The sequence below is a fragment of the Euleptes europaea genome, chromosome 11, assembly GCF_029931775.1.
Source record: "Euleptes europaea isolate rEulEur1 chromosome 11, rEulEur1.hap1, whole genome shotgun sequence".
Classification (NCBI taxonomy): Eukaryota; Metazoa; Chordata; class Lepidosauria; order Squamata; family Sphaerodactylidae; genus Euleptes; species Euleptes europaea.
The window spans coordinates 665286-809464 of record NC_079322.1 but is presented as its reverse complement, the minus strand read 5'-3'; the positions used below and the strand labels follow the sequence as shown (position 1 = coordinate 809464).

The following is a 144179-nucleotide window of genomic DNA, read 5'->3' as shown; positions in this document are numbered from 1 at the left end:
AAATAGTAGAAACTGTAATAAATGGCAGCACGTGGCTTTAAAGATAATAATATGAAATATACCAACTGGAAAAGAAAACAATATTATAGAATATAATAATTCTATTTTTTGAAAAATCCAAAACACAACATATATTCATAAACACTGTGTTGAAAGCCACACAGAAACCTCACAGGGTCTAAAATAACAAAAAATGTATAATACAGATTGCTTTAACCAACATGAACAACATAAATTCAAGAATTATTTCTATGGCCTTAGCAAGGGCTCATGTATACTCAAGAATTATAGTCCATGAAAAATCACGAAGAGACGAAGAAAGGTCCAAGGTGGGTCTATCACAAGTACGCGTTTCGGAATCCAATCCTTCCTCAGCTTGGCGACCACAATGATGTTTAAAGAGACCAAAAAATGGCTTCTAGGAATAATGATAATCATAATCATAATAATAAGGCTAATAATAAGGCTTATCAAAATGGCTACAGTGACAACTTAAGAGTGTTGAGAATACATTTGTAACAACATGAATGCAATTTCAAAAATAAGACTGCTTACCACTGCTTTTCAAAAAGTCCAAGGAATCTTCAAAAGGAAATTCATGGGAACAATTTTTTCCTATGGTACAATGAAGCTAATCAATAAGGCTAATATTAAATCAATAAGGCTAATATTAAAAAAAGAGAATCAAAGATTGAACAACTCTCCAAAAATGAAGTCTTACCCCATATGAAAGGGATCAAGAAAGAGTAATCAACCCATTCAGAAATCAGTATTCTTCGAAGTGAGAACAGGGATGCAGGGACAAACTCAAATACACACAGCTGTGAGAAAAATTTCTCAAAAGGATCCAACTGATTAAAGTGACCACGTTACAAAAAACAAGAGAGGTCAAATTCTGTATTTAAGCCACTAGGGGCTAATGTTTTAAAAAGAAAGATGAAGCGTCTCTCCTGGCAATTGAGAATCTTCTTAACATCTTGTGCCTGATATGCTTTAGGCTGGTATTGCCAAAGAACAAAGAATTTGAGATCGTGGTCACTATGACCATGAGAGACAAAATGGCTGACAATTGGTGCGTCCTGAGTTCGAGCTCTTACTCTTGCACGATGTTCACCAATGCGTAAACGTACTTGGCGCAAGGTACAGCCAATGTACATTTTTGGAACTGGGCAAGAACACAGAAGGGCATAAATGACGCAGGCTGATGCACAGTTAGAAAACTGTTTAAGAGTGTACACAAATTTACCACCATCAGCAGTGACTTGCTTCACAGGTAGGCTGTACGGGCAGGCGGAACACCCATTGCATTTAAAATGACCATGTGCAGTGAACTTAGATTTCCTGGGCAACACGTCTGTTTTAATAAGATGATCCCTCAGAGCAGAGGTTTTTCTTAAGCCTAAAATAGGAGGAGAATCACAGCCCGGTAGGTGATTGATGACATGCCAATGCCTCTGAATAATCTTTTTGATATCATAAGAGAGATGTGTATAGGTGAAAGAAGCTGTCAGTCTCTTGGAGGTTTGTGAATCAGATTTCGGAGACAAAAGCTTAGAACGATCAAGAGACATTGCTCTCTGGTAAGCTCTCCTGAGAACAGGCTCAGGGTAAGATCTGGAATGAAGATTCTGTGTTAGAAGTTGTGCAGCTGTTGCAAAATCTTCAGAAGTGGAAGAGTTGTGCTTCAAGCGTAAGTATTGGCTGTAGGGGAGGTTCTTACGTAAGTGTTCAGGATGATGAGAGTGAAAATGTAAACCCCCTCCTGTGTCGGTGGGCTTCCTGTATGGTTTGACTGCAATGGTGTTACAACTGGTGCGAAAAGTGAGTACGTCTAAAAAAGAAATGGAGGTATGATGCCAACTGCCAGTAAACTTTAAATGTGGATTTAAAGTATTGATCCATAGTAATACTTGTGAGTAAGACTCAGAGGATTTACATAGGAGATACAGATCATCCACAAACCTGAGATAAAGGACCACGTGCTGTTGGAAAACTGAAGTAGGGGGAAGAAGATATTCCTCCTCAAACCACACCATGTACAGATTAGCAATAGAAGGTGCACAAGCTGCGCCCATTGAGACTCCCTTAATTTGGAGAAAAAATTGTTGATCATATCTGAAATAATTGTGCTCAAACAAAATATCAAGAAGAGAAAGAAGAAAGTGGGTGGGTGGATGAAGAGAAGTCCGACTGGATAAACATTTTTCAATAAGGGTACGTACATCTTCTAAAGGTATGTTGGTATAGAGGGATGTAACATCAAGAGTAGCAAACACTGAAGTGGGATCAATGTGTTGGCCCTCAACCTTAGAAATAAAATCCCTGGTGTCAGCAACATAAGAAGGGGTGATGATGGAGAAGGGATGCAGAAAAGATTCCAAGTATTTTGAAGTAGGTTCTAGAATTGAGCCCACCGCACTTATGATAGGTCGTCCTGGAGGTGAAGAAAGAGATTTATGGACCTTGGGAAGGGAGTGAAAAATAGGAACCCTGTATTGAGTGGGAATGAGGTATTCAGCAGTTTTCTTATCAATATAGTCAAGGGCTAAGCCTTCATTAACAGTAGTCTTCAACAATGCAAGTATTGCAGGGGTAGGATCGGCCTTAATAGGCTTATAGAACACCAGATCAGAAAGTTGTCTAAGATTCTCCTGATGGTAGGAAGATTGATTCAGAACGACCAAACTGCCTCCCTTATCTGCTGGCCGAAAGACCACAGAAGGGTCTGAGTGGTGGACTCTGATCTGGAGAACCGGGTTCGATTCCCCACTCTTCCACATGAGCAGCAGAGGCTAATCTGGTGAACTGGATTGGTTTCCCCGCTCCTACACATGAAGCCAGCTGGGTGACCTTGGGCTAGTCACAGCTCTCTCAGCCCCACCTACCTCACAGGGTGTCTGTTGTGGGGAGGGGAAGGGAAGGAGATTGTAAACCGGTTTGATTCTTCCTTGAGTGGTAGAGAAAGTCGGCATATAAAAGCCAACTCTTCTTCTTCTAAGTGAAATTTCTTGAAGGAAGGGACTCTGGGCTGAAAGGGCCAAATAGATCGTTTGGCAGAGGTGGGGGCATTGCTCAGGCGGTTGTCTGCTCAGGCTATGCACTAAGGCAGAAGATATCACGGTCCAGTTCTGTGGAAATCTCCCCAGCCTGATGGACATCAGCTTTAGAGCATCCCTTTACTGTAGGACTGCCATTGCCAACTTCATGTTGAGAAATTCCTGGAGAATTAAGAGGCAGAAAGTGCTGCCACACTCCAGGCGGTGGCTGGAGATCTCCTGGTGACAGAGATCAGTTCCCCTGGAGAAAGTGGCCGCTTTGGCAATTGGACTCTGTGGCATTGAAGTCCCTCCCCTCTCCAAACCCCACCCTCCTCAGGCTCCACCCCCAAAATCTCCAGGTATTTCCCAACCCTAGAGGCAGAGCCTGAGGTGGGCAGGGTTTGGGGCACCCCCTCCATCTTGTCTGAATTCACATTTGCCTCCTTTCCTCTTAACCATGTGTGACTACAGCTTCCTGGCAACACTCCAAAACTGAGATGGTTGCATTTGGGGGCTTCATCATTGATACATACAGCTGGGTGCCATCCGCTCAGCACCCCCCCCCCCTGCCAAATCTGGATAATTCTGCAAAGTGACTGGGTTTTGAACTGCACAGGGGAGAGGAGAGAGACAGCCCTAGGGCACCCCACATGTGTCAACGTCCAGGGGGCTGATTCCACTCCTCTGCTTCCCACCCTCTGCATCCTCTTAGAGGAAAGATCAAAACAATTTCAGGACTAATTCTCAAATGCTGACCTTGTGCTCCATTGATGCAGAGGGAAAGCACATGTTTTGACATTAGCCTACCTGGCAAATCTCGAGAGGGCTGGGTAGCATCAGCATCCTGAGGACACCTTCACTCTGTATCTCCAAGTGACCTCACCAAGAGGTTTTGTACAGACATCGGGGACCTGTGTGCAAAAGTGGAAGTGTGGGGCTGGAAGCAGCGAGTTCAAATCTACACTCAGTTGGGAAGCTTATGGTGGGCATTCTGGGCCTTTCACTCCCGCTCAGCTGATGGCCACCACGATAAAACGGGACGAGGGAATTGCCGCTATGAGCATTTTGGAAGAAGGGCAGATGAAACATGTTAAAAAGCATTTGAGACAAAACTGTACCCCTGGGAGCCCCATAAGACAACTCCCACAGGGAGGGAAATGGCCTCAGAACATCCCCTTCTTGGAGCGTGTCTTTGAGGAAGGGTCCCAAATATCAATGGTCCAGAAGGCCAGCTGTGGGGGGTGGGGGAGAGGCTAGAGGGACTTATGTGATTTGGGGATAATAAGTCATGCATTTTGTTTTCAGACAATATTTGGGTTGGGTCTGGTAGCGAGAGGGATAAAAACGAGGGGCTCTTGGTCTGGGGGCCCCAGTTGCCAGTTATTTATGAATATGTATTTAAACCGTTAGATCCTACCCTTCCTTGTAACTCAAGGTGGCTTACAATAATAGATAAAAACATCTATAGTTTAAAAAAGCAAACATAAAATAGCTAACTCCAAAGCTTCCCTCCTTAAAAGATGCCTGCTGTTCATTCAACCCCCTTCCAAAGCTCTGGCAAACAGGCCGGGGCCTCGCAGCGCCTGGCGACTGTAGTTGGCCCATAGGGACACGGGGAAGGAGGGGGACCCCCTGGTCAGGGACCCTCGGGTAGCCTTGTGTCGTAGGGTTGCCAACCTCCAGGTACTAGCTGGAGATCTCCTGCTATTACAACTCATCTCCAGCTGATAGACATCAGTTCCCCTGGAGAAAGTGGCCGCTTTGGCCATTGCACTCCGTGGCGTTGAAGCCCCTCCCCAAACCCCGCCCTCCTCAGGCTCCGCCCCCAAAACCTCCCGCCGGTGGCGAAGGGGGACTCCTGGGGCTGCCCTGTGCTGTCGCCTTGCATTTATGGGGTGGAAGAAAAGCCTGGCTGGAAGAGCAAATGAAGGCGGGGGGGGGGAGAGAGAGACTAATTGCAATGCACAATATAACCACTGGATGGTAGCAAAGAACAATGTTTTTGTTTACAAAAATCAAAATTGCAAAGGGGGGGAGGAAACTCGCCCAAAGGACGTGCGGCGGGGGGGGGGCCTCCCCTCCCCCTCCCCTCCCCCTCCCCTCCCCCTCCCACCCTGAGGAAGCTTTTCACACAACAACAACAACAATTTGTAATAGGCTATAGATTTCTTTTTCAAACCTCCAGCCTCAAACGACTGATCAGTTATTTAGAGGGACAATCTTTTTCTTTTCTTTTCTTGTCTCGTCTTTTCTTTTGTTAATAAATTTGATGCTGGGGGGGTGAGGGGAGGGCAGAAGAGGGCCTGAGCCTGGGGGGGCAGCTTTGCCGCCTGCATCTGAAGAGGGGGGGCTTTGGGGTTCTGGGGGGGCTTTGTGGGGCTTTGCTGCTGGTGCTGAGCAGCGGTCACCGTTCTGAGCCCCAAACCTGCCTTTGGGGGGGGGGGGCTGCATGTTTTGCAGACTTGTGTGCTTGGATCCAGCTGCGAGTTCCTGCAGGTTTCTGTCAGCTTCTGACTGAAGTCACCTGAAGTGGGGCTCTTGACAGGACCAGGCCAGGCCCTGGCTTCAGGTCAAGTTCTTGGTTCACGTGCCCTAAACTCTGTGTAGAGTTTCTCATCCTGTGATCCTGTTATTCACTCTGCCTGCAATCCACAGGCAGCTGTTGTCTACCGTGCCCTGGGAACTGTTACCTCGCAATTCTTTCACTTTGTTCTCCTTTCTCTGGCTGGAGTGCTTTTAACCGTGTATTTTGCCCATGTCATGCCATTAGCAGCCTTCTCTGTCCTGTAGGCAGTCGGTCCTTTAATCTGTCTTTTTGCTCCTAATAAAGTATTATTGCTTCAGAGCTACCTGCCTGGATGAATCTGCTTTTGAGGGATGCTAGAGGTAAACACCTGACTCGGACAGTTTCCACAGGCAGCGTGGTGTCTTAGTTAAGAGCGGTGGACTCTAATTTGGAGAACCAGGTTCGATTCCCCACTCCTCCACATGAAGCCTGCCAGATGACCTTGGGCAAGTCACAGTTCTCTCTGAAATCTCTCAGCCCCACCTTCCTCACAGGGTGCCTGTTGTGGGGAGAGGAAGGGAAGGAGATTGTAAGCTGCTTTGAGACTCCTTATGTTGTGGCCTAATGTCAGGATGTCTGTAAACACTTCTGTCTGTAAACGCTTCGCCTTGACTTCAAGGCTGTTTTCTGGAGCAGCTGCCAGTTGCTTTGCTTAGCTTAGCTTCCCAGGGTCTGAGGTCCGTGGGAGCTTGGTATTTCCAGACTGCCTCTGTAATCATGATGTGACTGTAGTTCAGTGTCTGTATTTCTCCATATAACCAAGTGTACCCCCATCCCTCTTCGTTCCTGCCTTTTGGTCTCTAAGCTCTGCATAACTGTTACCAATAAACCAACTCTTTTGGACTTTTGTCTCTTGGTGTGGCTGTTGGACTTCAGTGAACACAAGTGCTTAAATTAAGGCAGGAACCCTTCTCTCTTTTCACCTGCCAGGCTAGAGCCCCGGAGGGTTCACCTGGCGCTCGGATAGGAGCTGGGACGGTGCTCTCTGTAAGCTCTTGACCCATCGAACCAGAAATCACCACAGAGACAATCAGATTCCAAGCAGATGGCTTTACTGGTCAAATAGGCAATACAGTGCATTAGGGATAAGATGACAGCTATGAGTTGTCTTGCCCGTTAGTTGGAAATATAAGGCAGAGAAACGGCGGGAGATTACAAAGCATAAACAGAGCATTATTTCCCAGGAGTGGCGTTCCCAGGCTTTGGTATGTGAAGCCGTCCTTGAAGTCTGGACGGTTCAGCAAAGAAACGAAAGGAAACATCTACACCGAGATAACAGCCTGACACTCTCCGAGTTACCTACCCGTGGCTGGAGCCCCGTGCGGTTCGCCCGGGACCCGGGTGGGAGCAGGATCACTCCCCGGGTGGTGGGTTCCTGCCCGGAGCCCTGGAAGGCTCCCATCCTTGATTCCTTCCATTGGGGACGGCGGACGATGACCCCGACCTAGCACGGGACGTTTTAGCCAAGATACATCGTACTGACGCGGAAGTCAATCGCCTGACTGGACTTGTTCGGGCTCAGTGGCGTTCTCTAGCCGCGACAGTTCCTTGGACGTCGCGGATACCAGTGCCCGCCAAGACCTCCACACCTTGGACTGGTTGGTGGAAGACGCTCGATTGGCAGCGGAGGATTTACAGTTGTTAACTAGCTTGTTGGCGGGTCTAACCTCCAGTGACATGCAGTTGGGTTAGGCAGGGGTCCCAACCCGTCCTCCTGCATTGCCAGACATGGCGACTCCAGCCGTGCCGGATCCCCAGCTTTGCCAAGCGGAGGCAAAAGCGGTGGCAACACGGGTGGCTGCGCTCTTCCAGGGCAAGACCTCGGCCACGATTTCTGTGGCTGAAATCACAAAGCATCTGACCCCTGACTTCGGTGCTGGTGCGGCTGCCTTGGCGGTGCAGATCCAGCCAATGCTGGATCTTACCGACCCCTCTGAACTCCTCTTTACATTGGAACTGGAGGCTCTCCCACAGGTTACCACAGCCCTCGCCGCTAAGCTTGAGGCCGACCAGGCCTTGGCTGAACGCAAGAGGGCTGAAGATCAGGCGCGGGCAGCGGCGGATGCCGCGGCAAAGGCTCGGGCGGAACAGGAGGAGAAGGAACGTTTGGCCGCCGAACGGGCACGATTCAGCACACGCCCTCGAAACACCGGGGGCTATGGATTTCCCTCGTTCTCCCCGACTTTCGTCCCGTCTCGCAGCGTCCAACGCGCCCGTAGGTTCGCGGGAACTTTATCCGATGTACCAGATGATTCCGACGAGGAGGACCTATACGGTGGGGAATCACTTTGGGCTACTAACCTACGGGCCAGCCAATCCCGCTGCACTGGCGGTGCCGGCGACGATGTGTTTCTGTTGCGGAGCCAGAATCGGGACCTTATGGAACAGGTGGCATGCTTACAAGACCAACTGGCTCTAGTACTCCGTGACAACGACCAGTTACAATGGGCCCAAACTGCGCCCGTTGCCCCGGCTCCAGCTACGCCGCAGCAGCCACCACAGCAACCGCCACAACAGCCGCCACAGCAGCCAGCTGCGCCAGTGGTTCCTCCTGGCGGAGGACCCGTTGCTCCTGGCGGAGGACCCATTGCTCCTGGCAGAGGGCCCGTTGCTCCTGGTGGAGGACCCGTTGCGCCCGGCGGAGGTCCCATTGTGCCAGGAGTCCCTGCCCTACCATTGCTACCGGGTGCGCCGGGGTTACCAGGAGCACCAGTTCCTGGATACCCGCCAGTACCCCCAATGCCATGGAGACAACCAAAGTTGAAGATTACCTATGACGGCTCAGTTGAAACTTTGCCCTGTTTTTTACATCATGTGGATAGTTATATGAGGGAGCAAAGACAATTCTTCCCTACCGAAGATAGCCGCGTTCGTTTCGTTGCCTCCCTGTTAACGGAGAAAGCGGCCAATTGGATGATTTTCCAGTTCGATACACGATCCTGCTCCATTCGCTCCCTCAACAATTTCATGTTCGCCTTGAGAAGGCGCTTTGAGGATCCCTTCATGGGAGAGAGAGCCAAAGTGGAACTTTTGCAACTCAGGCAAGGCTCCTCTCCAGTTCGGGAATTCGCAGATGAATTCCAACAACTCGCGAGTAAAGTAGTGGAAGCTACCCTTATTCACTACTTCTGAGAAGCCTTGCACACGGACATTTTGAACTGGTCTTATATGCGAGGTGACTCAGATACCCTTGAGGATTGGATTTTACTGGCAGAGGAAGTAGAAAGCCGCTGGCGACACGGCTCCCTCTGGATCGCGAGTCCCGATTCCAGAGGGGAGCCTGTCTCGTTTGCGGTATTATGGGCCACTTTGCAGCTGCCTGTCCTCAACGTCCAGAACTCGCTCGACCGGGCGCACCGCCCGGAGCTCGGGGACGACCTCAACGCAGAGGCACCGTGGCCACCCGCAGCGCAGCGCTGGGACGACCCACACCCTCTGCACTTCATGTCGGGGAACCGTCCAGTCTCCCTGCGCCTATTGACCCCTCCGGGGTCCCGGATTACAAGTGCCCCATTGGGGGACAGCTCTCCTTCTTCAGACGAGGACCATCACTGGGATTCCCCAGCTCTTAACCTGGAATCTCCTCTTGACCTATCAAAAAATGGACACGGTCTGTGGTGAGTGGAGCATCCCAACAGACCCCTGCAGCTCCTTCTGCAAAACCCAAGGCTCCTGTTATGGTGAGTGAAGTTGAAAATACTGTGTATGTGGACGTAGAGTTACAACATTATAAAAAGGGCCCCCAGTTATGTGTCAAAGCACTCATAGATTCCGGCTGCGGGCGCTCTTTGATCAATGAGGCCACTTTCGCAGCTCTTCAAGTCAAGTCCGCGAATCTACCGGCTCCCGTCCAATTTGCCCAAATAGACGGCAGCCACTTTAAAGGGGGTCCGGTCGACTGTCACACACGGGGATTAGCGATGGGCATTGGTTCTCATTGGGAGCAGATAGACTTTACCATAGCTCCTATCCGATACGAGGTTATTCTGGGAATCAACTGGCTCAAAGGGCACAGTCCCTCCATAGACTGGAAAGCTGATACTATTACGTTTACCGAACCTGTTTGTAAACAGCATCGACATGAGGTCACAATGGTCCTTCCACCCGCCTCGGCCTTAGCCTCCGATGCCCTGCCAGCAACCCAATTACCTGATGAATACCGAGAGTTTGAGGATGTTTTTGATGGGAAAGAATGCGATGCATTGCCCCCCCACCGCAGAACGGACTGTGCGATTGAAGTGGTGGGAGACTGCAAAGTTTTGAAAAGTAAATTTACCCTATGAGCGTTTCCGAGCGCGCCGTACTGCGAGACTTTCTGGATAAAAATCTTGCTCGAGGGTTCATTCTGCCATCAACTGCTCCCAACTCAGCCCCCGCTTTCTTTGTCCGTAAGAAGACGGGTGACTTGCATTTGTGCATTGACTTTCGAAAACTCAACGCAGTCACCCAAACTAGCGCCTACCCCATCCCGCTGATCTCGGATATCTTGGGACAACTTGAGGGGTGCATTTTCACCAAACTGGACTTGGTCGAAGCTTATTACAGAGTCCGGATTCGTGATGGAGATGAACCCCTCACAGCCTTCTCTAGCTGCTTCGAAATGTATGAATTTTTGGTGATGCCTTTTGGATTAAAAGGGGCCCCGGGGGTCTTCATGCAGCTCATTAACGAGGTCCTCCATGATTTGTTATATCGGGGCGTGGTGGTTTATCTCGATGATATCCTTATTTACTCTAATTCCATGAATGAGCATGTTGCTCTGGTCAGGGAAGTGTTACAGCGTCTCAGAGACAATCAACTCTATGCTAAGGTGTCTAAGTGTGAATTCCACCAGAAACAATTAACTTTCTTGGGTTACATAGTTTCACACCAGGGCCTCACCATGGACCCTGCTAAGATACAATCTGTGCTCGATTGGGCTCCTCCCTCCACCCACAAGCAGGTACAGCAGTTTCTTGGCTTTGCCAATTTTTACCGTGGTTTCATTCCCAACTTTGCTCAAATGGCACTGCCACTCACTGACCTCCTGAAAACCAAGGGTAAGGAGGTCTCTGCCACGTTGCCCACCGCTAAGATTCATTGGACAACTCAGTGTCAGACTGCCTTTGAAAACCTCAAGCAACTATTCACTTCAGAACCTGTACTAAAGCATCCTGATACTGACCATATGTTTATAGTACAAGTGGATGCATCCGATGTGGCTATGGGGGGGGGGCTCTTTTGCAACGAGGACCGGTCTTCTCCACCCCTGCGCTTATTTCTCAAGGAAATTTGCACACTCCCAACTGAACTGGCCAATTTGGGAGAAGGAAGCTGCAGCCGTCCACCATGTGTCAGGCTGCTATCTCGGTTTCGTTATTGCCTCTGTCTCTGCGCTGTACTGTCTGGCCCTCAAGGTCGCATACCTAGGCCTGGGAACTCAGCTCCTGGGAAACTGTATTCAGCCTATGCTTGTAATCTCCCGCCTTTTCTGCCTTATATTATCTCCCAGCTAGTGAGTCTCTCATAGCTGTCATTTTATTCGTTTGCACTGTATGCCTATTTGACCAGTAAAAGCCATCTGTTTGGACTCTATATGACTTTGTGGTGATTTCTGGTTCTGTGGGCCAAGGGCTGACATTATGACAGCTATCCCTTCACCATTCTACTAGCCAGGCTGGAGCCCAGGGGGGTTCGCCTGCCACTTGGATGGGAGCTGTGCAGCTCTCCAGGTGATCTACTACCCTGGAGCCCTTCTCTAAGGATCCTACTCTGTTACAAGACTTAATCGCTGAACTTTTCCGGACTACCCGAGAGGTTTGCCGCTTGAGGGGACTGGTACAGGAACAGTGGCAATCTCTTAAAGGAACTCTCTGGATGTTGACGTCGGAGGATACTGATACTCGTTTAGATCTTCAAGACTTGGATCAATTACTGGACGATGCCCGGTTGGCAACTGAGGATTTACAAATATTAACTGGACTTTTGGATAATCTTATTTCTCGAGAAACTCTTTCTACCATGGCGGGAGCCCCGCCGGAGGGTTTTTCCCTGATCCCGGATGCAGCCAGCTGTCAGGCTGAGGCCAAGCGAGTCGCTATTAGCACCGCTCTTCTCCTTGTGGAATGTACAAAGGACACCCCGGTAGCCACCTTGGCTCAAGTTTTGACCTCGACTTTTGGAGCCGAGGCACCCGCACTGGCGGTTCGAGTACAACCTCTGCTGGGCGGGGAACCCGACCCCATACTCTCACTCCTGGAAACAGAACTTTTGCCGCGCATTACGGCAGAGGCTGCCCTAAGACTTGAGAACGCCAAAGTTCTTGCGGATCAGCAAGCCGCCGAAGCGGCTAAGGTCGCAAGAGAGAGAGAAGCTGCGGAAGCAGCCAGGGCGGCTGCAGCAAGGATTAGGGATCGGGCGAACGTGGACACGCGCCCCAAGGACAATGTACAAGGGCTATCAGGTCTGTCTTTTCCCCCGGCGTTTGTCCCGTCGCGCGCGACGCAACGCGCACGCCGTTTGGCTGACCGACGTCGAGACTCAGGAGAGTCTGAAGACGAGGATCTATATGGGGATAGCTCTCAATGGGCCACAAGCTTCCGGACCAGTAAACCTCATCTTACTGGTGGCCCAAGTGAGGAGGTTCATCTCTTACGAGCCCAGAATCGGGAGCTCTCCGACCGTGTTGATCAACTCCAGGAACTAATGGAACGTATGCTTCAGGAGAACAGGCAATTACAACAAACCCTGATAGCTCAGAGACAGCCCGTTCCGATACCGGGTCAGGGGGTACCCGTACAGCCACCCCAACCACCCGCTAATGTGCCTGCTCCACCCTTGCCTCCTGGAGCTCCTGTTGTTCCTCCGCCCGGACCACCCGTGCAACCGGGCCAACCTGCGCCCGGTCCTTGGAAGCAACTCAAATTGAGGACTACGTACGACGGATCTCTCGAGACTTTGCCTTGTTTCTTGCATCAAGTGGACAGTTATATGCGAGAACAAGGACAACTTTTCCCCACGGAAGATAGCCGGGTGCGTTACGTAGCTTCCCTTCTGACAGGTAAAGCGGCTGACTGGATGGTCCTCCAGTTTGACACCCGCTCTCGTGCTATTCGTTCCCTCAACAACTTCATGACTGCCCTGAGAAGGAGGTTTGAGGACCCCTTCCTGGGGGAAAGAGCCAAAACGGAACTCTTACAATTAAAACAAGGCTCTGCTACGGTTCGAGAATTTGCCGATGAATTTCAACGACTGGCAAGTAAAATTGTAGGTTGGCCCGAGACCACCCTGATCCATCATTTCAGGGAAGCCTTGCATCCTGACATTCTGAACTGGTCTTACATGCGGGGCGATCCCGATACCCTCGAAGACTGGATCCTATTAGCCGAGGAAGTGGAAAGCCGCCGACGCTTTATTTCTCTCGTCCGTCAAAAGCACAAGGAAAAAGGCACCCAAAAGCCTCAACCCAAGGCACCACTGCTCGTCCCACGAAATCCCCCACGTCCGCCCCAGGAACGTGAAGCCCGATTTCAGAGGGGTGCCTGTCTTACTTGCGGAGAAATGGGCCACTTTGCAGCCGTTTGCCCGCGCCGCCAGGAATTATTTCGTCCCAGCACGACAACCCGCGCCCGAGGTCGTCCACCACGCAGAGGCACCGCGGCCACCCGCAGCACAGCTCCGGGAAGACCCACACCCTCTGCACTCCATGCCGGGGACCCAGCCTCCCTGCCTACTACCAACGACCCCGCCGGGTCTCGGATTACAAGTGCCCCATTGGGGGACAACTTTCCCTCTTCGGATGAGGAAAATCCTTGGATTTCTCCAGCCTTAAACCTGGAATCTCCCCTCGACTTGTCAAAAAACGGCTCCGGTCTGTGGTGAATGGAGCGTCTCCACAGACCTCTCAGGATCTTCCTATCAAACCGAATGCTCCTACCAAAATCAAAGAAGTGGACTCCACCGTCTACGTGGATGCAGTTTTACAACACCTTAACGGTGGTCCACAACTCCCCGTCAAAGCACTAATTGACTCCGGTTGCTGTCGCACTCTCATAAGCGAAGCCACTTTTGCTGCACTCAGAGCCGACTCTGAGGCTTTACCCGCCCCCGTCCAATTTGCCCAAATGGACGGAAGCCATTTCCAGGGGGGTCCAGTTGATCACCGCACCATAGGGGTGGCAATGGGAATTGGTTCCCACTGGGAACAAATAGACTTCACTATAGCCCCTATCCGATTTGAAGTGGTCCTGGGAATTAACTGGATTAAAGGACATAGTCCCAGTATTGATTGGGAAACAAACACTATCTCCTTCGCTAGTCCCACCTGCGACCAGCATCGGCAGAACTTTGCTCTGCTATATCCGCCCGTTCCAGCATTAACCTCTACTGCCCCAGCACCACCGGTTCTACCTGCTGTATACCGGGACTTTGAAGATGTCTTCGACCTTAGGGAATGTGATGCCTTACCCCCCCACCGGGCCTCAGACTGTGCGATTGAAGTGGTAAAGGACTGCACATTAACCAAGAGTAAGATTTACCCTATGAGCGCTTCCGAGCGCACTGTCCTCTGGGACTTTTTGGACAAAAACCTCGCCAGAGGGTTCATTCGCCCTTCGAATGCCCCAAACTCGGCCCCCGCGTTTTTCGTCCGGAAAAAAGAGGGCGACCTTCGCCTGTGCATTGACTTCAGAAAGCTCAATGCGGTTACCCAGACCAACGCCTATCCTATCCCATTAATATCGGATATTTTGGGACAATTACAGGAAGGCCGTGTGTTCTCTAAATTAGACTTGGTGGAAGCTTACTACCGAGTCCGTATCCGCGAAGGGGATGAGCACCTCACTGCCTTCTCTAGCTGTTTCAGAATGTATGAATTCCTTGTGATGCCGTTCGGATTAAAAGGGGCCCCGGGGGTCTTCATGCAACTCATCAATGAAATCCTACATGACCTTCTATATCGTGGGGTGGTGGTCTATTTAGATGACATTCTCATTTATTCGAAAACTATGAACGAGCATGTGGCTCTGGTCCGGGAAGTTCTGCAACGCCTGCGTGACCATCAACTTTTCGCAAAACTAGCTAAGTGCGAATTTCATCAAAGCAAACTCACGTTTTTGGGATACATCATCTCCCACCAAGGTCTTCGCATGGACCCCGCCAAAGTCCAAGCCGTCCTCGATTGGACTCCTCCCACCAACCGTAAGCAAGTACAACAATTTCTGGGATTTGCAAACTTCTATCGGGGATTCATCCCTAACTTCGCCCAGGTGGCTCTACCCATTACGGACCTACTGAAAACTAAGGGAAAAGTAAGCTCGGCTGCCTTGCCCTCCGCAAAAATCCTATGGACTGAGCAATGCCAAGCCGCTTTTCTGGCCCTCAAACGCCTCTTCACTTCGGAGCCGGTGCTACGGCACCCAGACCCAAATCAAATGTTCATTGTGCAAGTCGATGCCTCCGATGTAGCCATGGGAGGGGCTCTCCTCCAGCAAGGACCGGATGGTCTTCTTCACCCTTGCGCTTACTTTTCCAAAAAATTTGCGCACGCTCAATTAAACTGGCCCATCTGGGAGAAAGAGGCCTCAGCAGTTCATCATGCACTGACTCTATGGCGGCAATTCTTGGAAGGGTCTAAAGTCCCCTTTGAGGTTTGGACCGATCACAAAAATCTAGCTGCCCTCACGGGGTCCCATAAGCTATCGGCGAAACAACAACGGTGGGCGGAGTTCTTTGCTCAGTTCCGTTTCACCCTGAAGCACGTCCCTGGGAAGCAGAACGTTCTCGGCGGATGCCCTCTCCCGTTTTCCACAATATCCGGTAAAACTCGAGAGACCCACCAACTCTCTGTTCACCCCTATGCAACGTGGGGCCCTACCTATGCTGGCTGTGCAAACTCGATCCCAGCATCAGCACGCCTTACCCAACTTACAAGCTCCGCCAGCCCAACCGGCTGCCCAGCCGCCACCGCAACAGACCGGCGTTCCCGCCCTTCCTACCCCTCCGGCCGCCCAGCCGCCTGCAGTCTGCGCGCCGCCGCACGTAAGCACTAGCCCCATAACTGTTTCTAAGATCTCCATGGCCGACGGGGGGGCCCCCTCCAAAATCCCCATCTCCGAGTCCTTTTTAAATGTCCTTCGGGACCAGTGCCTTTTAGAACGCTCCGCTCATACCCTACCTCCTGGTGTTTTGGAACAGGGAGGGTCCTGGTACAAGGACTCGAAATTGTATGTACCCAAAGCTCTCCGGAAGGACGTTTTACATTTAGCTCATGGAGCCAAAACAGCTGGGCACTTTGGGTTTCTGAAAACCCTTCACTTATTGCGCAGACAGTTCTGGTGGGGGGGAATGCGTTCCGACATTGACTCCTTCATCCGCAGCTGTCCCGTTTGTGCCGCTGCGAAACGATCGCAGGGCAAACCCCCGGGACTGCTACAACCTCTTGAAACGCCCAGCAAACCTTGGGAAGTGATTGCTATGGACTTTATGACTGATCTCCCTCTCAGTGGGGGTAAAACTGTGTTGTGGGTTGTTACTGATTTGTTTTCTAAACAAATACATTTGATTCCATGCGCAGGGATCCCCTCTGCTCAGAAACTGGCCCGCCTCTTCGTGACGCATATCTTTCGTTTACATTCGTTTCCGCGTAAGATAATTTGTGACCGCGGAAGTGGTTTCGTTTCTAAGTTTTGGAAAGCTTTCCTCAAGTTGGTGGGAGTGGAACAAGGGTTGTCTAGTGCATACCATCCTCAAACTGATGGTCAAACCGAACGTGTCAATGCTGTACTTGAATGTTATTTACGCTGTTATGTTAACTACCACCAGGATGACTGGGTGGAACTGTTACCTTTAGCAGAATATGCCTACAATAATGCCATGCATCAATCCACAGGTTTTAGCCCATTTTTTGCTGTGTATGGACAAGATTTCAGTCCTATTGCTCCTGCAGATGATGTAGAGGGGGAGGGGAACCCCGACATTGCCTCCTGGGCACACGCCCTCCGTACCACTTGGCCCTGGCTCGTTAGCAACCTCGACCGGGCCAAGCGTAAATACAAAGCGCAAGCTGACAAACATCGCTCCCCCGGGGGTGATCTGCAAGTGGGTGCTTTGGTTTACCTTTCCACCAAAAATCTCCGTTCCACCCGTCCGTGCCATAAGCTCAGTGCTAAATTCATTGGCCCTTTCCCCATCACCCGGGTCATAAACCCTGTCACGGTGGAACTGGCTCTCCCCAAATCCTTGAGGCGTGTGCATCCTGTTTTCCACATTAGCCTCCTCAAACCCCATGTTGCTTCTCCATAGTGGCATCCGGATCCACCTCCTGCGCAACCCATCATGGTGGGGGGGGAGGAACACTTCGAAGTCTCCAAGATCCTTGACTCCCGTGTTCACCATGGCAACCTGCAGTATTTAGTCCGTTGGAAACATTTCCCCCCTGCCTATGACGAATGGGTGCGCGCACGGGATGTTTCCGCCCCCGACCTCGTCAACGCCTTTCACATTGCTTACCCGGATAAGCCAGCCCCCTTGCGAACTGGGAGGGGGCCTTGAGGGGAGCAGAATGTCAGGCTGCTATCTCGGTTTCGTTATTGCCTCTGTCTCTGCGCTGTACTGTCTGGCCCTCAAGGTCGCATACCTAGGCCTGGGAACTCAGCTCCTGGGAAACTGTATTCAGCCTATGCTTGTAATCTCCCGCCTTTTCTGCCTTATATTATCTCCCAGCTAGTGAGTCTCTCATAGCTGTCATTTTATTCGTTTGCACTGTATGCCTATTTGACCAGTAAAAGCCATCTGTTTGGACTCTATATGACTTTGTGGTGATTTCTGGTTCTGTGGGCCAAGGGCTGACACCATGCCCTCACTACGTGGAGGCAATTTCTGGAGGGTTCCAGGGTCTCCTTTGAGGTCTGGACAGATAACAAAAATCTGGAAGCCCTTACGGGGGCCCACAAACTGTCCACGAAACAGCAGCATTGGGCTGACTTCTTTGCTCAATTTCGTTTTGTGCTCAAGCATGTGCCTGGAAAACAGAAAGTACTGGCAGATGCTCTTTCCAGGCTTCCCCAGTATCTGGTGAAAATCGACCTCCCAATGGTCTCCTTATTCACCCCGGCACAAAGGGATGCTCTACCTGTTTTGGCTGTACAAACCAAACTCTGCTTCAGTCCCAGTCCCAACCAACCGACAGCAGAGCCTCTGAAAGGGGGGAATCGACTCCCTCACCAGTCCCACCTGCGCCTCCTGCGCCCAGTGACCTGGATCAACCAGTCCTCCCCTCCGCCCCACCACCACTGCCAGCGAGCCCTGCTTCACCCCCCTCTGCGGTGGGGGTGACCCTGCCCGACTCCTTCCTGGACTCCCTTTGTACCCAATGTCTGGCTGAACTCAGGCACTTCCCCCGTCCCTGCTGGAATGGGGTGGTTGTTGGTACAAAGACTCTAAGATATATGTGCCTAAAGTACTTCGGAAGGAAGTCCTGCAATTAGCCCACAGAGCCAAAACTGTGGGGCACTTTGGCTTTTTGAAAACTCTCCACTTATTGCACAGGCAATTCTGGTGGGCGGGCATGCGTGCCGATGTGGACTCTTTCATTTGCAGTTTTATGCGCCACTGTCAAACGATCCCAGGGAAAGCCCTCTGGACTATTGCACCCGCTGAAGGTCCCCTCCAGGCCCTGGGAAGTAATTGCTATGGACTTTATGACAGATCTCCCTCTCAGCAAGGGTAAGACGGTTCTTTGGGTAATTACTGACTTATTTTCCAAGCAAGTACATCTCGTTCCCTGCGCTGGTATACCCTTCGCCCCAAAATTGGCTCGCCTCTTTGTGTCACATGTCTTTCGTTTACATTCCTTTCCGCATAAGATAATCAGCGACCGCGGGGGGAGCTATGTCGCCAAGTTTTGGAAAGCTTTTCTCAAGTTGGTGGGGGTGGAGCAGGGGTTGTCAAGTGCCTTTCACCCCCAGACAGATGGACAAACAGAATGAGTAAATGCTGTTTTAGAATGCTATCTGCGTTGTTATGTTAATTACCATCAGGATAATTCGGTTGAATTGTTACCTTTTGCTGAATACGCTTATAACAATGCTGTGCGTCAATCTACTGGTTTCAGTCCTTTTTATGCTGTGTATGGTCAGGATTTCAGTCCCGTTGGCCGGGTTGATGTTTCTGGGGAGGAGGGGGGTGCGGATGTGGAGTCTTGGGTCCAAGCTGTCCACACCACTTGGCCCTGGCTGGTCAAGAACTTGGAAAGAGCCAAACGGAAATACAAAACTCAAGCGGATAAGCACCGCTCCCCCAGCCCGAACTTTAATGTAGGAGACTTGGTTTACCTGTCCACCAAGAATCTACGGTCTACCCGCCCGTGTGGCAAACTCAGTGCCAAGTATGTGGGTCATTATCCTATTGCTCGCATAATCAACCCAGTAACCGTGGAACTGACCCTCCCCAAGGCTTTGAGGCGCGTACACCCTGTATTCCATGTCAGCCTCCTGAAACCTCATGTCGCCGCCCCGAACTGGCATCCCAAACCCCCTCCTGAGCAGCCGGTGATGGTGGGGGGGAGGAGCATTTTGAAGTTGCCAAGATCCTGGATTCCCGTTTACATCACGGTTCTCTTCAATACCTTGTTCGCTGGAAGCACTTCCCTCCTGCCTATGACGAGTGGGTACGCTCCCGCGATGTATCCGCCCCCCGTTTGATGCGCGCATTCCATCATGCCTACCCCGACAAACCAGCCCCTCGACGTGGGAGGGGGCCTTGAGGGGAACAGAATGTCAGGATGTCTGTAAACACTTCTGTCTGTAAACGCTTCGCCTTGACTTCAAGGCTGTTTTCTGGCGCAGCTGCCAGTTGCTTTGCTTAGCTTAGCTTCCCTGGGTCTGAGGTCCATGGGAGCTTGGTATTTCCAGACTGCCTCTGTAATCATGATGTGACTGTAGTTCAGTGTCTGTATTTCTCCATATAACCAAGTGTACCCCCATCCCCCTTCGTTCCTGCCTTTTGGTCTCTAAGCTCTGCATAACTGTTACCAATAAACCAACTCTTTTGGACTTTTGTCTCTTGGTGTGGCTGTTGGACTTCAGTGAACACAAGTGCTTACACCTAGAAACATTACCCCAGGTGGATCTGATCAAGGATAACGCACTGGAGATCAGGAATTACTTTTACAGCTTATGCTATTTAATGGTACCAGTTTAACAGTACAAGCTGGGTTCAAGTTTCTCCAGCTGAGACCAAAAGAATCATACTGCATAAAGAATCACCCTGTCATTCAGCATTGATCAACCTTTATACACTTCTACCAATAAATTTCCCAGATTGGAGTTTGCAGTCCTAGAATGGAAGCGTGCTGGGTGACCTTGGGCCAGTCATACTTAGGGTTGCCAACCTTAGGCTTGCCAGGCCCCATAGCTCCACCGGTGGGAGCTTTGCGAGGCCACAGCCGAGGTGGGTGATGTGTACGTGCACCTGTCGTGGCACACACATTCACCCTGCGCGATGCGCCTACGTCACTTCTGGGTTTACCCGGAAGCAACGTGGATGCTCTAGCGATCCATAGAGTTTTAGCTGAGGTTGCCAGAGCATCCGCGTTGCTTCCAGGTAAGCCCGAAAGTGACATGTGAGCCCTCAGCTGGTCAGCAGGCAGCCCAGTGGATTGGCGGGATTTTACCCGCTGCCACCGGGCACTTGGCAACCCTGGCCAACCTCCAGGTACAAGCTGGAGATCTCCTGCTATTACAACTGATCTCCAGCTGATATAGAGCCAGTGTGGTGTAGTGGTTAAGAGTGGTGATTTGGAGCGGTGGACTCTGATCTGGAGAACCAGGTTTGATTCCCTGCTCCTCCACATGAGCGGCGGATGCTAATCTGGAAAACTGGATTTGTTTCCCCACTCCTACACATGATGCCAGCTGGGTGACCTTGGGCAAGTCACACTCTCTCAGCCCCACCTACCTCACCAGGTGCCTGTTGTGGGGAGGGGAAGGGAAGGTGATTATAAGTCGGTTTGATTCTTCCTTAAGTGGCAGAGAAAGTAGGCATATAAAAACCAACTCTTCTTCTCACCAGGAGAAAATGGCTGCTTTGGCAACTGGACTCTATGGTGTTGAAGTCCCTCCCCAAACCCCGCCCTCCTCAGGCTCTGCCCCAAAAACCTCCCTCCAGTGAGGGACCTGGCAACTTGATGGAGGGTTCCACCGGGCCAGGGTTGGGCCGAAAATGCCCTGGCCCTGGTTGAGGACAGCCGGACACTTCTGGGGCCGGGGACTACCAGCAGATAGTTATTTGCTGAGCGTACAGGGAGAGGCAGTCCTGCAGATACTATGACCTCAGACTGTTTAGGGCTTTAAGGTTAGCACCACCAGCACCTTGAACCTGATTTGGTGCTGCACCTGGAGCCAGTGCAGTTGCCAGAGCACCGATTGAATATGTGTCCTCAGTGGGGTCCAGTCAGGACCCTACCTGCTGCATTCTGGACCAGCTGGAGCCTCCGGAGTAGTCTCAAGGGCAGCCCTACATAGAGCAAGTTACAATAGTCTAGCCTGGAGGTGACCATCGCATGGGTCACTGTGGCTAGGTCAGGCCGGGAGAGGCACAGCACTAACTGCCTAGCCTGGTGGAGATGGTAGAAAGCCACCTTGGCAATGGCTGTGACCTGAGCCTCCCTTGACAAGGAGGCATCCAGGATCACACCCTGGCTCTTGACGGTGGATGCGGATGTCAGTTGCACACCATCAAGAGCCGGGAGCCACAGCACACCGCCTACCAGCCCTCCCGGATGCAAGCCACAGGACCCTCCCTCTCCAATGTGTTTAGTTTCAGTCAACTTTGTTTCAGCCATTTTGCCATAGCTCCCGTGTATCCGGGGCAATATCTGGCTGGCCGTCCATCAACAGGTAAAACTGGGTGTCATCAATGTACTGATGGAGAAAGGAGCACAGCCACTGAATTCCAATGTTGGCGAGGCAGTGGTCCAACAGATCGTAATCATCCATGTTGAAAGCTGCCGAAATATCAGATAAAATCAGCAGCCCAACCTGCCTCGATCCAGCGGTTGACAGAGATCATCTGTGAGGGCGACCAAAGCTGTCTCCGTCCCGTGGCCAGGGCAGAAGGCGGACTGAAATGGGTGCAGGAAAACCTGTATGAAGAATGGAGTGGAAGGAGGGGGGGTGCAATTTCCTCCACTTTCCCCTCCCAGCAAACGAACACTTTTCAGAGAATTGGGGTGGGTGGGTGGAGGGATAGGTACACACGCAGTCCCACACACAGCTCTTCGTTTTATTATTTTACTTTTAATACTTGGGGGGGGGGGAACTATTTCATTATTGATTGAGTTGGGTAACTTGTGTTTCTAGCTCGTAGGCTGAATTTCCAGCTGGAATCTACCCACGGTGTGGGTGACAGGAAATGCTTTATTTGGTTAGCTCCAGTTTGCTGGAGGGCTGCAGGTTAAATCATTTAAACAGCACCTGCGTAAATCCTCTATTGTAGAGCCTTTTCAAAGGGGGGGGGGAGGGGGAAACCAGGCAGAACTTTTGTAATCGCGTACCAGAAAGCTGACCTTTTACTAAACACAAAGGCTTTATTTCGGTAATTAAATAGAACATCTGAGGCTGGCTTTCTTATTATTAAAGGCAGACAAGACATAACTTTTTCGGTTCTTTAACACCAGAATATGCTCTCAGCCCCCCAACCCCCCACTCCCCAAATGCAGGGCAAAACTTTTCCCCAAACGTAACTGATAAGCATGACAGGGAAGCCATCAGCATCCTCATGAGAACTCTAAAGGTACATTTAGGGTTGTGCATATCGATATACCCGAAATGAAAATAAACCCAAAATTAGCAGTTTCAGCAATATTCGGGTTTCGGTTTTACCCAATGCCAAAACCTAGGGATCTCCCCAAAGCCAGATAGGGTTCGGCGATTTGCCTTTGCTCAGATGCCTGGCGCTGTGCTTTCTCCCATTTTTCTGTCTTTTTCTTTTTTGACAGATTTTGTTAGGGCCCCCCAAAATCAGGCCAAATAAACCCAAACCTGAAATTTACTGATTTTTTTTTTTTTTTTGCACAACCCAAGGTACAGATTTGAGCCCAGTAGCCCCTTAGAGACTAACAATATTTTGGGGCTATATGCTTTCGAGAGTCAAAGCTTCCTTCATCAGATACAAGCTCATATCCAACAAAGGGAGCTTTGACTCTTGATAATGCACACCCCAAAAGATCTTGTTGGTCTCTAAGGCGCTTCTGGACTTGAATCTCACTGTTGTACTAGTTCCCATTGTAACATGCTTCTGTTTGCCCGTCCACCTACAGCTGCTTTTACACGGCATTCGGGCACGTCCCCCTTTCCCTCGATTTAATCAGCCATTGGCTGTTCATCCACCATTTCACAATTAAAAAAGGGGGGGGGAGAGAGATGAAAATTAAAAAAAATTCTTGACACTATAGAGAGAAAAGTTGCCACGTCTCTCACACAATTCACTGATCTACTTGACAGCAGATAACGCAGTATCTGATTCTCAGACAGTGTCATTAGCTGTTTTATCCAGAAAGTAATACTGTATGGCCAGGCGGAAGCAGAATGATCGAGAAGAGACCCGTTAGTCAGGAGCAGCAGAGCAGGGAGACGGACTCCATCAACACCCAGTTTATCTTGTTCCACGGAGTTTTGCATAAGCAAAGGATTTAGCAGAGAAAAGAAGTAGACGAACCTGAGCCGGCAGCCGGTGTTTCCCCGGTCACTGCTGAGACACTGAATGGAGCATTTCTACCTTGGAACAATGAATTCTTGTGTGCGGCAGGCCTCCTCTTCTCCGGTTGCATTATTTACCTGTACTGTTTTCATTTTGAAGCACAATACTAATCTAACCACACTGAGCAGACAGAGTGAACTTTCTTTTCCACGGAGTTTGTATTCCTGAGTGCTGATGTCCCCTGGGGCGTGGAGGGACCAGGAACTGTGGCTGGACCAGGGGGGGCTTGGAAACTCTGTGGAGCAATTCTGAGGAGGCAGAATGACATAGAATTGGATGGGGTTTATTTCAGAAATACTAGTGGGTTGTCCATAGAACCATAGAGTTGGAAGGGACCACCAGGGTAATCTAGTCCAACCCCCTGCACAATGCAGGAAATTCACAACTGCCTCCCCCCCCACACCCCTAGCGACCACTACTCCATGCCCAGAAGATGGCCAAGGTGCCCTCCCTCTCATGAACTGCCTAAGGTCATAGAATCAGCATTGCTGACAGATGGCCATCTAGCCTCTGCTTAAAAACCTCCAGACAAGGAGAGCTCACCCCCCCCCGAGGAAGCCTGTTCCAATGAGGAACCGCTCCAACTGTTAGAAAATTCTTCCTAATGTCTAGATGGAAACTCTTTTGATTTAATTTCAACCCGTTGGTTCTGGTCTGACCTTCTGGCAGTGGTGTACCTACATTTTTGGGGCCCTGAAGCTTGAACTGTTATGGGGGCCCCTTCGCAACCAGCAACAACAGGGCAACATCCAACAAGGTCCAAAGGGTCTTGCTGCCCTTGCAAGGACATCAAGGCCCAAATTGCAGAGAACAGGGTGATGGGTTGGAGTCCTTGAAAATGGGCCATACAGTGAGCCCCCTCCCACCAGCAACGAGGTCTGGGTAACCGCTGTTATCGTCTTCTTTTTTTAAAAAATATATTTTTATTATTTTTCAATAATAACCAACATTAGATTTAGACATACACCCTCTAAATCCATAAAAATAATCATTAAAAATTCATAAAATTATTAGATGTGTCTTCAAAATACAATCAGAAACATTTGACTTCCCCACCGTCTTCCTCACTCTCTAAAATATCCAAGATCTCCTTTGCATCCATGCATTCTAATTCATCTATAAGTCACCCTATTATATTTGTAATTTCCCCTTATCCAATATATTCAATATTAATAATACCTTTCCTTTCCTTTTATCCCTTAGAAGCTCCTTGATCAATTGATCTTGAGCAGCATATATCTAGTGTTGGAGGGATATAAGGACTGAAACAAATCTTGCCACTGACAATGTAGCCTTGGGGTCCCTGTCGCTTAGTAAAAAAGGCATTATGTCAGTCACAGAGGCATTGGATTTGTATATTAAAAGGGGGGAAATATAGTGCGATCGAAGTTCCTCGTAAAAGCGGCATTCCAAAAGGGCATGGGCTAATGTGTCAATAGAGCCAGAAGAGCAAGGGCAGATCCTGTCTGAGTATGGTATATTCAGAATTCTGCCCTGCATTATCATAGAAGGATTAGCATTCAATCTAGCCAAGCAAAAGGCTCTACAGAGACGAGGAGTTGTCAGATAATATGTATAGGCAGGCAGACCACGTGGAGGGGGTATTCCGAAGAATTGGGATGAACAGACGCGACGAGCATGAAAAGTAGTGCTGTTATAATCGAGCTCTTTAATACGCTTTTTAATTTTGGCAAAAGCTTCAGTTTTCCCAAGATCTGATATCATATCCTGCGAGAAGCCCAGCAACGCCAGTTTCTCATCTAAGATTTTTTGCCATGAGGATTTGAAAGGGTCATGCTTCAGAGAAGCTAGGAACCCCTCAGTGCTAAAGCACAGTTTAAGGTGGAGTTTAAAGGCGGCCAACCACGCCCTAGCTTCAAGTGACATTTGGCCAAACTCGGAACGAAGAGTAATGCCAGCAACACATCGAGGGGCATTTAGGAGTTTTCGTAAGAACTGAAGCAGTGGACGATCTATAGATTCATTGATGACTGTAATCCAGATGGCAACACCAAAGAGGATAATTGGGGTAATTTTCAGGTTAAAAACCTGAATAGCCCCTGGAATATATTTGCCACCTTTGGTGTGAAAAAAATTGACAATAGCACCAACCCCAGGTTTAATTTTGTTGGACACTGCTTTTTGATGGGCATTCCAATTTAGGTTATAGGAAAACAGAATGCCAAGGTAAACAAACTCCTTGACTTGGTCAACCTCAAAGCCATCTAATACCCAGCGAAAAAGAGGCATTTTTCTCCTCTTAGTGAAGATCATGATCTTAGATTTATGATGGTTTATTTTAAGACCTTCCCTAGAGCAGTACTCAGAAAAAGTTTGCAAAGATCTTTTCAAACCAATTCTTGTGCGGGACAGGAGAACTGCATTGTCAGCATAGAGTAGAATCGGGGTGGAATGGCTTGCAAGCTTTGGGGGGTGGCAAAACTCTGAGAAATTGGTTGCCATATCATTCAGGTATAGATTAAACAAGAGAGGAGCAAGGAGGCAACCTTGTCTAACTCCCTTGGCCAGTTCAAAAGGCTCGGTTAGTTTTCCTTGGTTGCCACAGCGAACCTGAGCTGTGAGGTCAGTATGAAATTGCTGGATATTAATAATACCAAGGAGAGAAAAAGAAAGAAAAGAAAGAAAAAGAATAAAAGAAAAAAGAAGAGAAATCCCATTTCCCTCCCTATATTCATCTCAAAATACATGTGTAAATCTAAAAAGGAAGAAAAGAGAAAAGGGGATTAAAGAAAAAAAATCATCTTATATAAAGTCAATGATTTTCCCTCTACCCTCCACCTTTCCCATGTTAAAAATCAAATTGGTGTTCTTCCTGCTTTCTCAGCCTTTCTTCTTATTGTTCTTCTGTCGGGAGTTTCTGTCGCTAACCACTTTTTTGCTTGAAGTGGTCTCCTGTCTGGAACAGTCAGTACCCTGTGTTTCGTGAGCTATGGAATCTTCTTCTTGTTTTCCAACAATTTGAGTTGATAGCTCACTGTTTCTTGTCAAAAAAAAATCCACGTCTGCCAATGAGTTAATAGCATGTTTAGTTTGTTTGTAGGTGAAAGTAAGACCTTGTGGTAGCAACCAGCTGTATTTTATTCCTTTATTTCTGAGTAATTCAGTAAAATCTTTGTATAAAGCCCTCTTCTCCATCAAGTGACGTGGAATATCTTTGAGAATTATCAATGGTATATTATCAAATCTCAGTTGATTCTCCAGTTGACATTTTATGATAATATTTTTCATCCTGATGTCAAAGAAAGAGATCAAAATTTCTCTGGCTTTTGTTTGTACCCGTGTTGATAAAGGAATTCTATATATCTTATTTATTGCTGCATTCAATTCTTGTACATTTAGATGGAATATTTCAGCCAGTGATTTGATGATGTCATCTTTGGTAGCCCCCAGTCTTTCTGGCAGATTGCGTATGCGTAAATTATGTTTTCTTTGCTGTAGATCCAAAATAGCAAGTTGGTCTTTCATTTGCTGTTCCTGAAGTTGTATAGCATCAATTAATAGTGCCTGGGATTTCATATCTTTTTCGAGCCTTTTGACATCTTCCGTGTTATTAATTGAAAGTTGCATCTTGTTCATACTCTCTTTCATTTGTGTAACTTGGGTTTTTATTTCCTTAATCTCATTTATAACATCAGCAAACTGTTGAGTAATAATTGAAGTTATTTGTGTAACTGATTGCTCTTGTTGCTTGGAGACCTGTTCAACCTTTTTCTTTACTAGTCCATTTATTAATTCATTTTGCTCAGCCAGCATTTCCTGTATCCTCTGATAGTTTATTTCCATGATTGTCTGTGGCTTTTCTTCTTTTACCCGACCAGAGATAAATACAAGTAGGCAGACCGGTTCAGTAAAGTTGTGAAAAGAATCTATTAGCCTTAGTGCTGTTACTAGGCAGAACTGGAAGATGCAAGGATATGAGCCTTCCGTGACTCTCACTCTGATTCAGGAGATAGGATCTATTTTGATGTTGCACAGAGTGAGGCACACCGGCACGACCCTCCTCTTTGGTTTCCAAGTCCTAGAGAAGTCTCTTCCTGAGTACGTGCATTTGGAGGACTCTTCCAGATGGGGAAAACGAAAGCTAAAATATTTCTCCTCCCCCTCAGCCCACAGCTGTCGCTTGGAAGCTATCGATGCCACTCAGATCTTCCAGGTTGTTTTTGTTTGCCTGCTAATTCAATTTGTATTATTTTAAACAGACTTTTTAGCCGAATGTTCATTTAAAAGTCTGGGTGGTGGGGTGTAAAGTCTTAATTGTATTTTAAACAGTTCCAGTTGTTCAAATCCTTGGTAGTAAGCAAAAGGAATTCAAGTGACTTACATGGAGCTTGAAAGACGGGGTTTCTCTTTCATTTGCTTGTAGAATTTTTAGTATAATGTGAAGGGGACCACAGCTTCTAGTCCTTGAGGCGTTTCACGGCGATGAAATCCTCCTCAGCAGGCAGGACTCAGACCATCTCTCCCCCTCAGCAGGAGGGGGGGTTGGGAGTCAAACTGCTCTTCTTCGGCAGCAGGAAGTTACCTGCATTCCGATCCCGTTTAGGATCGGAGACGGGGCTTTTGAAAGGAGCCCCGATTCAAAACGCCTCAGGGTTCCTCCGAGCGAACTCAGAGGACATGGCGCTGGGTCGGCATCTTCACAGGAAGTTCGCTGTTATCGTCTTCAATGGGGTTGTTCTATGGCAGATCACCACAATTTTTTTAAAAAAATTAACCACTACATCTCAGAATTTGGTTAAAATTGCTGCACTGGGGTCATCTCACATTTCAGTCACTGGCAAGAATAAAAATTTCCTAGGCTCTGCCTTATAGTTTTTGAATTATGGGGGGATGAAAATTAGGGAAATGTTATATACATGTGTGATGCATCATAGAATGATGAAATAAAACGTAGCAAAGACCACAGTTAATGTAATCTTTTAGACACCTATGAGAATACAGACGACATGAAGCACATTTTACAAAATACTCTTTTTTTCTTCTTTTTTCCTAGCAGCATATTCACATACAGTTTTGTCAAATGAGAGCTTCCTCGCAATGTCATTTTCTACAGACAATATGCACAAAGAATTTAAGCGCTCTTCAGTCAACCCACTGGCTTATGATTCTATCACTAAAATAGACTTATTGTGAGGGTCTTGTGTCTTGGATTCCCCCTTCCCCTCTTTGTTCTTTGCCTATCTCTTTGAACTCGTAAAAGCAGTTCACACCTCCCTATGCCTCCCTGCAACCAGGCGCCTCTTCTGCCTTTCCCAGGTGCCCTCCCCTGCCGCGCTTCCTGTAAGCACTCCCTGGGCCGAGTCCGGCCTTGAAGATCTGATAGTCCCAGCAGTCTCGCTGGGACCCGTTTGATGTTTTGTATTGCACCAATCTATCTTGTAACTTCCCATAACACTAGTGTGAACCCCAGTGCCCTGGAGTAGATATATTTTGTAACTCTGGTATGCCAGCTCACTTGCAACTTTAAACTCGTGTCTGTCTCATTTATCTGAAGCCTTCAATAAATCCTTTGTTTCTGCATCCGAGCCTGAGCAGTGATTTTGCGAAGTTAGCACTAGAGGTGGGAACTCTCACATTAAGTTGCAAGTCACTGCCTTTTCGTTCTGCATCTGTACCTTTCGGGACAGTAATGCCAGGCGAGGAGGATACCTCTTCCCCCCCGGGTTCTCCGGAGAAACCCGAAGTTCCGGAGAAACCTGACCCTAACGAGGAGGGTGCCAAGCGGAAGGTGCCCGGTGCCCCCCACCTGGGACCGGGCTTGGGTACGAAGCCCAAGAACACCTTTAACTCTTGGCTGGACTCTCCTAAGGGCTGGTCGCTCTCCCGGACCGAGATGAAGTCACGCCGGATGGCTTTTCCCAGCACGGGACTCGAAGACGACCCCACGCGTAGGGAAGCCCTGATGGACGAGGAACGGAGGCAATGGCAGGAGGAACGCCAAGCCATGCTGGAGCGCATGGATGCCATGCAGACCGTGATGGGTGAGATGGCTGCCGCCATGGACGCGCTGAAGGTACAGCCTCCCTCCGGCAACCCCCCGGATGGGACACCGGCGACTCCCCCCGTTCTGCCCAGTACCCCGACCCGTCGAGACCTGAAGATCACGTACGACGGCTCCGGGGACCAGTTGACCTTCTTTATGGTGCAAGTGGACATTTTTATGTGGGAGCAAGGTCGGACCTTCACTTCCGAGGAGTCCCAGGTCCAATACGTAGCTTCCCTACTACAAGGCGAAGCAGCTGCGTGGATGGTGTTACAATATGAACTCCGCTCCCCCGTACTGCGGAGCCTTGACGAGTTCATGGTCGCCCTCCGGAACAGGTTCGAAGACCCGAACCTGGGAGAACGGGCCAAGGCCACTTTAATGCAACTGCGCCAAGGGACTAAGTCGGTGGCGCAGTATGCGAGTGAATTCCAGTCCCTTTCCAGCAGGATTTTGGATTGGAGTGAAGCCACTAGGGTACAGTGCTTGAGGGAGGGTCTGAACCCGGACCTCCAACATTGGGCCTTCATGCAAGGTAACCCCCCAGACGTCGAAGGTTGGGTCCGCCACGCTGCCGATATCGAGAATCGGAAGCAACTTTTGACCCTGTCCAAACAACGAGTCGGACGAGATCCAAAGGCCCGGGGTGACAGGACCGGTGGCAGGGACTCCCGACCCATGAGCGGGGGCGGTCCCTCGACAGCCGAGCGCCGCAAGCGGTTCGAGACCGGAGTATGCCTGACTTGTGGAGGTAAGGGGCACTTCGCCTCGCAGTGCCCATCCCGCTCGGGCCGTCCAGCACCTCCTCGCCAGGCACCGACCGAGCCGGAGAAAGCCCCGGTGGAGGGCCAACCCCGGCGCCGTAGTGGAGCGTCGAGCCGGCGGAGTGCGCCCTCCGCGCTGCACGCACGCCCTCAAGACGGAGCATCCTCCTCAACTGGTCCATCGGGACCTCGGATTATAAGTACAACCTTTGACTCAGCCGAGTCACGGATTACAACTACCACTGCCTCATCTCCTTCGTCCAGCGAGGAGGAAAAGTGGGAGATGCCGGCAAAAAACGCCGTCGGTCTGCTGTAAAGGGGGCTCCTCAGCAGACCGCCCCAGTCATTGTGCAAGGAGCTCCACCGATGGTAAGCCCCCAAGAGGACAATGTGTATATTCGGGCACACCTTTCCCTACCAAAAGGGGGCCCCGTCTTAGAATTTCCCGCCTTGGTAGATTCGGGGTGCGCCCGCACCTTGATTAGTGAGGAAGCGGCCAAAAGGTTAGGCGTTCGATGCAAACGGCTTCCGGGTCCCCTCCGCTTTTCCCAAATGGATGGCAGTGACTTTAAGAAGGGACCCGTTACTCACCGTACTACTGCGGTGATTATGGCTGTAGGGGAACATTGGGAACGTTTGTATTTTACCATTGCCCCCATAGTTGCCCCCATAGTCCTGGGGATGAATTGGTTGCAGGGGCATAATCCCTCGATCGACTGGGTCAAACGGACACTCACGTTCCCTGAGGACCCTTGTGGGGTGCACGACAAGGACCGAGTGCTTTGCGCCCCGGCCGCAGCGTTGGTGGGGTCCCCCTCCCCGATTGCCTCTTCGCCCCGTCTACCCGCGGAATATTCCCAGTTCGTGGACGTATTCGATGTGAGGGAATGTGACGAATTGCCCCCACACCGAGACACGGACTGCGCGATTGAGATCGTGGGGGAAGGCAAGTTGTCCAAGGGGAAGGTTTACCCCATGAGCCCCAACGAAAAGGCGGTGCTGCTGGACTATCTGGACACCAACCTCGCAAGGGGCTTCATTCGCCCCTCCAAAGCCCCGTACTCCGCCCCCGCCTTCTTCGTTAAGAAAAAAACAGGGGACTTAAGACTATGCATTGACTTTCGCAGACTGAACGCGGTGACCCAGTCTAACGCTTACCCCCTCCCTCTCATTCCAGACCTTCTAGCGCAATTGAAAGAGGGCCGGATCTTCACCAAATGGGATTTGGTGGAAGCCTACCACCGCATCCGCATTAAGGAGGGGGATGAATCCAAGACTGTCTTTTCTAGTTGTTTCGGAATGTTTGAATACCTGGTTATGCCGTTCGGACTTTCGGGGGCTCCGAGTGTTTTTATGCAATTAATCAATGAAGTTTTACATGATTTGTTATTTCGGGGGGTGGTGGTATTTCTGGATGATATTCTCATATATTCTGAAACCATGGAGGAGCACGTTAGATTGGTTTGCGAAGTCCTCCAACGCTTGCGGGAGCACAAACTGTATGCCAAAGTGTCTAAATGTGAGTTTCACCAGCCCTCCATCACCTTCCTAGGCTACGTGATTTCCCACCAGGGCTTAGAAATGGATCCCGAGAAGGTTCAAGCTGTGCGGGATTGGGAACCCCCCACCACACGCCGCCACCTACAACAGTTTTTGGGGTTTGCCAACTTCTACCGCAACTTCATCCCCAATTTCGCGCAGGTGGCCCTCCCCCTCACTTCCCTTTTGCGCACCAAGGGAAAGGGGGCGAACGCCGCACTGCCCTCGGCCCGGTTGCAGTGGTCCCCTCCCTGTCAGCAGGCGTTTGACGAGCTAAAATTGCTTTTTTCGTCAGAGCCAATTTTGGCCCACCCGGACTGCACTAAGCCGTTTGTAGTCCAGGTGGACGCCTCGGACGTGGCCATGGGAGGGGCTCTCCTGCAAAGGGACGAGGAGGGGAAGTTGCGACCATGCGCCTACTTCTCCAAAAAATTCTCCCAATCCGAAATCAATTGGGCGATTTGGGAGAAGGAGGCGGCGGCGGTGAAACATGCCCTCACCATTTGGAGGCATTTCTTGGAAGGGGCCGAGTTTCCGTTTGAAGTGTGTACCGACCACAAAAATTTAGAGGCCCTCAAGGGGGCTAGGAAACTCAACGCTAAGCAGATTCGGTGGGCGCAATTTTTTGCCAAATTCCGCTTCACCCTCAAACATGTCCCCGGAAAAGAAAATGCCCTGGCGGATGCCCTGTCCCGACTGCCCCAGTATCGCAATGATTTTGAACGTCCTGTGGACTCCCTCTTCACCCCAGAACAACGAGGGGAAGTCCCGGGACTCGCCGTCACTACCCGGTCTCAAGCCCGCCTGCCAGGGAGTCCCCTGCTCAAAGGTATCCCGGAAGCCTTCCAGCAAAGACTCCGGGACACATCCCTGCAAGAGGTGGAGCGTCCAATCCTTCCTGGGGGCATGGAGCAAAAGGACTCCTGGTGGGTGCAAGGGGGAAAACTCTATGTCCCAACATCTCTCCGCAAGGAGGTTCTGGGACTGGTCCACGGGGCCAAACTGGCGGGTCATTTTGGTTTTGTAAAAACGCTGCATCTAGTGAGGAGGCAATTTTGGTGGCCCGGTATGAGAGCCGATGTGGAACTATACGTGCGCAGCTGCCCCATCTGCGCTATGGCCAAGAAAAGGATGGGAAAGCCCCCTGGACTTTTAAAACCCCTGGAAAATCCCACCCGACCCTGGGAGGTGATCGCCATGGACTTTATCACCGACCTACCTCCCAGCCGGGGTAAAACGGTCCTATGGGTGATCACAGACCTTTTCTCCAAATAGGTCCACTTCGTTCCCTGCGCCGGACTCCCCTCGGCCCAGGGGTTAGCCAAATTGTTCGTCACCCATGTCCTCAGGCTACACTCGATCCCCAGAAAGGTCCTCTCCGACAGGGGGGTCCAGTTCGTCGCCAAATTCTGGCGGGCCTTCCTAAAACTGATGGGGGTAGAGGAGCAGGGTCTCTCCTCGGCTTACCACCCCCAGACCGATGGTCAAACGGAACGGGTAAATGCAGTGGTCGAATGTTACCTCCATTGCTATGTCAATTACCACCAGGATGATTGGGTGGATCTGCTGCCGTTTGCCGAATACGCTTATAACAATGCCCCCCACTCCTCTACAGGTTTCAGTCCTTTCCGTGTAGTGTACGGAATGGAGTTCGGTCCTTTCGGTTCCACTCCCGTCACCCCCGAGCTCGAGACGGTCCCAGAGGTCCAAGAATGGGTGCGGGTGGTCCAGTCTACCTGGCCCTGGTTACTCAAAAACCTCGAACGGGCCAAACGCAAATACAAGGAACAAGCTGACAAACATCGGTCCCCGGGCTGGGAGCTCAAGGTGGGGGGGCAAGTCTATCTCTCCACCAAGAACCTGCGCTCACTCCGGCCCTGTAAAAAGCTGAACGATCGATACGTGGGACCTTTCCCCATTTCCCGGGTGATCAACGAAGTCACTGTGGAACTAGACCTACCAAAGACCCTTAAGGGCGTCCATCCCGTCTTTCATATAAGTCTCCTCAAACCTTACGTGGCCGCCCCCCAGTTCCACTCCCCTCCGAAACCCGAAGTTCCTACTGTTGTGGGAGGGGACACCCATTTGGAAGTGTCCAAAGTATTGGATTCCAAATGGAAAAAGGGGAAATTGTTCTATTTTGTCCGGTGGAAACATCTGGGACCTGCTCACGATGAATGGGTGGCGGCTCCCCACATGGCAGCCCCCCGACTGGTTCACGAATTCCACTGCGCTTATCCCGATAAGCCCCGTCCTCCTGACCTTGCGGGAGGGGGGCCTTAAGGGGGGCAGAATGTGAGGGTCTTGTGTCTTGGATTCCCCCTTCCCCTCTTTGTTCTTTGCCTATCTCTTTGAACTCGTAAAAGCAGTTATTTTAATAACAACCACTTTATAAACTCCACTGATTTTGTTGAAAAATTCACTCATTAAAAAAAAAAGTTGCTTCAGGGCCCCTCCAGGATCAGGGGCTCTGAAGCTTAAGCTTCATTAGTTTCACAGTAGATCCACCACTGCCTTCTGGGGAAAAGAAAACTCCTCGGCACCCTCCTCCATATGACAGCCCTTCGAGTACCTGAAGATGGTTCTCATGTCCCCTCTCAGTCTTCTCCTCTTCAGGCTAAACATACCCAGCTCCTTCAACCTTTCCTCACAGGACTTGGTCTCCAGACCCCTCGCCATCTTTGTTGTCCTCCTCTGGACACGTTCCAGCTTGTCTACATCTTTCTGAAATTGCGGTGCCCAAAACAGAACACAGTACTCTAGGTGAGGTCTAAGCAGAGCAGAGTAAAGCAATACCAGCACTTCGCGTGATCTGGTTGTTGTTGTTTGTTTGTTTGTTGCCATCAAATCACAGCCTGACCCTATCAGATTTTTAAGGCAAGAGATGTTCAGAGGTGGTTTGCCATTGCCTGTCTCTGCATACTAACCAGGGCCAACCCTGCTTGTCTTCTGATCAGGCTAGCCAGGGGCCACCCAGGACAGGGCATTTGTTTTATAGGTCCTGATTTCCTCCCGATCACAGGGACTCAGAGTGGCTCGCCCTGTTTTCCTCCTATGGTAAAGGAGGCCCCATGCAGCTTGCAATACTCAAACCACCAACAGTGTGTGAGCCCTCGCCCTGGGATAATCCCATAAACTGAATTCAGTCGACAGCAGTCCAACGAAAGCAGATTTCTTGAGAAAAATCAATAGGTGAAAGAGGCTTACTCAGAGTCAAGGATATTACTGAAAACCAAACTAACAGTACACAGTTTAAGTAGAGAAACAATGTCAGGGTAACCCCAGTCACCATGGCAATTCCCCTCCCTGGAGCACCCATCGGAATAGTCTAAACATCTTGAAAACAGGATAGCACTCGGCCTTGGCCACGGCACCTGGGCTTAACCACGACATCCCACTCTCAGGCCATGCCTGACATTCTGCTCCCCCAAAGGCCCCCCTACTTTCCCAAGGCAGGCCTGTGCGGATAGGCGGCATGGAACTCTCGGATTAGCCAAGGGGCGGAAACATTGCGAGAACGCACCCACTCATCCTGTGCAGGACTAAAATGCTTCCAACGAACTAAATACTGAAGGGTACCATGGTGTATGCGGGAGTCCAGGATATTTGCCACTTCGAAATGCTCTCCCCCGCCCCCACCATTTCAGGCACTTCAGGCGGTGGTTCATCTCCAGTGCAATGTTGCAAATTTTACATCAAAACTTAGAGTAGCTGAAAGCTATCAGACAGAGTCCAGCTGCTGGAAAAGGAATGAAACCCACATGGAAAATTTATAAACACATATAGTTAATATTGTGCTTTTAAGTATTCAAACCACACCACGTGATCTTCTTGTAACTCTTACAAGCACTCTGTAAGGTGGGAGTGCCGGGCTGGATCCCGTATGGTGCATTCTGGAAAGGCTCCTTCTGCTGAAGGTCAGCCCCCCCACACACACACACACAGAGCAGATCTGCAGGACCCAACCGGGTTGACTAGAAATGTGGAAACAAGAGGTTGTGAGAACAGCTCATCTGGTTCCCAGTAAGGAATATAATTCGAACTCAGGACTTTCCAACTGATAATTCACAGTGGCAGTCACTACTATATAGCCACAGGCAGGATGGTGAAGTGGTTAGTGTTGGGCTAGGATCAGACTCAGGTTTGAATCCCCACTCTGCCATAGAACTTGCTGGGTCAATGACCTTGGGGTCATTCACACACGCTCAGCCTAACCTACCTCACAGGGTTGTTGTAAGGAGGAAATGGAAGTCAGGAAAATGATGTGAGCCGCTTTGGGTCCCCCCACTGGGGAGAACAGTGGAATATAAATGACATAAATCAATCAATTTTACAACAGCGAGAAGAGCCAATGGTCCGTCCACTCTCCTCACAAACATGTTTGTACAAAAGAGAGCTCTGATTGCGCAGCTGATCCATCAGCTTGCTAGATCGTCTCAGAAGCATAAAATTAGGATTGCACATGAACAATAAAGTAAGGAAAGCAACTGGTCCAACTCCCAGGCTCCAGGAGCAGCCCACATTCACATGGGTTTGGTACAAACATGTTTCTAATGAAGAGAGGCACATTTTGCACGCACAGCCAAAGCAGTGTCAAGTTATGAGTAAATTTTTACTTGGGCTCACTTTCATTAGTGTAACTTCTAGTAAGCTTGCGTACAACATGGTCTATAACTCCCCAGTACAGCAGAGAATGTGCGTGTGTGTGTTGGTGGGTGGGTGGGGGATAGCCGGGTGACCTTCATGACTCAGGTCCCTGTTGCTTTGTCTACTCCTGTGATTGACGGGAGAACACCGGTCAGGGCTTCCGCCCGTGGAAAGGAGGCCCGGACACTTAGGGAACCTTCACTCGCCTGCAGCCACAACAGAAGCCGCTGGCGACCTTTAAGAAGATTTCCTTGTTCTCGGGTTGGGAAAGCTCTGTGTTGACATTTTGAAAGGGGAAAGACCACTTCCTTGTGTGGTGGTTTGCTTTCGTTTCTGTCGACAGAGCTGAGCTGGGTGACCTTTTTCATAGTGAAACTCCACCATTTCGGCCCTGGGGCAGCCCCCGGAGACGGCTGCTCAGCGTGGTTTGGTGAGACTTTGCCTTTGAAAAGCAGCCATCCCTTCCCCCTTCTCCCCCTTGCAAAGAATGACACAAATTGCCTTTGAAAGTCTCTGTTATTTCAACAGTTGCTTGTGGTGGAAGAGAAAGAGGAATTGCCGTTCGTTCCGGGAAGCAAGACAGAATGAGGAACTTGAAAGAGAAAAAAACAGACCATAAAAGCGACCAGATCTTTACAGAACACGGACTTAAAGACAGAAGCACCCCAACAAGCAATTATTAAAAGATTTATCTACATAATCCCTTTTACACTGATCGACCCATTGGCACCCAGTGAAATATACAGGCGTACAGTTTCCATGGTGAATTCAAGACTGGCAGTGTGGCGTAGCGGTTAAGAGTGTTGGACTAGCATCAGGGAGGCCCAGGTTCGAACCCCCATTTGTGCCAATGAAGCTCGGTGGGTGACCTTGGGTCATTCATACTATCTCAGCTTAGCCTACCTCACAGGGTTGTTGTGAGGATAAAACAAAGGAGAATGATGGGAGCCCCTTTGGTTTCCCATTGGGGAGAAAGGCAGGGTATAACTTAAATTAATAAATAACCGCATAAGACCCTTCTCCATTTTTTTCTCACAATGACCTCGTGAGGTAAATTAGGCTGGGTGTGACCTTATCCAACAAGCTTCCACTTAGGCTTTCCAGATCCTAGTCCAATACTCTAAAAACTGTACCACACAGTTTCTCAAATACAAGATTTTTGGGGGGCCAGGTATGCCATTTTTTAAAAAAGAGGGGGTCATCTTAAAATCGCATTCAAATTACAGTTGTGCCCAATAGTAAAAACATTTTTCCATGTAAAGCATTTCTTGGGGTTTTTTTTTCATCCTTTCAAGTAAATTCTGTAAATATGAAACAAGCTGGAACAGATAAGGAAGGGGTGGGGGTGGGAAGATTAACACTCCTCCCCCCAGGTCTCAATCAGGGACCCCCACACACACCCTCACAGCATCTGCCACAACTGCCACAAAATCTACCGTGCACAGGTTACTGGCTTCAACTGGATCCCTTCCCAGAATCCCAGATTCTGCAAAAACCTTGAAATGGTAACTAAGGCCAGCAACTACAATTTATTTCAATTGGATAAATAACAGTAAGCTGAAAGCTACCTGGGAGTTTTCTTGCCCTCGTAGAAAAATGGAAAAGTCTTACTCCTCACCTGCCCCCAATTTAATTTAGTCAAAACTTTAAAAAATAAAGTAGCATGTGGGGGAAGGTTTAGCCCGCCCCCCCCCCAAGGTTGCTTAAGAGCAATTAGCTGGAAATGTAAGCATCTCACTGAAGCCTTTGCTGTGGATACCGGCTGCTGCTGCCTGGCCCTGATTTTCCATCTGTGGCACTGAGTGCTGGAGAAATTACAAAAAGCCTTCAGAAGGTAATAATAGTTTCAACAAACACTGCATGTCAAAACTTAGAAATATTAAATTGCTTTTCTTCTGGCGGGTATATAGTCTCACCTGCAGGGCTCAGTGAATTGGGAAAAGAGTGTTATTTGTGGTATGGGTGATAAGGGGTTTGAACTGTCCAGCTGGTAGACCTAACAGAGATACTGAAATCCTCAGGATTTGGGAAACATGTTACATTGGCCACCAAACTGGACTTCAGTGCATGGGAAATGGTACTGAATTTTTGAAAAGCTACATTCCAGTTGTACAAGACCCTCCAGCTAAAGTCTGCTAGCTCTGTTTGTAAGTTGTTGAGAGCAGGCCGATGAGAGGAACATACTTGTGGCTTTCACCGAAGGGCTGTAGCATCGTTTTGGAAGGAAGCCTTGGAACCACATGGCTGGTAGCGTGAAGGTCCTCTCTGTGGCCCGTGTTTCCAGAAGCGGTATCCTTTCATTCTCTGGCATCTTTTAAGTCAGATTGTCAGCAGCGTTAATTGCCACGGAGTTTCACATAATTAATGCTCAGATGTTATGAACACTATAATTGATGTTAATGCTCAGATGTTATGAACACTATAATGGTCAGATGTTATGAACACTATATGCTTGAGAATCAGCCGATTCTCAAGCATATCCGAATTGTGACTTTGTCTCTTCGTCCTCCCAGCATTTACGGCACAACTATCTTGAACCTTGGCTTCCTCTGTACCTAGGTCTGGATGTACAAATTGCACACACAGCAAGAAAATATTGACCTAGTTTTATCAGCTTGGATTCAGGGTCAGTTCTGGCAGTGTTTTAGAAGCAGCCTTGGCAATGTTTCCTGGAGGACAATTTCGTCTGTCCTCTTCTGCTCCAAAAGAGAATCTTCCTGCCTCTTGACAGCATGAAGCTCAGCCAGTGCTGAGGGGCCCTCCTATGAGACCAGCACCAGAGTCTCCCAGGTGTCTCTTCTGCTCTGGAGTTGCCTGCACATCCGTCACTGGTCACTCACTGGACGCATCTCTGCTCGAGAGCTCCTGCGTGGCCCCCCAGCTGCAGCGTAGTTTTGGCCCTGCGGCACTCTCAGAATGGGGAACTGGAAGCAGTGGGGAGATGGAAGAGAGAAGAAAACCTGTGTTTGAAGAAGTGCTTTGGTAAAAACACTCAACGTGATGGTGCTGTTCCATGTCACCGCACTGGAGATTATCCAGAGTGACAACAATGACTGCCAATAAGAGAAATTAAGAAGTGGGAGTCCTGACCAGTCAGTTCCGACATCTCGATGGTACTTAACACCACTAGTGTGGTGGTCACCTTGAATTGTGATGGAATCTAATACTCTAACCAAGGGGTGTCAGACATAAAGGCCTGAGGGCTGGATCCAGACCCTTGAGAGCTCTTATCTGGCTCATGAGCCCCAGCCACCACCACCACCCCACTCTCACCCTGGGCTGGCGAGGCATGGCCCGGCCCCACCAAGAGACGTTAATGTCAAATCCGGCCCTCGTAAGAATTGAGTTCGACACCCCAGCTCCAGCCTGTTTTGAAGTAAGTCGCTTAGGGATTCTTTTCCTCCAAGGGGCACACACTGAATATGCTGTTTGTATATTTGGCAGAAATTTGGAAGGCCATCTTGCCTTTTGCGGGAATAAGGTTGCAATAGGAAGGTTCAGAAATGTCTGCTTAGGCTTTTAAAAAACCCCAGTTTCATCTGGCAAAGGGGAAGGACCTGCTGCTTGGTTAATGAGGTAGATTTACACAAGACCGCTGGGCCCTCTTCACCTGATGGGGATGTCTGTGGTGTGGCCCAGAGGGAACGTCAGAAGGCCGGGCTCCAGACCAGTTCAAGCAGACGGACACAGCCTGCCCATTTGGGGGCAGTTGTGCCTGTTGATCGGCAGCCCTCTCTCTAATGTAGGTGGGTTTAGTTATTATTTTTAATTAGGGCTCCCCATTAGGCAATTCCTGCAGTCTCTCCCCTGCACTATCCCACAGGTTAAAAGTTCAGCCTGTCGTACATGTGTGCTGAGATTGCTTTAGAGGTTGCTGGAGACTTGTGTTTCATTCTTGTCGAGTTTAGCTCAAGCTGTAAAATTTCAAAATGCCACAGCTGTGTGATTGGGGTTTTCTTTTTTAAAAAAATATATACATTTTAAGGCCCCAAAGCCTATAAAATACAGATCAGTGTTCCTGCTCAGCTGTATGCCAGCCAAAATACACTTTCCACAGAAAAGTTGTTCTTTAAATGGTCATATTTCTTTCTGTCGTGGGGGTGGGATTGAGATTGACGGCAGCCCTCTGTCTTGAGGTGCCATCTGGGAATAGATGGGTGGCACCCTTCCACTGTGGCAGGGACTTGGTCAACAACGTGATCATCTAACATGTTCCTTAGATGCATGTTTCAAACATCCAGAAATACAACTGGGACCCAAGGCATTGCAAAATACTAAATTATCTCTTCTCGATCTTAACATTGGCATCCTTTGATGGACTTATGGCCCTGAAGAACCGTAAGAGCCTGCAACTGAGAGAAGCCTCGCACAAGATCTAGGCTGGCCATGTCACATGGGGCTGGCACAGCGCTGAGAGTGCTGGAAAGCAAAAATGCTGAAAAGCTTCGGCCTACAGGCATGACCCTAAACAATATGAGGCTGGATGCAGTGATTCCCCTCTGTCAAGTGAGGAGCCTGCCTGTGGGAGAGGAGGAGCCTCCGCTTAGCAGGAAAAAGTCCTTGGACCACAGATGCAGAGCGAAGTTCTACTGCGTTCGTTCCGATTTGGCTCCTAATAAGCACAATCTGTTTAAAATGCAGGCTATTGTCCTTTCCCTTGTAGTGAAAAGCAGCAGAGAAAGTTGAGTTCTCTTGCCTCCAGCTCTGGCATTTTGATGGACCCTCCAGAGAAAACACAAACCGAAAGGTGGATATTTGTATGTTCTAGGGAAGGGCAGCCATGAAGGAGCTAGAAAAGATTTTGAAGTGTAAGGATGTGACTCTGGCCACCAAGACTAGATTAATTCATGCCATCATATTCCCTATTACTATGTATGGGTGTGAAAGCTGGACAGCGAAGAAAGCTGATAGGAAGAAAATAGATTCCTTTGAAATGTGGTGTTGGAGGAGAGTGTTGCGGATTCCGTGGACTGCCAAAAAAACAAATCAGTGGGTTATAGATCAAATCAAGCCTGAACTGACCCTAGAAGCTAAAATGACTAAACTGAGGCTGTCGTATTTTGGTCACGTCATGAGACGACAAGAGTCACTGGAAAAGACCGTCATGATAGGAAAAGTTGAGGGCAGCAGGAAAAGAGGAAGACCCAACAAGAGATGGATTGACTCAATAAAGGAAGCCACAGCCTTCAGTTTGCAAGATCTGAGCAAGGCTGTCAAAGATAGGACATTTTGGAGGACTTTCATTCATAGGGTCGCCATGAGTCGGAAGCGACTTGACGGCACTTAACACACAACACACACACAAACCTTACTTGCCACGGCCACTGATTTTCACATCAGCAAGGTACTTACAGTTGGGCAGCTGAAAAGTATTAACAGGCGTCGATGTAAATCGTAGCAAGGTTGTTCCTTTAAACCACCAGGCCACAATTCCATTCAGAGCCAACCCTCATGAGCAGAACTATGCACATTTTTCACGTCATAGAATGCTTTCATGTGTTAAATTAGGATCTCTCTACTTACTTTGTAGTGGCTTCTTACTGGCCACTTGATGAACATGATCACCAACATGGCAATTGGCGTGCAACAGCATAGAAAAGAAACGCTTTCACAGAACACACAAAAGGACCTTTCTCCCTTCCCGTTGCATAAGGCTGGGCTGAAGTTCGTTGACCCGGTCCTTGAAAATTAGCTGCTCAAAGCCTGCCAATGAACTTACTGGAGACCTCCTGGCAACCATATTAGAACCTTAATACTTTAATTCCTTGGATACAGGCTATGAAAAATCACTAATTTGTGGGCTTCACTACCAATAGTATATTTCTAATGGTGCATAGGAATCCCAGCAGCCATGACCGAAAGCACTGGAGGCCTTCCATTGTCAGTTTTCCATACAACGCTGGAAGAGCAACTTACACAGGGCATTTGCCCTCATCCGTAAACTGGTTCTTACAGTGGTATAGGATGGCCGTAATGTTCCTAATAGTTCTCCTGCTGACCCACAGACCATACATCAAGTGGATTCCCAAACCCACACAAAGTGAGAGCTGTTCATAATTCCCTCTGGAACACAGTTAACATCCTTTGAACTTTGCCCCACACAATGAATTTCCTGTTGCATTGAATGCAAACCTCAAGCAACAGTGGCCCCGTGACCAAAGTACCACACAACGCATTCTCTCCCACCGGTCCATCTGGGGAAACCTGCTAAACCAGTTTCAAAAATGACTGTGGGATAAACAGGCCTCTTCAGTTATCCCTCCAAGTACTGTCCTGTAACAGCAGGGCAGAAAGAAACGGTATGAATAGTTACACCCACTGGGCAAGTTTAAGCAAGGAATCCTTACAAAATGAGTTCCACCATAAATAAACAAGACTTTACAGAAGTCTGAATCTTTGTGATCAGATCGATCCCGCCCTGCTAAAACAGCATCAGTTATGCAAAGGATATTAAATTAAGCACAGATGTAAAAAGACAATATAACAACGATGGAAAGAACTGAATGCCAAAGTGAAATGGAACAACTCCACATCTCACCAGGGTCGTTTTGTGCACCTAGTACAGGGGTCAGCAAACTGCGGCTCTCCAAACTTGCTTCGGAGCCCCTGCTCTCGCGCCCGCTCGCGCTGGCAGCCGGGCTGCAGAGCCGGCGCGCCTGAGAGAGCGAGCGAGTGCGAGAGAGCAGGCGAGAGGGCACGCTGCCCCCCCCCCGCCGTGGAGAATGGCCCTTTCCCTTGCCCTCAATGGTTGGGAGGCTAAAGCCTCCCCTCCCCTCTAGCCGCGCGATTGCTGGGCGGGCGGCTGGGCGGTTCCTGGCCCGGGCCCGCCCGCCTATCAGCTGTTGGGTGGGGCGGGCTTCCTTTGGTGGTGCGTCCCCGGCAGCGGTGCTGGGCCGCGGCGCCCCATCTTCTGCGGGGCCGACTCCGTTCCCCTGTCATCTTCTGGGCTTGCGGGTCCCTGTAAGTCGGGAAGAGGCACACTTTGGAGCCAGCGCAGGGGCTTGTCTGGTAAGTGGAGGGTGGCGGGAAAGCCCCGGGGCGCGGGGTGGGGCCCCTGACCCGGGACACACATAATGCTACAACTAGGGGTCGTCTGCTGAAGCTGGAGGGTGGGAGATTCAAAACTGATAAAAGGAAGTATTTCTTCACACAACACGTGGTTAAATGGTGGGACTCCCTGCCCCAGGAGGTGGTGATGGCTGCCAACTTGGAGGGCTTTAAGAGGGGAGTGGACCTGTTCATGGAGGAGAGGGCTATCCATGGCTACTAATCAAAATGGATACTAGTCATGATGCATGCCTATTCTCTCCAGGATCAGAGGAGCAGGCCTATTATATCAGGTGCTATGGAACGCAGGCAGGACAATGATGCTGGACTGGTCTTGCTGGTGGGCTTCCTGGAGGCCCCTGGTTGGCCACTGTGGGAACAGACTGCTGGACTTGATGGACCTGGGTCTGATCCAGCACAGCCTTTCTTCTGTTCTCATGTTTACTGCGTCTGTGAATCTAGAGAAAAGTTTGCTCACATTGTTCACATGAAGTGTTTGTCAGTCATTGTCATGATTTAATTTTATGGATACCTTACTTTTTTCCCTCCTCAGAGGCCATGTCTACCCACTGGCTTTCTTGGCGGTAGACCTGGACTCAGAGGAGGGGAAAAAGACCCCCTTCAGAGACCAGGTCCACCAATTGGCTTCTATGGGCCTCCGGAGGCCAGGTCTACTGCCAAGAAAGCCAATGGGTAGACCTGGCCTCCCAATGGGACTCAGCCGGAGGCCAAGTCTACCAATAGGCTTTTATGGCGGTAGACCAGGCCTCCAGACGAGGATCTCAATCGTTGTTCTGTTGATATTTGGCTCTTTTGACTAATCGGTTTGCCGACCCTTGACCTACCGTATATACTCGTGTATAAGCCGAGTTTTTCAGCCCAAAAAAAGGGCTTATACGCGGCTCAATACGGTAGAGGGGGGAGGGGGAGGGGGGAACTTACCGCCGTCATCGCTGCCGGGCCCGCGCACCTTTCCCCGGCCGGCAGGAGCCTTCCTGGGCCTGCAGGAGGCCCCTCCAGGCCGCGCCGCCGCCCTCGGGCCACTTCCTCCGGCCAGCAGGAGCCTTCCTGCGGCCGGCAGGAGCCTTCCCGGGCCAGCAAGAGGCCCCTCCAGGCCGCGCCGCCGCCACGCCCAGGTCGCTTCCTGCGGCCGGCAGGAGCCTTCCCGGGCTGGCAGGAGGCCCCCTTCCAGGCCGCGCCGCCACCCCCACCACACCCGGGCCGCTTCCTCCGGCCGGCAGGAGGCCGCGCCGCCACCGCACGGCTTCCTCCGGCCGGCAGCGGCCTGGGGGGGCCTGCTGCAGGCACAGGAAGGCCGCGCCGCCGCCGATTCGCTTCCTCTCCAAGTATATACGGTAGTAAAACTCATTTACAGGGGGTCTCCAATTCTTAGTTTTCAAAAAGAAACTCTTGGTCTCTTTTTAATTTTGTGCACTTCACTGGTTTCTGGCTACTGTACTGCCTTTCTGTTTATGAGCATCTTCAACGTGTTACGATTCCAGAGATGTCCATGTGCAAGATGCAGAGGCAGGTTATGAAAAAGCGACGTTCAAGACTTGTTGTTCCTTGACACTTTCACCCAGCAAGATTCCCCCCCCCCCAATGGTGGTAGCCTATTTTGTCTCCTAGTTCTGCAAAATGTTATGGAGATTGCAAAAAGGGTATTTTCACCCCCCACCCCCAATCCCTGCTCATGTGTGGTTGATAAGCAGGTCTTTGAGTCAAATTTTGAGTGCCTAAATTTATGATTGTATTTTTGTTCGTCAAGGAACACTTATCTCTACTGTATCTTGCAGAAGAATTTATATTAAAATAAGTACTGTGCTCAATAATTATACTTGCTTGTCTCTTTTCTTGTAAGCAGAAGTATTGCACAATTGGCAGGAGGAAGGCAAAGTCGAGGAGGAAACAGGAGACCCAAATTATAACATGGAAAGCAGGGTGCCTGTGGCGGGGGAGGCTGGTGCTGGTTTCTATGTTCTATGTTCTGATTTGCTCTGCACCCATTTTATTTCCTTCAGCTGGTCCCCATCTGTAAAGTTTACAGCTTGAGCAGAACTACGATGGTAATTTTATGCAAGTTTCACTGATCTCAGTAAGAAACATTCGAGTATTGTTCAGTGGCTAAATTATGGGAATTAGATATGGAAGTTCCAGCTGTGAAGGTCACAGGGAAGCCTTGGCCAACCTCCTCCTTGCAAATTTAGCTTATCTCACAGAGTTGGTCAGAAGAAAGGAAGGATACAAACAAAACAAAGTGAGCTCTAATATTCCGGTGCAGCTGCAGACTGGCCCTTGTCCCCGACAGTAAAAGATACAACATTTTACGATACACAATTTTACACATCCACTAATTACTGATTAAAAATTAATTAATTTCTTGACTAGCATAATACTGTCATTTGGAAGTGCTTTCACTGAATGGGAACTACATCAATTTTAGTTTTACATCTGACAAGTAAACAGTAGATATGAACTTTGCCTTCAGCCACCACACCAGAGCTCTCTCTGCACCAAAATATCACGATTTGTTAACTATTTTGAACTGGACTTTTGTAAAAGTTACTAGCAGGGTGTCCAATTCAGATTAATCTACAGTGTTTAGTAGTGATGCTGGAAGTGAGAATGGCTGATCACAGCAGCAGGTGACACCACCGCCCCCCCTTCCCTCTCGGTAGGCACACACCCTGCTGCTGGTTCACAGAAAACTGGTCCTACTGATCTATTTCCAGATTATTCTGGCCGTGGGCAATATGTTTTTCTTTTAAGGCAGGAGTTCGTTGTGCACATTAGAAATATGATGGATTCTTTTTCCACTGCTCTGATCCTTCAAAGAGGTTGTTAAATAAGCTATTCTGTTCAAAGCATTAGATTGAGGCGGCATACGGAGTCATGGGGCCTTTGGCAGTATCAATTTATTTTTTTTAAGGAGGCCAGCTTAATCATTTTCCTTTGATTTTATTGGGTGGGGGGAAGCAGCAGATCAACATTACAATTCAAGAATCGGATCTAAGTATGAATGACATCAAAATAGAGAGTGGAACAGGCCTTCCAGGAATCATTCAGACGGCAGTTGCCTATGACATGAATAAGCCATGGCTTCAGGCTCTCTGACCACTGGAATCCAGGAATAAGAGTTATTGCTGTGAAAACAAAGTCTGCAGCCAAGTAGCATGCCCTACGGCCTTGAAGCATCATGGGCTGGATCCTGTAGGCCTGTCTCACCAGCAGACTCGGCTTCCACCTGTGGCAAGACCTTTCTGCCATGGAGGAAGGCGCCTGCTCCCAGAGGGAAAAACAGCAGCCAGGAGAGCAGATTCACAGCATCTCATCCAGCCACAGTCAAGTTACCTTAAATTTGAAATGCTCGAGTAACTCCTTAAGAACCGGTGACACAATGGCAAAAGGTGGCCCAACCCCAGCACAAATGAATCAGTCAATCGCAAAAGTATGCGAAACCTTCAGTTTTCAGACAATTAAAAAAATATGAATTCAAACACCCCACAAGCCAGCCAGGAACAAAAAATGTTGAACTGACATTCAAAGACCCAATTTTATTTATGTTCATGATTTTGTTTTTGCCCAAAATAATTTCAGACCCTTCAGGGGAGGAAAAATATATTAATGGACTACCACACAGTTGAACATAAAGTTGTTGTTCACTTGGATATTTTTTTCCACAGAGGTAAAAAAATCTACATATAAATTTGATGCTTTAAGTATTACAAATTGTACTTTTTATAGTTCTGATTTTCTTTGCCTCTAAACCCTGTTAACACTTTTTGTTGATTAATGATTTTTTTTGTCTTGTGATATTGTATCTGCTTCACTTATATCTGTATCTAAGTTTTGATACCTTGGTTATTAACGATGCAAAAATCTTCTTGACAGCACTTTTGGCCAAGATTACCACTGTACAAGCAAACTAGGTTAACGCCACTCTCCAGAGCGCATGTTTCCTTGGTTATTTCTTGCCTGTCCAAGCGTTCTATATTAGTTGATGAACGATTTTCCATCTTGTAAACATCAGTGTTCTGATTCACAAGTACTCATTTACTCCACACCTTGACCCCAAGACGGCTAGCTCACAGCTCTCGAAGGTGCGGAAGAGTCTATCCTAGCGGCTGAGACGCCCAGCGGCCCTTGCTTGCTGCAGAAGGCTGCAGCCCATTGCGCTGGCTGAGGTAGCCCAGTCAATCCTCCTCTTGGAACACTTTTCAGAATGTTTCCGGAAGGGTAATGTTACGAAGAAGCCATTGCTGAGAACGGTTGCCGTTGCAGTCTCTGATACTGGGCACCTGGCTGTCATCTTCCGCGGCTTTATCCAGGCACTGGTTACTGTTCACATGCAGCAGGGTTAATTTCTTTATGGGGTGGAGAAGGACAGAGAAGGGGGTTACAGAAAAGCCCAGACATTTTAAGCATGCAAATGTCATTGTTAAGCTTTCAATTACAAAAGTCAGCCGGAAATGGCTGGATGACACTGTCAGTTCAGACAATGACAAAGCGTGGTTTGCTGTTACGTGGCGGCACCTCAGACACGCACGCTTTCTGCTCCCTTCCTCTCTGGCGCTCCCTCTCTCATGGAAGAGAGGGGGGGCAGATTGGGGGGCAGGGGGCAGATTGGGTGACTCCATGGACTGTAAGGCAGGCTTTTAAAATGTAAGAACTGGAAAAAAACCAAACCTCCAATGAAACACAAATTTAACGTTCAAACACTGCCATGTTAAATTGTTTAGATAAGTCAAAGAGATTTTTTTACTGTTTGGGGATACAGACAAGCAAAACAAACATTAGATGTACTAAAGTCAATCATAAAGACACACACAGGCATCATTCCAAGTACACATGACTGGTAAGCAGAAGATGAGGCCTACACCCACATGAAACTGGAAGGATGCAGCTCCAGTTTTTATGCATGTTTGTAAATCATGCAATATGAGAACAAGATGCCTCCTAAGCACCGGCCCAAATCCTTTCACATCGTTCCAACACTTTCAAGCGATGATTCTACGCGAGACCTCTCCTCATAACAGTTGCAAACTGTGACAAAGAGGGGAGATCTGGAAGAAATCTCTCTGCCACCTGTGTAACCTCTTAGTTGAGCTTCTGTATTCCTTTCCCAAGTATAAACCTTGGGTGTGGCCACAGACAACAGCTGAAGGACCAGCCCACAATAAAGATGATTAGTTTTGTTTGTTCTCATTGCATTTTTGTAATGTTATAAGCCTGTCTGGGTCCCCACCAAGGAGAAAAGCAGGGTATAACTATCTAGATAAATATTCCTTACTCTGATCAACAATTAATACATAGAATTAATAATTACAGAGAATTATATGAAAAACATCTAACACTTATTGAATGTTCTTATGTAAGGCCCTGCAGAAATGAGAAGACTTACCACTGGATCGTATTCCCAAAGCTGATTGCCTTTTAAGTGGTGGCATTTGAGCATTGTGACCGGGCCATTCAGTTTTGAGACGTCTAAGCACAAATCATCTGTTCGAATTTCTTTGTTGGCTGTGTACGAGAAGACCTTGATGGAACAGAGAATGGGGTATTTCAAAAATTAAGAAGCAATAAGAAAAAGTCAGAAGCATTTGGGTGTTAAAGCACTGCATCCCCACTTCATGATTATGAAATCCAAACATTAAACTGACCCATAATTTCCTGAACTGTAGTGGTACATATGTCTAGAAAGCAACTAGCCAACTAATATTAGACTGGAGGAGGGCAAATGTTATCCCAATTTTCAAAAAAGGGAGGAGGGATGACACAGGAAACTACAGGCCAGGCAGTCTGACCTGTGAGCACTTGTCCCGGGGTAGTCCCACAAACAGCATCCAGAGACAAAGAGTCCAAAAGAGAGCTGATTTAATGGAAATCACACAGGTATTGCAGAGCTTACAGATACATTGGCACGAATGGCAATTGGGAGCACGGGGTAGGCCTATAAGGGAAAGTATTAGTCACAACAGGTCAAGGCAGCCCCCCTTCCACTGAGGAGTCGTTCCCACGGGAGATAGCACTGGAACAGGAATGCAGCAGCTAGCAGTTTGGCCTTGACAGGCACCTGGTAGAATCGAAACTAAAACGGTCAGAGTCTGACAGGCTGCTTAGAGCTGTGGAAAGCAGGCCTGACATTCTGCCCTCCTTAAGCCCCCCCCCACCGTCCGCCACTGGTCCAGGCTTGTTGGGGTAGGCGGCATGGAATTGGCGGACCAAAAGGGATGCAGACACGTCACGTGCACGTACCCATTCATCGTGGGCAGGACCGAAATGTTTCCAACGGACTAGGTAGTGGAGAGACCCATGACGGACGCGAGAGTCCAAGATCTTCGCAACTTCAAAATGTTCCTCCCCCCCAACCATCACTGGTACATCAGGGAGTGGTTCAGGATGCCACTCGGGGGAAGGCACGTGTGGCTTTAGCAAACTGACATGAAAGACAGGATGGATTCTCCTGAGTGATTTTGGGAGTGAAAGTTCCACAGTGACTGGGTTGATGATATGAGTAATGGGGAAGGGACCCACGTACTTGGCACTGAGTTTGTTACACGGGTGGTTGGACCGTAGATTCTTGGTGGACAAATAAACCAAGTCTCCCACTGAGTAGTCATTGCCCGGTGAGCGATGCTTATCGGCTTGACTTTTGTATTTACGTTTAGCTCGCTCTAGATTACGTACCAAGGCCAGGTTGCCAAGGCCAGGTTGTCTGAATCGTGTGAACCCAGTCAGCAAGACTTTCTCCCCCCTCCACCCCGGAGAGATCGTTATGGCTTATGGGACCAAAGTCTTGTCCATAAACAGCCCGAAAGGGGCTAAATCCAGTCGACTGATGCACAGCATTATTATACGCATATTCAGCAAAGGGTAACAATTCAACCCAATCATCCTGATGATAGTTAACATAACAGCGCAAGTAGCATTCCAATACAGCATTCACCCGTTCGGTTTGGCCATCGGTTTGGGGGTGGAAAGCACTTGAGAGACCTTGTTCCACCCCCACTAATTTTAGGAAAGCTTTCCAGAATTTAGCCACATAGCTACTTCCGTGGTCGCTGACCATCTTGCGCGGAAAGGAATGTAGATGGAAGACATGTGACACAAAGAGGCGGGCCAGTTTTGGGGCAGATGGGATACCTGCGCAAGGGACCAGATGCACCTGTTTAGAGAACAGGTCCGTGATTACCCAAAGTACAGTGTTCCCCTCGCTGAGGGGGAGGTCAGTCATAAAATCCATAGCAATAACTTCCCACGGTCTAGTGGGGGTCTCTAACGGCTGCAACAATCCAGGAGGCTTCCCTTGGGCCCTTTTTACCGTAGCGCAGACTGGGCAACTGCGAATGAAGGAATCCACATCAGTCCGCATGCCCGCCCACCAAAACTACCTCCATAACAAGTGCAATGTTTTTAGAAACGCAAAGTGTCCCGCGGTTTTGGTTCCATAGACCAGCTGTAGGACTTCTTTTCGGAGCTCTTTAGGCACGTACAGCTTAGAGAGTCTTTGTACCATAAGCCTCTACGTTCAGTTAGAGCGGAGGGAAAGGTTTGCTTAGAGAGTTCGGCTTGGTACGCGGAACAAAGTGAGGTTAAAAAAGAGTCTGTGAGATCTGGCGGTATGGGCTCCGTGGTGGAAGGAGGGGACGTCCCTGAGGGGGGTTGGACGGCTGGACTGTCCGAGTGACTGGGCGCCGACGGAGCTGGCAAAGGAGGCAAGGGGGGTGGCGAGGTCGGGCTGACCGGTGTGGTTGGGCTTGAAGTGTCCCCCCCTTGTGGGGGTTGCGACGGGAGCAGGGTTTGCGCTCGGGTTTGGACTGCTAGAGTGGGCAGGAAACCCCTTTGGGCAGGAGTGAACAGGGACTCAGTGGGGCGTTCCACCTTGGTTGGATATTGGGGAAGTCTGGATAGAGCATCAGCCAGGACATTTTGCTTCCCCGGCACATGTTTCAATACGAAACGGAACTGAGCAAAGTCCGCCCAGCGAACTTGTTTCACGGACAGTTTCCGGGACCCCGTGAGTGCTTCCAGGTTCTTGTGATCGCTCCACACTTCAAAAGGGACTTTAGACCCCTCCAAAAATTGTCTCCACACCGTAAGGGCATGGTGGACGGCAGCCGCTTCCTTTTCCCAGATTGGCCAGTTGAGCTGAGATTGCGTGAACCTTTTAGAGAAGTAAGCGCATGGATGCAGAAGACCATCCCTCCCCCGCTGTAAAAGTGCCCCCCCATTGCCACGTCTGAGGCGTCAACCTGAACTATAAATATTTGATCAGGATCGGGATGCTTCAACACTGGTTCAGAGGTAAACAGTCGTTTGAGAGTATCAAAGGTGGTTTGGCACTGGGGGGTCCAGTTGATTTTGGCTGAGGGCAACGTGGCGGCGGTGCCCTTTCCCTTAGTCTTAAGGAGATCTGTGATGGGGAGTGCGATTTGAGTGAAGTTGGGAACGAACCCCCTGTAGAAGTTAGCGAACCCAAGAAATTGCTGAACCTGCTTGCGGGTGGAGGGTGGTTCCCAATCGGCTACCGATTGCACCTTGTCAGGATCCATGGTAAGTCCGTGATGTGATATTATATAGCCCAGGAAGGTTAATTGTTTTTGGTGAAATTCACATTTAGAACACCTTAGCATAGAGCTGATTGTCTCTGAGGAGTTGCAATACTTCTCTCACCAAGGCAACGTGTTTGTCCATAGTTTTGCAGTGGATAATTCACAGTGGGTAGCCGTGTTAGTCTGTTTGCAGTAGTCAAAAAGGGCAAGAGTCCAGTAGCACCTTAAAGACTAACAAAAATATTTTAGGGTATGAGCTTTCGTGAGCCACAGCTCACTTCTTCAGATACAGCTAGAATGTGAATCCATCAGTCACAAGATTGATGGATTTCCATTCTGTACGGCTAAATGTGGTGCCTTCCATGAAGATAATTCACAGTGGGTAGCCGTGTTAGTCTGTTTGCAGTAGTCAAAAAGGGCAAGAGTCCAGTAGCACCTTAAAGACTAACAAAAATATTTTAGGGTATGAGCTTTCGTGAGCCACAGCTCACTTCTTCAGATACAGCTAGAATGTGAATCCATCGGTCACAAGGCTGATGGATTTCCATTCTGTACGGCTAAATGTGGTGCCTTCCATGAAGATAATTCGAAGTGGGTAGCCGTGTTAGTCTGTTTGCAGTAGTCAAAAAGGGCAAGAGTCCAGTAGCACCTTAAAGACTAACAAAAATATTTTAGGGTATGAGCTTTCGTGAGCCACAGCTCACTTCTTCAGATACAGCTAGAATGTGAATCCATCGGTGACAAGGCTGATGGATTTCCATTCTGTACGGCTAAATGTGGTGCCTTCCATGAAGATAATTCACAGTGGGTAGCCCTGTTAGTCTGTTTGCAGTAGTCAAAAAGGGCAAGAGTCCAGTAGCACCTTAAAGACTAACAAAAAGTTAGTTTTGGAGTAAATAAGAATATCATCCAAATAAACCACCACGCCCCTATACAACAAGTCATGTAGGATCTCAATAATAAATTGCATGAAGACCCCCGGGGCTCCTTTTAATCCAAAAGGCACCACTAAGAATTCATATATGCCAAAGCAACTGGAAAAGGCAGTGAGAGGCACGTCGCTCTCTCAAATCCTGATTCTGTAGTAGGCTTCAACCAAGTCAAGTTTTGTAAAAATGCGCCCTTCCTTTAATTGTCCCAAGAGATCCGAGATCAGAGGGATGGGATAGGCACTGGATTGGGTGACTGCATTGAGTTTCCGAAAGTCGATGCATAAGTGTAAGTCACCCGTCTTTTTGCGCACAAAGAAGGCAGGGGCCGAAGAAGGGGCGGTAGACGGTCGAATGAAACCCCTTGCTAAATTCTTGTCCAAGAATTCACGTAACACGGTACGTTCGGTAGCGCCATGGGGTAAATCTTAGTTTTGGGCAGTTTTTCATTTCCCACCACTTCAATAGCAGTCTGTCTGGCGTGGGGGGGGGGGGGGAAGTACATCACATTCCTGTACATCAAAACCGTCTGAAGTCTCGATATTCAACAGGTAGAGAAAAGGACGGGGGGGGGGGTCTGAGACTAAAGCCAAGGCCAACGGAGGTGCAACAGCTACCTCGCGACGGTGTTGATCGCAATTAGGATCGGAGAATTTTATAGTTCCAACCCCCCAGTCAATACAAGGGCTGTGCCCTTTGAGCCAGTTGATTCCCAATACCACGTCGTATCTGATAGGGGCTATGGTAAAGTCAATTTGTTCCCAGTGGTGGCCGACGCCCATTGCCAACCCGCGAGTGCGACGATCCACTGGGCCCCCTTTAAAATCACTGCCATCCATCTGGACGAACTGGATGGGAGCAGGTAGGGGCACTGACTTGGCTTTGAGCGCCTTGAAAGTGGTTACGTTGATCAGGGAGCGGGCACACCCAGAGTCTATAAGTGCTTTAACTGGTAACTGGGGGGCCCCTTTATGGCGTTGTAACAGTATGTCCACATATACAGTCTCTTCGACCTCACTCACCTTCACCGGAGCTTTGGGTTTTGCAGGAATAGCTGTGAGGGTCCGTGGTGTCACTACACTCACTGCATACCCTGCCCGTTTTTTGACAGATCCAAAGGAGATTAGAGATTCAAAGCCGGGGGGTCCCAGCCTATGTCCTCATCCGAAGACGGCGAGTTGTCCCCCAGTGGGGCACTTATAATCCGGAACCCCGATGGGTTCGTTGGTGGAGGGTCGAGGGGCGCTTCTCCGACGTGGAGAGCTGATGGCGCGGTCCGTCCAGGAGCAGAGCTACGGTTGGCCGCGGTGCCTCTGCGCTGAGGTCGCCCCCGATTCCGGGGCGGCCCATCTTGCCGAGAAGGGACCAACTGGTCCGGTCGAAGCGGGCAGGCAGCAGCAAAGTGGCCCATGATTCCGCAAACGAGACAGGCTCCTCTTTGGAACTGGGATTCGCGGTCCTGCACGGGCCACGTTGGTCTCCGCGGGGTGGGGGCTGCAACTTTAGGAGGATATTTTTGACGACTACTCCCCTCTCTGGTCCGGCGTCGGACCAGAGATATAAATTGATGGCAGCTTTCCACCTCCTCTGCAAGTAAAATCCAATCTTCCAGGGTGTCAGGGTCCCGTTGCATGTACGCCCAGTTCAAAATGTCAGGGTGTAGAGCTTCTCAGAAATAATGTATTCAGGTGGCTTTAGGCCAATCCACGATTTTACTGGCAAGTCGTTGGAACTCATCTGCGAATTCCCGAACGGGAGTAGAGCCTTGCAGGAGTTCGGCTTTGGCCCTTTCTCCCAAGAAGGGATCCTCGAACCTCCTCCGCAGGGCAAACATGAAATTGTTGAGAGAGCGAATGGATCGGGCCCGAGTGTCAAACTGGAGGACCATCCAATCGGCCGCTTTCCCTGTCAGCAGAGAGGCAACGAATCGAACACGACTGTCTTCAGTGGGGAAGAACTGTCCTTGTTCCCTCATGTAACTGTCTACATGATGTAGGAAACAGGGTAGAGTTTCGATCGAGCCGTCGTAGGTGGTTTTCAACCGAGGTTGCTTCCATTGCACAGGCAGGAGAGCAGGCGGTTGCCCTGGAGGCGGCAGGAAAGGCGCTCCAGGAGCTGGCAACACAGGTGCCCCGGGAGCCGGTAAACCGGGAGCGCCCGGGGCCGGCACCACCGGCTGAGCTGGTTGGCCCGGTTGGGCTGGTGCTGGTTGGCCCGGCAGAACTGGCGCTGGTTGACCCGGCAGAACTGGCGCTGGCTGGCCCGGCAGGGCTGGGGCTGGCTGGCCCAGCAGGGCTGGGGCTGGCTGGCCCGGCAGGGCTGGGGCTGGCTGGCCCGGCAGGGCTGGTGCGGGTTGGGCCGGCAAGGCTGGCGCGGGTTGAGCTGGGGTAGCTAGAGCTTGTTGCAAACGGTCGTTTTCACGAAACAATCGTTCCATTTGATTCTGTAGAAGGGCCACACGGTCATTTTAGTCCCGATTTTGGTTCCTCAAATGGCGCAAATTCATCCCCAGCTCCCCCTGTGCATCGGGACTGACTGACCCGAAGATCAGAAGCCCAGTGAGATCCGTCATCGTACAGGTCTTCCTCATCAGAGTAGTCCGATCCTGGCAGGCGTTCTGCAAGGCGCCGTGCGCGTTGTGTGGTGCGAGACGGGGCAAAGGCCGGGGAAAATGTGGACCCAAACGAGAATCCAACTCCTACAGGGTCTTTAGGACGTACGTCCGCGGCCGCTCGCGCACGATCGGCGGCCAATCGTTGCTCCTTCTCCCATTTGGCCCGAGCCTTGGCCGCCGCCGCGTCCACTGCTCGCAACTGTTCCTCAGCCTTCTTTTGGTTGGGGAGTACCTGGGCAGTTTCGAGCTTCAAGGCGGCGTTCATGGTGACGATCGGGAGGGCTTCTTGCTCTAGAAGAGCGAGGAGTGGGGCAGAGTCTCCACCAAGCAGAGGCTGCACTTGCACGGCTAGTGCGGCCACACCATCCCCGAACGTCGGGGTCAACAGTTGTGTCTGATCGGCCACCGTGGTTGTGGTCGGGGGCAGTTCCACAAATAATAATGCCGTTTGGACAGCGACCTGTTGTGCCTCTGTTTGACACTTAGCAGGATCAGGTACTAGCAACAGCGGGGATCCCCCCGCCGGTGTCCCCGCCATGATCCAAGGCGAGTTGGGGTGGATAGGGGCCGCTGTTGAGGTCTGTTGAGTCTCTTGCAAAGTCAATCTCGCCAACAAGCGAGTTAAGGTTACTAAGTCCTCCTGTGCGGCATGCACTTCGTCCAATAGTCCGTCCAGGACCAAAAGTTCGTGATAGGCGTCCCGATCCAAGTCCTCAGACGTCCAAGGCTTTGCGTCGGCAAGGGAGCGCCACTGAACCCGAATAAGTTCCACTAGGCGGTTGATTTCCGCATCAGTTCGTACAGCTTCGAGGAGCACATCGTGTAGCAGAGTAGGGTCGTCAGGGCAGGCTGACGTTTCCAACAGCAAGGCCCAGTGGTCCAAGTCCTCCAGGATTCCACACAAGAAACTCGAAGCTGAGATGCAGGCGAACCCTCCAGGGCTCCAGCCACAGGCAATTCACTCGGAGAGCACGTCCCCTGCTCCAATCCGAGGCCCCGGCGAACCCTCCAGGGCTCCAGCCAGGCAGGGGGGAAAAGAGAAGGGATTCGTGCCAAAATGTGAGCACTTGTCCCGGGGTAGTCCCACAAACAGCATCCAGAGACAAAGAATCCAAAAGAGAGCTGATTTAATGGAAAACACACAGGTATTGCAGAGCTTACAGGTACATTGGCATGAATGGCAATTGGGAGCACGGGGTAGGCCTATAAGGGAAAGTATTAGTCACAACAGGTCAAGGCGGCCCCCCTTCCACTGAGGAGTCGTTCCCACTGTCAGGCTGCTATCTCGGTTTCGTTATTGCCTCTGTCTCTGTGCTGTATTGTCTGCCCCCCAAGGTCGCATGCCTAAGCCTAAGCCTGGGAACTCAGCTCCTGGGAAACTGTATTCCTGCGTGTAATCTCCCGCCTTTCCTGCCTTATAATATCTCCCAGCTAGTGAGCCTTTCATAGCTGTCATTTTATTCGTTTGCACTGTATGCCTATTTGATCAGTAAAATCCACCTGTTTGGACTCTATACGACTTTGTGGTGATTTCTGGTTCTGTGGGCCAAGGGCTGACATTATGACAGCTATCTCACATCTTCACCGTTCTCCTAGCCAGGCTGGAGCCCAGGGGGGTTCGCCTGCCACTTGGATGGGAGCTATGCAGCTCTCCAGGTGATCTACTACCCTGGAGCCCTTCTCAGAGGACCCTACTCTGTTACAAGACTTAATTGCTGAACTTTTCCGGACGAACCGAGAGGTTTGCCGCTTGAGGGGACTGGTACACGCGCAGTGGCAATCTCTTACAGGACGTCTCTGGATGTTAACATCGGAGGATACTGATGCTCGTTTAGATCTTCAGGACTTGGATCAATTACTGGACGATGCCCGATTGGCGACTGAGGATTTACAAATATTAACTGGACTTCTGGATAATCTTATTTCTCGACAAACTCTTTCTACCATGGCGGGAGCCCCACCGGAGGGTTTTTCCCTGATCCCGGATGCGGCCAGCTGCCAGGCTGAGGCCAAGCGAGTCGCTATTAGCACCGCTCTTCTCCTTGTGGAATGTACAAAGGACACCCCGGTAGCCACCTTGGCTCAAGTTTTGACCCCGACGTTTGGAGCCGAGGCATCCGCACTGGCGGTTCGAGTACAACCTCTGCTGGGCGGGGAACCTGACCCCATACTCTTGCTCCTCGAGACAGAACTTTTGCCGCGCATTACGGCAGAGGCTGCCCTAAGACTTGAGAACGCCAAAGTTCTTGCGGATCAGCAAGCCGCCGAAGCGGCTAGGGTCGCAAGAGAGAGAGAGGCGGCGGAAGCAGCCAGGGCGGCTGCAGCAAGGAATCAGGCGAACGTGGACACGCGCCCCAAGGACTATGTACTGGGACTATCAGGTCTCACCTTTTCCCCGGCGTTTGTCCCGTCGCGTACGACCCAACGCGCACGCCGTTTGGCTGACCGACGTCGAGACTCAGATGAGTCTGAAGACGAGGATTTATATGGGGATAGCTCTCAATGGGCCACGAGCTTCCGAACCAGTAAGCCTCATCTTACTGGGGGCCCAAGTGAGGAGGTTCATCTTTTACGAGCCCAGAATCGGGAGCTCTCCGACCGTGTGGATCAACTCCAAGAAGTAATGGAACTTATGCTTCACGAGAACAGGCAATTACAACAAACCCTGATAACTCAGAGACAGCCCGTTCCGATACCGGGTCAGGCGGTACCCGTACAACCACCCGCTAATGTGCCTGCTCCACCCTTACCTCCTGGAGCTCCTGTTGCTCCTCCGCTCCAACCACCCGTGCAACCACCTGCTAATGTGCCTGCTCCACCCTTGCCTCCTGGAGCTCCTGTTGCTCCTCTGCCCGGACCACCCGTGCAACCGGGTCAGCCCGCGCCCGGCCCTTGGAAGCAACTCAAATTGAGGACTACGTATGACGGATCTCTTGAGACTTTGCCTTGTTTCTTGCATCAAGTGGACAGTTATATGCGAGAACAAGGTCAACTTTTCCCCACGGAAGATAGCCGGGTGCGGTACGTAGCTTCCCTCCTGACAGGCAAAGCGGCTGACTGGATGGTCCTCCAGTTTGACACCCGCTCTCGTGCGATTCGTTCCCTCAACAACTTCATGACTGCCCTGAGAAGGAGGTTTGAGGACCCCTTCCTGGGAGAAAGAGCCAAAACGGAACTTTTACAATTAAAACAAGGCTCTGCTACAGTTCGGGAATTTGCCGATGAATTTCAGCGACTGGCAAGTAAAATTGTAGGTTGGCCCGAGACCACCCTAATCCATCATTTCAGGGAAGCCTTGCATCCTGACATTCTGAACTGGTCTTACATGCGGGGCGATCCCGATACCCTCGAAGGCTGGATCCTATTAGCCGAGGAAGTGGAAAGCCGCCGCCGCTTTATTTCTCTCGTCCGTCAAAAGCACAAGGAGAAGGGCACCCAAAAGCCTCAACCCAAGGCACCACTGCTCGTCCCACGAAATCCCCCACGTCCGCTCCAGGAACGTGAAGTCCGATTTCAGAGGGGTGCCTGTCTTACATGCGGAGAAATGGGCCACTTTGCAGCCGTTTGCCCACGCCGCCAGGAATTATTTCGTCCCAGCACGACAACCCGCGCCCGAGGTCGTCCACCACGCAGAGGCACCGCGGCCACCCGCAGCGCAGCTCCGGGAAGGCCCACACCCTCTGCACTCCATGCCGGGGACCCAGCCTCCCTGCCTGCTTCCAACGACCCCGCCGGGTCTCGGATTACAAGTGCCCCATTGGGGGACAGCTTTCCCTCTTCGGATGAGGAAAACCCTTGGATTTCTCCAGCCTTAAACCTGGAATCTCCCCTCGACTTGTCAAAAAACGGCTCCGGTCTGTGGTGAATGGAGCATCTCCACAGACCTCTCAGGATCTTCCTATCAAACCGAATGCTCCTACCAAAATCAAAGAAGTGGACTCCACCGTCTACGTAGATGCAGTTTTACAACAACTTAACGGAGGTCCACAAATCCCCGTCAAAGCACTAATTGACTCCGGTTGCTGTCGCACTCTCATAAGCGAAGCCACGTTTGTTGCCCTCAGAGCCGACTCAGAGGCTTTACCCGCCCCCGTCCAATTTGCTCAAATGGACGGGAGCCAATTCCAGGGGGGTCCAGTTGATCATCGCACCATAGGGGTGGCAATGGGAATTGGTTCCCACTGGGAACAAATAGACTTCACTATAGCCCCTATCCGATTTGAAGTGGTCTTGGGAATTAACTGGATTAAAGGACATAGTCCCAGTATTGATTGGGAAACAGACACTATTTCTTTCGCTAGTCCCACCTGCGACCAGCATCGGCAAAACTTTGCTCTGCCATTTCCGCCCGTTCCAGCGTTAACCTCTACTGCCCCAGTACCACCGGCTCTACCCGCTGTATACCGGGACTTTGAAGATGTCTTCGACCTTAAGGAATGTGATGCCTTACCCCCCCACCGGGCCTCAGACTGTGCGATTGAAGTAGTAAAGGACTGCACATTAACCAAAAGTAAGATTTACCCTATGAGCGCTTCCGAGCGCACTGTCCTCCGGGACTTTTTGGACAAAAACCTCGCCAGAGGGTTCATTCGCCCTTCGAATGCCCCAAACTCGGCCCCCGCGTTTTTCGTCCGGAAAAAAGAGGGCGACCTTCGCCTGTGCATTGACTTCAGAAAGCTCAATGCGGTTACCCAGACCAACGCCTATCCTATCCCATTAATATCGGATATTTTGGGACAATTACAGGAAGGCCGTGTGTTCTCTAAATTAGACTTGGTGGAAGCCTACTACCGAGTCCGTATCCGCGAAGGAGATGAACACCTCACTGCCTTCTCTAGCTGTTTCGGAATGTATGAATTCCTTGTAATGCCGTTCGGATTAAAAGGGGCCCCGGGGGTCTTCATGCAACTCATCAATGAAATCCTACATGACCTTCTATATCGTGGGGTGGTGGTCTACTTAGATGACATTCTCATTTATTCGAAAACTATGGACGAGCATGTGACTCTGGTCAGAGAAGTTCTACAACGCCTGCGTAACCATCAACTGTTCGCTAAACTAGCTAAGTGTGAATTTCACCAAAGCAAACTCACGTTTTTGGGATACATCATCTCCCATCAAGGTCTTCGCATGGACCCCGCCAAAGTCCAAGCCGTCCTCGATTGGACTCCCCCCACCAACCGTAAGCAAGTACAGCAATTTCTGGGATTTGCAAACTTCTATCGGGGATTCATCCCTAACTTCGCCCAAGTGGCTCTACCCATTACGGACCTGCTGAAAACTAAAGGAAAAGTAAGCTCGGCTGCCTTGCCCTCCGCAAAGATCCTATGGACTGAGCAATGCCAAGCCGCCTTTCTGGCCCTCAAACGCCTCTTCACTTCGGAGCCGGTGCTACGGCACCCAGACCCAAATCAAATGTTCATTGTGCAAGTCGATGCTTCCGATGTAGCCATGGGAGGGGCTCTCCTCCAGCAAGGACCGGACGGTCTTCTTCACCCTTGCGCTTACTTTTCAAAAAAATTTGCGCACGCTCAATTAAACTGGCCCATCTGGGAGAAAGAGGCCTCTGCAGTTCATCATGCACTGACTTTATGGCGGCAATTCTTGGAAGGGTCTAAAATACCCTTTGAAGTTTGGACCGATCACAAAAATCTAGCTGCCCTCACGGGGTCCCATAAGCTATCGGCGAAACAACAACGGTGGGCGGAGTTCTTTGCTCAGTTCCGTTTCACCCTGAAGCACGTCCCTGGGAAGCAGAACGTTCTCGCGGATGCCCTCTCCCGTTTACCACAATATCCGGTAAAACTCGAAAGACCCACCAACTCTCTGTTCACCCCTATGCAACGTGGGGCCCTACCTATGCTGGCTGTGCAAACCCGATCCCAGCATCAACACACCTCGCAAGCTCCGCCAGCCCAACCGGCTGCCCAGCCGCCACCGCAACAGACCGGAGTTCCCGCCCCTCCTACCCCTCCGACCGCTCAGCCGCCTGCAGTCTGCGCGCCGCCACACGTAAGCACTAGCCCTATAACTATTTCTCAGATCTCCAGAACCGACGGGGGGGCTCCCTCCAAACTCCCCATCTCCGAATCCTTTTTAACTGTCCTTCGGGACCAGTGCCTTTTAGAACGTTCCGCTCATACCCTACCTCCTGGTGTTTTGGAACAAGGGGGGTCCTGGTACAAAGACTCAAAATTGTATGTACCCAAAGCTCTCCGGAAGGACGTTTTACATTTAGCTCATGGAGCCAAAACAGCTGGGCACTTTGGGTTTCTGAAGACCCTTCACTTATTGCGCAGACAGTTCTGGTGGGGGGGAATGCGTTCCGACATTGACTCCTTCATCCGCAGCTGTCCCGTTTGTGCCGCTGCGAAACGATCGCAGGGCAAACCCCCGGGACTGCTACAACCTCTTGAAACGCCCAGCAAACCTTGGGAAGTGATCGCTATGGACTTCATGACTGATCTCCCTCTCAGTGGGGGTAAAACTGTGTTGTGGGTTGTTACTGATTTGTTTTCTAAGCAAATACATTTGATTCCATGTGCAGGGATCCCCTCTGCTCAGAAACTGGCCCGCCTCTTCGTGACGCATATATTTCGTTTACATTCGTTTCCGCGTAAAATAATTTGTGACCGCGGAAGTGGTTTCGTTTCTAAGTTTTGGAAAGCTTTCCTCAAGTTGGTGGGGGTGGAACAGGGATTGTCTAGTGCATACCATCCTCAAACCGATGGTCAAACTGAACGTGTCAATGCTGTACTCGAATGTTATTTGCGTTGTTATGTTAACTACCACCAGGATAACTGGGTGGAACTGCTACCTTTAGCAGAATATGCCTACAATAATGCCATGCATCAATCCACAGGTTTTAGCCCGTTTTTTGCTGTGTATGGACAAGATTTCAGTCCCATCGTTCCTACAGATGATGTAGAGGGGGAGGGGAACCCCGACATTGCCTCCTGGGCACACGCCCTCCGTACCACTTGGCCCTGGCTCGTTAGCAACCTCGACCGGGCCAAACGTAAATACAAAGCGCAAGCTGACAAACATCGCTCCCCCGGGGGTGATCTGCAAGTGGGTGCTCTGGTTTACCTTTCCACCAAAAACCTCCGTTCCACCCAACCGTGCCATAAGCTCAGCGCCAAATTCATTGGCCCTTTCCCCATTACTCGGGTCATAAACCCTGTCACAGTGGAACTGGCTCTCCCCAAATCTTTGAGGCGTGTGCATCCTGTTTTCCACATAAGCCTCCTCAAACCCCATGTTGCTTCTCCACGGTGGCATCCGGACCCACCGCCTGCGCAACCCATCATGGTGGGGGGGGAAGAACACTTCGAAGTCTCCAAGATCCTTGACTCCCGTATTCACCATGGTACTCTCCAGTATCTAGTTCGTTGGAAACATTTCCCCCCTGCCTATGACGAATGGGTGCGCGCACGGGATGTCTCCGCCCCCGACCTCATTGACGCCTTTCACATTGCTTACCCAAACAGGCCAGCCCCCTTGCGAACTGGGAGGGGGCCTTGAGGGGAGCAGAATGTCAGGCTGCTATCTCGGTTTCGTTATTGCCTCTGTCTCTGTGCTGTATTGTCTGCCCCCCAAGGTCGCATGCCTAAGCCTAAGCCTGGGAACTCAGCTCCTGGGAAACTGTATTCCTGCGTGTAATCTCCCGCCTTTCCTGCCTTATAATATCTCCCAGCTAGTGAGCCTTTCATAGCTGTCATTTTATTCGTTTGCACTGTATGCCTATTTGATCAGTAAAATCCACCTGTTTGGACTCTATACGACTTTGTGGTGATTTCTGGTTCTGTGGGCCAAGGGCTGACACCCACGGGAGATAGCACTGGAACAGGAATGCAGCAGCTAGCAGTTTGGCCTTGAGAGGCACCTGGTAGAATCGAAACTAAAACGGTCAGTCTGACAGGCTGCTTAGAGCTGTGGAAAGAAGGCCTGACAGACCTCTCTCACAGGGAAGATACCAGAGCAGATTTTAAAGGGATCAATCTGAGAGCACCTGAAGGAAAACTTGGTGATCCAGGAAAGTCTGCACGGATTTATTACCAACAGGTCCTGCCACACCAACCTCGTTCCCTTCTGTGTGGGTGGATGTGAACAAGATGCAATTCAACAAGGATAAGTGCCAAGTTCCACATCTGGGTAACAAAAATAAGGAACACGCATACTGGATGGGGGATACCTTTCTGGGTGGCAGTATGTGTGAACAAGATCTTGGGGTACGGGTGGACCTTAAGTTAAATATGAGCAGCCAGCGTGATGCAGAGACAAAAAAGACTAATGCGATCTTGGGGTGTATCAACAGAGGCATAACATCCAAATCACAAGATGTCACAGTCCCACTGTACACTGCATTGGTCAGATCACACCTGGAGTATTGTGTGCCGTTCTGGAGGCCTCACTTCAAAAAGGATGTGGACAGAATGGAGCGGGTGCAGAGGAGAGCGATGAGGACGATCAGGGGCCGGGAGACCCAGCCCTACGAGGAAAGGCTGAGGGAGTTGGGTGACACAGAGGCAGGCAATGGCAAACCACCTCCTAACATAGTTGTGGGACTCAGGTCAGAAGGACACTGTGAGAACGAATGTCATAGTAACTTTAGCTATTAAAAACCCTTCTATTATCTCTCTCTTTAATTGCCATTATAAGTTCTTGAAAGAGCTTTTGGGCAAATTAATTTTAAGGCAAGACTGGCCTCAAAAATAATCTGTTTAAAACACGTTCAGTGCTATTGGGACGCTCAGCTTCCTACGCCTGCCCCCCTCTCTGCTGTAACTTAAGAGTTAACTTCCCATGTCTACTCCATGAACCATAATGTGTTATGCTCTGCTAGCAGGAACACCTCCCCCCTCCCTAGTAAAGAATGGGCAGTCCTCTCTGCCCATCAAGCAGATGTAGCCATCATTCACAGATAATTAGTCTTATTCCTTATTGCTGTTTTTCCCTCACTGATGGTCTTAACTAGTGCTGTCATTGGCTAAAAAACCTCACACCTGCCAATGCCAACTGCAAAGGTTTGATCCACCTGAAACACAGACCCTTCACTCACTTGTTAGTTACGAAAGAACACAGCTAGGAACAGCCAGGCCAAGGAGGGAGATTCTAGGAAGACTTCAAAGCTGTCTCGGGAGACCGTAAATACATTGGAAGCCCTCCCCCCTTCTCCAAACTGGAGAAAACACAGCTTAGGCCATGACCTGAGCTCCACAAAGTGCTTGCAAACTTTCTACCCTGCCTAAAGAAGCATCTGGAACCAGGGAGGGCAGAAGCAGTTGTACTGTCGACTTTTATCATTTTTGCCATTTTTAAAGTTTTCTCAAAGTGCCGTGTCAATTTCTGGTCTGCCACTCCCCGGTCTACCACTAGCCAAGCAGAACAAAGTGTAATGAGCTAGGCGAGAATGCAATGTGCATCCCACCGAAAGGAATGAAGTGCAGAGGGACAGTTTCTTATCTACTGACACTGACAGAAGGCAAATATAAAAAGATCCCTTTTCAGGAACGTGTGTGCATTTGCCAGGATGGTAGTGTGGAAACAATATACTACCCATTTTTGGCTGGCCTTCCAACTAGACAAAGATCCACCCAAATAAAGATAATACTTTCAGACAAGAATAGTGAGACAACCTATAAAGTCGCCAAGTATGCAAGGCTAGGTATTAAGCTCAGAAGTACTTGGTCTAACTCTGATAAGGGAAATGAAATGTGTAACTGAATGGGTATTATTAAGGTAAATATTTAATTTTATTGTAATCATTTTATTCTAACTGACGTTTTTACATACAGATATTATTATATTTTTATACCTTTTAATCAAATCTTCTTTTGAATATCTTACAAACAGATATATTGTCAGATTCTACTTTTTAAATCAATGTTAATTTCTTGAATGCTTGCTTTGCTGGTCAATGACCATAATAAATTGAAATTGAATTGAATATCTACTGACATTCTCAAACTCTGCTTGCCGAGAGACACACATTAACTAGATCTTTGCAAGTGGAGAGTATCCTCTTGCCCCTGACAGGTACTGCCCCAACCCAGCAAACAATTTTGCACCCCTCTGCAAAGAGGTGCAAACACAGTCCAAAAGGAATGGCAGAAACATATGGAAAAGCCAACCTCCAGCCCTTCTCTCCCCTTTTCCGTACGGATACTTACAAACCCTTACGCTACACTAACTATATTAGTTTTTTTAAGGGGGAAAAAACCTTGTACCACTACAACAAACTTTGTACTTCTTTACTCAAGGAATGACTGAATTGTGGAATTCACTACCTATAGACATTGTGATGGCAACAGGCATAGACAACTTTAAAAGGGGATTAAATTGAGTCGTGGGGGATAGATCTATCACTGGGGATAGATCTATCACATGATGACCAAAAGAAACCTCCACATCCAGAGGCAGTAAACCTTTGAATACCAGTGCCAAGAGGCAACGTTAGGAGAAGGCTTGGCCTCTGGAGCAACTAGTTGACCACTGTGTGAAACAAGATGCAGCAACAGATGGACCAGTCATCTGATCCAGCAGCCTTGTTCCGTTCACGAAGACCCTATGGAAACCGTACCTCAGACTTCATCAACCCAGCTTTCTGGGCAGATGTCAAAACATTGCCCCCCGGTTCTCTATAAAGGCTCCTGCCCATCTCTGTCCAACATCACAAACTCCTTTTCTTCCTCCAGCAGGAAAAACAGGCAACCTTACAACAGTTCAACTAGTACGTCAGGTAAGATATTTTAGCCAAATTAAATGGAAACTAAAAGCCTCCTCCAAAGAAGCTCATTGAAAATGGAACAGTAAAGTTCAGAATAAAATAGCTATGGAGAGTACTTTGTTCAAAAAATGCATTATAGCTGAAGAGTTTTTTCGAAGCTACTTTGAAGGCTAATATTGAAGAAACTCTGAATCATTCTCTAAACACCATACCATTAAGTGCTATACAGCAATAAAAAGATTTTTTTTACAAAACCGTACATTGTTAATCTAGTGCATATATAAGTGTTTAAAAGAACTTCATAGTGTTACCTGATTACCACCCATTCCATGACAGTTAAAAATCCCAACTTTTTCATTTTCTTTTCTTGCCATGTTATCCAGACATTGATTCGTTTCCACATTTCTTATCTGAAGACAAAGAAAAACAACCAAGCCCAGTTTACTTACTGAACATACATTCACACCAGAAGCGCTCTACAATGCCCTGCCTGGGATGTTTATAAGCAAGCCGGCGATGCCCTTACTCAGGGCCTTTGGCCATCCTGCCCCCCCCCGGGCCCCCTCCCCCCAAGAATGAGTCTCAGGCCGGCCCCCGGCCACTCCCTTTCCCTTCCTGCATGCAGGAGAGAGTGTGGCGATGGAAAAGGAGGAAGGAGGTGAGCATTCCAGAAGGTCTGGGACCTTCGTATGTACAGAACCACCTCTCCTGGTATAACCCCCCCCCCTTGAGAGCATTACATTCTGCCAACCATAACGTCCTGGTGGTCCCTGGCCCAAAGAGCGTTTGGCCGTCCTCAACTAGGGCCAGGGCTTTTTTGGCCCTGGCTTGGCTTGGTGGGACTTCCTTGTGAGATTAGGGCCCTGCGGGGCCATAAAGAATTCCGCAGGGCCTGCAAAACAGAGTTGTTCTGCCAGGCCCATAGTGGAGGGGCAGCTACGCGTTTCCATCAGTGCTGGGCCTCCCTCCTCCCTTCTGGCCTCATATATTGTTGCAGCTACTTGTGGGGGTCTCTTATATTGGTTCAACCATTATGTGGGGCGCCCTGGCTGCTTTTCCAGGCCCACAACAGCCTCTACATGTCCATAACTGAGCACCACCTGGATTTATTGGTGTTTTATGGGACTGTTAAATTGTTTTTATCCATACTATGATTTTATCGTATTTTATGGTCATTTATTGTATTTGATATTATGTTGTTAGCCCCCCTAAGCTCGGTTTTGGCTGGGGTAGAAATTTAGACAAACAAACTAATAAATAAAAGAGGAGGGGGTGGAGGCAACCAAACAGGCCCCAACCATTAATACCCGGGGGGTGGGAAATAATCATTCATCTATATCTGGTATAAAGAGGATGCTCACAAATCAGGGAAGGGAAGTATGAACAAAAAAAACCCACCCCTGGCAGAACTGAACGAGAACACGGGAGCCAAGAGCTGGCTGGGCTGATTCTCTGCCTTCCTTGATGAGCAGAGCTGGCTGGTTCATCTCATGCTGTCCGGCCACCAACACCCACATTAGGAAGGAGGGCCCCATGGCAGAGGTCATCTTTCAGCCATAGCTAATGTCATTAAGGGGCTATAAAGAGATCTGAGGAGGATGCGGCACAGTTATCTGTGCCTGCTTAACATCCTCAGTCACCTCCGCATGCTGAGCGCTCCGGGGATTCCACATCTAAAGAAGTTTTTTTTTTTTTTAGTGCAGTACAGAAATGCGTACAATTCTTCAGAGCTAGTATGATTTTTTTGAAACTGTCAGACTAAAGTTTAAAACTTAGCCTAGTAGTTTTCCCCAGACTATTAACAACATTATGGGATCAAGGAAGACGCCCAACGACATCATTTCAAATTATCAATGTAACGGACGGGGGGAACACGGAGGGAGGGCCTGGATATTGCAGCGACGTGGCACCCCGCCCCCGCCCCCTCAGAAGCCAGGCCGTGCAGTGTGGGTTCCCCTCAGACATACTGAATTGCTACCTTCCCCCCATGGGTCAACAGCAAGCCAAGGACACAGCTGCACAGAAGCATCTTGTCCCCCACATCAGGGAAGCACATGCAACACCCTATAGGGCTTCGGCATGGAAACCGAGAGCAAAAGACAGCACTTTCTGACCACAGAGCGGGAACCAGTTTCCCTGCACGCGAGGTGCCTGGACAAGCTTAACAGAGAAGGCTGAGCTGATGGTGGCAGGGAACGCAGGGCCACACAAGTCGTGACGGTGTCCTTGTAGCCGCCCAAGGACACGGCCACTGCTTTGGAGACATTTTAAAATCCTGCAGCGGTTCAATGCTGGCTGGCCCTGCAGCATACTCGGCAGCACTCTTGTCCACACGCACATCCCTTGTGCCTTATTCAAGGGCCAAAACCGCCATGCGCAAAAAAACCCACCCTCCCAAGACAGATTGTGGTGGCTGCTGGAATGCAATTTTTCTTATTATTATTGGTTTCCAAAATTCTCTTGCCTTGAAAACCCTGTGGGGTTGCCATAAGTCACCTGTGACTTGGTGGCAAAAAAATAAATGTTTTTTACTGTGTTTCACAATAAATTCTTTTTAATTTTTGATGCTGAAAACCACCCTGTGGTTTTTTACCATATAAAAGGATATACATTTTAAATAAAACAAATCACCACCTTATTATTTAAGTATCAGGACTGTTAACTAAAAACTCTGTGCATAACACTGACACCATGTAAACTTCAGCAATTCTCTGCGGTCAGAGAAGTTCCTTCAACCCTTTACATTAAATCTGCTGTAACAATGTCCATAAACGCTTAAATGACAATATTACTGGTCAACTTATACATCACAAAAATATATCTGTTTCAATCCCCTTTTGCCAAACTGTAAAGCTTTGTACATGAACAAAATTAGGCAAATTGTGAAATTTTTATTTCAGTACTGGACAAATATTAAAGATCTTCAGGATAACCTGACTTATCAGGAATTCTGCACTTAATTTTTTTTTACCTCTCCCAAAGAGAAATAGTGGCGTGGTATTTGGGAATCGGGATAAACATTCTCGAGGTACCAAGAAAAGGGCTTGCACTGTAGTTTCTGTCTTAATCCAGCTCGTGATGATATGTCTCCATAATCTACCTTTGTAACTCCTGGGGAGGAAGTTATATGCTGTTAGCTACAAAACTGCAATGGAGTGCAAAACGTAATTAAAACAGATTACCGCCCAGAAATTATACTGCTTGAAAGGGGCCAGTTTTATGCATATCCTTTGAGAATAAACTCTGAAATAAAAAGACACACTTTGCACTGGATATTTCTACAACCAAGGAAAGTTTCACAATAGTTTATAATTCTAAAAAAGCAGCAATGGTATCTTGTAATACTAGTTTAGACACTATCAATTTCTTATTTATACAGCAGTTTCTGTTAAAACTGCTTACTGGGTTTCAATGAAGAGTACGTAACCAGCAGTTAGGAGCCACAGAAACTAGGTCCAAACATGCCAGCTAAAAACTGACCTCGACATGCAATGTTTAGTACATTGATTTAAAATCTGGTCAGTCTCCATATGAAACTGGGGCTGCTATAATGGCGCAGAAACTCTGACCAGAACAGGGGGTGTTGAGAATTCTCATCCCTCTGAATGAGAATTACCCTGGAAGTTTAAAAGTTCTTTACAAGAGGCCTTTGTCAACAAAGACAGGTGAACTCAGTCTGAGACACCAGAAAACAGCCGCCGTTTTCATTCAGGGAAAAGTAACAAACCCTGGATGGTCCCAGATGAACGCCCACTACTTCCTTCCCTGGGAGGGAAGGCGGCACGCTGCAGCCTGATCTTGTCAAATCTTGGAAGCGAAGCAGGGTTGGTACTTGGATGGGGTACCACCAAGGAAGGCTCTGCACAGGAAAGCAATGGCAAACCACCCCTGCTTCTCAACTGCTTTGAAAGCCCTTTGCAGGGGTTGCCACAAGTCAGCTGCAACTTGACAGCACTTATACAGTACTTCCTCCATTAGTCAGAGTACAAGCACAAAGGAAGGAACTGGGCCTCCTCGGTCCTACTACTGGGCCTCCAGTGTAGCTTCCAAAGAGGGACAGACATGGAATTTCTTATCACTGTAGCTGAACGATCATGTGACATTTCCCCCAGGAAAGCTAATTTGGGGCACAGGGATATAGGGATAGGGATAATCTTATTTCATGTTCTTGCAGGGTTAAACCATGTATGCAAGAGCTCCACACAACTGAACACTTTTCAGTGGGGAAGTTCAAAGACTACAGCATGTTTTGGCTCATCTATGACCAGAGTTATCAGACCCCAATTCAAACCAGGGAAAATTTAATGGCTGCCCAATGTCCATCTGAAATGAGATCCTTTTGTCATACAGCCAGCAACAAAGACTATGGGCGGTGATGGGAGTCCAGATAATGTGCCGTTAGTAAATTATGCCCAGGTGCATGTGTTGTGTCCCAAAGGCACCCCCGCACACACACACACACACACACACCATGTTAAGGCCACCAGTTCAAAAGATCTGGTGAGAATCACTCAACAAACTGTTATCAATGAGATCCCAAATGTGTTAGAACTCAAAACAAGTATCAAACAGCCAGACCTCTGAAGAGAAACATTACCCCCATGTCATTACAAAACGACATGGCCAATTCTTTGTTGCTGGCTGTCTTTTTTAAATGAGCCAAATGAAAGGAAAACTCCAAGAATATGTAAGAAAAATACATCCAATCCGTAAGACACCCATTCAAATTTGTCCTTCCAGTAGATGACACCTGCCTGCCATACATGTAAATAGATGCTTTGGGGGTGGGGGGACAGAGTTCAGTGACCAGTCTGGCTTTGTGTGCAAAAGGACTCAAGATCAATTATTGGCAGCTCCAGTTAAAAAGAGCTCAGGTAGCAGGGAAAACCTTTACCATGAGCCCTTCAGAGAGCCGTCATTACTGGGTAGACAGACCAGTAGGGCAGGGTTCCCCAACGTAAACACAACAACAGTATTTGGGTTCCCCAACGTGGCATCTACGGGCGCCATGGTGCCCACCAGTACTTCCCCCTGGCAAGCTTTTCAGAAAGTGAGTGAGGCTTGTCACTGGCTGCCCTCATTCGAATGAAAGGGGTCTCCATAGTTGCAACAGAAGCTGCAGGCACTGGAGTATCAGGAGTACTAGAAAGCACCAGGGCTTGTGGTTCCATCCCCACTTTGTGCTTTCCTTCTTTTTATTTCCATTTCTTCCCTTCCCCACCCCCCGCAGACTTTCATTGATTTTTAAAAAATCTCCCCTTCTGTGATGCTTTTGCATAACAAGGAGGGATGTATTGTGCTTGGCTCTGTGTCGCGAGGCAGCCATTTTTGGTTTGGCCCTGCCTCTTACGGCAGCCATTCTGGCGTGGCGCTCTTTACCCCCTCTCAAAATTCCAAACATGCCTGGGGGCTCAAAAGGGTTGGGGACCCCCTGCAATAGTCTGACCCCATGTGCTATTTTTATACTGATTATTTGCTCACCTGGGGAAATTATATAGAAGAAGTTCTTGAACTCATCCATCCAAACTTCTGCAAGCCGCCTATTATTTTTGTTGATAATCTGTCCCGTGCCTCCTGGGAAAGTATAAGGAGTGGCTTTTCGAAAAACATGGCCAACATGTGAACACGTCACAATTTCCAGTGTTCCCCCACATTGCCAAATCTAAAAACATCAAAACAAAGGTTATTATTTATTTAAACAGAAACTGCTTGTTTTTTCCAGAAGAGTGGGCAAAGCCAAAAGATTTAAGTGTTAAAAGCCTGTATTTAATTTATAAAAATTAAATATATATTTCACATAAGACGTGCATACCGCCTCTCGCTCAGCAGACCCAAGAACACACTGCTGGTGGCTACTGACCCTCCCTGTCATGGGCCCTGCCTTGGGAGCTGAGGACTCGGAAGACTCTGAAGCTGAAGTGGAGGAACAGGTTGCCTCTGGGCCCTTAGTACCTCCATTGCAGTCAGTAGTACAGGAGCCTGAAACAACTCAGCAGGAATCACAGCTAGGCAGAGAGATGGAACAAGGGCAGACAGAAGCTACTCTTCCCCCAACCCCTGCAGTGGAAGCTGAGAACGGCAGCCCTCCAAGCTCATCTGAACCTGATAGGCGTATCAGGACTCGGCAGCGTGTGGTTCTGCATGGTAGAAGGAGAAGTGCTCGCTTGGAGAGGCTAAGCAGACAGAGAACTGGTGCTGAGTCATTTCAGGATGAAGCCTAGCTTGGAAGTGCACTGACTAATAAAGGCAGTGCAGGCGTGCTTTCACTTTGAGGAAGCAACCGTGCAGTTTCTTTGTGTTCCTGCTACCGCTCATGATTGATCTTTCCGGCCGTTGACTCCTGCCTGCTTTGACGACGCCTCTGACTTCTGACCTTGGTAGATAGCATATTCTTTGTCGCCTGCTCCGAAAGGGGCTAGATACCTCCCGCACAACTGAGGACTGCGGGCACCAGCCAGCCCTTGGCCTACACCGGCACACTCCCCCTGCCAGTACACCTTAAAAAAAATATGAACCTAAGAGCAGCCCTGCTAGATCAGACCAGCGGCCAGTCTAGTCCAGCATCCTGTCTCACACAGCAGCCGACCAGTTCCTCCGAAGGACCAACAAATAAGGTGTAGAGGCTGAGGCCTTACCATGACTTTGCCTCCCAGCACTGGGAACATGACAGTTCTGTTCAGCCTCTGCGGCCAGCAGCCACTGACGTATCCTCCATTAATCTGTCCCCATGAATCCCCTTTTAAAGACATCTAAGTTCATGGGCCATCGCTACGTTCCAGGGTAGTGAATCCCACAATTTAACCACTTCGGTAAAGAAGTGATATTTACATCTTGGTGAAGCAGCAAAACCATTTCCATAAAACATGGATATCTTTACATTGTTTTTATGTCCCTGTCCTGTTTTTAATAGCTTTTATTTTTATACTCATAACTTATGATTGCATGGTGTTTTTTACTATTAAGCCGCCTTTAGCAGGACTCTGGAGAGGTAGTATGAAAATTTCCTAAATAAATAAATGCAAGCATATGCACGTAAGTTACTGCAGCACCTGAATACAGGGCGGAGTTGAGAATAAAGTGTTTTCATTATAAATCACAAGGGGGCTTATAAAAGAGTTCCAGTGGCAATTCAAAAACAATGTCTTAAGCATGCAGTCTGTGACCACTGGATCATAAATGACTCCTGATGAAGTGCCGCGATGAGCCCTCTGATTTCAGCCATCACTTCGTCCCCTCCACACACGCGCACATACAGATGCTGGGAAAGTGACCATATGTGATCTACAGCTTTTGTTCTAAGAGGTGTACAGCACATATTTTGCGCATTGCTGCCAGAAAGTACTAATGCCCCCCTCGGATACCCAATCTTTTACACATAGTGATTTTTTAATTTTAATTTTATTGGATTTATATCCCGCCCTTTCCCTAGAAAGACAGGGGCTCAGGGCGGCTCAATTGCTGAAGGATACCATTCCTTGTTCATGTGTTTGCACCTGTCCCCTTGGTAATATTCACACACAAGATGTCTGCGCTGGAAAAATCACTCTGGAAATGACTGTGAAATAGTAATATACAGAATCAAAAGTTATACACTTACCCGAAATGAAATCTCGAGATTTTCTCCTCCCCATATATCCATTCCAGCATCATATGTTCCAATTTCCTGAAAATAGTCTCTGTCTATGGAAAAGAGGCCTCCTGCCATGGTAGGGGTCCTGAAAGGAAGCATAACATTTTAAATACAAACCTATAGTCATGGTGAGAAAGACTGTGTGGTGGAGCACACTGGCTAAGATTGTACATTGGGGAGTTCTAAGGTGAAACCTCATCAAAGCCACCCAACTCATGACAGAGTTCAGGCAAATCACTATTCCCAAGGTCTACTATTTGTCGTAAGGAGGATAGGAGGACAAAGCTCACGTTTCTTGACTATGAAGCGGGGGGGGGGGGTCTGCTTATGGAGGCAGGAGGTGTGCCATCCATAAACAGCCTGAAGAGCTTGCATGCCACCAGATGAGAAGGACCAGAGATGTTCTGCCCTAAGGATCCCTCAACATGGGAGAGCTGGACCTATGACAGGACTGAGCCCCTTTAAGGCTTATGTAGCTATTTATTAATGCTGATCAGCCTTGTAATGCTTAAGAAGGAGCGGCAATAAAATTTATTTAGCTATTTCTTAAAACAGACCTTGTATCTGATCTAGGAAGGAGTGGCAGATAAACTTCCATTCAAACAATGTCAATTTCACTTGTGGATCTTTTACAGCCATTATCTCACAGGGGTCTTTTGGATCACCCGTCTGAACAAGAGCCCCCAGCTGACCACACGGTGCTTTTAACATTCAAGGGAGTTTCAAAAGCAACTTGCAATACTGCACGGAAACTGCCGAAGTGGCTCCCTGATCTCAGCTCACATTTATGCAGTTTACGTACTCCCAAGTTTGGAGAAGATCACTGACTGAAAGGGAAGCCACAGCTAACCTTAAAGTTAATCATGATTTGTGAAACAAAAGGCAAGTTAAACTATAGTTGTAAAAAAGATACAACTCCTGGGAAGTTTTTTTTAAAAAGCAGCTTTGTCACATATTTATACTCCAACATGCAATATGATCCAAAGAACAACTTCAGGCATCATCTAGGCTTCTAGACTATTTGTCCTTGGACCATAATACGGTGTGTGCGTGGTGCGGAGTCTAACACTCACATCACTTTTGAAAGTCCCCTGAGATTTCTAAGTGTTTTGCTGCAAGGCATGAAGTGCTTGTGACTGAAAAATTCAAGCGTCACTAGAGGCACACCGAGCGCCTTTTAATCCCAGCCAGATAAACTGAGAGACAGCGTGGAGCAATGCTTAGTGTGTTGGACTAGAATCTGGGAGATCCAGGATCAAATCCCGACTCAGCCATGGAGATCTGTGGGGTGACCTCGGGCCAGTCACACTCTCAGCCTACCTTTGCAGCAAGGACAAAATGGAGGAGAGGGGAACAATGTAATCTGCTTTGGGTCCCCATTGGGGATAAAGACAGAGTACAAATCAAGCAAGAGCCAGTGTGGTGCATGAGAGCCAGCATGACGTAGTGATTAATGTGTTGGACTAGGACCTGGGAAACCCAGGTTCAAATCCCCACTCGAGCCATGGAAGCTCGCTGGGTGACCTTGGGCCAGTCACACACTCTCAGCCCTGACCCTGGCTAGCATTTGGAAGGGAAACCTCCAAGGAGTACCAGGGGTGTGATGCAGAGGCAGGCAATGGCAAACTACCTCCGAAAGTCTCTTGCCTTGAAAATCCTAGTGTTGCCATAAGTCAGCTGTGACTTGATGGCAAAAATTTAAAGATCAAGAAAATAAATTAAGGCCAGAATACCCCAAAATGGGCTTTTTGACATGTTTCTCTATTAGAATAAGCATATCTGAGGTGGTGCTCTTGATCCGGTGGCCAGGGTTTTGTTTCCCGTTTACAAAACAAGAAAATGTTTGAACAGTTTAAGCGGTTCTCACTAAAATCTAAAGGATGTCATTATGACAATTTGCTTCTTTCCATACAAACATCTTTATGGTAACGAAATTGTTACTAATGGAATGTGGGGCTTTTCATTACAAAAGTTAAGCAGAAGAACGTTTCAAGCTCAAAGTAATTCCTTGGCATTACCTCCTTGGCATTATGCTGCCTGGAGGTAAGTTTACAGCTGTACTTGAAAGAAGAACCGACAGGAAACGGCTCCTGCTGCCCTGCTTACAACATAGTTGGTTCCTCAGCGCTGCACTGAGCGGAGCTTTAATGCTGGCGTGGCTTTCTCTCCCTCTTGGTGCATTCTTTTAAAGTGAGCTTTTGCTTCCACCTGTACTTGACACCCAAAGACGACCAGTGTTCTGTTATGAGCGTTTGATAACCAAAAAGGACCAAGATGGACTGGAGCAGTCTTAACATAAGAACGTAAGAAAGGCCCTGCTGGATCAGACCAAGGCCCATCAAGTCCAGCAGTCTGTTCACACAGTGGCCAACCAGGTGCCTCTAGGAAGCCCCCAAACCTGGCCCCACTCAGTGCAAGGAGGATGTGTGGAAGTCAGGGACCTATGTGAAACTTCTGCCTCCACTTCGATTCCCTTGACCCCTACCTATTAGCTTGAAACTGACTTCCAATATTCAACTGTAAAGACCCAAACAAAAGGGAAAGATTCCAGCAGGAAACACTATGGAGGACAGGTAACAAGCTTGCCACAGTTTACTGATCCTATGTGGAAAGGACACCTTGGTGTCTAACCTCGCAGGTACTCTGGAAGGCTTGTGAAGTCCTCCCATTTCAGCAGGCTTGCTGGGATGTGCCTTAATTTACTTACTTTTCTCTGTTATTCAGATAACTGCTCGTGCAGTGCAACTTAATGATTCTAATGCCAAAGTCAGCGGAGGAATTAAGTATCACCCTAACAAGCCCAGGCTGAATTCAGACATCGTGTTTAGCTAGTACTAAGCCAAGATGTGCACAAAACCCAGCTTCTAATTGGGCTTGCACCTAAATCACTCTCCGTCAACCAGGATTCTCTGTGTGAGAAGGGAATGCAGTAACTCACCGGAGATTTATGAATGCAGGTACAAGAGTTAGCTGGAGTTAATCCCCCCCCCCAAAAAAAAACCTGGAATCCCAATGGCTTAGAACTAGAGAAGGACGGCCACTTCTAGCTCAATACCTGCATTTGCATGTCACAAATAACCCAAGTTATTTTCTTACTGTAATTATCCCTATGCAAAGGGGAGAGAGGGGTTTGCAGGTAAGCCTGGCAATAAACCAGGGTCATGCCCACCCTGGCTTCATGCCAGGTAAAACTGATGCCTGAGTTCAGTCCTAGACATCATTAGCACCTGCACAGAAGAAACAGGTTGATTTAGCAGCTGACATGGATAAATGGATCTCCATATGTTGGTAAATCAGCTTCACTCACCTGACTGGAAGGGTCCTGTCACCTTTCCTTCGGTCCATTTCTTTCTGGGGAACAGGATACCATCGGAAATTCAACTTCCAGTTGAACCCACCATAAGTCATATCAGAGCCTGCCATATATTCAAAGGTATCATCACTGATGACATCAATTATAGGACAAACCACCGTTCTCCTAAAAAGAGAAAAGGCACAAGCTGTCAGAGGAGAAATACAAGAATGTAAAGTATTATCTACTGGACAATGCAGCCATGCAAGCACTGGCCTCTCACAGGAACTTGCTTCTCCGGGGAACTTGTTCCAGGTAGATCACAAAGTAAAACATGAAAAATAGTGCAACCTTTGGAGAGACTCTCCAGTCTATGCCTGTTGACTTCCATGGCTTATACTGGAGTATCTCTGCAGAGAATTGCACTGAAAACCATAAACCACTATAAAATCATTAAAATTAATTATGAAAAGCCAGAGGAAAAAAACAAAAAACATTTAGCAGCCTTGTAACACCGTCATATACTACTTGTATACTCTCTTAGCACAAAGGATGACTGACTACACACGCATCATCTTAGAAGGACACGTCTGCTTACATCACATTCAAGATTCGTCAGCTCAAGTATTCTCTATGCCATCTATTGCTCTGTGGAAGTAGGGTTTGGCTGGTGTGCATGCCCCCAAACCTCTGAATATCGAGATATGGTTTATTTGGAAAATGTCATTTAGAATCCACAAAAATATTAAACAGATATTATCAGGTATTTTACCAGAATTAAGTAAGGATAGGATAATTTAGCATGAATTCACTGAAAATCATTTATACAAGGCACTGAAAACAGTACAGGATTCCAGAACAGCGGGAGTACATAGGGAAAGAGCTGTGTTAATGTTAGGTATCGTCATGTTAGAAAAGCACAACTCAGTGACAGGGAATACAATGTCACCATGTTTCAGCAGATCTGAGTAAAAATATCACTGGACTGTATGAACACATTCCACCACATGTATTCAACGTATTATGATTGGTATATGATAACAGATATAAAAGGTATGTGCTAATGCATTTAACAAAAAGAAGGTGCTATCTTCAAGTAAAGATTTATAATTATTAAACCACACAACACTGAGCACTTGAAACAAATTTAGACCCTGACCAATTATTCATACTTTGTAGCTAAGAGCCTGTTAAAAACAAAGACTTTTTAGTACAATTCCCCTCTCTCAAAGGTTAAATGTTCTAAAGATGTAAGTATTTTAAAATATTACATATTTGACATGTACAAATGGGACAGTTACAATGTGCAGCATCACAGCTCAAGATAATCAAATGCAGAAAAGTGTTTTTGCAGCTTCCCAGTTGTATGTGCATGGGCATCCACAATGATGATGACCAAGCTCAATTGAAGGTGTCATTTTATTCCTTTGGTGAGAACTCATTAATTTCTGAAATTAAGCATTTAAAAGTTCTACCTATACTTTACCAATAACAACTTCACTAAATATTCAACAGCAACTTTCAATATATTTTATAAGGTAAGCACCTGTCAGCTTTTATCCGTGCTAATAGAGGCTCCAGCCATCCGACTGTACACTCACAATGGGCATCTAAGAAAGTGATGACTTGGCCTTTCGAGGCAGCGGCACCTTTCAACCTGGCTCGAATCAACCCAGAACGCTGCTCCATTCGAATGACATAAACTGGTACTTTTAACTTCTTCACATAGTTCTCCAAGGGTCTTTTCAAAAAGTCTGAAGAATACGAGGAAACGGACAACAGTGCAAATTATGCATTCAAACAGCACACTGTCAAAAGGTAGCCAAAATTTCTACATTGGCCTCCATTAGTCTAAATCAATCCCAAACAAAATTCCCAGAGGGACAGGATTATCCAGGTAACCATTCAAGCTACCTCAAAGGTCACAGAGGTGTTTTGACTTCTATTTTTCCCTTCCCCACAAGCCAAATTAGTTTCAAAAAGAGCTAGCAATACTTGGGGTCAAAGTTGCCAATATACATTTGTTGCTTCTATACATTCACATATACATTTTCACGGGTTTCAACACGGTATTTTTTTTTTAATCGGTGGAGACCCAAGACTATAACGTTGCAGGTTGTCTTTAGCTTTGCTCCTCCTCTTTGCCCTGTACTCTGGGGCAGGAATTTTGGAAATGAAGTCAAGCCAGTTAAACATCATTTTTGTACCTGCTTGAGACTTCTCCACTTTTTTGCACTCCCTAAATGTTTTCTTTTCCTTTCATGCTCTATGCCTTCCTCCCTCCCCCCGCCCCTGACTTTCCTCTTCCCTTTAACAGTGTCTCTTTCTCCTTCTTCCACATAGTCATTTCATCAATAGCACCCCCTTCTTCCCATTCCAAACAACGGTGCCTCCAATTCAACCCCACCCACACCCTTCTTTCTTGTTCCTCCTCATGTCATCCCGCTATTCATTCCTCCTCGGCATTCTGTCACAGATTGAGGGAGAGACTCCAGCTATGATTGCCACGGCTCTCTTTCTCCTCACCTCCCGCTTTTTCAGAAATCCCTTCGACCTCCTTCCCTCCTGTTGCTCAAACTCTTCCTTCCCTTCCTTCCTCTCTTTTCCCTTTCCATCCCCTAACCCAGGGGTCGGTAAACTCATTAGTCAAAAGAGCCAAATATCAACAGTACAACGATTGAGATTTCTTTTGAGAGCCAAATTTCTTAAACTTAAACTATATAGGTAGGAGAAAAGAGCAAGAGTCCAGTAGCACCTTAAAGACTAACAAAAATATTTTCTGGCAGGGTATGAGCTTTCGTGAGCCACAGCTCACTTCTTCAGATACAGCTAGAATGTGAATCCATCTGTCTTTAAGCAGAGGAGAGTGAATTCAGACAAGCATTAGTATGTAAATGTTAACAGTATGTAAATGTGAATAGCAGGCGTGATGGGATTAGGTGTGATATGCAGAAGAGTCTGATGTCCAGGGGAGAGATGGGTGTGGAGAAATCAGCATTGGTAATGAGCCATGAATGCAAGGTCTTTATTCAGCCCAGGTAAATGCATTGTCTTTAGTTTGAATATCAACTGTAATTCAGCAGTTTCTCTTTCCAATCTCCCTTTGAAATTCCTTTGTAAGAGAACTGCTACTCTTAAATCTGCAACAGAATGTCCTGGAAGGTTGAAATGTTCTCCCACTGGTTTTTGAATATTGCGGTTTCTGATGTCATACTGACAGGTCAGTCTCTTAGACAAAGATTAAATGGATCTGAAGAAGTGAACTGTGGCTCACGAAAGCTCATACCCTGCCAGAAAATATTTTTGTTAGTCTTTAAGGTGCTACTGGACTCTTGCTCTTTTCTACTACTGCAGTCAGACTAACACGGCTACTCACTGTGAATTATATAGGTAGGTTTATTAACTGTTTATTAACTTAATAAACTTTAATTAAAGTTTTAAGTCTTAATTAAACTATAGGTACACTGAATAAAACTTAATATCATACTTAATAGTGATCTTATTTATTGATAAAAATTAAATTGTAAGTCCCTGCCATTTCCCCCTCCCCGTCTGGAGTCCTCGTCTGGAGGCCCGGTCTACCGCCATAAAAGCCTATTGGTAGATCTGGCCTCCGGCTGAGTCCCATTGGGAGGCCAGGTCTACCCACTGGCTTTCTTGGCAGTAGACCTGGCCTCCAGAGGCCCATAGAAGCCAATTGGTAGACCTGGCCTCTGAAGGGGGACTTTTTCCCCTCCTCGGAGTCCAGGTCTACCGACAAGAAAGCCAGTGGGTAGACATGGCCTCTGAGGAGGGAAAAAAGTAAGTAAGGTATCCATAAAATTAAATCATGACAATGACTGACAAACACTGTCCATTTTCCCCATCTGCATTCTCAAAACTCTGCAGGGGGGCTTATTGTTGAGTTGTGCATCTGAGTGGCAAATACAAGGCAAAACCTCCCATTCACAAATGGCCAATAACCCCCCTTGCAGAGGTTTGAGAATCTGGAGGTGGGGCAGGGGAGGTGGGGCAGGGAAACAGCCCGGCGCACCCTGCCTAACAGCTGGGCAGGTGGAGCCCCGCCAGCCTCAAGACGGCCCAGCGTGAGGCGGAGTCTGCCTCTCCCCCCCCCCTTGCAGCAGCAGCCTGGGAGGCCGGCCACCGCCTCTCCCCGCCGCCTCTGATCCCTCCCCGCCGGAGAAAGAGAGAGAGAGAGAGGAGGGGAGGCCGGGGGAGGGGGCGCCGCCTCCCGCTCGCCTGCTGGCTCCTCCTGCCCGGGGCACGCTGGAGCCGGCGGGAGCGCAGCGCCTCTGCCTGGCTGGGAGCGGGGATGCGGAGGAGCTGCATCAGCCGATGGACGGGGGTGGTGGGGAGGCGGGGAGCCGCACTCAATGGGCCAAAGAGCCGCATGCGGCTCGGGAGCCGTGGTTTGCCGACCACTGCCCTAACCCAGCCGCCTGCTTCCTTCCCGCCCCCATGCAGGCTCTCCACCTCCCCCACCCAACAGTTCTCATGGTTGCCTCCCTCCCTCCCCCCACTCCAACTTCCTCCCCTAAACATGCCTATTCTTTGAGGCACCAGTTTTCAGGCATTATTCAAACAAAGTTCTTTTATTTGTTACTTTGGGGAAGGCATGGATTAAACCTCCCATTTTTAAAAAGTGATTTATTTTGAAGTGTTTCTGCAAGCCTGGAGTTTCCTCTGGGTGTTCAGAAATCTCTAGCTTAGCCCTGTGTGCAACCCCCTTGTCAATTTTTTGCCCACACAAAGACTGCACTTGGCTGTTGAACATACAAAGATGGCTTACACTGAATCAGACCACCAGTCCATCAAGGTCAGTATTGTCTAGTCAGATTGGCAGCATATCTCCAGGTTCTCGGGCAGTGGTCTTTCACATCACCCACTATCTGATCCTTTTAACTGGAGATGTCAAGTACTGAACCTGGGATCTTTTGCATGCCAAGCAGATGTTTTACCACTGAGCCACGGCCCCTCCCCGAAGCTGGAGGGGGCTGTTCAATATAGGACACCACATAATAAAAAATAAGGATGTCACCCATAAAGCCTAGAGAAGTAATTTCTTCAGCTAAACACAAATTCTAGAAACAATCAGTTAGAGAGAGCAGCTTTTAAGTCAGGTTGAGCATGGCTCTACTAAAATACCCTCTTGACAGCCATTTGGATAGTCACTGTGGCTCATACTAGTAAAAGTCAGGCAGGTCATATTGATACTCTGTTAACGGCTCAAGTTCATCAGAACACCAGGCATGTCTTTAGACCTCTTTCATAGAAATCAAGAGGCCTTAAAAGGGTTTATTATTGGCTGGATCATTCCTCTTGTTAAACTAGCTTTTGGGCATCAAAACTGGTAAGAGCCAAGGAAATGGCTTAATCGTTTAAACATTCACTGCTTGTAGCATATTGCAGTTTTTCATATAAAACTAGTCTGCCTTCTGCTTCACCTGCTTCTCTTCAACACAGGCTGGTGACTTCTTCCATATGTAATCAACAACTGATCTGCATTCATCCACAGTTTTCATGTAAATGAAAAATTAACACTTCTAAATTATGTTCAGAGAAAGATGCCTAGTTTTCTTAATGTTTCGCTTCCCGGTGCGAAAGTGTAATTTTATGCAAATTACCTTTCCTAGGAACATAACAGCAGACATAAAGAAAGCTTCAGGCGAAGCTGAATGTTGGCTTCACTCAGTTCAACTGATTGATGCTGGAATCTGAAACACTCCTGCCAGCTAGGAAATTATTTTGGTAGTAGTCTGATTTTCTCTCTCTACAAGCAGAATATTTAACCAACACCTGAATAAAGTTTACACTGACTGACTGCACCTTTCAGTTTGATTAACTTCAAAACAAGAGATTTTCTTGGATAAAAATTCCATACCAATCAAAGAAATTGCTTAAAGGAAAATTTCATTTATGAATAATAGGAAGTTACTGGAAGAGGAGCAGGTGTACAAAATGTCCTGCTTTTGAGACAGACCCAAAAAGCTGCAAACAGAACACTGACCACAACATGAAGTTTAGCTGCCTCCCTTATCCCTTTAAAAGTCACTCCTGAAGACCATGGGACCATGGTGGGCAGCATAGGATGTGCTGTGGAAAGCTGCAGTGGGAAGGATCAATGGAAATCCCCCCATCCCCCCCAAAAAAACCTCATGCACAATATCCAACTCGTGTTTATTGGCCTGGTAACTATGCCTACAGAAGCTTAGATTTGTGCAGCACAAACAATCAATGCTCGACTCTTACCTCTTTCACTGGCATCATCGACCAATATAATTTCTTCTAGCATCTGTCGTGGTGATCGGTTTATGACGCTGTGAACAGTTCGCAAGAGAGTGCTCCATGCTTCATTATGAAAGACAACGACAACACTTGTTGTAGGAAGGCTGTCTGGATACACCTTTGTCTTGCACCTAAAAACACACAAAGCAAACAAGCTCGCAATAAATGTATTGTACATTAGCATTATTTTATTGATGTTTAAATTTTAATGAAACTTATTAGAATAAGTCAGTAAAATCAAACTACATCAATACAAGAAGATCCAGGACACTCAGACCTAGACGTCCAGTAAAAATTCCTCCTCCTCAAGGAAAGCCCTGCTGGAATAGCCTAGCCTAGCCTTATATGCTTTCTTGAAGGCTGGGATCTGTTGCACAGAATCAGGCCAATCATTCTTCACAAGAGGAGGCATTCGCTGAAAAAGCCTGCTTTTTGACCAAACCTGCCAGATTACCCGGGTTGCAACTATTTAGGGCCTCTACTAGCTTGCTGTTCCCCCATTAAGGGGTGTTCTGCATTTACCATTGAAACACACCAGATACCCAAAGCATTATGGAGACAGATCCATGAGTCACCTGAAGTGGAGCAAATTTAACTGCAGAAGGGTTGAGCTGGTACCAGCCACACCTTTTAATTCCCCTTTTAATTCCCCTCCATTCAGATCACTAGAAAAATGCTCAGTACATCAGATTAATCCAGAGGACATGTTGTTTTTCATGCACGAGACCCAATATAACTTGGGATAGTCGCATGGTTGCTATGAAGTCCTCAGCAAAGCCTAGCAAGGAGGGCACAATATGGACACCCAAGGCTATCAGCCTGGGTGTTCCCAACATCAAATCTCAGCCTGCCTCTGACAGATCAGTTAAGGTAGCTACTGGACAGCTATACAAACAGTACCCAACAGTAGGCACATATAGTCTAAACTGGCCAATGTCTGTACTGGGAATTTGCAGAAAACCTATGGTAAAACATCATCAACTATTGTCTCCCCACCACCACACCCTTCAGGATTGATGAAGTGCCACATATCTTGCTGATGCCAGCTGAGATAAAGCATTACTGGAGTAATGCAGCCTGGTTTAAGTCAAACACGCCAGATCTATTGGCTTCGCCTTTACCGATCTGACACTGAGTGACATGAAGATCAAAGGAGGAACATGGAGTCCACAGGGGATCGTAGGAGGAAAATGGAATCCCCTCCTTTCCCCACCTGCCAGCAGACCCAAAATTTAATGCTGACAACTTTCAGGGACATTGGGGAGAACAGCTCCCCCCCCCCCAACCTTCTTTGTAGCCTGAGGTCATTTGATCCATTGACAGCATCTGATATTCTAGGCACACGTTTTGTAAAGACGTTTGTCTCTGTGGCTTCAGAAATTCTCAAACTACCGGAAATACACTTCATGGGATCCATCACTGTCAGGGCAATATTGTCCACTTAACAGATTTCTTCATTATGTACTGTTTTTGCAAGTCTTCATTGGTGAAAACAGACAAATTTGAATTCATTGGTTTAAGTAATAATCTAAAATGTAATTACACCCTAAATTGCCATTAGTCAGGGATTTTCCTAGTATGACTGACTGTGCTTTTAGAGGACTTATTTCCATTTAGATTGGGCAAATGGTGTGTTGGGGGGGGGGGATTCAACACTCCTCCCCAGGGCTGCTGTTCCAGGGCCACAGGCTGCTTCTATGGTAAAATGAAAATGTCAGAGGAGATTCTGACACACACACACACACACCCCAGTCTTCTCTGCTTGTGCCTAGTCAGAACTAATGGCAAGTAAAACCTCACAGTCATGGGTGACTTCTGAACATAAACACACATGTCTCCCAGTAGCACAACGGTATTTTAAACGAGACCAATTCATAAAATTTAGAGCTCCTCCTTCCATACTAATGTGACATGTTTGCATTTTTTGTGTGTGTCACTGACACATTAAAACTCAATGAATCATCAATGCTGAGAAGTTCAATGGACAAATCCTGATTCACTCAAGATAATGGTGGGAGAATCTAAACAACTTCCATGTGGTTGTTGCTGCAGAACCTGAGAGACCACGAAATCTCTCCGTTCTGCTGAACTGTTGTTGTTTTTAATTTTATCTGACCATTGAAAATACTTTAATGTTACTGTAATAGGATATTTAATGTTTGAAAAGTACTTTTAAATTTAGAGTTTAGGAGTTAATGCAGGATTATAAATACTGTTCTTAGTAGTGCCCCACCCCCTCCCTTAGGTAATAACTCCAATATACAGGCAGCCTCATTACTTTGTGGCAAAGCAATTTCTTCCAGAAAGAAACGAAGAATCAATACATCATACCAAGTTTTCAGAAGGTGATGAAGCGGGAATTACACTTTAACAGATAGCCACATAATACCTTCCTATTCTGAAATACTTCATATTTATACATATTCACAACCATTGTGGCATATGCAAAAGGACAGCTTAAACCATTTGACCAAAATCAAAAAAATCAATGCAGAACGCAGGACTAGCTTCTGCATGATCCAAGGAGAATCTCTTTTAGAGAGAGAGGAGTCTTTTCCATGACTTGCTTGAGATCTTTAAAATGGGAGCAGTATTCTTCCAACGTACCAGAAAGAATAGTACCATCTGCCTGCCTGCAACAAGATCGGCACCTTTGACTTCTGTTATTTGCCTCGCGACTACTGGAGTTACTTCACCATCCAGAGTGTGCCTGATATTCCAAGAGCAAAGGAAGGCAGGGTCTGCAATGTATTCTTTGCATCCTAGCCAGAACATCTCCCTGTAACTCAAGTACATGATTCCAATGGAATAAAAACACCCCGTCCATTTTGGAGCATGAATGCACAGAATTGTGTGCGTTACAGGCATAATTAGCTGGGAGAGAGAGGTTTCCACATAACAGACGGCATCTCAGGATGCAACCTGATCCTCCTGAAAAGTCTTTTACCCAAGGAAGATTTCTGTATAATAATACAAAACGGGACTGCTATGCCATGACTGTCAAGAAAGTGGCTGGAAGGCAGAGAATCTACAGTAGACATTCCCTTCTTTTACAGCATCTCATTGAAAAAAATGGCTCAGGGAGAAATACATCACTCCACGCAGCATTCATAGATTTAAAAGCGGCTTTTGACACGGTTCCTAGGGGGAGACTCTGGGAAAAACTACAGGCTGCCTCGGTTGATGAAAGATTGTTGTTTCTTATTCAAGCCATCCATGAGCAGACCGCTCTGAGAGTAAGGTGTAGCCGCATTGAGCACTTAACAGAATCCATTAGAACATTTAAAGGTGTAAGGCAGGGATGCCCTTTAGCCCCAATATTATTCATCTTTTATTTGAACAACATGGTGGACTCCTTGAATAACCCTGACTTTCATCCACCCAAGGTAGCTAACCGACATATATCAGTTTTGTTATACGCTGATGACACTGTGGTAATAACCAGAACACCGGTAGGGCTACGGAGAGCTCTAAATAAGCTTGCCAGAATTGTGAAACGGAACAGGCTCACTATAAACTATCAAAAAACTAAGGATCCTCTCCTTTGGGAAAAGGCCGAAGATTAGATGTTGGAAACTGCAGGGGAACAAGTTAGAACAAATTTCTAGCTTTAAATACCTTGGGGTGGTGCTGCAGGCCTCAGGTGCAAAAACGGTGCCCCACACCATGATGGCAGCCATTGGGACAAGATCAGCAACTAGTATATTAAAAAAATTTAGAACTAAAGGGGGCTTTTTAATACCTGCAGCGCTTGGTTGCCCGGTTTTGCACCCTGGTCTGCAATCACAAAAAAAGTGGGAAGGGTCTTCAACACTGAAGAGTGGCAGTGATTTTAGTTACTGAAATGACCTAATTTTTAGTATTTGCCCAGGAGAGTGTCCAAGTGCCAATTGGTTGTCAGACATGTGTAGTTTTAGCTGGCATCCATTAGGACTATCCTGGGTTTATTAATGAATTTTTGTATATTACTTTTATCCTTTTTTGAAATTAATGACTCCTTCATTTATATACTGGTTGTGGACAGTAATAATAAAGAACTTGAACTGTAGCAGAAAGTCCTAATCTCAGTATGATACTGGCCTGATCTATTCAAAACTATCCCAAAAGCTTACCTAGGTCAATGTCATGCTGAGATTTCCACAGGGGTAGCAGAGAAACTAGCATCCATTCATCTGTTTCTGTAATACTCTCTAGTATCTTCATGTTTTTTGCTCCTTTGCCTATGAAACTGCACTTGCTCGTAGACTAAGCCAACTATTACACAATATGGAATGGAACGCAATGGCATTATGGGGCAAAAGATGACATCTCTCTTCATCTGACTATGTTACAATATACAGGCACAGAAACATATACAAGCTTAGACTTGTAACTACCCACTCATCAATAAAGCCCCTAACAACCAGGCAAATGCTAAGTCCTCATTTACTCTCCTAGCCTTAAAGAGCTACTTATGAGCTCAAATAATAAAACTATTTAAACGTGTTTGCATATTGAAACAATCCATCTATGATCCAGAAATGCATACTACTAGCCATTAATCTCTGTGTCTGATTTTTCTAACCTATTAGCTGCCCTGTACTCTCAAAATGTGTTTAGCCTGGGAAGTCCACACTTTAAAAGCATCTGAGAGACCACCGACAGTCTTCCACTCAACCAAGACCTGAAAAAGCGTGTAACTTCCTGGACTGTCAGGGAAGGAAAGGGGGACTGGGGGGAGCATAAGCCAGCACTATGTTCACCAGGCCATGGGAGGGGACGGTTCTGTTTAAATTGGCACTCTGATATTTTTGTGAATACCTAGCCCCCTGATCATTCAGATACCCCTATCTTGCCTGAAGACAGCCCTATTTCACTTACATTCTCAGAGACACTTGACCATGAACTTTGGAATTAGAGGCCAAAGACTGTTCACTGTACAGATTAGTTTGTGGAAGAATATCCAGGTTTGTGTATAAATGTGTGATCTATAGGGAAATAACCAAATTTTAAAAATTTGAATCTATAATCAGAATCTAAGCCAATTCGCTTCTGAATGTAGTAAATTGCCAAGCTGAAGATTTCAATTTATAGGCATATTTAATTTATAGGCATATTTTCTAGGAAATTCACCATCCCTTACCAAAGAATATAAGTTAATTCATATATAAGATAATTGGTATCTGAAGAAGTGAGCTGTGGCTCACGAAAGCTCATACCCTGCCAGAAAATATTTTTGTTAGTCTTTAAGGCGCTACTGGACTCTTGCTCTTTGCTACTACCAAAGAATATAAGAACTGCCATTCTGAATCACACTAAAGATGCACAGCATCCTAATTCTTAAGAGCTAAAAGGCCTGTCCCCCAACAATGTCCCCACCTGGGTTAGTTACCCAGACCCCCAACAGTGTGTCTGGCAAGAAGGTTCTTGCTTGGTTACTGAAAGAGGAAAGAAACTCTTCCAACTGAAGCACCATCTGCATGCAGGCCACAAGCTTTCTAACACACACAGGCTGACACAAGCATGTGTGAAAGGGAAGAGGATGGCATAATTCGGGCCCCCTGTCAACTGAGGCCGCAATTGTCAATACTGCTTACATTTATGTACGACAGGTAACAACAGCTTTTGGAGTAATGAAAATGTAGCTTTAATAAGTAAAGGCATCACGAACTGGCTCTCATGGGGAATGGGGATTGCCAGTTAACTGAATGTATCAAATACTGAAGCTTACTCCTCCGCCCCACCTACTCAGGGGAATTCTCAGCATTTAAGCCCCACCCCACTGGAATGCCACGTGACGGCCCCCCATGCCTGGCACCCTTTCCGCTTCTCCCTGAGCCAAAGAACCACCCTGTGCTACAGACCGAAAAGCAGGTCAGCTGCCCAGGGAAGGAGGCACCGGGGGTGATGCCAGCCCCGCAGTGCCGGCTGTCAAAGGACCACCAAATTGGCCAGCTGAAGAGGTAGGAATGGGGCACAAGTGAACCGGAAGACACAGGGATAGGGGAGGAGCTTGCCCTTTAAGGGAAGACAGTTAACTAAACATACTGGATAATCAAGTGCCAGATAAACAAAACTTCTACTATATCATGATTTGATAGTCTCATGACATTAAGAGGTTTTGGGTGTCCAGAAGATATTGTAGAAGCCTTGATGCGTATTCACATCATTATTTGATGAACACAGAACCTTCTGTAAAGTATGCATAACTACCCGAAAGATAGTCTTGGCTTTCAGCAGATATGTAATGCCACACCAGCTGGCTGCTACTGAATGTTTAAGAAAGGGCCAGAATATATTTTCATTCCACAAACTGGGAAAGTCAAGCAAGTGTTCCCCCTGACCTGTGAGTCTTTTTGTTTATGAAGGGCTTCAGAGAGACACTGGGGGTATAACATTAAGTCACAGTTAACAAAGCCTCAATCTCTATTTAACATAATTTTAATTGTGCTTGCACAGAAAACAAAGGATTTAAACCTGGCTCCAATTCTATAAGACTGTGCTTTCTACAGAAAATGCTAAGTGCTACAATGGGTTCTTCAAAGCTTCCTGGAGTATTTCTTACGTATCTGGACCATAAAAACACACAATGTATTGTGGGAATCAAAGTGACAGTCTACTGCTAGATATCCAAACCCATTAGCACACGGTCCACTCTCACAATTATCATTAGAAAGTAAGTCGCATCTGTTTTGCCTTGAAAAAGCTACTTTCTCATGTGGATAGAAAAAGAAAGGGAAAGCTGTTTTCTAAATTGGCACAAGAATGGAAAACTGGGCATGGTCTTTACCAATGAGCACTATCAGCTAATTGATAACAAGGTAGAGGGGGGTAATGTGCAATGTAAGATTTAGATCGGGGGTGTCAAACACGCGGCCCGGGGCTGGATCCGGCCCCTTGAGAGCTCTTATCTGGCCCGAGAGGCAGCCACCCTGCCCCCAGTCCCAAGGTGAAACAAAATTCTTAGTACATGTACACTGGTTTCCTATGACTTTTCTTAAACAGGCTAAATGTATCATTTCTGACTACTATAAATCATCTGAAACAGAATGTGTCAAAGTTCTTTGATTCTGGCTAATTCTCAGAAGAGACAGCCAAGGATCTGTCAATTCTAAGCTAAAAACATACATCAGAATCAATGGACGATACTGCGGGGGGAGATTGCAGGAAACATTTCTACCCTAAGAATGTTATTGTATATTTTAATCCATTGTTTTATGGCGCAATGAAGACAAGAATTAAGGATTCAGAGAGGCCTGGCTCCAAGCAGAATGGATCATGAGCAACTGTCACAGCATGCTTTGTAAGTCCACCCACTAAACAGAACTATGTATGAACTTAATACTGGCAGTCAAGAACATCCGCATCTTACAACCATAAACATAATGGAAGAGCAATTCTTCTGAAGACACAATTGGTCTAAGTGGCAGCTCTTTAGTAACTGAAAAAGGTTTATCTACAACAGCCATAACTGTGTGCTACTACAAAACCAAACAATACCTTGAGTGGGAACCCAGGAAGTGTTAAATCTCTGTGAACCACACAGTAGATCCGCATCCAGTAGCCTCTATATAACCATAAAGTTCTCGGCATCTACACTCTAATCCCCAGCCAAGCTCAACTCTGCCCTTCGTAATATTTCATAGTTTACCTGACATCAAGAGAATGAAATTTTCCTCTCTTCTGATCTCAAAGATTTGGATATAAGAAAGTCGCAATATCTCATGATTCAAGTAGAAATCTTCTTTAGACCCTGGAAACAAAATCCAAAATGGTCCTTAAAAACCATTGTGGTGACAGATTCAAGGAGAATTCACAAAGGAAAAATGCCTGAAATGTCTGGCATGACAATGTGTTCTGATGAAAAACTCGCCTTATCAAATGTATTCTACGTACTATTTAAGATCTCCGAAGGCTGAAATACCACACTGGGGATAAGAGCATGAGATGCTACCAAACTAGAAGCTATTTGATGGTGTAATCACTTTTGTCAAGAGCAAAGTCCGGAAAATGAAGAATTAGTCCTGCAATCTTTCCTGGAAAATCCTCACTGGAAATCTATGCCCGAAGGAAATCCTAGATCATATTTTATGCTGGGACCCCAGAGTATTAGCATATTTAAGAAAACCGAATTAGTCTCCATTTCTGCTGAATCAAGATATCCAAAGAAAAATTCATAGACAAAAGAAAACCTAATTAGAAATCTTGGGTGCTTCTACCCTGCAGGTGGTGGAACAATGCAACTGACTTGCTGGAATTTTAGAGCTGTTTTTGTGCCACAAACACCTTCCTCTTAAACACAATCATAATCTGGCACCCGAAAAACATTACTGTCATTTTCACTTGAATATTACTATCATTATTTTTAACATGCCTAAATCTTTCCTTTCCCCGAGTTATCTTCTCCAAGAAGTTCAGAAGCCAAGTTTGAAAAACGCAAGTTTGGGATATTCAAGAGTTGGTGCGCCGAGGGTGGGGGGAGGGGGAAACATGCAACAGAATATGGGTTTGCCTTTCACGGGGGTGGGGGGTGGGGGAGAGTCTGCTGAGACAGAGGAAAGGACGGATATCCCACCAGCTGAATAGCATTCCAGCTATAAGAGAATTCAGTCTGCGGGCAAGGCCAGATATCACAAACCTGATATTAGAAACCCTTTCCACTGTTAGAAGGTGTAGAATCCATAGCACTTACACTTGTCAACTGAAAGCTTTGTAATATTACTACTAATGGAAGAATATTCTTGACTTTTTACATAAAATCCAAACAAAAACCAGCACACCTTTGATATACAGGATGTAAATATAATGAACTCTGCATATCCAAGTAAAACATAAATAAAGGATTAATTTATGATGAAATTGCAGTAAGGGCAATATATGTTAATCAGACAGACCAACACAAGTCTGCTTATGTAAAACCTTAGAATATTAGCCAGGTCATCAACTCTGTATAACAAGATCCCAACCCAACAGTCTGCATTGGTAGTCCTGTCAAATAAGTTGCAGTCAGTCAATTGTGAGAACTAGAAATAGCTACTTGGCATGTTTGCAACATATTTGATAAGAATGGGGTGGGGGCTGGCCACTGGGTAGACCATGAGGATGTAGTTACTGGTGCTCTGATGGCACAGGGTACTGTGGCCTCATGGATCTCGCACATTGCCAGCAGTCCCACTGCATCTGCTCACCATCCTTAAGAACGACTGCGCCAGGAACTAGGGCAGTGATGGCGAACCTTTTAGAGACCGAGTGCCCAAACTGCAACCCAAAACCCACTTATTTATCGCCAAGTGCCAATACGGCAATTTAACCTGAATACTGAGGTTTTAGTTTAGAAAAAACAATTCATACATTCACATATTTTGAGTTAAAAGAAAAACACAATAACAGAGCTTTCAATGATACAAACAACTTTTTATTGAAAGGTAAAAGTTTGCATTTGGCATGAGGCGGCAGCTCAGCTGAGAGAGAGGGAGGGCGCCAGCGCAGGCTTGGGGAGCAGGAGCACCGCCCTCAGCGCCCTCACCACCACAACACGGCACAGCCTAGGCAGACGCAACGGGTCCACGCGTGCCCACAGAGAGGGCTCGGTGTGCCGGCTGTGGCACGCGTGCCATAGGTTCGCCAACACGGAACTAGGGCATCCACCGCTGATCCAAGGTGAGTGCCCCCTGGATGAGCTCAACGGCTCAGACTGGAAAAGGAAAAATCCTCTTTTTGCATGTCCTAACTGAAAGGCACATGCTGAGGAGCAGTCCGTCCCTCAACTACGTCTTCATATAATTCAAGGGGAGAAAACATGTGATGAGGAAAAAGTAACCCTTCTGTGTTGGGGAGAATATGGGGGGGGGGGCTTCCCTCCTTCCCTCCAAGGACTCACCCCTCCAAATTTACCAATGGGGGGCGGGAAAGAAATTTGGGAAAACACTGAAAAAAACTCATGATTTTTTTTCTCCTTTGGAACTGGTCAAAGGCTTTTTAAGACAAGATTTTATTCAATCAGTATATATGCTATCAATTTTTATTTAATACACTCTACGGTCCTGTTAGAAATGTGAAGGCCTGGGAGAAATAAAAAATGGAGACTCCCCACATTTTCCCCCAAGGACTTCCTTCCATTTATCCAAAGAAAACTATGGGAGTTCTGTGTGTGTATGTGTGTAAAGTGCCGTCAAGTCGCAGCCGACTTATGGCGACCGCTTTCTGGGGGGTTTTCATGGCAAGAGACTAACAGAGGTGGTTTGCCAGTGCCTTCCTCTGCACAGCAACCCTGGTATTCCTTGGTGGTCTCCCATCCAAATACTAACCAGGGCTGACCCTGCTTAGCTTCTGAGATCTGATGAGATCAGGCTAGCCTGGGCCATCCATGGGAGTTCTAGGGAACACTAAACACTCTTTTTAAAATGCCAGATGTTTACTCATGCAAAATGTTTACTGGTATGGCTCCCTCCACAAGTTAAAGGTGGTTAAGCAGCTTGCAGCTAGAGAGGTAAAGGCCTTGGGGAGGGAGAACTGAAAAAGCAGGGAGAAAGGATAATTTTTGAAGGTTTTTTTTTTCCAATTGAGAAACTAGTAATTTGGGGATTAAAATGCTTAAAGACAAATGTTTTACTCACTTAAAATGTGTAGTACAGAGATTTTTTGCCAGACAATATACAAATTAATTATAATAATCCTGAGTAAACTATTAGTTAATATTTTCAAGGATGTATTTGTTTAAATCTGAGTAATTTTGTAAACTATTCATACACTTGAAAATGGAGTTTATTTTTCCAATATTATAAAGTTTAGTTTGATATCCAAATAATGACACACTGTAACTGCTCAAGACTCTTCAAACCCAGATAATACACTCTTTTACTTAAAAAAACAACACCCTGCATTTTCTATTTTCAACCCCTCTATGTGACATTTTTAAATGTTCTATTACTGGGCATGTTTATAACATTATATGCCAAGTTAAATTTATTTTGTGTTGTTAAAGCAGTAAGATAGCTTTAGGATTGATAAGAAAATAAATATTGCACACATTTTAATTTTCTCCAAAATATCCAGTCATCATTGTTTTGCTCCCCCTCGGGGTGGATAGGTTTGACTTCAAGGTTCCCTAGAATGTTACATCTCTGATGAACACTCAACAATTGTTTTATAACCATAACCTTTCAAATTATGGTCATATATGCAACATACAAGAACGATCTAGGTCTAGTCGTATAGGTATCTTTCCGTCGGTACGGCCTGATGAGGACAAAGCTGCTAAGGAGTGTGAGGCCCACCATGCCTAGACTCGACGACCCTTGCTCTTTAAGGCTCTTGGTGCCGAGCTGGGTTAGGTTAGTCAAGCTAAATACCACTCTGAGGGATGGTATAGTTCTGACTGCTTTGACAGAGATGGGAGACACCACTTCTGGAAGGAGTCCTTAGACCCCAGTGACTTGAACAGCGATCCCCTGGCAGCCGACATTCCATTCTTGGGCAAGGTGTCTATGCAGGTGGTGGCTACACATCCTCTACACCCATTTTAACCTGGGTATTTGCTGGGACACCACATCCCTGATAATTCTCTAGGACCTGTCAGCAGTTTTCAGCACTATTAAGCATGGCATCCTTCTGGAGAGGTTTACTGGTCAAAGAGAAGGAGGCACTGTGCTTTAGTGATTCCACACTTACTGATTTCACACTTGCTGACTGACTGCAGGTGGTAGTGCTGGGGGACTACTGCTCAGTCCCGTGGCATTTGTGATAATGGGGGTTCCACAGGAATCTATCTTGTCCTCCATGCTGTTTACCATCTACATGAAATTGCTACAGACATGGCAAGGGGAGTTGGACCAGCCATCAATATGCAGATAACACCACATACTTCTCTTTAACAGGCAAGTCAGGTAGGTCTGCGGAAACCCTAAACCAGGGGTCGGCAAACTCATTAGTCAAAAGAGCCAAATATCAACAGTACAACGATTGAGATTTCTTTTGAGAGCCAAATTTCTTAAAGTTAAACTATATAGGTAGGTACACTGTTTATTAACTTAATAAACTTTAATTAAAGTTTTAAGTCTTAATTAAACTATAGGTACACTGAATAAAACTTGATATCATACTTAATAGTGATCTTATTTATTGATAAAAATTAAATTGTAAGTCCCTGCCATTTCCCCCTCCCCGTCCGGAGTCCTCGTCTGGAGGCCTTGTCTACCGCCATAAAAGCCTATTGGTAGACCTGGCCTCCGGCTGAGTCCCATTGGGAGGCCAGGTCTACCCATTGGCTTTCTTGGCAATAGACCTGGCCTGCGGAGGCCCATAGAAGCCAATTGGTGGACCTGGTCTCTGAAGGGGGACTTTCCCCCCTCCTCGGAGTCCAGGTCTACCGCCAAGAAATCCAGTGGGTAGACATGGCCTCCCAATGGGACTCAGCAGGAGGCCAGGTCTACCAAAGGAAGCCTAGCCCGCCCAACAGCTGATAGGCGGGCGGGGGCAGGAATCGCTGAGCCACCCGCCCAGCAATCGCGCAACTAGAGGGGAGGGGAGGCTTTAGCCTCCCAACCATTGAGGGCAAGGGAAAGGGGGACCCGGCCATTGTCCACAGCGGAGGGGGGGAGAGACAGCGCGCCCGCTCGCTTGCTCTCAGGTGCGCCGGCTCCGCAGCCCGGCTGCCGGCGCGAGCGGGCACGAGAGCAGGGGATCCGAACCAAGTTCAGAGCGCCGCACTCAATGGGCCAAAGAGCCGCATGTGGCTCGGGAGCCGCAGTTTGCTGACCCCTGCCCTAAACAGATGCCTGGAAAAGTCAATGGAATGGTTGAGGGCCAATATGCTGAAGCTCATTCTAGATAAGACTGAGGTGCAGCTGGTCAAAGACAAAGCTGCTTGAAGACTGAGGAGTCGTTAGTCCTGAAGAGGGGTTCACAGGAACACATGAAGCTGCCTTATACTGAATCAGCCCCTCGGTCCATCAAAGTCAGTATTGTCTACTCAGACTGGCAGCAGCTCTCCAGGATTCATTTCCTGTAAAGGAGCAGGCTCATAATTTGAAGTTAGTGCTGCATCCTGGACTAGGTCTCCTCCTCAACACATAGCACCTTTTGCCAGCTTTAGCGGATATGCCAACTACAGTTGTCCTCAAAAAGTGTAAACTGGTCACCGTGATCCATCACATACAGGTTACTGTAATGCACTCTACATGGGACTCTGCCTTTGAAAACTGCACAGAAACTTCAGCTGACCCAAACAGCAGCAGCGACGCAATTGTTGGGGGCTGAATACAGTGATCATATCTCCCCTGTGCTGAAAGTTTTGCTGCGGCTGCCATTTGTTTCTGGGCACAACTCAAAGCACTAGGTGTCAGGCTGTTATCTAGGTTATCTCGGTTTCTATGTTGCCTCTGTTCCTTTGCTGAACCGTCCAGACTTCAAGGACGGCTCCACATACCAAAGCCTGGGAACGCTACCCCTGGGAAAGTGTGCTCTGTTTATGCTTTGTGTGCTTTGTAATCTCCCGCCGTTTTCAAGCTTTATATTGCCAACTAACGAGCAAGAACCTCATAGCTGTCATCTTATCCTCAATGCACTGTATTGCCTATTTGACCAGTAAAAGCCATCTGCTTGGATTCTAATTGTCTCTGTGGTGATTTCTGGTTCTTTGGGTCAAGAGCTTACATTATGACAGCTATCAGGTTCTTGCTCGTTAGTTGGCAATATAAACACATTAAACACTTAGGGGGCCAGGATTACCTCCTCCTGCACTATGTAGCCCACGAGTGAAGATAGTCTTCACAAGACCCGCTCTCTGTGCTCCTGCCTGCAGAGGTGAGGAGATGGTGACCAGAAACATGGCTTTGTGGTGGTGTCTCACCTGTGAAATGCCCTCTCTGCTGAGACTCGCCTAGCACCTACCTTATACTCTTTTAGGCACCAGGCCAAAACATTTCCTTTTACCCAAGCTTTTAAATTGTTTTTACAATCTGCTTCTAGACTGAGGACTGTTATATGAATCATTTAGGCTACCATATGTGTTATGCTTCTGGGTTTTATTGGCTGGTTTTCAATGGTTGTTCATTTTAACAGTTTTGAGTTTATTAATGGTTTTAAGTTTATTATTTTATCTTTTTATTTTGTGAACTGCCTCAAGCAGGTCTCTGAAGAGGCACTACAAAAATCTTTTAAATAAATAAATTAGAGGCACTAGTTGGTGAAGGTTTTTCTCTTCTTAAAATTACTATCTGAGCTGATAACTATGCAGGAAAGCATTTGTACAAAGAGCTATACTACAACAAAATGGTTCAGAAAGATGCTTTAATAAAAACAGGGACTATACCACCATGTATAGTATCGGTTGCTGTATATATGATCCTCCTTTATAATTTCTGCAATGTTTAACACGTTATGTTAACATTTATGTTTTGTTTCAGCTGCATTTTCAGATTTCTGCGATCCTAATCCTAATCCCTAGAAGCTAAAATGACTAAACTGAGGCTATTGTGTTTTGGTCACGTCATGAAACGACAAGAGTCACTGGAAAAGACGCCCATCGAATGCTCCCAACTCAGCCCCCGCGTTTTTCGTCCGAAAAAAGGAGGGCGACCTACGCCTCTGCATTGACTTTCGAAAACTCAATGCAGTTACTCAAGCCAACGCCTATCCTATACCACTAATTACAGATATCTTGGGACAACTACAAGAGGGACGTATTTTTTCTAAATTGGACCTGGTAGAAGCCTACTACCGCGTCCGTATCCGCGAGGGGGACGAACCCCTCACTGCCTTCTCTAGCTGCTTTGGAATGTTTGAATTCCTTGTGATGCCCTTCGGGTTGAAAGGGGCCCCGGGGGTCTTCATGCAACTCATCAATGAAATCCTTCATGATTTACTAAACCGCGGAGTGGTGGTTTATTTAGACGACATTCTTATTTATTCGAAAACCATGGACGAGCATGTCACATTGGTCCGAGAAGTTCTACACCGCCTACGCAACCACCAACTCCTCGCAAAGCTGGCTAAATGTGAATTTCACCAGAGCAAAATAACTTTCTTGGGATACATAATCTCCCACCATGGCCTTAGCATGGACCCGACCAAGGTCCGCTCTGTCCTCGAATGGGCACCTCCCTCCAACCGCAAGCAAGTACAACAATTTCTGGGCTTTGCTAATTTCTACCGCGGATTTATTCCTAACTTCGCCCAAATAGCACTGCCCATCACCGACCTTCTAAAAACCAAAGGTAAAGAAAACTCTGCCACATTACCCTCCGCTAAAATACTGTGGACTGATCAATGCCAAACCGCCTTTGTGGCTCTCAAACACCTTTTCACATCGGAACCTGTGCTACGGCACCCAGACCCTAACCGAATGTTCATTGTACAAGTCGATGCCTCCGACGTAGCTATGGGGGAGGGGGGCCTGCTGCAAAAAGGACCAGATGGTCTCCTTCATCCCTGCGCTTACTTCTCTAAAAAATTTGCGCACTCCCAATTGAACTGGCCTATTTGGGAGAAAGAAGCCTCAGCTGTTCACCATGCTCTTACTCTATGGCGACAATTCCTAGAAGGGTCTAAATTCCCCTTCGAAGTTTGGGCCGATCGCAAGAATCTGGCCGTCCTCACAGGAACCCATAAGTTATCCGCAAAACAACAACGTTGGGCGGAATTCTTTGCTCAGTTTCGTTTTGTCCTGAAGCATGTCCCAGGAAAGCAAAACGTTCTCGCGGATGCTCTCTCCCGATTGCCTCAATACCCGGCGAAACTCGATCGGCCAACAGACTCTTTATTTAGGCCCGCACAAAGAGAAGCCCTACCCGTATTGGCTGTACAAACTCGATCCCAAACGCTGCCCCAGCGACAGCACACGGTCACCAGCGTGCAAACCCCTCCAACCCTACCGGCTGCCCTGCTGCCTCCGCAACGGAACACCACGATGACCGACGCTCCGACTCCTCCAACCCAACTGGCCGCCCAGCCGCCTGCAGTCTGCGCACCGCAACACGTAAGCGCTTCCCCCTCCTCAACCCCCCTAACTGCTCCTACTACCATTTTCAACAAGGGGGGGGGGGTTTCCCGTCTCCGATTCTTTCTTAAAGTCCCTGCGGGAACACTGCCTTATGGAACATTCTGACCAAACCCTGCCTCCTGGTGTAGTTGAACAAGGAGGCTCTTGGTACAAAGACTCTAAATTATATGTGCCCAAAGCGCTCCGAAAAGACGTCTTACACTTGGCCCATGGAATAAAAACCGCTGGACACTTTGGGTTCCTAAAGACCCTTCACCTGTTGCGCAGACAGTTTTGGTGGGGGGGAATGCGTTCTGACATTGACTCTTTCATTCGCAGCTGTCCTATTTGCGCCACGGTCAAACGACCTCAAGGCAAGCCCCCAGGACTACTGCAACCACTTGAAACACCCTCCAAACCCTGGGAAGTGATTGCTATGGACTTTATGACGGATCTCCCTCTCAGCAGGGGAAAAACTGTATTATGGGTTATCACTGACTTATTTTCTAAGCAAATACATTTGGTTCCATGTGCGGGGATCCCCTCCGCTCAGAAATTGGCCCGCCTCTTCGTGTCACATGTCTTTAGACTACATTCGTTTCCGCGCAAGATAATCTGCGACCGCGGCAGTAGCTTTGTTGCAAAGTTTTGGAAAGCTTTTCTCAAATTGGTGGGGGTGGAACAAGGATTGTCTAGTGCATACCATCCCCAAACAGATGGCCAGACCGAACGTGTTAATGCTGTACTTGAATGTTATTTGCGCTGTTATGTCAATTACCACCAAGATAACTGGGTAGAACTGTTGCCTTTTGCAGAATATGCTTACAATAATGCTGTACATCAGTCCACTGGTTTCAGCCCGTTCTATGCAATCTATGGACAGGACTTCGGTCCTATCCCCCCAGTAGAAGATTTGGAGGGGGAGGGGGATGCCGACATTGCCTCTTGGGCACACACCCTCCGCACCACATGGCCCTGGCTGATTAGCAACCTTGACCGAGCCAAGCGCAAATACAAAGCACAAGCTGGTAAGCATCGGTCCCCCGGTGGGGATCTACAAGTGGGTAACCTGGTATACCTATCCACCAAAAACCTGCGTTCCACCCGTCCGTGCCATAAGCTCAACGCTAAGTACATGGGCCCATTCCCCATCACTCGCATCATAAATCCTGTCACGGTGGAACTATCTCTCCCCAAAACCTTAAGGCGTGTGCACCCCGTTTTCCACATCAGCCTCCTGAAACCCCATAATGCATCTCCACAATGGCATCCGGAACTGCCTCCCGAACAGCCCATAATGGTGGTGGGGGGGAAGAACATTTCGAGGTCTCCAAAATCCTAGACTCCCGTATTCACCATGGGGTCTTGCAATACTTGGTCCGCTGGAAACACTTCCCTGCCTATGACGAGTGGGTTCGCGCACGAGATGTCTCCGCCCCCAAACTCGTCAATGCCGTTCACATTACCTACCCAGACAGACCAGACCCCTTGCAGGATGGGAGGGGGCCTTAAGGGGAGCAGGATGTCAGGCTGTTATCTCGGTTTCTATGTTGCCTCTGTTCCTTTGCTGAACCGTCCAGACTTCAAGGACGGCTCCACATACCAAAGCCTGGGAACGCTACCCCTGGGAAAGTGTGCTCTGTTTATGCTTTGTGTGCTTTGTAATCTCCCGCCGTTTTCAAGCTTTATATTGCCAACTAACGAGCAAGAACCTCATAGCTGTCATCTTATCCTCAATGCACTGTATTGCCTATTTGACCAGTAAAAGCCATCTGCTTGGATTCTAATTGTCTCTGTGGTGATTTCTGGTTCTTTGGGTCAAGAGCTTACACTAGGCATTAAACACTTAGGGGGCCAGGATTACCTCCTCCTGCACTATGTAGCCCACGAGTGAAGATGGTCTTCACAAGACCCGCTCTCTGTGCTCCTGCCTGCAGAGGTGAGGAGATGGTGACCAGAAACATGGCTTTTGTGGTGGTGTCTCACCTGTGAAATGCCCTCTCTGCTGAGACTCGCCTAGCACCTACCTTATACTTTTAGGCACCAGGCCAAAACATTTCCTTTTACCCAAGCTTTTAAATTGTTTTTACAATCTGCTTCTAGACTGAGGACTGTTATATGAATCATTTAGGCTACCATATGTGTTATGCTTCTGGGTTTTATTGGCTGGTTTTCAATGGTTGTTCATTTTAACAGTTTTGAGTTTATTAATGGTTTTAAGTTTATTATTTTATCTTTTTATTTTGTGAACTGCCTCAAGCAGGTCTCTGAAGAGGCACTACAAAAATCTTTTAAATAAATAAATTAGAGGCACTAGTTGGTGAAGGTTTTTCTCTTCTTAAAATTACTATCTGAGCTGATAACTATGCAGGAAAGCATTTGTACAAAGAGCTATACTACAACAAAATGGTTCAGAAAGATGCTTTAATAAAAACAGGGACTATACCACCATGTATAGTATCGGTTGCTGTTATATATGATCCTCCTTTATAATTTCTGCAATGTTTAACACGTTATGTTAACATTTATGTTTTGTTTCAGCTGCATTTTCAGATTTCTGCGATCCTAATCCTAATCCCTAGAAGCTAAAATGACTAAACTGAGGCTATTGTGTTTTGGTCACGTCATGAAACGACAAGAGTCACTGGAAAAGACAGTCATGCTAGGAAAAGTTGAGGGCAGCAGGAAAAGAGGAGGATCCAACAAGAGATGGATTGACTCAATAAAGGAAGCCACAGCCTTCAATTTGCAATATCTGAGCAAGTCTGTCAAAGAAAGGACATTTTGGAGGACTTTCATTCATAGGGTCGCCATGAGTCGGAAGCGACTTGACGGCACTTCACACACACACACACACACACACACACACACACACACACACACACACACAATCCTATTGTATTGTTCACTGGCCGTCCGATCATGTTGACTGTATTGCCTTATACTGTGTAATCCCAAGTCTCAGTGAGAAAGGTGGACTATAAATAAGGTATATAAAAATACTATTTGAGTTTTCCATACACATTACTATTATTTCATCATTCTAGTGCAGTGATGGCAAACCTTTTAGAGACCGAGTGCCCAAACTGCAACCCAAAACCCACTTATTTATCACCGAGTGCCAATGCAGCAATTTAACCTGAATACCACCCCCAGAGGGGGCCCAGAGGGAGAGGCTAGTGTTGCCAAGTTCCTCTTTGCCGTGAGTGGGAGGTTTTTTGGGTGGCGCCTGAGGAGGGCGGGGTTTGGGGAAGGACTTCAGTGCCATAGAGTCCAATTGCCAAAGTGGCAATTTTTTCCAGGGGAACTGATCTCTATTGGTTGGAGATCACTTGTAATAGCAGGAGATCTCCAGCTAGTACCTGGAGATTGGCAACTAGTTCCTTAGTGTTTTCTCTCTACATATCAAGACAAATGGAAAGGTGTTTGGAGGACGGCTTGTGGGCACTTCAAAATTGGAATAGGACTGCACGCCCCTCCGCCCGCACAGACCCAGAGGGCGCCGGAGAAGCCGCTGGAAGGAAGGAAGGAAAGAAGGGAAGGGAGGGAGAAAGGGAAGGAAGGGAGGGAGAGAAAGAAAGAAAGAAAAAGAGAAAGGGAGAAAGAAATGGAGCCAGTGAGAGAAAGAAAAGTAGGGAAAGAAAAGGACGGAGGGAGACAGAGAAAGAAAGAGGCCATTTATGCATGGGAGGTTTTGCCTTGGATTTGCCGCTCTGTAGATGCACATTTTCCCCATCCGGATTCTCAAAACTTTGATGGGGGGAATGTGCATCTACAGAGCGGCAAATCCAAGGCAAAACCTCCCATGCTTGAGTGGCCAGAGACAGAAAAGCCTTCCTGCTTTCTCTCTCTCTCACACACACACACGGCCCCCCCCCGCCTTCTCCCTCAGCAGAGAAGTGGGGGGTGCGCACGCAGAACAGCCCGCAGCGCACGGGGGCGCCGGGAGACCCTTCCCTTCCCGTGGAGGCTCGCCCGCTCCTACACACCCATGGAGGGCTGGGGCAGGTCCTGATTGAGGGAGAAGGAGCTGGGAGAGGAAGGGTGAAGGGGCAGGAGAGGCAGAGCAGCCCAAGGAAGGCCAGCAATGCGGCGGTGTGGCTCAGGCCCACCAGCCAGCTGGGCGCCGCGCAGGAAGGCATGCAAGGGGAGAAGGGGGGAAAGGGGGGAATGGATAAGGGCCCAGAAGCCTTCCCCAATCAGGCACCAGCTGCGAAGGAGGAAGAAGGGAAGGGGGACAAGAAGGGGAAAAGAAAAAAGAAAAAAAGAAAAAAATCCTGCACCCTGACAGCTACCCCCACCCAGCCGGGCCCGCCGCCAGCGAGGGAGGGGAGGGAGGCGCCCCAGACCCTCCGCCCGACTTCCTGCCCTGCGGCTCACCAGCCCTGCCGCTGCTGCTGCGCCCTTTGCCTATGGACGGGGCTGGGTCCCGCAGCCTCCCACGTGCCAGGGGCGAGCAGCAGCAGGGGGAGGAGGAGGATCCCCAGCCCGGCTGAGCCTCGCCGCCACCGCCTCCACCCACCCCTTTCAGAGTGGAGCTCCAGTGGAAAGGAGGCCCGTCTGGCGCGGAGGGAGGGAAGGAGGGAGGGAAGGAGGGAGGGAGCCCAGCCTAGCTCAGCACCACTCTTTGGCAGGAAGTTCAGAAATTTCCATCAGGACTCGCTGCTCTTTCTATAGTAACATTGCACAAATAAGTTCAACCTCAAAGAATTTGCAATAAATGGAAGCCAGTGACAAACCAACACATACACACTACACTTCATTCAGTGAAATTAGTTAACACAGCAAGATTAGAAAACACACTCTCCTTGAAGGATGGTACTGGAAGCCATTTTTGGCACCAAAATGTAGGAAAAGAACATTAGCTAGTAGTATCCCTAGTACATTTGCTACTATTTGTTTAAAATAATTTTCCTATACAGCACGGAATTAGCAGGTTAACAAAAGCAACTGTTAAGAATTCTAGATGTCAACTCCAATGCAAAGCTCCAAAATCAAATTATTTTAAAGAAAGCAAATGCGCAGAAGGTTCACCACACATATGTGCATGTACAACACCCCTGTACTTCCAGGAAGAAATGTAAACACAGCTCTCAATTATGCACCAGTTTAAATCAGGAGCAGTAACTACTCACATCTGTAAAATCCTTGACTTGCCAGTCAACTATGATTATCAAGATGCTGAAAAAACAAACCTGAAATCAATCCCTAGAGAAAAAGCTATACTCACTGCTACTCGAAAGAACATTTTAAATCTCCATGATAGTGAAGCATAAATTAGAACAGCCTTGGGGAGATAACAGAAAAAGAAAGAAAAGCTTTTGTCAGCAATCTTGCTTTCAGTGTTTATGTCTCAGATTCAGAAATTTTGTTCTAAACAAGAGAATCTGAGAAATGCACTAGAATAGTCCTTAGCTGTAACTTTTACCATCTTTCTACAGAGCAGGGCAAAGCATTTGCATCAGACAACACAGGAAGAGTTAAATCCAGAACTAAAGAGGGCGGTCAGTAGTGGAGAAGGAGAGAGAAAACAGAGTTGCACTTACCTGTAACTGCTGTTCATTGACGTCTTCGGTGCAGACACACATGTGGGACTGCGCTTGCGCGCAGGCCTACCGCCGGAACCTTTTTACTAGCCTTAAACCTCAAATTGGGGATGCCCCTCCCATCAGCAGGCGGGGCCAGCCTTCGCGCCAAAACCCCCGCGTGCTCCCGGGCGGGGCATCCCCTCCCTCCTCAGTTCCTCGCCCGCCGCCGACCAAAGCTTAGTGTAAGCAACAGGTAGTCATGTCCCATCGAGGCACCACCCCAGAGCCAATCTGCTACTTTTTTTTTTTTTTTAGGTCGACAGCAGGGTCGGAGGGAGGGATGTGTGTCTGCACCGAAGACGTCAACGAACAGCAGTTACAGGTAAGTGCAACTCTGTTTTCATCTTCCGTCTTCGGTGCAGCCCCACATGTGGGATATTAGCAAGCTTACCCATTAGGAGGTGGGTGTCGATCTAGGAGAACAACGTCTGAAGCACCGCTCTACCCACATCTGCATCTCTTCTGGCTTGCATGTCCAGCGCATAGTGCTTGACAAACGTGTCCTCGTATGCCCAGGTTGCTGCCTTGCAGTTGTCACCAATCGGGATCCTCCTGTGGAAAGCAGCAGAAGAGCCCTGCGCCCTGGTGGAATGAGCTCTAATCTCTAGCGGACATTTTATCCCAGCTTGCTTATAAGCAATTCTAATCGCTGAGACTACCCAGCGTGCTATGGACTGGGACTATGCGGCTTTTCCCTTCTTGGGACCTTGATAACAAATAAAGAGTGAATTTGATTTCCTAAAGAGTTTGGTCCTATCAATGTAATAAAGCAAGGCCCTCTTAAGGTCTAAGGTGTGAAGAGTTTTCTCTGCTCAAGAAGTCAGGTGTGGGAAAAATACTGGTAGGATCAGATCTTGTGCCACGTGAAAACTAGAGATAACTTTGGGTTTGAAACTAAAACTGGGGTGCAACACCACCTTCTCATTATATAACCTGAGGAAGGGGCTGTCAATTCTTAGGGCCGCTAGTTCCCCTACCCGTCTAGTAGAGGTAACTGCAACAAGGAATGCTACCTTGGCTGAGAGTAACTGCATGTGAGCCTGGGCTAATGGTTCAAAAGGGTAAAGCATTAGCTTTGCTAAAAACAAGGAGAGGGACCACTGTGGAGTCAGCTTGGGAGTAGGAGGGAACATATTAGTGAGTCCCTTGAGAAAACGTTTAGAAAGAGGGTGTGAGAAAACAGTGTAGCCCTCAACCTTATAATGGAAAGCAGAAAGGGCAGCTAAATGTACCCGTACTGAGGCAACTGAGAGACCTGTCTTAGTGAGATCTAGGAGGTAATCCAGAATTCTAGGGAGAGGGCAGACATAAGGGGAAACACCCTTAGCTTTTGCCCACGTCTCAAATCTGTTCCATTTCCTGTCATAGGAATATCGTGTAGAAGGTCTCTGAGCTTGGAGTATAACCTCCCTCACGGGAGAGGATAGACCTACTGCAGAGACGGAAGGATTCTCCAGGCCGTCAGGTGTAGTCTGCTCACATCGTGATGGGCTAGATCCCCCCAACGTAGCAGTCGCAGGTGGTGGAGAAATGTAATGTGGATTCCCTGGGACAAAGACATCAATTCTGAAAACCAAATCTGACGTGGCCACCTGGGGGCGATCAGGATGCATGAAGTGTTGTCTGCTTTGATCTTCACCAACACTCTCGCCAAGATGGGAAACGGGGGGAAGGCACAGAAAAGGTTGTTGGACCAACTGATTTGAAATGCATCCCCTAAAGACATCTGATCGTTCCCCGCCAGGGAGCAGAAGCTGTCAGCCTTCTTGTTGGATCTGGTGGCGAACAAATCTATCTGGGGGGTCCCCCACTGCCTGAATATAGGTTGAAGGAAGTGGTCCTGTATCTCCCACTTGTGATTTGTGAGAAATTCCCTGCTGAGGGAGGCTGCCCAGGAATTGTGAACCCCTGCTATGTGAATAGCTTTTAGTTGTATCTCGTTCGAGATGGCCACTTGCCAAACTTTCTGGGATTCTTTGCAAAGGGGAATAGAACCTGTGCCCCCTTGCTTGTTGATGTAGAATACTGTATAGGTGTTGTCTGACTGAAGGAGAGTTCTGGAACCCCGAAGGATATCTGCAAAAGAGGTAAGTGCATAATGTACTGCCCTTAATTCTAACATATTAATGTGCAAGGATGCTTCGAATGAACTCCATCTCCCTTGGACTGATTGGGTACCACAATGCCCTCCCCAGCCTTCCATGGAGGCATCAGTCGTGAGGGTAAAGTCGGGTTCCAATAACCGAAAGGTATGCCACTCAGCAAATTAGGTTCTGAGAGCCACCATTGAAGGGATCTGAGGATCTCTCTCGGGATAGACAGTCTATGCATGCGGGAATGACGCTTAACGTCATAAACTCTGATAAACCAATTCTACAGGCTCCTCATCCGTAGTCTAGCGAATGGGGTAACAGCTGTGGTAGAGGCCATAAGTCCCAAAAGTCTCTGAATAGAAACCACAGGTTGATGTCTGCACAGTGTAAAGTGATGAACCATATGCTGAAAAGCAACAACTCTATCCTGGGGTAGGAATGCCTTCCCACTGGAAGAGTCCAGCACAGCACCTATAAACTGAGCTTTAGTGGAAGGGATCAGTTTAGATTTCTTCAAATTAACCATCAAACCCAATTTATCACAGGTAGAGAGAACTATCTCGAGATGGTCTGATAGTACTTCAGGGTTGGCTGCAGTGAGAAACCAATCGTCAAGGTAAGGGTATATGCTACATCCCTGGTCTCTGAGGTAGGACATGACTACAGCCATGCACTCTGTGAAGACTCTAGGGGCTGTAGCAAGGCCAAATGGGAGGACCGTATAGTGGAAAACCTCTGCTCCATATCTGAACATTAAGAATTTTCTATGGTCTGGGTGGATAGATACATGGAAGTATGCATCTTTGAGGTCTAATACTGCAAACCACGTGTTCTGGAAGATCAGCTCCATAACAGAAGTCAGAGAGACCATCTGGAACTTAGAAACTCTTCAACTTTTATTAAGAACTCGGAGATCAATAATGGGTCTTTTTGTCCACCATAAAGATTCTGGAGAAAAACCCAGAACAGTGAGGTGAAGCTTTTTGAACAGCACCCTTTAAGAGAAGCTCCTCTAATTGTGGAGCAAACTCAGGAAACGGGTTGTCTCTCGCGGAACTGGCAGGAGAGCAAACTGGAAAAAAATTGAACTCTAGACGATAACCTTCTGTAATAACCCTCAGGACCCAAGAGTCCAAACAAATGAGGTTTCAAGCCTCTGCAAACTGTGCTAACCTATTTAAGAAGGGTAGGTTCCTTTGGCTAGCTGACAATGTTAGTCAGAACTTTTGAGACTGTTGCCTCTGCTCCTTCTGCTGTGGACCAGGGGGAGGTCTCTGCTTGAAGGTAGGTTTACGTTGGCTCTGTTGACCCTGTTGGTAAAACCTTCCCTGTGGAGGATACAATTGGTATCTTTGGTAGCGTTGGGTTCTTTGAAATTGGGATCCGAAGCTCTGTTGTCGTTGTTGAAATCTGTCACGGTGAGGTTGAAAGGACGGGGTGACTCCTAGGGACTTAGTCGTCTGACGATCTTTTTTGATATTGGTTAAGAATTCCATGGTACTGGATGCAAATAACAGGTCCCCTTCAAAGGGGAGGTCCTCCACCTGAGATCGGGTGTCCAAAGGCAGAGCCGTAGTGCATAGCCATGCATTGCGTCTCAAGGTTATAGCAGATGCCATGGACCTGGCTGCAATGTCAGCTGAGTGCTTGCCTGCGTTGATCTCCTGTTTGGACAGGCGAGTAGCTTCTGACTGTAGCAGTTTTAATGCAGATCTAGATTCATCAGGGAGTAGATCAATATGGGGACCAGCCTTTTCCCCTCATAATTGTCTGGTAGTTGGCAATTCTAAAGTTTAGGGCAGCCGAGGTGTAGATTCTTCTGCCCAGTTGATCCAGACGTCTACTTTCCTTATCTGCAGGGGTAGAATGCTGACCCTGTCTTTGTCTGGCTTGCATCTCCCCCGTGACGATCGAGGAAGGGGGTGGATGTACCAAAAGGAATTCTACTGACTCTGGTTTAGTTCTATACAGGTTTTCAATTTTCTTGGATGATGGCGGGGTGGAAGCAGGTTTTTTTCCATATGGACCTTGCGATGTCAGCTAGGCCTTCTAGTATTGGAAAGGCGGCGATACCTGGAGAGTCAGGGTAGAGGCGGCTGAGTATCTTATCCTTAGGTTTATTGTCTAAGGTAGAGATGTTAATGTCCAGGGCCTCTGCCATCCTGATCATTTGCTCTGTCCTCAATTTCAGATCCTCAGATGGAGTCACTGCTTCCGTGTCACCGACCAGCTCATCTGGGGATGGTTCGGAAACCCCTTCTGAGCTATCGACTGATTCCCTGGGTCTCAGAGTCTTCATGGTCTGAGTCGACTCTTGGGCTCCTCTGTGTTAAGGGAGTAAAGGGTGATTGAAGTTGTGGGGTTTGGAGAACCACAGGTCTTCCTTGGATGTTGAGTTGGTGAAATCTGCAAAACTCTATCCAGTCCTTTACCAACTCAGGTGAAATTGTTGGCTGGGTAGAGGAAGTAGATGGCTGAAGGTTTCTTCTCAGATCCGAAGGGGTCAGATCCGAAAGGATCGGATCCGGAGGGTTCGGATCCGTGGAGGTCGGATCCGAGAGGGTCGGATCCAACAACGACAGCGGGTCGTCTAACGGTTCCAATTCAATGTCGGAGAAACAATGCAGCGGAGAGCCCGAGTGGAAGGAGGGCGTCCTCGGTACTTGCGGAGGAAGCGGGCGGGATGGTGGTGGATCCAGGGTTTTCCGAGCTGGGGTGTTTGCTTTGACGGAGGCGCTGGATCCGGTATGCTTCTTCTTATGTTTGTATTTCTTAGACACGTGGGTCGGATCCGACTGGGAGGCCGTATCCGAGGATTTCGGATCCGAGCTGGATCCGGGGGTCGGTTCCGAGCAGATGGATCGCGCATCTCCTGGTGTCCTGGAGCTGGCTGACGGGGAAGGAGCCGTCAGGGCCTTTCTCCAGAGTTCTGCATTCAGGCGGTTTGCACGGGCATTTCAAGCCCGGGACGAGAAGCCTTGGCAGATAGCACATTTTGACACCTTATGCCCCTCTCCCAAGCAAATTAAACAGAGTTCGTGTTGATCCGTGTGAGGGATCTTTGTAGAGCACTTGGGGCACAGCTTGAAGGGGGTCTTTGGGGCCATCACGGCCCTCAGCGCGCGGCCGAGGGGACCGAGGCACAGAGGATATCTTCTCTCTGGGCTAATCCTCACAAAATGACGATACTGATGTGAGCTGGCTAGGCGGACCTAAGCGGCAGCTCTAAGAAATAACTCACAGTCGAAGGAAAACGCAAGATCTTGAGGAAGGCGAGAAAACGCTCAGTTCTTGGCGGCGGCAAAGAAGCAACTGAGGAGGGAGGGGATGCCCCACCCGGGAGCACGCGGGTGTTTCGGCACGAAGGCCGGCCCTGCCTGCTGATGGGAGGGGCATCCCCAATTTGAGGTTTAAGGCTAGTAAAAAGGTTCCGGCGGCAGGCCTGCGCGCAGGCGCAGTCCCACATGTGGGGCTGCACCGAAGACGGAAGATGAACCAGAAAATTGAACCCCTAAGTATACAGTTCATATTGTCCCGATAGCCAGTTCATTTTGTCTATGATCGTGGGGCAAGGGGATGCCCCAAAGGTATACACCGAAGTACACAGTGGGGCAGAGGTTGGAACCTAAATCTGTCCACATCATCGGCAATTCATTCTGGTGCCGGTGCTAACTAGTCAGGCTACACCAGGGAGGCTATGGAATGCTGAACAAAGCAAGCCCATTTTGTTTTCAATCCTGATCAAAATAGTTAGTGTGTATCTCAAGTAAAACCAGATACACACACACACAATGAAAATGTATGGACAAAATGTTTTATTTGGGTCAGGAGGACTTGGATTCCAGTTCTTGCTCAGCTACAAAACTACTGCATACACAGGAAAGTCAGCATATCTCAGCCCCAATTTCACTTCACAGGAGCACGTAAAGTGGGAAAGCTCACGTATTCAACTGACAAAAGACGGGCAGGATACAGACATGATAAAATTAAGCTTTTGCTTTGTTATTAGTCAATGAAATATCCCTGTTTTAACAGTATTTACACAAGGGAGAAAAGACAAAAGGGAAGAAAACAGGTCACATATTCTGACTCTTTTACAGTGGTCCATGAGGACTGGCAGTTGGTTCATTTAAAAAAATCGAAACAATTCAGTTTGTTTGAAAACTCAATATCTAAATTCCAGTGTTAAAATAAAAGGCAGATACATTAAAAGTGTAATTAGCACAGATTAACAGCCCAGAAAATACAGAATGCCTCAGCAACTGAAGAGTGTATCTTGCATATTCCATGCCAATCGACGGAGCACTAATATGCACAATCATTAAAACAATTTTCATTTTAAAATGAAGAACATTTTCAAAACCACAGTAAAAGAACTTACCCTTCCAACCTGACATCAGGTAAAGATCTGTTGAGTGCAATCATTTCACTTGCCATTAAATTAAACTGATTTATTTTAAACATATCCTTCATTTTTTCTTGGTCCTCTTTAGGAATGACAACAGGTTTTCCCATTTCTCCAGGGCCTTCGTGTGGCTTCTGTACCAGTTCTGGAACTGTCCAAAAAATTGTATTAATAAATGCAATTGAAAAGCACTGAAGATCTCTACTCTGCAAAAGTATAAATTGCTATCCCTGAAGATACTGAATTTAGTATCAACTAAGTTCACATTGGAAAAAAAGCAGGAAAGCTACAGAACTGGAAAAAAATAAAACGTATTTAGTAAAAAAATCAAGCATTAATTTAGTGGAACAAACTTCCACCAAAAATTAATGCCATATTCTAATTTTTTTAACTTAGCATTTTTTCCAATGGGAGTGTTTTATAATCCATATAATTCATACAGTTCATAATACTACTTTCAGTAAAGAAATCCATTCAGAAAACAATTTCAATGTCCTGCCAAGTTCTAACTTTAGATGTAGGCAATTCTTACATCAGCCCTAACCTGGATGGTCCAGGCTAGCCTGGTCTTGTCAGATCTCAGAAGCTAAGCAAGGTCAGACCTGGCTAGTACTTGGATGGGAGACCACCAAGGAATACCAGGGTCACGATGCAGAGGAAGGCAATGGCAAACCACCTCTGTTAGTCTCTTTCGTTGAAAACCCTACTGGGTTGCCATAAGTCAGCTGTGAATTGATGGCACTTTACACACACACACACAGAGAGAAAACTAGTCCATAGGAGATGATGAAAGATACAGTGCAGCAGTCCAGAGTGCCAAAAAAGAACACAGAACTGAAACAGGTGAGAGCAGACATAACTGACTTGGTGGCTCAGGAGCCACACGTGACTCTTTGACATGCCAACTTTGGCTCCTCTGAACACTGATCCCCAATATGGCACCTTACCCATGATTTAGGATAGCGGACAAGACCATTGCTTACTAGCACTTGTCGTCAATAAGGTGGCTCTTTGGGTTTATGTTAGAGATATGATGGCCCGGTGGGGGGGATAGAAAAAATGGGGAGGGGAGCTTTTCCCTCTCAAAAAATGCTCAAAAAAACTTCTTTGAAACAGAACCTTGGATTCTTCTCTTGAGGGTTCATTCCGCTCTGCAGTAAGAAGGGCATCTTGAGACTTGGGTGATTCCCACTGGCTGCTCAGGGAGGCGGGACTAATTTTATCACTTCCTATCTCCCAGGCAGGAAACTCCTGAGCTCATTTTAAATTCTTTCCAAGCTAACAAGGAGAACAAGAAGGAATACAAACAACATATAACATCAACAGCAACAGGTGAAAACTCTACCGTAAGGCAAGATGTAGGAACAATAGAAAAGGAAAGGGGAGCGGATTCCTTTTTTTTTTCCTTTTTGAGAAGATGAATCGGGTCTTTCCTTTGCTCTGGTGCTTGGCTGAGTAACTAGACAGTTCCAGGCATGCAATTGCGCTGTGACTTGCTTGAGGTGCTGTCTGAATCTTACTGTTACTCTTCTCTTTGCTTTCATTTGGGTGGGCAACATGCCTTCTTTACCTCAGAGTAGAAGGAACGCTGACAGTAAGTATCCAAGATTCCATTCTCACACTAAGGAGGAGGGTATCTTGAGACTTGGGACTTCCACAAATGGTGTCCCTCAATCCAGGTGGGAAATTAATCTTCATTCATCACATTTTGTAACACTGCATCCAAAGGCTGCATCAACTGAAGAGAGTGAATTTATCTTGTAATGCCGGATGAAGGTCGAAATAGAGGACCATGTAGCCGCCTTGCATATCTCTTCTATTGAAGCTTGGCAATCGAAGGTGGCGGAGGTAGGTGCACTCCAAACAGAATGTGCACTGATGCCTGTATATATTGCTGGCCTTATAGACTTGAAATTTAGGGGGCAGTGATTTGAATACGGAGTCCATTCTCCTAGTGGACTCTGAATGTCTGATGTATATGCAAAGTGCCCTGCATAGGTCCAGTGTGTGCCATGCCTTCTCTTTGTCATGTTTCGGGCATGGACAGAATGATGGTAGATTAATCACTTGTCTTCTGAAAGCCAGCATAGTGTAGTGGTTAAGAGCGGCGGACTCTAATCTGGGGAACGGGGTTTGATTCCCCACTCTTCCACATTAGCAGCAGACTCTAATCTAGTGAACCGGGTTGGTTTCCCCACTCCTACACATGAAGCCAGCTGGGTGACCTTAGGACAGTCACAGTTCTCTTACAGCTCTCTCAGCCCCACCTACCTCACAGGGTGTCTGTTGTGGGGAGGGGAAGGGAAGGCGATTGTAAGCCGGTTTGATTCTCCCTTAAGTGGTAAAGAAAGTCGGCATATAAAAACCAACTCTTCTTCTTCATCAGCGTACAATTTGTGTACAAGTTTTTCAAACCACTGGCTGCCTGTAATCCATGTCTAATGTGTTTTAAAGATGCATTTCTGGCAGCAATCTACTCTGCCAGTAGGGAATCTGGGCTGGCCACCCTGTGCTCAGGCACTCTGTTTATTCATTTTCATCAAAATAAGATAGTCCTTAGATCAGACAGTTCTTTCTATCAAAGATGGAGTGAGGATTCCAACTTAAGAGCTGACACCCCCCCCCACAGTCTACCCTTCAATATCATCCTCTTTATACAGAGGAAGAGTTGGTTTTTATACCCCACTTTACTGTAAGGAGTCTCAAAGTGGCTTACAATCACCTTTCCCCCACCCCCACAAAGGCACCTTGTGAGGTAGACAGAGTTCTGAGAGAACTTTGACTAGCCCAAGCTCACCCAGCAGGCTGCATATGGAGGAGTGAGGATCTAATTTGGTTCTCCAGCTTAGAGTATGCAGCTCTTAACCACTACACCGCACTGCGTTCTGTCGGATTACTGGAGCCATCCCAGTCCAGAAGTTGCTGGGTGTCTAATGCCATCCAGCTCTGTTATGAACTGGTTCATAAGCCTCTCCTCCAGAGGATAAAGGCTCATTTCACCAAAGCAATGGCAATGCCTTCAACCTTCTCCAAAGCTACTACTCCCCAGTCAACTACATTCTCCATGAGGGGAGCTGCGCACTGATACCACTGATGAAGACATCTTGTCAAAACCCATTCAGTACTTTATCTTACCATTGATAAGAGGAGAGTTTTACATGTTACGATTATTTTGTGATAGGTGTTTATTCATTAAAATATATTAATTTGGCTTAGAATATGCTAGATTTATAACAGTAAATTGGTTTTTCATACTTTTTTTTTTTTTTTTGCTTTCTGATACTACTGGTTCAAGACACCCTACCAACTAACTGAATTGTCTGTCCAAATGCAGACATGTTTACTTGAAGACAGACACACTACTTAGGACAAAAGAAGTACAGGACAGAAAAAAAAGTTATATAAACTGCAGTACTTAAATCTGTGGTTAAAATTTTTTAAAAGACCAGTGATCAAACCGACGTTTAAACAGTGAGAAAAAAGAGAAACACATCACTGTAGATGTGTTAACTGTTGGAAATAACTGAATTTTATCCATATAGGCTCCTCTGTCCATGTCTATTAATCTGCCAAAAAAGGCAAAATGGGAGTTTGAGAACTCCCATTTTGCCTTTTTTGGCAGATTAATAGACATGGACAGAGGAGCCTATATGGATAAAATTCTGCTATTTCCAACAGTTAACACATCTACAGTGTTAGCACCTTAGAACCAGGTACAGAGAATAACTGAGGTAGTCTCTTTAGGTAGCCAAGCAATTTAATCCTGACAACCTCAATTTACAAATACAGGTGTTTTCAGGGTGAACTGCTCAGTTAAGGGAAATGACCACCATGTTACTAATTATCCGTCTGCTTGCAGGAGACTTAGATCAAGCTTAAGCAATTTTATGAAGACGCTGCCTCATGGAGACTCCATCTTCTCAGAGACAGAGCAATATTTAGCAGAACACTGCAACCAAGTAACAAAGATAATATTCACCATTCCCTATAGCAACACAGCCCCCATAACAAAGAGAGGATAAGCTTGCCAAGCCATGAAGAAACTGTACCCATGCTATGTTTCTCTAATACAGCCAGCATGCTCCCAAATATGGTAACGGTATTTTGAATCTGCCCAATTCCTAAAAGAGGTTATGTGACCAGTTATTTGCTGCTGCTGGAGGAGACCCCACTCCAATCACTCCTCAGAGACCCCTTTCCCCCAGGAGAAGCATTTCAAGGTGACAGGGGGGATTTGATTTAAATCAAATAGATTTAAATAATGATTTAACTCACTAGTCAGTAACACTAGCTTTAAATCATGGTTTTCTATACTTTTTATGCCCTGCTGCCATTATAGTTTTTCCTCCTGGGAGAGAACAACATGATAAACCTCAGGCTATACACACACGATCCCAAGACTTGTGGGGTAGTCTGTTCCAAAGGTTTTACTTTCATCTTTACTGCTTGCCCCTCCCCCCTCACACTTTGCTCTATTCCACTCCAAACAATCTTCTATTCATTGATTCTGTGTACACAGATTTGCAAAAGAACAATGGGATTGAGGTCTTTGTCTCAACCCTGTATGTTTATTTTATAGGATTTTTTGCTGTGAAGAAGAGTCATGTTATCTCTGCAGACACAGATTCAGTTTGGAGAACTGCAAAACCAGACATCTGTGATAATTAGGGTAGCCAGGTCCCTCTTCACAACCGGCAGGAGGATTTTGGGGCGTAGTCTGAGGAGGGCGGGGTCTTTAATGCCATAAAGTCCAATTGCCAAAAGAGGCCATTTTCTCCAGGTGAACTGATCTCTATCAGCTGGAGATTAGTTGTAATAGCGGATCTCCTGCTACTACCTGGAGATTGGCAACCCTAATGATAATATCTTCTAGATAGAAAAACTGCCCCAGATAATCTTACAGAATTAATTTACCAAAAAAATTAAACATTGTATGAATATACAGTCTCATGCTACATAATTAAAAACTAATCCTTATTTCATGATGAACAACCTTCAGACTATAATGTATCTTAAACAGAAAACTATCTTTAGGTATATTTTCCCTTAAAAAGCATTTTATTTAAAATCATTGATTTTTATCCATCCAGCAAGGAGATCCGTGGGCAACAGTGGGAGGGGAGAGGCAGGAAAGTTCTGTTCTGCTCTTAGAAAATTTAGTCTGGATCTAACTCAAAGTGTCTGTGATAAAAGCTATTACTTCTACTCATTAAGATAATAAAACAAAGTTAGGCCAGAAGAACCTGGTATTCATCCTCCATCTTTAAAATATGCTGCCTGAGTTAAGGAAACCCTCAGTTTCTCTTCACTTGGCCAACAGGGAAATACCACCGCAGAGCCATAAAACACCATAAACTATCTCAAATTAGTTTCATTTTTAAAGGCACACAGGGGTTGATGTCTACCACTCTCCTCATCCACCAACTGAAACAGATAATAAAACAGATTAGATCTGTTTTATACTTGTGAGCTGACTCAAGCAGTTCTGAGAAGGCAGTATACTAATTTCTTAAATAAATAAAACAGTCCCTCTGCAGTTAAGTGAGAAATACTAGCTGCAACAGTTCTACTTCTTTCCATACACAACATCAAGAACTATAAGGAAGCTGTGAGCCACTAAGATGAAAAACACAAGAATTCACTGTAGGCAGGACTAGGTCAGGAATCTAGATGTTAAAACGTTTTATCAAGGAGCCTGAAAATTGGATGAGGGAGCAAAACCAGGCTGGGAGTAACAAAGTATGATCAAGTATGGTGCTGTATTGTAGCAAGTATTTGTTCTATTGAGCAGACGTGATCTGACCTCTGCTAAATCTCTGAAATTATGAGAGAAGTTGCCAAGTAGTAGTCACAGATTTTAGACGACTACTAAAGGCTAGAAAAAGGCTAGCATACCATAAACTGGTACTGCAGAAGTGGAACTGTATGTCACACTTTCTTAAGAAACTTCAGTCGTTATTTAGACACCACAGTTTTGAAATAGCAAGAGGTGGCAATTACAATAAACTCATACAGAAATGTATTCGTAAGCAAGTCTAGCTATAAACTGCACTGGTGACTTTAACAAAATCTGAATTGCTTGCTTTCCTTTAGTATAAGCAACTGTATGCCCACACAACATGACAATATGTTAGACAAATATATTCAAGAATGTGAATGAAAAAAGGCAGCAAGTCTCATCACCCAAGCAAGGCAGGACCAAATACCTGGAAAGAAAGGAAATCGAAGTGACCAGCTCAAAAACAGACTTCCCACATTTCTTAGCAGTCTGTCAGCTAAGCTAAGACTGTACTATGATTAAGCTAAGTTTCTACCAAGGTTGTGCCCTGATGTTCCACGCTAGAAAAGATATTACCAATTTTCTTTTATATAAAGCCTACCGCTCCATTTCGCAACATTTGCAATAACTGATTTTCTGCCAAACTGAATAATGGCAGAAAAGGATATCATCCTTATATAGTAAGTGAAAAGTGTAAAGACTATCAATGGTAGAAGAGAATAATCTGCATTAAGAATAGGCGCCCAGTTGGGTCTGGTGCACTTGGGTCCCCGTTGATGTGACCATCTGGGCAAGCGCAGCACAGTGTGGCAGGTTCTCCTCCCTGACATGATGGCTGAAGTCAGCAGGATGCACATCGAGAATGTATTATTCATCCCGGCAAGCAAGAAGGCATTTCCAATAACAAGCCTTTCAAAATTTTAGTTTAGTGGGCAAGCATAGTTAAAGAAGTAATAAAGGCTGCTGGTTTAATCATTGGCAAAAGCCATCTAGAATATATTATAACATTACAGGGTAGACTTGCTGAATTATTTAAGCTTCCGCAGGAAACGGCAGTAAGAAGAGAAAGGTGTGTTCAGGAAACCAGCTTCTATTTGAAAAGCAATACTAAGTATTTCCCATTTTTCCTTATATTGCAGGGGTGGGGAACCTCCGGCCCGCGGGCCGCTTACAGCCCGTGGGATTATTTTATCCGGCCCGCCTCCAGAGGGCCCCCTGCCCAGCCCCTCCCTGCTTCAACCCCCAGCAGGCGCGCACTTCCCACGCGGCGGCCAACATCCCCCTGCACGGCCCCTCCCCACTTGAACCCCCGGCTGGCTGGCACGCACACTTCCCGCATGGCTGCCAAGGGCCCCCTGCACAGCCCCTCCCCGCTCCAACCCCCGGCTGGCTGGCGTGCACGCTTCCTGCGTGGCTGCCAAGGGCCCCCTGCACAGCCCCCCCCCGCTCCAACCCCCAGCTGGCTGGCGCGCACGCTCCCCGCGTGGCCATCAAGGGCCCCTTGCACAGCTTCTCCCCGCTTGAACCCCCAGCTGGCTGGTGTGCACACTTCCCGCGCAGCTGCCGAGATCCCCCTGCACAGCCCCTCCTTGCTTGAACCCCCGGCCAGCATGCACTTCCAGCGCAGCCGGCAAGAGCCTCCTGCATGGCCCCTCCCCACTTGAACCCCTGGCTGGCTGGCGCACACGCTTCCCGCATGGCTGCCAAGGGCCCCCTGCACAGCCCCTCCCCACTTGAACCCCCAGCTCGTGCGCACTTCCCGCGGCAGCCAAGAGCCTCCTGCACGGCCCCTCCCCGCTTGAACCCCCAGCTGGCTGGCGCGCATGCTTCCTGTACGGCCGCCAAGAGCCCCCCCCTGCACAGCCCCTCCCCGCTTGATCCCCCGGCTGGTGCGCCCGAACTGGGGGTCAGTGGCAGAGAATTCTGCTTTTCACAGTTTGTGGCTCAGTGGCAGAGGATCTACTTGAGAGGGGTGTGGATCAGAGTTAGAGCATCTGCTTGAGAGGGGCTGAGGATCAGAGTTAGAGCATCTGCTTGAGAGGGGGTGTGGATCAGAGTTAGAGCATTTGCTTGAGAGGGGCTGTGGCTCTGGGGTAGAGCATCTGCTTGAGAGGGGCTGAGGATCAGAGTTAGAGCATCTGCTTGAGAGGGGGTGTGGATCAGAGTTTGAGCATCTGCTTGAGAGGGGCTGTGGCTCAGGGGTAGAGCATCTGCTTGAGAGGGAGTGTGGATCAGGGGTAGAGCATCTGCTTGAGAGGGAGTGTGGCTCAGGGGTAGAGCATCTGTTTGAGAGGGGCTGAGGCTCAGGGGTAGAGCATCTGCTTGAGAGGGGCTGAGGATCAGAGTTAGAGCATCTGCTTGAGAGGGGGTGTGGATCAGAGTTAGAGCATCTGCTTGAGAGGGGGTGTGGCTCTGGGGTAGAGCATCTGCTTGAGAGGGGCTGAGGATCAGAGTTAGAGCATCTGCTTGAGAGGGGCTGTGGCTCAGGGGTAGAGCATCTGCTTGAGAGGGGCTGAGGATCAGAGTTTGAGCATCTGCTTGAGAGGCGCTGTGGCTCTGGGGTAGAGCATCTGCTTGGCAGGGGCTGTGGTTCAGGGGTAGAGCATCTGCTTGAGAGGGGCTGTGGCTCAGGGGTAGAGCATATGCTTGACGGGCTGTGGCTCAGTGGCAGAGCATCTGCTTGGCATGCCGAAGGTCCCAGGTACAGGATGGACTACCAAATGTGCAGCATCTCTCTCTCTGTGTACTCTGTGCCCCTCCCCAATCTGGACCCTTCCAAGTTCAATCCACGGCATTGCTGGCTCGGGCAAGAAATGAACAGAGGTGAGTTGCCATTGCCTTTCTCTGCATAACAACTCTGGTATTCCTTGGTGGTCTCCTATCCAAGTAGGCCAACCTTGCTTAGCTTTTGAGATCTGATGAGATCAGGGTGGGCTGGGCCATCCAAGTCAAGTTCCAGGCAGCATGTAAAATTTCTCAATAAAAAAGTGTACTTCATAGTTTCTCTGGGCCAAAATGGGTAGGCTGCCAATAGGTTAAGATCCTAGACATCTGCAGGAAAAACCTACTGACACTTTCCAATGAGTAAGCCCCGCTGACGAATTGAGTAGGTTTTAGAGTAGACCTGCATAAGATTGCACTGCTGATTACTTTTTGTTTTATACATATATAAATTATATATATATAAATTTTGTATGGTCCCTGAATGATGTCCAAGATATCCAAATGGCCCTTGGCAAAAAAAAGGTTCTCCACCCCTGTTATATTGGCTCCCCTGAATAACATAGTGTGGTCAGCATCGACATGCAAGGTTTTAGTCCTGCTTAGTCCTTAGTGCAGACTTTCATTAATATACCTTTAAAAGAGTTTTGGAGCAGTGACATCTGAAACTCCCACAATATTTCCGAAGTGCTATGAACTTCCTTGACATTTTTACAGTGGGAAACAGTCACTGGGGATATCAGCCATGTGCTTTGCAGTCTCTTGATTTGCCAACAAATGATCTGGTGAGCCACTTCAGGTTCAGAATACCTGTCACCACAGGCAGTTCTGGGAAGGAAGGAGGGGGGAATTACTTCTTCCTGTGTCTCCCCCTCCCCAATCCCTGGCAAAACAAGATTAGTAACACAGGTAGGGCGGCTGCACCGGGAATTGATGCAGTTAGTCAAGGTACCAGCTGCACGGAAAGGGACCCTCATCTTACTCTTGAGTGACACTCAGGACTTGTGCTCGATGAAAGCACTGCTGAACCAGTTTGAAACCAGGGTGTCTGCCAGGGGGTTGCTCCTGTGCTTGTGTTGTGGGCACTAGCAAGCCCGGGTCCAAGTCTTCCGGAGCAATATAAGCGTCCTGTTTTTCATCTGCCATTTTGTTTTGGCAGGAAAGGATTAACTGAAGCTCTAACTATCTAAGGTAGAAGACAGAAGGTCTACAGAGTAAGAGGAATAGAGTAGATAAGGTTAGTATGAAGATAAGAGTAGAAGGAATAGAAAATCAGAATAGAGAATTAGACTATAGTGCTCTTTCCTAACAGCAGAGAACTGCAAAAGGGCTTCTCTCCTGTAGTGAGGCAGGAAAAGAACTGAAAAGGAGGGGGCGTTTCCCTCAGGAGACAGGAAGTCAAAGATTTTTTCCTGCCTCCCAGATCAAAGGAAGGAAAACACCCATCATGAAGTTGCTCTCCTCCTCCACAGCAAGTCAATAATGCTAGGAAAAGTTGAAGGCAGCAGGAAAAGAGGAAGGCCCAACATGAGATGGACTGATTCAATCAAGGAAGCAATGGCCCTCAGTCTGCAAGACCTTAGCAAGGCTACCGATAGGACATTCTGGAGATCAGTAGTTCATAAGGTCACCATAAGTCAGAGGTGACAGAGGTTAGTGCGCGCGCACGCGCACACACACACCACCTCATTTCTTTATATTGCTTTACCACTGCCCAACATAACAGGTCCTCTGTAGCAAAAATTATGGCCTTTCAGCTGCTACAGGCGACAGCCAGCACCCAAAGTACGGGTTCAATATGCCCAAGTAGCACTTGTTTTTTCAACAGGAGTCCCCCCTGTTTCATGCTAGGTTTTTGAAGCTGAGTGAGACTCTAAAGTACATCTTCTGTTCAAAAGGAAAGACTTCTTGAAATAACAAAAACCTCCCTGATCCTGTCCTAGGACATTTGAAGAAAACAAGTAAATGTGTTTTTCCTGTCATTCTCTTGTTTAAAGTTAATATTCCATTTATTTTATGGACAAGCAAGTCAATTTAATCTCAGTAACAGTCACGGAGTTTTTTCTGCTAAGCAGAAGTGGTGGTATTGCTATATTAAGGAAACATCCAACTCACCATCTCCAGGAGGTAGGCCTCGCTCTTTTTTCTCATCACATTTGTTGCATTCGCTGAAGTAAAGCAGCAAAAACATATCCAAAAGGACCCACACCAGTGAGGTGGCAAGGACCACCTTGCAATATGCAAACTTTCTCATGGCACTTTAAGTCAAATACAAAAATAAGTGTACACTGAAGTCAATGAGTCGGCCTTCAACCTGTTTCCCGAGATCATGTTCTGTATCTGCTGAGAAAAGCAAACAAACATACGTGTTACAAAGGATATGAAGAATCAAATTACATTTTGTATTAGATGTTAAAGAAATTAAAGTTAACCCAAATACGCATGCTTAGGCCATGTGAACTGTTTGAAGTACAGGTAACCAGTGAGCCAAATCTTACTAAAAATATCAATACCATTTTTTGGAACCACAGCTACTTAGACCAAAATGGGCTGTGCCCACACAATGGTTGAAGTCTGATATTTTATGCTTAGATTATTTATCCTTATGAAGTTTCAGATTTTAGTCCCATATTGCCTGAGAGATAAACAAGATTTTTTTTGGATATGACATTTCAAGAGTCAAAGCTAACAACGGAAGCTTTGACTCTTGAAAGCTCATACCCCAAAAATCTTTTGTCTTTAAGGTGCTACTGGGCTCAAATCTACCTATCCTTAGGAAGAATATGATAGCTTTTGTACTGCAAATTTAGGAAAACAGTGCTTGCTCTCTTATAAACTGAGTTAGGCTTTTGGTGCACAGCACTATAACCATCACTAGGTGTGACACACCCACTGGCAGCTCAGATGAACGTTTACCTAAACACAGCCTAGTACTGATGAGTATCCCACATCCGGACTGCTTGGGTAAGAAGTGGTCTGTAGTTCGGATCTTTCCAGATTTTGAATCTTAAGTTTGACTGCAGCAGGGAGGGACACTAAACTAAAGGCTGGATGCGCTCCCAGCCTCCAGGTTAGCCTCCCTCCCCACTGCCAAAGTTCAATCTGAATCACAGCCACGCTGCCCCGGCCTCTCCAGACTTTGGAAAGGCCAGGCACCGTTGCTGTGACTTAGATCCGCGCGGGCTGGCCTCACGTAACTCAGGGGAGGTCGGGCTGAGCATATCTGCCAGCATGCCGGCTCGAAGGGTATGCTTTACTGTCTCTCACCCCTCTTTCCCAGTGTATTTTTAATTACCCCTCTTCTCCTCTGCACTTGGGCTTCCTTTGTGCATATGTGGCTCCACCCACCACCACCCTGTGTTACAATCTCAAAGGTGTCCACAGGCTCAAAAAGGTCATGCAATAAGCATACTCTGGCCATGTCAGATAATTGTTGCTGGGTTTTGTCCCATTTTTTAAAATTCATAAACTAGTATTTTCTGTATACCTTGGGAGGCCCCCAAATATGCACATGCCTCTGTTTTGTCTACAGGTAGACCTATATCACTGCCTTACTGACAAGCAAGGAAACAAATAGGACGCTCATTATTAGAAGAATTGATCACATGAAGAAAAATTTCTGAAGCTAAGTAGAAAACTCAGCACCTGAGGGAAGGGAGCTGGAAGACAAGGAACATCGAGGATACATCACTTCAGTTACAACAATACATTACAACGCATGTGCCGATTTTAAAATCCAAAGCAGTTTTTCACCAAATCCCCCATGCCATGTAAGCAGTCGAGGCTGACATACATCACTTGAGTTCTGTTCATATGGTTAAAGATTTCTGAAGATCTGTTAAAAACTTGCTGATGATTATGAAGGTCCCTTTCAGTGATCCGCCTATCTACGACCATGCTATTCCTTACACATTCCCCTACCCCAAGATAAGACAGAGATTTAAAATAGCTCTCCATTCAAGACTGTTATACTGAATAATTTGTCTAATTCAGCACCTCCAAAGTGGTCCAGCAATATATTCTCTGGCACCGACCTCCTCCTTCCCCAAAGCTCCTGTTCCCCACAGAAAAAGAGCTAATTCTGACTTTCTTCCTCCTCATCGAAATAAAGAGGTGCTTCAGAAGAGTCCAGGAGGCATCCTCTTTGTACCCGCAGGGAGTACGCATTTGGAAATAGCTACATTATTTGGAATAGCTCCGTCATTGGAGGACAACTAGCTTGGCGCGTCCTAACATTCTGTGTTTGGGCTGAGCCCCACAGCAACCAGTTCTGGGCCGGTCCCCCCTCCCCACAGCAGCTCTTTCGTTGTGGAGCCCAGCTGCTGGTTCCCAAAGTTCCCAGAGACTCAACAAGGCTGGGACCCGGCTAAATTTCCTGCAGTCTTTTGAACTTCACAGGAGTCTGCATCTTCAGTATATCTTAGGGTGGGCTGCTCAACCCACAAGGCCAGGATGTCAGCACTGACCCAACTCCCTCAGATAAACAGTGGAACTTGTAAAAATTTGTATGCTGCTACCTAGTCAATGAGAAACTAAACTGGGGGGGGGGCATTACCAATAATCAATAACTTTTACTCAAGCAGAAATGGCCCCGAGGTGACATAACAAGTGATTTTGTGTCCTCAAAAATAGAGAACGCTTGAATTAAATAGATTTGAGTTGCTCCTTGTGGATTTGATTATTCTTCCATTAAAAAGTATCTACACTTTACACACACACCATATCAGAAGCATGGTAAGTCCATATACTATCAAGGCACTGTAAACATCAGACGTGCTGAGCTGGATGGCCCAGGTCAGCCTGATCTCATCAGATCTCAGAAGATAAGTAAGGGTCGTCCCTGGTTAGTACTTGGATGGGAGACCGCTGCGGAGGTCTAGGGCTGCTACACGGAGGCAGGGACCATGGGAAAAACCCCTCCAAACGTCTCCTGCCTTGAAAACCTTACAGGGTCACCAGAAGTCAGCTGCGACTTGACAACAAAATAAAAAGGAAAAACAACTTCCAGACAATAATACTCCGTTTCCTGGATGGGGCGCAGATGAGGATGTCGTTCAGGTACGGATGTACCTGGACACCCTGCATGCGGACTAACGCTATCAGGGACACCAAGATCTTGGTAAAGACCCTGGGAGCGGAGGAAAGACCGAAGGGCATGGCTCGGAATTGGAAGTGGAGGTTTTGGAACACAAATTGCAAGAACTTCTGATGGGTTGGATGCACCGGGATGTGTAAATAGGCCTCGGTGAGATCTATCGAGGTAAGGTATGAATGAGGGCATAGAGCCTCCTTGACTGAGTTTAGGGTTTCCATCCTGAACCTTTTCTTGATGACATATCTGTTGAGGAACTTGAGGTCCAGGATGGCCCTCCAATCCCCATTCCTCTTGGGGACAGTGAAGAAGATCGAGTAAATTCCGCAGGAGCGTTCTGATGGCTCCACGGGCTTGATGGCCTGAATATCTAAAAGGTGTTGTACCGCTGACGTGGTGCGTAGACACTTTTTCCTGGACGGGATGGTGGAAGGGAACCATATGATCTGGAGGAGAACAAGCAAACTCTATTTGATACCCTTGGTTGATGACTTGTATCACCCAGGTATTGGACTGGACGTCTGACCAAAGGGCGGCAAAGTGAGTAAGACGTCCTCCCACTGGGAGGGCGCTGGAATCACTGTTTGGCTCCCTGGTGGGAGTTGAAATTATGTTTGTTGGAATTGGAGTGGGTAAACCTGGACCGTGAAAAATGACCCCCTCTACGAAAGGAGCCTCTGGCACTGACCCCTTCTGTGGTCAGGTCGAAATCTCTGTAATGTATGGGATGAACAAAAGGATCCCGAAGAGACTCTGTTATCCCTATGAGAGCTCTTAGGCAGAGCCATTTTCTTATCTTTTGTTTCTATAAGAATGGAGTCCAGTTGATCTTCGAAGAGTTTGTCCCCCTGGTAGGGGAAATCCATCAGTTCTGCTTTGGAGTGAGTATCTGTTTGCAAAGGGCGAAGCCAAAGTGCCTGTCTGGCGGCTGTCTGGGTGGCTATGGCCCGTGCCGAGAAGGACAAGGTATCAAGAGTGGAATCGGCAAGGAAGGTGACCGCCTTGAGAACTCGGGACACCCCCTCCAGGGCTTTCCTGTTGTCCTCAGGGATAAGCTAGTTGAGCTTAGGTGCCCAGACTATGGCAGCCCTGGAAATGAGAGCCTAAGTTAATGAGGCACTAACTGCTACAGAGGAGGCCTCATGGGTTCTTTTTATAGCCAGCTCTACCTTCCTATCCAAAGGATCTTTAATTGGACCCATGCTGTCCCTTGCCACCAAATCATATGAGTGGAGGGCAACGACAGGGGCCTCTATAAGAGGAACCTGGAGCAGTTGTGCAGAGGGCTTGGCAAGAGTGTAAAACTTCTTTGAAACAGGAGGGAATTGTTTTGATGCCAGGGACTTATCCCACTCCGCCTTAATAAGAAAAGTACGCTGGTATAGTTCTAGAAGGGGTGTTATGCCTATGAAAGAATTCCTTTGAGCCTCTGAGTTTTTCTGAATCCTGGGGGTCGAAGACGTCCGTTAAATCAAGGGCTGCCAGAGACTTAGAAAGAAGGGATTGAAAATCCTCCTGAGGGAAAAGCCTAAGCTGTTTTTCCTCCAGAGGGGGGGTCTCTTCTCCTGACGAGAACTCGCCCTCCTCCATGTCGTCCTCTGAGGAGCCAGGGGACATGGACACACTCACTTTGGAAGGAGGAGGAGCCTTTCTGGCCGCCTTCGTTGGCCATGAAGCTGTCACCCCACCCTGAGAAACGGGGGCGGCGGGAATATTGCCTTCAGCTCCTTCCTCCCGAGGAAGCCTATCCCCTTGAACCGAAGGTGCTGGAGAGGCTTGTAATGCCTGTAGACCTTCCACAAATACACTCTGTACTAACTGCACCAATTCCGCTCTTAGGGCCGAAAGTCCCCCCTCCCCCTGGTCAATCGCGCGGTTCTGTACATTACTGATCGCCATCTGGTCCCCGACAGCCATTAGATCTCTTGCGCGATCTGCCGCTTGTGCCGCCGGCATTCCGCGCGCTGAGAGATCAACTTTTTCCGGGGCTGATGTTGCCAATATTCCGGCTGCCAGCGGCGGCTCCAATGGGAGCGGGGGTGGGACAGGCTGATTGGCCAAAGCCGATGAGGTAGCCTGGGGCACTTTTACGCTGAGGCTAGGAGCCGCGCTGCTTTCCTTCTGCGCAAGGCTAGGAGCCACGCTGTTCTTTCTCTTCTTCTGCGTCCGGCTAGGAGTCGCGCTTTTGGTGTCCTTTTGTTTTTTGGAGCCCTTATGCGACTTTTCAGAAGCCTTGCATTTTGTCCCGGAGGGGAAATCTGAAACGCGGCTGCCGGAGGGCTCGTCCTGGCTTCCATTAGCTGCAGTAAGTAAGCCCAGGACCAGATCTAGGGACGAGATATAATCGTCTCCTTGGGTCTCCGCCATGTTGTTTTGGCGGGAAACTATGCCTAGCGGCTAGCCGAAGCTTGAGGCAAACAATAGCTCTGCATAAGGCAGAAACGGGTAGAAATCAAAAAACGGACACCAACACACACAAAACAGAACAAACGAACACACTAAGACTAATTTTAGCTCCAAATTCTAATTGTATGTATTACAGTGGAAACAAACGCTGCTCTCCCGTCAAAGGCAGGAACAAAACTGGAGAACTAGGAGAGGGGAGGGGTCATTTCCTCCAGGAGACAGGAAGGCCTACAAGTTTTTGTTCCTGCCTCCCAGACAAGCAAGCACAATAACCCAAGCTGAAGATGCCCTTGTCTCTCAGAGCGAGAACTAGCCCTCTGCTAGAAGTTTTGCAGGGTATTCCTTTTAAGGACTGACTCCCCCTTTCCCTCCTGCTTCTTTTAATCTCTGTAACAGAGTTTACAGGCTGAGAGACACCCAGGAGCAACTGCGGGTTGCAATGGGGACCTGGCACCGAGAACTTAGAAGATAAAATTGTGGCATGCAGATGTTTTGATTTAAAGGCTAGGTTTAGAACACACAAAGTAATAAATTACTTCTGAAATGTGCTGCCAGCCCAACTCAGGGCCTTAAAATACAGCTGCTAGATAAGCCTGTACTGCAAGTTCTGAAAAAATGCCTTATTTAGACATGCTGTTTTGCATTTTAATCTCAAATGGAGACGATTCAAGGATTGGAGGTTCTTGTATTTTGTTTAAACTTTCCTATTTAAAAAAATCAAGGGTAGAATGGGGAAGAGAGAGACCTACTTCCTTTACTAACAATATGTAGTTATGCAATTCAGTGTTTTTTAATCAGTTCTTGGCTTTTCTTTTTTTTAAAAAAGAGAGTACTCCCAAGAGCAACAGCTGAAGTTGAAGTTGTTGAAATTTAGACATCAGATTAGCATTCAGTGCTCAGATGTGTGTGTGTGTGTGTTAAGTGCCATCAAGTCGCTTCTGACTCATGGTAACCCTATGAATTAATGACCTTAGGTATGTTAACCCGTAAGCAGGTTCAGCCCTGGTTAGTATTTGGATGGGAGACCACCGAGGAATACCAGGGTTGCTGTGCAGAGGAAGGCACTGGCAAACCACCTCTGTTAGTCTCTTGCCATGAAAACCCCAAAAAGGGGTCGCCATAAGTCGGCTGTGACTTGACGGCACTTTACACACACACAAGGAGGAAGCAGCAGGATGGCAGCAAGGAGACAAGAACGGTTGGAGAGGAAAGGGGCAGTGGCAGCAGTAGCTGGGGGTGGGGAGCAGCACCAGCAATTTTTGGAGGCCACCCAATGTTTGCTTCACCACCACCACCACCCCATCAGCAGGCTGGCAGGCAGAAGCTTTGAAGCAGAATGCCTCCCTCCCTGGGCGCCTGGCCTCTAGGAGAGCAGCAGAAAGAGGAACTGGCAACAGAATGGGGGAAGACAGTGGAGAAAAATGGGAGTCTGCAGGGGACAGAGTGGAGAAGGAAAAAATGTAGTGAGCAGCGAGTGGGGGGGGGAGAGAGAGAGCAGCAGTGGGCAAAGAAGAAACTGGAGGTGGACCAGATGGGATTTCCCTCCCCCACCAAACCTGCAGGTCCCCTGTTCCTTTATAGCTCTAATTCTGAACCTGGCCCCACTGTACGGATCAAAACATCTACACAACACAGAAAAGAGAGACGTTTCTACAAATCTGGGGGAACTCCAGGAGATACAAAACAACATTTAAAAACAATGACTTCTGGGAGCAGAATGGCAGCAGCCATTGTGAACAGCCTGGGCACCCAGAGCCACCTGCACAATCCAACATGGCTGCCAGTTTCATTTAGAAACCCAAGGTAAACTGGGGGGTGGCAGTCAGGAGGAACAAGGGAGAAAGATGGAGGGAGGAAATACAGCTGCAAGGGAGCAAGACAGGAAAGGAAAAGGGATCAACAGGGTGGGATGGTAGCTGGAAGGAGGGAAGGAAGCAGAGGGGGGGGGATCAAAGCAAAAGTGAAACTGTTTCATAGAGGTTTTTCCAGCGCTCTTCAAAATTTCCATTTCTGTCTATTGGAAAAACTAAAAGGGGGGAGAACGTAGACAAACGCTCTCCCCCCCCCATTTTTATTTCCCCCTCAAATTCACATCTTTACTCAGCAGCAGTATTTAAGAGGACTGTAGTCAAAAGGAAAAGGCAGAGGCCTGGAACTCCACTCACTTTGTTGAAACGAGGACCATACTTTATATGGCAGATCAAAAAAGGAAGCGACTAATGGTAAGGATGCTGTAACTCATATCCATTTGCTTCACAAGTCAGCATCTATCCTGCTCTTCATTGAAAATGACCAAAGCAGCAAATTTTCTTCACAACCATTTTATGAGGTAAATTAAATAATGCCCCAAGAGCTTCACAGCTGAGCAAGGATATATGAATACAGCCTTCCCAAATCCAAAGTCACCACTTCACCACACTAGTTTTCCACAGTACACATATATTTATTGTCAATGTTCAAAAGAAAGGAGAATGTTGTATCTATTTATTTCATTTATGCCCTGCTGTTCTCCCCAATGGGAACCTAAGGAGGCTTAAATTGTTCTCCATTTTATCCCCACAACCACCTCGTAAGGTAGGCAAGGCTGAGAGTGTGTGACCGACCAAAGGTCCCCCAGCAAGCTTCCATGGCGTAGTGGGAATTGGAACCTGGATCTCCCAAATCCTAGTTTAACCACTATACCACACTGACTGAAAAGCTGAAAAAAATCCCACTTTGTAAACCTTCTTAAAAATGCCAGTACCTGAAAATCTCCTAAGTTCTTCAAGCTCTGCTTAGTCAAGAACTTGAGATTGCTATAGTACTATCAGTGGATGTGGTGCTTTAAACTTTTTAAAAATCACAGAACTCTGAAATAGATGTGGACCAACCTGACAATACCAGCCTTTTCAAATGACGCACAACTCACTAAAGTTCCCATGATACACCATGGCTTAGAAATCCATCTGAGCATCAGAAATAGCTCAACATCAGAAAAAAGTAATTTTCTCAAAGTGCTTTCAATCCATATTAAGATCTCAAGACACACTGAGGAACCTACATTTTCCAACCCGTCTGGCACATGAGATGCTACCTTCACAAAGCCCAAGATGCCAGAGAAGGGATAATATGCATGTTTACTGAAAAGTTTTAGTTTTGTGGTAGAGAAAAGCTGCCACTATATATTACACTGGGTGGCTCATGCCAGTCACGAGAGCATCCAAGAACAAGCAAGTTGAAGATGTCCACATACACGAGGGGCCCAGGTACACAGAATAAGTCTGTAAAGCAGTGGTCCTTAGTGGCTCACTGAGATGCCACTTTTGAGAACTGTTCCGCAATGTGGCAATCGCCCATGTTTTAGGAAAGTGGCCATGGACCTTGCCAGGCGGGGCTTGTGGCTGTCTCCAACTTCTTCCACTGACTGGCCCCATGATGACCACTATAGCAGCAGAAGGGGTCCAACACACGAAGAACAGAGAAGGTTCCACAGACCAAGAGTTGGTTGAAAAGGCTTCCTTCAAAAGACCTCCCCAGATTCCAAATGATGTTATTAAGTAGACCCTTTCACAGCAAGGTGCTCAAACAGGTGGTAGTGATGCCGATCCTGATTTCTTGGAGGAGACGGGTTATCCAGACCGATTTCAGCCTGGTTTCTGATGGAAACTGCCTTGATTATCCTGAAAATGACTTGTGCCAATCTTTTTTTTACTTACTGAACAACAGTCAAGCACGCAGCATCAGATCTTAACGATCTAGGCGCTAGAAACTTTCCCGAACTCAAAATATTCCAGAAAAACCAAATCACTTGCATCTGTGATCCTGACTCAGCAATCTTTATCCACTAAATTGTTCAGGCCAATACAATAGGGCTTCCCAATCAGATCTGCAGGATCTAATAAATATTCAAGGCACTACTTGTTCTTTGTGCCGTTTTTTTGGGGGGGGGGTTCTGGGCTTTTGTATTCCCTAGAACATGGTCACTTTATTCTGGCTTCTGCCGTAAATAAATTCATTAATTCATTCATTCCCTAGAACATTCTGTAGGAGAATAAGGAATTGAGAGCCTCGATCACAGCGCTTAATCAAAACCACCTGCTTTGAGCAGCCTTCTGTTGCAAATTAATTCAAGTTAATGGTGTTGTAGAACTTTGAAAAGATGGCTGCCCTGTGATTCCTCCTCCAGGGAACCACCATTCCGGCATCTGCATCCTGTCAGTGGCATTTGTGAGGCACTCATTTCACCCGGATTAACCTTTGGGTGGTTGACTTGCTTCCAGTCCTCAACTTTGGCTAATGCCAAAGAGCACAGGATGTCATATCTGGATCTGAGGAATAGGGAAGGGGATAGTCAAACCACCGAAGACCTTTTCTTGGATATTTGTCAGTTCAGTAACTGAAGGAGGGGGAAATAAAAAGGAAGAATTCTATTTCTAACCCATAAAGCACTCACTAATAACAGATGCACTTTAATGTATGTGACTGCATGCTCTATACTACTGAGTGGTATTGGTTTCTTCAAACTACCAAGTGTGTTTTTTTGGCTTAATTCCAATGCCTGATACCGATTCTTTCAGCTGCTGATTTTTATATTTTTAAAGGAGGTGTCTCTATTTCTTCATTATCCCTGCATTTCTCTGCACAACTCAAAATCTTTCTGTACAAGTTTTAATTTGTACCATTAATTTGCAGAGGACTTTGTCTATCATCACCAAAATACTTAAACTGCCAGCAGGGCTCAACCATAATGCCCCTTTTCTCTCTTGCAATTTCTTTGTTCAGCATTCTGCCTGAAGGAATACTCTGGCAACACAGCAGCTCCCAGAACGTACTTCTCTGTCTTCCAGTGTTTGTGGTTAAGAAGTTCACTGAGAGCAAGGCTACATAGTGGAGAACAGGTAAGAGATTTAAGCCTCTTTGAGACATTTATCAAACAGAAAACGTACGCTCTCGGCTTTCTATAACATATTGAGAACATATACTAATAGGGCCCACCCAATGGTGTGCTAAAAATGGCATTCAGCATCGGGCTATGAAATCACTGTAAAGGTCGTCATTTCTGTTATCTACAGGTTCTACTTCTATTTCTACTTCTACCGGCTCTACTTCAAGGGACGATGCCCCTCAGGTGTTGCCCCAGAGGCACCTTTCAGCAGCTGGGTTGCCAAGGGATACACAGGGGTGACCATTATTTTCAGTTCGGCATATCCAAATGCACAGCCCTACTCATGGGCTTTGGATCCTTTTAACTCTATTGGTTCTCGTAGGTTATCCGGGCTGTGTAACCGTGGTATTTTCTTTCCTGACGTTTCGCCAGCAGCTGTGGCCGGCATATTCAGAGGAGTAACACTGAAGGACAGTGTCTCTCAGTGTCAAGTGTGTAGGAAGAGTAATATATAGTCAGAAAGGGATTGGGTTTGAGCTGAATCATTGTCCTGCAAAAAGTAACAAAGGTAATGTGCTAACCATTGTCCTGTAAGTATCAAGATAATGTGCTAATGAGGGTGTGGTATGTTAATATGGAACTATTGTATCCTGAAGTGATCTGTTAATGTGTGAAATCCAAAGCTAATCTGCATGGCTATTGTTGACTGTAGTCTTTGTTAGTCTGGAGGTTTTCAAGACAGGAAGCCAAGCCTTATTCATTCTTAAACTCTCTTCTTTTCTGTTAAAGTTGTGCTGATGTTTATGAATTTCAATGGCTTCTCTGTGCAATCTGACAAAATAGTTGGTAGAATTGTCCAGTCTTTCAGTGTCTTGGAATAAGACCCTGTGTCCTGTTTGGGTCAGTCCATGTTCAGCCACTGCTGATTTCTCAGGTTGGCCCAGTCTGCAGTATCTTTCAAGAAATGGGAGTTTACCCTCAATGTTTACCCTGTGGACAAGTTTACATCGGGACAACAAAACGCAGCATACAAACAAGGATAAAAGAACTTGACTCAGCCATTCTAGTGGCCTGAGCCCATACAATGGTAACATTGAGACTAGACTGCTATAATGCAGTCTACATAGGTCTCCCCTTGAAGTCAGTTTGGAGACTCCAATTAGTACAGAATGCCACAGCTAGACTTATCAGGAGCTAGGCAGAGAAGGCATATCAGTCCCATTCTGCAGTTACTCCATTGGCTGCCCATTGGTTTCAGGGCTCAATTCAAGGTATTGCTTGTCACATACAAAGCCCTTCATGGCCTTGGCCCCTCATATCTGCATGACTGCCTCTCCCCATTCTCTGCCATGACAGCTTCGCGCATCTCAGCAGGGCCTCCTACAGGTGCCACTGTGCAAACAGGCAAAATCAACCACCCATACACGAGCATTCAGTTATGCTTGTGCTGCCAGAATGTGCCTGGATTTTGCTGGGCACCTGAACGTTAGATTGGCTGGCAGTTTCATCAGGGCTAGCAAAAGCACCCCATTTTGATTTTTTGTGTGTTATGTTTCTTGTTTTTTGACATTGGTTCTGTTACACTTCACAATGTGGTTTATGGTTCCGCTGGATTGGCTTTTGCCATGGTTCAGTAGGACTTGTGTTGGTTCTTTGGGTGGGAGGCATTGACCTGTGGTTCCTCACAGGCATGCCTCTTTGCTTTTCCCCAAGTGGATAAAAGACGGTTCTTCCTCCCACTGAAAACAATGGGAGGATGGGGGCTTGGGTGACTGTTTTGCTCCAATTACATTCAATGGGAGATCTTTGTGGGGCTCTGGGATGGGGCTGTTTTCCCAGGTAGAGGCACCAAATTTGGAGAACGGCTGCTGGTGACTCCCCTCAGAACCCTCAAGTTTCGTTTAGGGGGTCCAATTCTACGGGCACCCAAATGGAGGAAAACTGGGCGCTCATAGAATTGGGACACCACCACAATTTTTACTTATTATTTCTCTGAATGCATCGAGATTAGCAGTTTTATTATGTATATTTTAGCATAGTTTTATTATATTTATTATCAATCCACTATTTTATTAATCTTATATTTCCTTTATTATGTATCTGTGGTATCCTTGACATGTTTGTAATGGCCTATGGCTAAATGCAAATAAAACCATTCATTCATACTTCATATCAAATAATATACTTTCTGTATTTGGGCAGATGCTCAGTTGTTCCAAATACTCACATCAGGGCAGAGGAATGTATTTTAACGCCTGACACAATGCAGAGTGGCTATAGCCCCGTAGAGAAGACCTGCAAAAATTCCCAGCTGCCGCCCCGGGAATCTCTATGTAAAGGAGCTCCAGAAGTAGGAGTGGGAAGAGATTTCTCAGCCTGAGATCCTGTGCAGTCACTGACAACGCTGAGCTAAATGAACTAATGATCTGATCTGAGATGACATCTTAATACATTCAGAGACTTTTATGCCATCCTTCTCCCCTACCCATGCCTCCTTCCCTTGCTTTGACGGCCACCGATTGAAGATGACCAGAAAAAATAGCATCTTTCAAACGCCTTCATTGATCACCATCTACAGAATCATGCTACAGGGAAAATGTTGTAAGTTAGCCAGTCTAATGAGACAAGCCAGAGCTGCCAGAGTTCTACAACTTCTTCCAGCTTACTGAATATAACAGTAATCCACTTTGCACGGCATTTCATAGACTGAAGTAAAGATATACTGATCAAACATACTAACGCTGCTTAAATGTGCAATCTGGAAGAGAAATACACTTATCAGGAGGAATTCTATCTGCTTTATGCCACAGGGAAATAAACATTCAATTTCCAAGGTCCCACAGACAAGGAGATGAGAAATCAGGAACTGACACTTCCTCTGTGGAAGTACAAACAACTGCTATTGAGTTATTGTAGTAAAATGCGTGGCTGAAAATTCCTAGTTCACTAGATTAGTCACATCTTTATTTGACCCTTACTAGGAAGAATTCTGCGCAAGCTGTTACAGTACCCAGCTTATGCACATGTACAACACAAAAGCATGTAACACCTGAGGTTAAGAAACATTACAGATGTCTCAAACTATAATGTTAAAAGTTATTCTGAAGTAATTTTGAGGCAGTATATGAACAGTTGTGAGCCAGCATGGTGTAGTGGTTAAGAGCGGCAGACTCTAATCTGGAGAACCGGGTTGGTTTCCCACTCTTCCACATGAAGCCTGCTGGGTAAGCTTGGGCCAGTCACAGTTCTCTCAGAACTCTCTCAGGGAGGCAGGGAATAGCAAACCACCTCTGCATGTCTCTTGCCTTGAAAACCCTCCAGGGTCGCCATAGGTCTGCTGTGACTTTGACGGCACTTTCCACCACCATCACGTATGAACAGTTACATCATGGTTTCAGACTTATTTCTGGGTGCAAAGACAGATGTTCACTAAATACAACCCAAGTAAATATTCGCAATACCAAAACCAGGAATCTATGTCTTGTATAGATTAGTAGATCTTTTTTCTTCTGATCAACCTCTGTCAAGCACCCATATTCAAAAGAAGTTGCAGAATATTAAGATAAACCTGATTTGAACAGTGAAGGGAGGCCAGGAAAAAAAATTGGGGGGAGGGGAAGTTCTCTCCTTTTTCCCAGAGGGATTTTTAAACTTTTACAATTGGAAAAAATTGGAAAATTTGGGAGAGTACTAAATTTTTGGGAACAGTGAAAAAACTTCTGATTTTCACCCACCCACACACACACAAATGAGTAAAATTAAAGAAAAGATTTTACTAAAAAATGTAACATTTTATAGAGAATAATCTATAGCAGGGGTGTCAAACATGAGGCCCATGGGCCCGATCCGGCCCCTGGAGGGCTTTCATCCGGCCCACGGAGCAGAGGCACCTAGTCCCCCTTCCCCCCTCCCCCAGCCTTTTCTGGGTTTCCTGGGACCCGTGACTGGCCAGGGAGGGAGTGGAGAGGCTTCAGCCCAGTCACGCCGGGCTGCGGGGCCGCGTGCGTGGCAGGGTGTGGAGGAGCTTTGGCCCGGTTGTGCCTGGCCACAGAGCCACTTGTGCCTGGGTGGGGGAGGAGGCTTCAGCCTGGTTGCGCTGGGCCATGTGTGTGGCAGGATGTGGGGAGGAAGCTTCGGCCCAGTCATGCCCAGTGACAACAAAAATTACGATTGGAACGTGGTACAAGAAATTGTGGGATATCTGATGAGAAAAAATTAACACACCAAATTTGCTTAACAAAAAAATCAAGCGAGAGAGTATACTTTTTACACTGTTTGGAATCCAGCCTACACTCAACTCTTCATCTCCCAGTTAATACTTGGAATCTACAGAAAGGTGTGATTTAATAAATATTGCAGGTATAGGCAAGGTAACTGCAAAAACATGTTATTAAAACTGTAAAACAAAATGTATAACAATAATTGTAAACACTTTTTTCCCTTCTTTTATATTTGCTTCCCCCCCCCCCTTTGTTATACTTTGTTAATATATGATTGGGGTATTTGTTGTGTCATTTACAATATAGTATTTTTAATGCAAAAAATAAATACTAAATACTGCTAAAGTTGTGTTATGAGTCGTTTACCTGTTAATCATTAAACGTATGGGTTCTAAAGGAATCATAAGAAGTGAAATAATTTGAATGCCTTTCCATTTACATACAAACATGAAGATAAACTGACATTGGATCCATGTGTTAGCACATAAAGAATTTGAGATGCAAAAGTCCCAAGGTCATGCTTTGAGATCATGACTAAGCGGATGCTATTCTATTTCCTCAGATATTTGTTTGGTAAAATATTAAATATTCAAATATTTGATTATCAATATGTAGTCGTCAACTGTAACTCATTAAGAAATGGAATTGTGGAAACCAAATTCTCCCCCTCCCCATTTGCGGATCATAGGCAGTTAATGTTACATAGTAGGCATACTACTCAAGAAACAGTCTCACTGAACGCAGTAGGAGTAACAACACAGGGAACTTGTTTAGGTTCCAACAGCTAGTCTTAAAAGGGTGCCAAGGAACATCACAACAGCTAGTGATCGCTGCAGTGAGGGTCAAGTTGGATCTTGCAGCTGAGCACAGAAATGTGATGGGAGCAACCCTGTAAAGACTGCTGTACGAATGCCTGAGCTACCCTGGTTATGTCATCAAAAGTCCAGCCTGTAAAGAAAAATTAGTTACTAAAACAAACTCTAATCAATTCTTACACATTATATTATAGCTTGAAAAAATGCTATTCATATTTATACAAGGCATATAATCCAGTCTTTGAACTCCAATTTTTCTAGCTTATTTTCTGACAAAAGTCAGTCAACTGATTTTCTCCCTGAAGATTATTTTAATTGCCTGATTGAAGAATGCAGATTGCAATACAATTAGCTCTTAAATACTTTCCCTACCGTCTACAAATAGGCAAACAACCCTGAAATGGTAAAATAATCCATAGTGCGTTGCCAAGCACGAGTTTCTCATTACTGTACTATTTATTTATGTCTCACCTTTCTCCCAAATGGAGATCCAAACCAGCTGACGTTGTTCTGCTTTGTTTTTATCCTTACAATAACCCTTTGAGGCAAGTTAGGCTCAGTGAGCGGGCCTGGCCCAAGGTCCCCCAAAAGCGCAAGACCCCCTGGCTCAAATCTTGATCTCCCAGATCCCCGTCCAACAACAACCCAGCAGCTTTTTTTCCCTGTCAATCATAGCTGACTTCTGGTGACCCCGCAGGCAAGAGACCTTTGGAGGTGGTCCTGCCATCGCCAGCCTCCGTGTCACAACCCTGGAATTCCTTGGAGGTCCTCCCATCCAAACACTAGCCAGGGTCAGGGCTGAGAGTGCGTGACTGGCCCAAGGTCACCCAGCGAGCTTCCATGAGGCAAGTGGGGATCTGATCCCAGCTCCTAGTCCGACACCTTAACCACTACACCGGCTCTCATACAGTAGCTCTACCACCATCCTTAATGGAAATTTCTTTACTTAAAACACCTTACTTGGAATGATAGAACAAAGAAATGTACATACAGAACTATGGTTGTCCAAGCAGACCCATCACTTATATGCTCAAGTCAGTTATACATATTATAATTATGCATATGCACGTCTTGCAGACCTCAGTCAGTTGTAATTTTATGCATAGCAGAGTTGCAAGCTACGACAAAATAACAGCCATGAACTTAAACATTTATGAGAGACTGTGGCTCAGTGGTAAGAATGTCTGCTTTGCACGCAGAAAGTCCCCAGATTCAATCACCAGCATCTCCAGCTAAAAGGGTCAAGCGGTAGGCGCAAAATCTCCACTTTACAGCATGGAGAGCTGCTGCCAGCCAGAGTAGGCAATACTGACCTTGACAGACAAATGGTCTGATTTGGTATAAGGCAGTTTCATGCACTCTCCTTTGCACATGGGAAATTTCACAAAATTTTAGCTCCATTAGAATAAAAACTATCTACAGCTGGTGATATTACCTAGCTAGTAGATGTGAAAGCCTGGGGGGGGGGGGGAAAGGGTTTTCCTGAAAATTTTTATTTTCAGTTTTTCCATTGGAAAAAACTCAAGAATTCTCTTTTGGATTGCATGAAATGCTTTACAGAAATCAAATGGCATCAGATAATGGTAATTTCCTGTATGTAGATATACTTACAAAAATCTAAAGATAACTAATTTTGTTGACAATTAATTTGCTACAAAAGGGTAGAACACATTCTTGAAGAGTTCAATGTTTTCAGCTTTACAAAGAAGCTCGATATCCAAATACGCAGCCAGCCCTGTTGTGACTCTGCAGGGCCGTTTCTTCATGTTTACTACAAGATTTATGTCTTCTATTTTCAACTTGCATTTTTTTTCCTGCCTCTCAGATGAAAACATCTGAGACCTGCTAAACTAGAAAAGAGTGTAGCCATTCACAGCATTCTGTAATACTGGGTATATCCACAGTTTTGCTCAAAGAAAATTAAGGCTGCAATCCTAAGAACACTTTCCTGGGAGTAAGCCCCAATGACTATAATGAAACTTACTTTTGAGTAGGCCCACTTAGGATTCCCTCTCTCCCCTCCATCATTTTCCTGGGAGTAAGCCCTACTGAACAAACTGAGCAGGCCTACTCAGGATTGCCCTGACCTGGATGGCCCAGGCTAGCCTGATCTCCTCAGATCTCAGAAGCTAAGCAGGGTCGGTCCTGGTTAGTATTTGGATGGGAGACCACCAAGGAATACCAGGGTTGCTGTGCAGAGGAAGGCACTGGCAAACCACCTCTGTTAGTCTCTTGCCTTGAAAACCCCCCAAAAAGGGGTCGCCATAAGTCGGCTGCGACTTAACGGCACTTTACACACACACTCAGGATTGCTCCCTCACAGTGCTTTCCTGCAAGTACCCCCAATTGAGTAACATGGGACTTCTGAGCAAACGTACTTAGGAATGCTTTCTAAGGCATTTATACTTTAAGACTGCCAAGTCCTATTACCAAAATTGCTTGTAGTCCTTAACTCCCAAGATCTCAAGAATTGCTTTCTTCTGATCCCTGCCATAAGCAAAAGACATTATATTGTGCTGCCACTGGAAAAACAATTACATGAAACGATATATATTTAACTGAATAATATAGTTTGCATAACTGTGCATTTAAAATTCATACTGAGACCCAGCACACTTGAGAGGACAAGCTTTTCTGGGTCACCTTTTCACTGCCAGCAGTTGGTGTACAAGCAGCCCTGCCTTTATCTGATGTGCTCATGCCTTCCACTTTCAAACGCTGCCAAAAGTAATTAGACCCTGCAAGCTGGAAAATTTGGCCACATTTAGAAGGTACTCTTTTTGAGAAAAGAAGAAATTCCACATCCATGAAAAAATAGACACCAACAAAATGCCTAAGAGGTCACTGAAATGCATATGCAATTCAATGTGTCCAAGGACCTCTGTCTAAAGCAAAAACCAGTTCCTAAGGCTGGGTCAGTGTTAAAATTCCTATCCATTATTCTAAACAGACCTTATCAACCGCCCAGACACAGGCATTCCCTGCTGAAGCTCCCATCTTGTGGACCAACCCAACGTGAGGAGGTCAGGAATGCTCCCACACCTCTATCATTTGGCAGAACGTGCACAATAGAAAGGGATCGGAATAGCAGTATAATGGGACAGCCCAGGAGAGGTCTACTACAATGTTAGTGAGGGGTCTGGAGACCGAGTCCTATGAGGAAAGGTTGAAGGAGCTGGGTATGTTTAGCCTGGAGAGGAGAAGACTGAGAGGTGATATGGTAACCATCTTCAAGTACTTGCAGGGCTGTCACATAGAGGAGGGTGCCAAGTAGTTTTCTGTTGCCCCAGAAGGTCGGACCAGAACCAACAGGTTGAAATTAAAACAAATGAGTTTCCGCCTAGACATTAGGAAGAACTTCCTGACAGTCGGAACAGTTCCTCAGTGGAACAGGCTGCCTCGGGAGGTGGTGGTGAGCTCTCCTTCTCTGGAGGTTTTTAACCAGAGGCTAGATGGCCATCTGTCAGCAATGCTGATTCTATGACTGTAGGCAGATGATGAGAGGGAGGGCATCTTGGCCATCTTCTGGGCATGGAGTAGGGGTCACTGGGTGTGTGTGGGGGGGAGGCAGTTGTGAAATTCCTGCATTGTGCAGGGGGTTGGACTAGATGACCCTGGTGGTCCCTTCCAACTCTATGATTGTAGTGTAGGTTTCATCGTGCATCGAGTGCCCTGTCTTGCAATTTTGTACTACGCTCTCAGCACTGTTTACAGCTGTAACGCCTTGCAGCACTTTCTGTCTGCCCTGTTTCCTAATTTGTGTAACCCTAGTCCCGCTGCTGGCTGTCTTGTGCTGCCTGATCCAGTTCTGCTCTACCCTTAGTGATCTGCCCGGAGTCTTAGAAAGGCGGGCCGTACATAAACTAAAACAAACTAAATACATAATTAATCACACCTGAACGCTGGCTCCGGAGTCAGCCCAAGCCCAGGTGATGCCGTGTCAGCCAGCACCATGATGCAAAACATGCGACCGGACGCTCAGTTCCAGCTGCCTGGTGCAAAGGGCCCCCCCCCCCCCGACACTTGCCCGGAAAGCGCGCCCAGCAGGGCGGGGGGAAGAGGCACCGCGGGCTCCACCCGGACCGTCGGCCTTGGCTTCTCCTCCCGCCTCCCTTCCCAGGGGAGATGCAGCACAGCTCAAGGGCTCCTCTCCTGTACCCTCCCGACAACCCCGTGCGGTGGACCAGGCGGACTCGCCTAAGGCCAGCCGTCCAGTGTCCGCGGCCGAGGGGCTGGGGGAGGGGCTGGGCATTCAAGCCCGGCTCGCCCGGCCGGACTCCCCCCCCCCACCGCCGCGCCACGCGGGTGCCGGGCGCGCCTGAGCCCGTGGGATCCCCGGGCTCGATCCCGCGCACGCGCCGCGGCAGCTCCACGGGGGGGGGGCGGGCGGGGGGCGCTTTGGGCCAGCCGCACCCGCTCAGCCTCACCCACCTCGCAGGGCTGTCGTTGCCAGGGCGCTGAAGGAGAGGTGATAAATAGGGGGGGGGGCGGTTGAGACACCCAACCCTCAAGCGGCCGCGGGGGGGGGGGGACCGCACAAACGGAACAGACGGGATGTGGGGCAGGGCCGCCCCCCAAATCCCCCCTTCCCCGTGGGGCGGGCCGTCCAAAGCCCCGCTCAGCCCCTCGCGGGGGGGGGCGGCTGCGGCGGCTCCCTCGCCGGGCACCTCCCCCCCCCGGAAGCCAGCCGAGGGAGGGAGGGAGGGAGTGGGGAGGCCCCGGCGCTAGGGGGCGGGGGTCGGTGGGTGGGGGTGTGGGGGGCCGGCGGAGGCCCACCGCTCAATCACTCGCTCGCTCGCTCACCTGGCCGGGAGCCCCCCCCCGGTCGGTCGGTCGGTCGGTAGCAGGCAGAGGAGCGGGGCCCCGGGGCGCTGGGGGGGGCGGCGGGGCGGCGGCGGCGTGGCGTGGCCTCCCTCCGGTCACCGGCGCGGGCTCCGTCTGCCGCCCTGGCCCAGGAGCGCCGGAGCCGGACAACGGCGAGCGGCGGGCATAGAGGGGGTCGGCGGAGGGAGGGAGGGAGGGGGCGGGCGGGACCCCCCTGCCCTCCTCGCCCCGCCCTCGGCGGCGGCGGCGGCGGCGTCCCTCCTCAGCTAACGGTCCCCCCGCCGCCAGCCGCCTCAGCCGCGCTCAGCCCGCGCAACGCGCGCGCCCCCGGACTCCCCCCTCGGCCTCGCGTGCGCGCGCGCACACACCCTCCTCGGCCCGCCCAACCCCGTCCCGCCACCGGCCCTGGCCACGCCCCCGCCCCCCTTCCCCCCCCCACAGGTGGCCCGGATGTCTCGATCACGCGGGTGGGGAAGGAGGGCGGGGGCGGCCGGCTCAGGTCCGGAGGGGGAGGGGCGTGGCCCAGGGTGACGTCACGCGAGCCCCGCCAACCGCGGCTCCCGGACCCCCCGGCCCCACCCCCCGCCCCCCCGGCCCCCCCCGCCCGGTCGCCTGAAGCCCCTGAAGCCGGGACGGGGAAAACGACGCCCCCCCCTCCTCCTCCCAGCGCCCGCTGGGCCTGCGACACACTCACCACACGGGGGAGGGGGAGGGGTGCGACCCCCCCTCCCCCCTCCAGTCGCCGCCTTCATCGCGCCGCTCTTCGCTGTCCGCAAGAGCGCCTCGTGGCTGCCCCCCCCCCGCTTCTCCGCCACAGCCCAGAGGCCACGAAGCAGAAGGCCTGAGGAGGCGCCGCCGCCCCCCTCCCCCCTCCCCCCTCCCCCCCCCACCCCCCCCAGGGCGGCTCCCGCGAAGACGCCGGCCGCGGCTGCGGGCGGAACGGCAGGGAAGGACCTGCGCCCACCCGCGGTCGCGAGGCTGTGGGACTTGGGCGGTGCCCTGAGCGGACGAGGCTCCCGGCAGGAGAAGGAGAAGAGCCTTCGGGGCAGGAGGGTCTCCGGCGGGGAAGGCGGCGCCTCCGCCCAGGCCGGGCTGTTCACTCTCGGGCGCCTGGGAGGCCCTTCATGCACCGGGCCACCGTCAGCCAGAAGAGGCCGGACGGCGCTGGACGCAGAAAAATATTAACAAGTCGCAAGATCAAGCCATCAAATTGTGACCTGAAAGTTATCTTCACCCCTCACAAAAACTGAAATCTTGTACGTGGAAGCTCCAGCCCTGGGATCAGCCCGTGAATAAAGTCCGTGAGACGCAAAGTCCAGGAAATCAGGGTTATTCAGAGAATTCAACAGGCTGCAGAAGCCGAACCGTCCAGTGGACTCTAAGGCAGGCCACAGGCAGGTGCAGGACAGCAGCGGCTAAACCGAGATGAACGGTCAGGGCCGCCACCTCTCACACACACACACACACACACCCCGCGCCCCCGGAGACCGAAGGAGACCGAAAGGGGCATTCGGAGAACGAGGCAAGAGACCTCGAACGGGGAACCACAGCAGCTGCTTCCAACCACAACAGGCCATTCTCAGAACCTGTTCCTGACAAGACACACACAGCTCATTTAACTGAAACTTTACTTCCTTTAATATATACAAGAAGATTGCCCTGGTCTGGATAGCCCAGGCTACCCGATCACCTCAGATCTCAGTAGCTATGCAGGGTCAGCCCAGCTGGTGAGCCAGTGTGGTGTAGTGGTTAAGAGCGGTGGTTTGGAGAGGTGGACTCTGATCTGGAGAACCGGGTTGGTTTCCCCACTCCTCCACACGAAGCCAGCTGGGTGACCTTGGGCTAGTCACAGCTCTTGGAGCTCTCTCAGCCCCACCTACCTCACAGGGTGTCTGCTGTAGGGAAGGGAAGGTGATTGTAAGCTGGTTTGATTCTCCCTTAAGTAGGAGAGAAAGTCGACATATAAAAAACAACTTCTTAACAACAACTTCTTCTTAGTATTTGGATGGGAGACCACCAAGGAATAATATGTTCACTATGCA

At 47.7% G+C, this 144179-nt stretch overlaps 1 protein-coding gene across 1 annotated transcript; it reads right to left on the bottom strand.

The window, feature by feature from the left end:
* Positions 1-47534: 47534 nt before the first annotated feature.
* On the bottom strand, positions 47535-122256 carry GALNT1 (polypeptide N-acetylgalactosaminyltransferase 1). Its single transcript, XM_056857507.1, has 11 exons — positions 122032-122256; positions 111393-111567; positions 83337-83503; positions 78634-78841; positions 77103-77273; positions 73763-73880; positions 71647-71827; positions 69137-69276; positions 66477-66575; positions 48743-48877; positions 47535-47705 (listed from the first exon to the last, which is right to left on the bottom strand). The coding sequence occupies exons 1-11, from the start codon at positions 122168-122170 to the stop codon at positions 47559-47561; spliced, it is 1680 nt and encodes a 559-aa protein (XP_056713485.1). The 5' UTR covers positions 122171-122256; the 3' UTR covers positions 47535-47558.
* Between the last annotated feature and the right edge of the window lie 21923 nt (positions 122257-144179).

Coding starts and splice junctions, on each gene's coding strand:
- GALNT1 (XM_056857507.1), bottom strand. CDS start 122,170: ATGAGAAAGTTTGCATATTGCAAGGTGGTCCTTGCCACCTCACTGGTG. Junction 71,828..73,762: donor ATCTCGAGATTTCATTTCGG/GTAAGTGTATAA, acceptor TGATGTTTTTAG/ATTTGGCAATGTGGGGGAAC. Junction 69,277..71,646: donor CTTCTATATAATTTCCCCAG/GTGAGCAAATAA, acceptor CTTCCTCCCCAG/GAGTTACAAAGGTAGATTAT.